Source organism: Salvia splendens, chromosome 12 (genome assembly GCF_004379255.2).
Source record: "Salvia splendens isolate huo1 chromosome 12, SspV2, whole genome shotgun sequence".
Taxonomy (NCBI): domain Eukaryota; kingdom Viridiplantae; phylum Streptophyta; class Magnoliopsida; order Lamiales; family Lamiaceae; genus Salvia; species Salvia splendens.
Genome location: NC_056043.1, coordinates 3,796,789 through 3,938,102, shown reverse-complemented (window position 1 = coordinate 3,938,102; position 141,314 = coordinate 3,796,789). Strand labels below are relative to the sequence as shown.

Here is a 141,314-nt window from a genome sequence, read left to right as displayed (position 1 = left end):
AATTAACATTTCACGGTTAACTTATAACAACACCAAAAGTTAAAAAACTCTTTACTAATCAACTATGACACTTCACTCCATTGATAGTACCCAATATATGCTATAAAGGAAACATTCATACAATACACATAAATAATTCTATAATTCATCTAAGCAAGTGGATAGGATGGTTTCATGGCAATGCCACAAAGCCCTCCCATATTCCCACTCTCCCTCTGAATCATCCCATACCCATTCTCACCCCAGTTCGTCCCCCACGAATTCTTCACCAACCAATACTTCATTCCGTCGCTATTCTCCCCGTAGCCGACGATCGTCACCGCGTGGTTCAGATTCGTCCCGCAATCTCCCGTGAAAACGCCGCTGCGGAACTCCTCCCCGCCAGCGTCGATGCCCACGGTGACGGGCTGGTTCGCCACCGCGTTCAGCAGCGCCGCCTCGTCGTTGGCCGGAACACTCTCGTACCCGCTGATCTTGCCGGCGCGGGGCTGCAGCTGGCGATGTAGTCGAACGCGGCGTCAGGGCTTCCCCCCGAAGCATCCGTGGCTCCGGGTCTCGCAATCGACGAGCTCTTGTTCGGACAGAGAAACAAGTTTGCCGGTGCTTAGCTGGATTATGCCTTCTGTTGCTGCAACTGCCGCGAATGCCCAACAACATCCTGCGATATCATATGATATAAAAATGGCAAATTTGATGAAGTTTGATTAAATTTTGGTATATCAGCGCAACGTTTAAAATTAGACGAGAAATTTATGAAATTTAGATTGTCCTCGATTAATTAAGCCATAATAAATATTTTAGTTGTCTACATGTAGGTGGCGTTCGGTTGGAAAGATAAAATTATAATGAGATTCAATATAGGATAAGATAAGATGAATTTTATCTTGGACTAAATTAGTATTACTAAATTTTATATTGATGTTTGGTTGAAGAGACTATGTCCAAGACACAATATTAATTAAAAATTATATTAATCAAACTAATATAAAAATTATCATTAATTAAGCTTATTTATTATAAAATTTACAACACAGTTTAAATCTATTCATTATCTGATACAGTAAATAAATATTAATTAAATATATAATCCAACAAAATATTAATAAAAAAACTTATTTAATTATTATGAAGTAGGGGTACTACATAAATAGTCGACAATACAACCCAGTAAATCTCATTCATGAAGAAGTGATAATATCCATTAATCATTATAACCTCATTGACCAAAAAAACAATTGTTAAAAAAAATCATTTAACAAAAAAAATTGCCAAAAAAGCAACCGCCAGAAGAGAGAGAAAGGGGGTGTATTACTGTAGAGACAAATTGGTTGAAGCCATAATTTTCACGAAGAAGAAGCGGCTGATCGAGTTCCTCTCCGCCACCATCGACGAGGAAGAGGGGAAGCCGATCGCGAAATCGTTCTGGCAATTCCGCCGCAGCAGCAGCATCAACTCTGATCCCGTCACCGCCAGTGATAGAAGAGAGAGAAAGGGATGGTAGAGACAAAATTAGACGGAGGGTGAAGGGTGAGATGGATAGTACGGGATTAAAGCCATAATTTTCACTCTTGATATGGGCTTTGTCGGGCCGTGACTCTGAGTTGCGGGCCGATGTTTGATGGATATTGAGCAACCGAACGGCAGATTCTATGCAATCCTTGCATTAGTTCGGTTAACCGAACGGCACCGTAATATATTGATGGTGATTTTCAACTAAACAAAGTCTACGTTGTTTTGTTTATGAAAAAAACATTGTTTAAGTTATTGGTGGATATCAGATATAATTTTTTTGCCATGAGATAACTGAAGACATCAAATTTCGTGTTTTTTTTGCTGAATTTTAAAATTACGGAACGAACTAGAATTTGACCTAATTTCATGATTTTTCTGTCAATTTGCTCAATTAGAAGGACCATCAAGTTTTATCAAATTCTGGTATATCCCGCAACTTTAAAAATAAATCTGAAAAATATGGTCATCTACATGTAATATGTTCTTGATACTAATTTTTAGCCAAACAATATTGTTTTCTTTATGAATAGGTGGCATCGGTGAACTCATAGACGGTGACGCTCACGTCTGATTTTTCGATTAGGACAATTTTGAAAAATGAAATTTTGTCGCTAAGAAACTAAACTTAATGGTTAATTCTTTCGTTTGATTTTTAAAGTTGCGGGATATACTGCAATTTGACTAAATTTCATGTTTTTCCGACAATTTACCCTCTTTTAGGTCATCGAACTTACCGCAGTGGCCTTGATTCTTAACATCGGCGCCCTTGGTTCTCCAGTCGACGCTAGCCGGAGCATCAGCGACGTTGGCGTACATGAAGGAAGAAGAAGAGTTCCGGTGAGAAGATTCCATGTTGAGTCCCGTTCTAGTCGACAGGAATTCCTCATTTGTGAGATCGGCGAATTCGTTGATGGCGAGGGTATAAGAGCGGTTTCCGGCGGCATTGAATGCGTCGATGAAGGCGGTGTTGGCCTTGAATATTTTGAACCTGTGGGCCTTGTCCGCAGCATCTTTGTAGCTGCGGCCGACTTCCGCCATCCACTGCTGGTGACGATCCGCCATTAATGAGGTGCGGGCGGCTGCGCTCTCGGAAGCCCAAACCTGAAGTATAGAAAAAATGCAGTGAAAATAAGCTTAGATGAATGTGTTGGTGCCATGTTGGAAATTCAAGTGTTTTTTTTATGTGAGGAGTTGAAGTGAAGTGAGGAAGGTATTTATAGAGGGATAGGGCAGGAGGTATTCAGACCTCAAGCATAGGAAAGGTAATGACAAAAATTAAGATGGAAAATCAGAGGTAGGAGAAGATTCAAGACCCAATGAGATACACTACCTAGGTAGTTAGATTATGCTAGTTCCATCATAATTAAATTAGTATGGAATTAAAATATTGTGAGAGAGAAGGGTGTGGTGTTACTTTGTGATCATTATATCCGCTGTCAAGGTGTTATTTCTTGAGTTATTAGTATAATTATGTTGGTTCTTGGAGTTCATTAGGTTACGCATATAATCCAGGCCAGAATTAGGGTTGAGTCATTATTATCTGTAGGTGATTTGCCTTTTTTCAATTTTTCTGTTCAAATTTATTTTGTTGTGTAAATATGGAGTTTTGAGAGGAGAATTTTTTGGAATTAGTTAGGAAAATATTGGCGTTGAAGGTTGGTGATTGGTGTTGAAATGAAATAAGCTGCATGGTTTATAGGTCGTTGTTCATAAATTGTCTGGGGAGGAAGTAGACTTAGCAATACATAGAGGTAGAGAGCATGTTTGGTAGATAGATAACTTATCTATGTTTGAAATTCTATGACCAAATATGTCATTTTTGGTCATAGAATTCCAAACATAGAGTCATTTTCAGTCATCAAATTCCAAATATAAATGAGTTATCTACCCTACTAAACATGTTCCAGGTTTTTTGTATCCGTCACTAACTCGATCTAGATACCAATAATGCAAGGAAGTGTTAATCCGTTGATGATATTTTTACAAAATACCAAAAACGAATGCATGTAAAGGTAAAATTCCTAGAAAAAAACCAAACCCTAACTTTATATTTCAGGAAGCATATGATTCAAACATCAGACTAATTATATGTACAAGGAATAACATAATTTTACAACAATCAAGATCGTAATCCCACTTACAAAAGGTAAGATTTTAAATGCACTTTTTCAAGTAAAATGCTCCATTTGTTTCTTGCTAACGTACGATTAGGGTTTAGCTTGCAAAGAGAAAGATATTTATAAACAAATTAAATGCTCGCATTATAAGTAGGATAGAGAAATAAAATTATGGAAAAACCACTCGTATAATCGATGTTAAAATTTTAGCTGGACTTGCGATGACTGGCAATGCTGTTGACAGAGTCACAGAAACAAATAAAATATCAATTGTATAGTCATTAGAAATTAAACTGCAATGGGAACTCAAGAATTTTAACTAGGCAAGTTTTGATGGAGAAGTGAAAGTGATGAAACAACTTATACCTGAATGACAAAAATCTTGATAGAAAATCAATGGCGCAAAAACAAGACCTTAGACCCACGGAGACGTTATGTGAATTGAAAATGATTTCTCATCATAAATAATTATTAAATTAATATGGAATTAAAATAGATTGATGAGAGAGAGAGAGAGAGAGAGCGCGCTAGGTGAAATGGAAAGCATGGTAACCTATAAAGAAGGAAACGAATCTTATTTGCAATAATAGTAAGGAAAAATAAAGAAAAATATTTACAATATCGAGCACCACCAAAATACGTCAATTTGTACCAATGAAACAATTGGGAAATCTAAAACATAGTGACCTACTAATCTGGTTGAAACTTAAGGGATATAATGGTATTTTATCATATTTCGTAATTTAAATGACTATAATCAGTATACATATATGTTAGTACATCATTTAAATTTGTACATTCATATATGACATGTCACTAAAATTTGTACACATAGGTCATTTGAAAATTTTGACTTAGATAATTATATACTGTATTTGTTAAACTCTGTGTTTTTTATTGTTTTTTTAGAAAGTATATGGGACTAACCCAAATTTGACCAAAATTGTTAATGCTTGACAATTTGCCCTAAACTTAACAAGATATAGATATTGATTTTATGATAATCAAAATTCGCGTTTGTGTTATGACTCTTTTTTCAGCAAGCATGTAATGCAAACCTCATATATATTAGTTACATGTAATAGGCATAAAATAACTTTACAACAATCAAAATTATAATCCCACTTACAAAAAGAGATTTTGAAAGCACCATTTTATTGTATTTTTATTAATTCTTTTATAAAAGGCAACATTTGTTGCTAGCTCTTGACCTTAGGGTTTAGCTTTCAAAGAGAGTGAGATATTTTCGTACAAACGCGTGCATACTATTATTGACAGAAACCCTTGATATTATCATTATTTACTCATTTTAAAATAAATTGTAGTAATTGGAACGACCAGTTTGATTTATACTCCCTCCGTTCTAGATAATTTATTCCATTTTCCCATTTCGGTTCGTCCCACATAGTTTGTCCCATTTCACTTTTTACAACTTTTAATAGTAGACCACATATTCCACTAACTCATTCATATTCACATTTTATTATTAAACTAATATATAAAAGTAAGACTCACATACCACTAACTTTTTCAACTTACTTTTCATTACATTTCGTAAAACTCGTGCCCGGTCAAAGTGGGACAAACTATTTGGGACGGAGGGAGTACTATCGAGCTTAATTTTATACACATTTGCTACTTAACATTTTAACAAAGTTTTCATCTTTATAATCCGATTCTTCTTGTTCCCTTAAAGCTCTGGTTCCTTTAATCCGTGATTGTTTGGTAGAATATTTGAATTTTGATAGTTCAACAGTACAAACTAATTCGAAGTTTCATCAATTAGAAATACTATTAAATAACTAGTCACACAACTGATATCCATATAATTTCATATAATATAATTTGGATTACTGACGCTGGATTCATAAAATGAAACTCGTGATGAAAAATTAACAACAAAATATAGTATATAATTAATTTTTATAAATGTATCACATATAAAATAGCACTATCTTTTCATGTGCGTGACACTTTTATAATAATAATAATTTAAAGTCCTTCCACATTTCCACTCTCCCTTTGAATCCTCACATATCCATCCTCTCCCCATCCCGATCCCCACGAATTCTTCACCAACCAATGCTTAATTCCGTCGCTACTTTCTCCGTAGCCGACGACAGTCACCGCATGGTTCATCTCCGTCCCGCACTCTCCCGTGAAGACGCCGCTGCTGTGGAACCGAAACCCGGCTCCGCTAGCATCAATGACGACAGAGACGGGCTGGTTAGCCACGGCCTTCAGCAGCGCCGCCTCGTCGTTGGCCGGGACATTCTCGTACCCGCTGATCTTGCCGGCGCGGGAAGTCGCTCGCTCAGGGCTGCAACTGCCATCGGTTGCTTCGTAGATGTAGTCTGAGTCGGGTGAGAGGCCGTCGTTATCGGCGATGTGCTGGAACGCTTTGTCGGGATATCAGCCGTTGCATCCTAGGCTTTGGGTGTTGTCGCAATCAATAAGCTCTTGTTCGGACAAAGATAGCAGATCCCCGGTAGTCAGCTGGTTTATGCCTTCTGTTGCTGCAACTGCCGAAAATGCCCAACAACTTCCTGCACGTGTGAATCAAGTATAAATGTGTTACTGGCCAAATATGAGAACTCATCCCTTAAAGTTTCACGTCAATTGACTATAAACTTAAAAACCAACGTCTTAAAGGCGTATTCAGAATTTTCGATTTAAGAGTGTGTAATTAGCGGCGGGCGGAATTAAGAACAAGGGATACGGATGCCCCCCCAGAACATGAACGCAGACGAGGTCCGAGCAGATCCCTTCCCCACCATGGCTCCAGTTCTAGTCGACAGGAACTCCTCATGAGTGAGATCAGCGAACTCGTTGATGGCAAGCGTGTAGGAGCGGTTCTCACCGGCGTTGAAGGTGTCGATGAAGTCTTGAACCTGCTGGCCTTCTCCGCGGCATCTTTGTAGCTGCGCCCGAATCCCGTCATCCACTGCTGGTGCCTCTTCGCCATTGATGAGGTGCGGCGTGCGCTCGCAAACGCACAAATCTGAAGCACAAAAAATGCAGTCAAAATAAGCTTAGTTACAAGTGTTGGTGCCATGTTGATATTTGAAATGTGTTTTGATGTGAGAATTTGGAGTGAAGTGATCAACCTATTTATACAACTAATGATAGAATTCAGGAAAGAAAATCAAGGGGAGAGATTAATTAAGGGAGAAGACGAAGAAGAATCAAGGAGACTTAATTGTGGAAAATAACAGGCAGAAATCATGATGAGCAAAGAATTACTACTATCTTCACAATTAACGTGCGAGTGGGAAGACTCATTCTTCTAAGTAAAAAAATTATGTGCGAATGAAACTTGTAGTAAGTGTTATGATGGGATACACTGAGATAGTGGAAGACTAACTCTTCTAATTCACGAAATTGTTTGCAAACGAAACTATTAATGCTATTGGAGATAAATGATTGATTTTGTCTTATCGTTTAGGACGTTTACCTGAATATGTTTCACTGTTTAGGTCATAACCGTTGGTATTCATCGTTTCATTTTTTAGAATAAAATGACTTGTGGAAAATTTTTGGTGAACGAAAAATTGACATGACGACCAAAATTACACGTCGATTGAGCAATCAAAGTATAATTTTGAACAATAAGCGTGTAAATTTACGAAATCAAAGTATAGTTTTGAACAATTAACGTGTAGGTAATCAGTGTATAATTTTGATTGTCTCATTGATTCCAATCGTCAAAAATTTCACTCCAAATGATGAGACAAAATCGATCATTTATTCGCTACAATATGATATTGGAAGTCTTCTAGTCAACAAATTGTTTGCAAATGGAACTATTTTATTTTTGTTATAGGCAAGTTTTCTTATTGATATTTAAATTTATGATATAACCTCCTGAACTATATCAGTCTTATTGATTGCTCCTATCACCAATTAATTAATTTAAAATAGAATCTCATAAAGGCTGATGGTTTGATATAATATTTTCGATGCTCATCCTACTTATAATCTCACATTAACTTAGTATTTGATCACAAACCTGGTTTGATATAATGTGGGCGACGTTCATCCTGCTTAAAATCTCAAAGTGAATTATTTAACTTCTTTTAAATTACTATTCTCTATGCTATTTATTCTTAAAAATAATTTTGTTAGTTGTTTCCTCCTGCTGTCTTCCGTCGAAGCAAGTGGAAACATTTTTCTAAACGCATGGAATAAAGATAATTGAAGGATGATTAATTAATCAACCATCTAACAGACTACTTACAAATTTAAATTACAGGACGAATAATCAAAAAAACGATCAGGAATTGGTCTGCTTTGTTACTTAAGCTAAGTTAGTTTCTTTTTTAAAAGAGTATCAAAAAGTGGTTTGGTTTAGCCAAGTTGATTTAAGAAATCAGAAACCAGAAACACAATTAAGGATCAAAATAGCTGCACGGATTTTCAGCTATTTCATTGCAATAATTTTTATACTCCTATGTAAAAGAAATAAGAATAGAAAATGGCAAAATAAACATTTATTATTGTTTGTATAATTTACTACTACATTACAATGCATCATCCCTATTAAACAGAACAGTATGAAAGTAACAGGAACTACTCCCACTTTCAAGATTATATTTGCTCAACTTACAAACTTTGACAATGTTGTATCCACTAGTTAAATATACAAAACTTGCTACACACAACCCACTTTTGTCAAGATGGGCCATATTTTCACCGATTAAATGGGTCACCAGAGAAATATCCCAAACATATAACAAAAAGACAAGTTGTTCAAAAATAAACCATCAACTTCTCTCACAAGTCTTTATTCATATGCATAACACCAAACAAATTATTTCTAACAGAACCAATGAATATAGCTACATAAAAGCTTAATTCCTCCATCGCAAAACAAATGTTTCAAAGCCATAAGGAAAAGGATGACAAATGGAAATTAAAATAGACAAAATCTTCCGATAAAATCCATATACAGATATGCCCCACACAATTTCAGTTATTAAATTTCTGAAGACGGATATCTACCATGCAGGAAAGAGGTCAGAAAGGTTTGCATCACAAATCATCTTTGTTAGTTTCAATCCCAATTACACAGTATCAACCCAAATGAAAAATTCATAAATACCACAAGGAACAATGTAAATGAAAAGGTAGATCCCAGCATAAAGATTAAGGTAACTAGCCAACATGAGCATATCAAAGGCTGGTTTTCCATTCAATAAGAACCACCTAAATCCATAATTGACAGGTGGAGAAAGGACCATGGAAAAACTAGGTAACATATGTAGTAAGTAGGAGAAACCTATATTTTAAAAGACTCTACTTATTACTCCCTTCGTCCGCCATTAGAAGTCTCATTTCTTGGCGGCACAGGTTTTAAGAAATTTTAAGAAAAGTGGGTGAAAAAAAATTAGTGGAATAAGAATCCCACTTGTATATATTAGTTTTAAATGAAATGTGAGTGAAATGAGTTAGTTGAAGGTGAGACCCTATTACCATTTATGGTAAAAGTGAACCAGGACTCCTATTAGCGGACAGACTATAATGGAAAAACGGGACTCCTATTCGCGAACAGGGGGAGTAGCAAAAGATCAATTTCTATTGGAAATGAATTAGAGAACAAGAAAACATTTGCGGAATGCATACAATCCTTGCCACGAAGCCAAAACAGATCTTTGGAGAACCGAGAACCCATTTATTTATTCCTTAAAAGAAAACTCAAGCAAATCAAATCAAAGGAAGTAAGTTTTCACTTTTACTCAGGATGGACTACAGTGCAGTTACATTATACCACGAGGTCCATGACCTTACAAAAAGATGCCAACTCACCCTGAAATCTACGGCACAATAGGTAGGAAAGGGCATCCACAGAAGCCACAGCATAAGCACATAAAACATTCAAGCAGAGAGCACAGACAAGTAAGCAACATCCGTAAAAATGACTGGTAAAAAGGTATTACAATGAACTAGAAACAAAAACCCAGCAGAGATAAAACTAAAGCTCAGCATTAAAGAGCAAACCCATGTTTAGAACACTTCAGAGCCACTTATCACATAATACAGCAAGTCTCAAGTAACAACTTTGAGCCCATTCTAGCACAAATATAGCTCATAAATCCACAAGTAGGTTGAGCATCCAAAGATCTACAGCAGTCCATTTATCAACCAAAGATTTCACAGTCGGGAATCACATAATCACCACAACCATTTAAAACATTTGCGCCCAAGAATCTGTCAAATACCTGAACATATAAATGCAAAACTGAATCCATCAATCGAATTTAAACTCAAAAAACAAGTCAACAGAAAGATTATACTATGATACAAGTGATGCACCCTTGAACGCGGCTAATCAAGCACGTCAATATGAATTACAATCATAGCCCCTAAAAGCCATGACACATAAAAAACCAGAAGCGCCACCAGGAAGCATGACACCCTAGTCTGTGACTGCATAACTAACAACAAGTAGGAGCATTCTTTTAATAACCAAGATGTATGTGGTACCCTATTTCACTCAGACAACAATCAAACGAGGAGTATTGGGTGAATGCAGTGATTTATGTCAGAGTCACATTGAAACATCTAATTAAATGTAACCCAATTAGATACCTACTACCAGCCAGAGTCAACTCAGTTATGAAACTACCTTTATCGACCTATTAAATCAGAATAAACCATTTGGCTACCACAAATATATGAAATAATCATGCACTTAACACCACAAGAGATTTGAATAAGTCATATATAATCAATTACCTCAATATGGTGGCATGCCCTGGTAGGCTGGAAGTCTAGGCCCTGGACCAGCAGGGTGGTTTGGCTGCGGAGGATACGCCGACTGAAGCCCATAGCTCCCACTATCAGGGTAACCCCCAGATCCCTGCATTCCCAAGCTACTAGGAGGCATTCTGTATCCCCCAGCACTACCCATGCCTCCACCATACTCCCCGGCTCCAGCCCCACCTACTCCATCATACCCCGATGCACCACCTCCATATCCACCACCATAACCTTGACCTCCGGGTCCTCCAGGCCCACCCACTGCAGCGTTGTAGCCTACATTCTGATGCACCATTCCACCCTGCTGCGGTGGCTGAGGCATGTTAGGCCCTGGGCCGTATCCCATATAACCTCCCATACCATAATTCCGTGGCGGTATACCCATAGGCCCAGAATTCAGCATACCAGGAGCCATTCCGCCAGGTGGTCCAGCATTAGGCTTCGGTTTCTTGTTATCTGTAGCCAACTTACACACAAGCTGATGACCATCGATAGTTTTCATGGGGTCTACCAATGAGGCCTTCGCACCATCCTCCGTCTTATACACGAAAAAGGCAAAACCCTTGGCTTTTCCAGTCTGCTTATCAAATCCTAATGGCCCTTCCTCAATCTCACCGTACATCGAAAAGTGAGCCAACAATCTCTCAGAGGAAATCTCAAACGGAATATTACCAACATAAATCTTCCTCAACGCTACATCACTAGAATGAGAATTACCTGAATTTCCAGCAGCGGCAAGCTGAGTCACCGTCATTCGCCCGTCAATCTTCTTATTGGCCTCCTTCAATGCTAATATCGCAGCATCGATGTGCTTAAACGTTACAAACCCATAGCCCTTCGATTTCCCGGTATTCTTATCGGTAATTACGATGGAATTCGCCTCATCCAGTTCCCCATAAGTGGAAAACACCTGACGCAATTTCTCCGTCGTGGTCTCCCAACCGAGGCCGCGGACAAAGAGTTTGCGCTGGACGGGATCGGCGTCGGCGACGGCGCGCACGGCCTCCAAGACGTCGGGGTGGCGGAGCACGGCGGCGCGAATAATCGGAAGGAGCTGCTCCTTGGTGAAGGGCTCGAGGATCTTCTCTGCGTCTTCGGGAGCAAGGATGCCCATCGAAGACGGCGGCACGGCGGCCATTGGGTTCCCAAGATCGGCGGTTAAGGGATACGCTCTTCCGTTCTCATCGGCCTTGCGTTTCTTGGTGAGATCCATGGCTGAGAAAGTAAAAATTGCGGTTGTGGTGGTAACCCTAATTGCGGTTGTTTGTGACTGTGAATGTGATTACTGATAAGAGGAAACCCTACTGGGGAAAGGGGCGATATATAATGAGGCTTTTGCCAAACGCCGCGTTTTAATATATTCCTTTTGGGCCCACAATTATAAGATAAGAATAGTATTATTAACGATTTTCATTAGATTTTTTAAACTTTTTTTTTCTTTTTGACTTTTTTTTATTAGAAAATAAACATAAAAGTTAAAGGTAGTGCCACGGTGGACTCGAACTCGTGGCCTTTGATCCTAGCATTAATCATTCTATCGTTAGACCAGTATACGCACACTATAATTTTTTTGTATTTACCATTTAGATTTATTAGAGGTGTGCAGTTTTAACTAGATTGATGATTAGCTATCGGCTATGAATGTCAATTTTAGATTGGAACCAAAACAGGACGCAAAAGGTTCAATATTAATCGATTTATCAGGTTACCTAGTTCGTTTATGATTGAGAATATCTTTGAATTGAATCTAGTGATTAACTGTTGGTTTGAAACTGTTGGAATCACCGATTTTCGGTTTATAGGCACCGCAATAGAGGGCATGCATAGCCTGAAAAAAGAGGCATTGTTATGCCAAAACCGTTGTTTTATACCAAATCTTAATGCACATTTAAATTTTGAAAGATAAGTAACATACCAAAATTGGTTCAATTTTCATGGTTGTATCACCAATTAATCCCTTTGCTTTATGTATGAAACAAGTCTTACCGAAATATTGCTACAACACTAGAATAATAAAAAAAATGGAACCAACAGAATTGAGTTTGAGGTTCATTTCAATTTTCACATGTGATGTGATGATCACAATTTGGGAATCGGATGCCACACTTTGTAACGGAATGGGAATGTGCATTGTTTTTGACATCACACAAATGCTCTATACTTAATATGTTCTTTTCATTGCAATCAAAAGGAAATATGATCACAAACCATCACCAAAAAAATCTCCACTATTAAAAAATCATCCATGATTTACAATCAGAATCACAAACATGAACCAAGTAGTACTCATTCTTTCCTTTTGTATGTACCAAAAAAAAAACTTATTGACTATGCTAGTATGGTAAGCTCTTAGAACTGTTGCTAACCACCAACCCTTTCAGCCCAGCCGCGTCCCCGGCCGCTCCATTGTTGGCGCGGCGCGTGATCCTCTCCATGTTCTTACACAAACTCTGCCTCACTATCCTCCTCATCATCCTCTTCCCCTCCTCCGCTTCCTTCTCACTCAGGGGCGATCCTGATCCCAGGATCGCCCCACCCCCTACCTGCAGGGGCCCTGAGTGGGGCCCCACCCTCACCCTCCGCTCGTCCTTGAACCACTGCAGCAGCTTCATCGCCCTCCTCTGCGCCAGCGGGCTCCCCAGCAGCGCGACTCCCAGAAGCACCTGTACGATCCCGGCCTCGGCCATCTTCCGCCTCTGCAGGGAGCTCTGGTGGGCCAGGACCATCAGAATGTAGGCAGAGAGCTCCTGGCATTTCGGGCTCTCCTCCCATGTCATGACCTCGATTAGGCCCTCGGGCACGGTGGGGTCCACCTCGAGCGCCTTCCTCCCGGCTGAGGTCACTGCCAGGTTGCCTAACGCGGCCAGGCTTCTCTCGGAGGTCTCCCTCAACGAGGCCAGCTTCGTTAGTGTGGGGACCACCCCGGTCGAGATCAGGGCTGGCGCGTTGTCGAGGAGGGAAGAGAGGTTGTGCAATGTGCTCAAGCAGAGGTGTTTGGTGGTTATGCTTGGATTAGATTCGAGAATGCTGACTACAATTGGAATGATTCTTGATGTGTTAAAGGGGAATTGGCTGTTGGCTAGGTGTGATATGGATAGGAGAAGCTCTGCTGATTCTTGCTTATCTGTTTCATTTAACAAACTCAAATTCTTGTGCAGTCTTGATAAAACTCCTGCCTCCACCATTACAGCCTTGTTGCTGAAACAAGAAGCATAATATCAGCAACCAAAAGAGACCACACCCACCCCCACTTGGAGAATTAATTTATTGAAATATGCAAAATATGCTTCCTTCCATATTATATTTGGATGTACTCAACGTGCCAATATGATAAAGTTAAAAAAAAGACGTTAGCTCTAAATTATATTCACCCCATCCACTACCAATACTCTTAAACTGGACGTAGTTGATTTTAGTGCGAAATTGGTATAGAAGATTATAACGCAAAGAAAAAATGATTGAAGTATTGTTTGTACGTACATAATAGCCCTCACGAGAAAACTTTACTACAAATAAAGATGACTTATTTATATGAAAGGATCAAAAAAGAAAAATAGAACTACTAACTGTGAGGTCCATCATATCCTTAATTATCTCAGAAAACAAGAATTTCAAGCACTAAAGTTCGAGACACCTAACTTTTAGTATATTAATAAATGCCGGCAAAGGAAAGACTTCGCCGGCGAGAAAGAAATACCGGCGAGAGCGGTGGCGCCGCCCACTCCACCCACCCACAAGTCAATAATAATGGCCACTAGGCCTCCATTATGGTTCCATTTTCCATTTGTGTGTAACAATTTTTTCCAACTCATTATATTAACTAAGAATAAGTATAGCTTTGGTCCCTCCCACAATTAAATATATTCAATTATCCCAACTAAATTCGTCTACTCCAATTGATGAAACAGCTCTTCCCTCTCTCTGTTTTCTTCATCCCAAAAAAAATAAATTAAAAATATCATCATCTTTGATTAAGGAACCTTAATCAGATAATCATGATCATGCATTTCGATGATTGAATATGAAATCACACAAATTAAATAAAAAAAAACTTACGTGAAAGAGGCATTGGCGAGTTGAATGAGAACTTGCACAGCCAATCTCCGACGCGCCGCCGCCTCGGACCCGACCATGGCGACCAGCGGCGGAATAACCCCGAGCTCCGCCATGGTCCGAATCCGCTTCGCATCCTCCTCCGCCAGCTTCTTCATCTCTCCCGCCGCCGCTTCCTTCTCCTCCCAGCCCCCAAAATGAAGCAACTTCACCGATTTCTTCAACGCCGCCATCCAATCACGATCAACACCCTTGGATTCTTGACACGTAAGCATAACTGTATCTATAGGCTCAACCGCCGCCGGTTTGCAGTCTTTCTTGGCCGATTTCAGCCGCGATAGAAATCTTAGAGTGAAGAAACAGTTGGTTAAAGAATCGGACATATTTCAAGAACTTGGTGGAGTTCGCCTAACCAATTAATTTAATACTACTATTAAATAATTATTTATTTCTGATTTGGATTGGGAGAGAAATTGGGAGAATCATATAGATGCAGAAGGAGGCTTTGCGAGAAAATACAATAGCACATGCAGCTTAAGCGATCCGTCTATTTCGTCAAAATATTTATTTTTTGTTCTGATAAAATTGCACCAATTTATACAATGGGAATATTAAATAGAGAGTGAATAAAGTTTTTGGAGTTCCCACAAATGCCCATGTGATATCCAGCATTTTACTTGGCTGGCGATTTGGGACACTGACACTAGTGAAATGTGACATAATCATAGCTGTAAAGAGTCAAATTAGAGTAAGCAAAATGATAATTATAGTAGTAATTAATTAATTAATATTGCATAGGTATTACCTAACAGATCCGGTTGGGATTCTAATTTTGATCCATCCTATCCTCTCATAAGTATTTTTTTTATATGAACAGAAAAATACATACTGCTTAAGGTGAAATAATCTGGGATCTGTGGTTAATTTGTAGAAAATATATTGTACTCCATCGAATTGTGTTTATTCACACTAGTTCTGTTCTGTATCCTTTTATAGGAATCAGAGATGGAGTACAAAAGGAAAAGATATTTACACGTTCACAATCTTTGCTAATAATGTAAGAGATCCCTTAGTCAAAGTTTCCTAGGTGATTATTCTCCCTAATTACATATGATTTCTTCCCATACTAACACTCTGATAATTTGTGGTTCCATTGATAATCTACGGATTTTATTGTGTTAATTAACATTTAAGAGTTAGTTTGTACTTCATATATCTTAGAATATGGAGTAGTAATTCTGAACCAACATTAATTGCTTGTGGCGATGAGTATCGATCGTCAGGTTTCATATATATTCCACCTGTTGTTCAGTTGTCCTCACACATGTAGGCTGACATGGAAGTTTTTTTAATAACATCTTATAAATATTAGTAGATCCTATATATTTGTTTATCATCTGAATTTTCAAATGCATGTGTGTATATATATTTATGGAATAAATATATTAGATGAAGGAGGCTTGAGATGCAAAATCGAGATTGCAGTAATTAAATGTGAATTTTAGAAAGTGTTGAGTTTTAAAAGACGGACTAATTTTACATATACACATGTAGAATATGGATGGTGCTCCACTCCTATTTTCCACACGTGTCAATTCTCCCACAACACTTGGCTCTCCCTTAATTTGAATCCAACCCTACACAAATCTCTATATAGCACCAACCACAACTCGATTTTAGATTTTCAAACACACGTGTCAATTCATCTCATCACCATCAAGAATATACTACAGCAATTTATCAAAGTGAGAGTTTTATAAACTAATTAAATAATTGCAATTGCCTACAAGATATCACATAACGCAACACCATATATTATGGCAACGTGTCTTATCCAATAAAATGTGGATTGTATATATGTATGGATTCTTACGTGCCTTGATAAAACACATGGTGAGGTAGTGATAAATAAGTAGTAGTGTTGGACTTTTGATTTGTGTTCCACTGAGAATATGCAGATGTGAAGAAATAGGGATTAGGAATTCCACTACAAATAAACACTATTTTGCATCATCCAAGTTGTGCAAGTAGTGGAAACGAGAGAGAATATAGCTGCGTATGTTTTGATTTCAGCAAAAGGGATAGCAACGAGTTGAGGTGACTTGAAGAATCTTCAAAGTCCTCGTTTCGTTGTCATTTTTGAAAGAAAAATGCGTATTCGGAAACCTGACCAAAATCCGAGGTCAATGGCAAATGAAGGTGGGGTCAAGGATCGACTCACTCACGAGAGTTAGAAAATTCAATTAAATCCCATTTTTTGTCTAGCATCTCTTGTAAAGGGATGTCTCTTGCACTTGACCAATGTCAACAATTACCTTTTTCACACATCCGATCCGTGTTGCATTTCCTAGATTCACTGCCCTTAGACCATGTTTATCGGAGACCTTGGTCCCTCTCTCTCCTCCATGTCATTTACAAAAAAAATAGAAAATAGAAAACGGCCTCTCTCTCTCCTTGACCTGTGGTCGACCAAATGAAAAATGAGACCTATGGGTCGCTCCCTCTCTTCCATGCATTCACCAATGAGATTTTTCCATTTTGCATAATTTCATTGATACTTAATTATTTTTTTTAATAAATCATTTATCTTTATATATTATATTAAATAAAATTAATAATTATACCAAAATTCATAGTTTTTCGTTCTCTATAAATAGAGATCAAATTTGCTATATTTTTTTTATAATTTTTATCTTTCATTATAATTCATTTTTATTTACTACAATTTCTTTTTTTTAGTACTATCAATTATTTACCCTTAATTTTGTTAGTACACAATGCAATTTTGTTTTTGGTTTGTTTGTCTATATTTTTTAATTTGTTATTTTTGTGTTTTAATAATTTATAATAAAAAAATAATTTAAAACAAATAGAATATATTATTTACAAATAATATAAAAAATAATATAAAAGTAAATATATAATAGTGTGGTTGGGTGGTCATTGATAAATCATGAAAATATGTGTGGTTGAGTTGGATGAATATTAATGATATGGAAGATGATGTGTAGGAGATAGAAATAAATTAAATATTGAAAAAGTGAATGGTTGGGTTGGAAGGTTGCTGATAAACATGGTCTTATTTAAGGTGCGTCATCAACCATAGTATTATCTTAGTTGTACTACTTATTAGTTGCATTGCATATAGCTTAAAGATTATGAAAAAGCCTATTTCTCATCAACAATATAAAAAATTTAAAATATTATGAAAAGAGGCCAAAATTGCACCAGCCGGGAATCGAACCCGGGTCTGTACCGTGGCAGGGTACTATTCTACCACTAGACCACTGGTGCTCAAGTGTTCAAATTGAGTAATATTCTTATTTTAAATATTTCTGTCACGAATGTTGACATCATTTTATTTATAAATCAATGCTACTATATGATAATATTATCTCATTTTTCTTGTTGGATCAGCCAACTGCTAAACGCAATCATATAATTTTAAAACCAATAATATACCACTATATTATCTATATGACTATCATATAGTGAAACATGTTATAATATACTTGATGAATTATGATGACTCAAATAGAAAAAGTAAAATATTAACTCAAGATAGTCCGCATGCGGCTATATATTAGCATAAAATATTAACAACACCACCCCTTTTCTCGTGTGAATCTATTAAATTCTGTGTTTGCACTCCTCTTGGCTCAATGATCTCAACACAGTTTGGATGAATAATTTTCAACATGTTTTATGAATCCCACATCGGTCTATAGAAAAAGAAGAAGGGAAAATGATACTATAAACTAACAGGGACTTGCATCTAAAGTCTCATACCTTTCTCGGCCTTTTGGCTAAGATCAAGTGTAGTATCTGTTCTTATCAGTTTAATATCTGATATGTGGGCCATCGGCTTACACGATATTAAATTTATTTTTTGAGGGGGAAGACCATAAAGATAGTTTGCTATCTCGGTTCTTCGTGTGTTGCCTTTGTTTTTCACTGTTGCATCGGCCTAGCACACCCCACCAAATTTAGTCTAATATTTCCTTTAGTAATTGTTTTGAAAATTTAACAAAGACATAAACCGTTTCCTAATTGCTTGAAATAAAAATACTATAATTTCTCTCACGATTAATTTTGATCCTTTATAATTACTATAGAATTTTTTATATGTTTAAAACAAATCCATCAATTATTTTAATAAATTAATTTAATATTACTTCCTATGTCCTATAAATTTTGTCGCACTTTGATTGGATACGTTCTTAAGAAATGTAATGGAAAGTGAGTTGAAATGGAAAGTGAGTTGAAAAAGTCAGTGAAATATGAGTTCTATTTTTATATATTAATTTTATGATAAAATATGAGTGAGAATGAGTCGTAGAATATGTGGTCCACTAATAAAACGGTAAAAAGTGAAATATAAATTTTGTGAGACATGGAAATGAAAAAATGTGACAAATTTTTGGGACGGAGGGAGTATGATTTTAGTGAAAAAATGACTAAAATGTGTTAAAGCAATCAACAAAAGAATTGGATCTACAATGCGAAAAGTGTTTTAGAAACATTATGACCATCTATCTGCAATAAGTATATGTATTGCACATATGCACGTAACATTTTTTATATCTTTTATTATTTGTTTATATGAATATTGGAGTTATGATAAAGTTATAGAGAGTTGATCCCTAAATACGAATTTATCGTGTCCCAAATGAGCATAATAATACATTCTTTTAGAGGTTGAAATCTTAATGTTTTCAACTTGTTTTGAGCATCCCACATCGGTATTGATAGAAAGAGAATAGAGAAATGATACTACAGCCCAAATAAAATATCTTTCAGCCCATTACACTGAGATGAGGCAGATTACACTATTATAAATGAATTTGTTCAAAATCTGAGAGAATCAATACAATATTATAATTGATTGTTGCAATTTGATATTGATATTTTGATCTCAATAATCTAAAATCAAAACAAAATTTAATTGAGAATTTTTAAAATTTTATAATTTATCATTTAAATTTTGAACATAGATCTCTAAAGTAAAAAAAGTAAATTGAGAAGGTACTTTGTCATTTAGTACTTTTTTTTATAAATATAAATATAGTATTTTCTTAAAAAATATGGAATACTATGAGAAGTTAGAAAAATTGAAAGTAAATATAAATAATTGTAATACGGAGTATTTATTTTTTTCGTTGAAAAAAAGTAAATATACCTCTTCAATATTGAATAAGTTACATTCTCAAATATTCTTACCATTGAATAATGAATATTTATGGAAAATGGAGTAATAAATATGGTAATTATATTCTACTCGATTTAGAGAAAATTTAAGTAAATAAATTACCAGACGCAGCAGAAGTAGAAGAACGGCGCCGAGCTCCTAATTTTGCTGGTTGGTTTTGCTGTGCAGTCGCTAACCCTTCTTCATCATCCCCTTCTTCTTCTTCTTCTTCTTCTTCTTCTTAATTTTACTATGCCACGCCTGAAATCTCATGAATGATGTTTTAATTTCACGTACTTTTTCTCAGAAACCCTAAATTCGCAATTTCTTTAGTTGCTTCTCTGTGTAAAATGCTTAATTTAGTTTCACCAATTAGTTTCTTATTTCTTTACAGATAAGATAGTTGGTGCTAGGTTTTCTGGAATCCTACCTTTTTTTTCATATAATTTGTTTAAACTCTCTCGTTTTGAAATATGTATATAGATTTCTGGATTTTCATGCCTACTTCATTCATGCTTTACCGCTTTAATTTCTTCCAAAAGCTTGGATTTTTTTAATAATTTCACTCCCGAAAGCTATTTTTATGCTGTGTATAAATTTTTTTTTTAAAATTGTTGCTTTCATGTTTGTGGTAGTTTGGATATTTTGTGTATAAATTAAAAAAAATGTTGGTATAATGTTTGTGGTAGTTTGGAGCGTTTGGAGATGGAGGCAGTTGCAATGGAAGCAGATCTTCATAACAGTGCTGTAGCTTCTGATCCGAAGCCCCTGGTTACATATCGCTGCAAGAAATGCCGTAGACTTGTTGCTTCAGAGGATCACATTGTTTCCCACGAGCGGGGAGGAGGGCAGAAGAGCTTCAAATGGAAAAAGCGAAGTGCTGATGATGATGTGCAGGTTCTTGAATGCTCCTCTATCTTTGTGGAGCCCATGAAATGGATGGAAGCATGTTAGTACAACCTTATCATTCACTTGAGATTGCCATAACTGTGTTTGAGTCAGAGAAATCCTTATTTAGCTTGATTATTTTGCAGTGGAAGAGGGCTGTGTGGGAGACAAGCTCCAGTGCATCGGTTGCAAAGCTCGATTGGGTTCCTTCAATTGGGCAGGTATGCAGTGCAACTGCGGGGCGTGGATTAATCCTGCGTTTCAGCTGCACAAGAGTCGTTTAGATGAGTGCCATTACTAAGTTTCTACATTTATCTCTTGGATTTTGAGAATGAGACATTAGGCTGTCTGAGAATGCATCAATTAACTTTAGCTACTTCGAATGTTAGAATGTTTCTTATTAGTTGGCATTGCTTTGGGTGTGTTGTTTTACACGAGGATGTAGTTTATCCTCTCCCAAAGTTTTGTTGAACCTTTATCGATGTTTATATATATATATATATGCAGTGCTTTATAGTAGTACTTTTTTAGTAGTCTAAGCTTCGTTCTAATTTCATTTTCTTAAGTTCATCATCATCGTCATAAGATGTTAAGGGTTGATCTGGTGTTTTGTGAATGCTCTTTGAAACAGAGCTCTTTATTTGGTATATTAACACTGGAAATTTGAAGTGGTGGAAGTATTCAAATGAAGATGAGAAAAAAAGGGCCATCAAGAATCTGTGATGGCTAAACAAAGATGGATCCATCACTGTCCTGGAGCAAATGCCTCGACCGGGAAAGTCTTGGTGATTCCAGCTAGGCTCTTGAAGTGAATCTTTCCGGTGGGCGGATCATCAACGGTTATCTGACCGACAGGAGGCCATAGAATCAGCTCCTTGGCCTTAACTCCCTTGAGCTTCTTGATTCGCTTCTTCTCCACGTAGCCCGTTATGTCCGTGTCATAGCTCACGAGCTTACTTATCATCTTGAAGTTGTGCTCCACCTTCGCCTTCTGCTGGATCCACATGTACCCGCTGCTCCTCACGAACCCTACTTCGACCACATCAGCCAGTGGGAGAAGGCCACCTGGCAGCTCGAACTCTTCGAGTAGGGATGTGGCGAGTTTTAGCCCTTCTTCGTGGCCTTGCTTCACTATTGCTCCTTCCTTTTCTGCCATTCTCGAAATAAGGGTCTTTGTTTATTTATTTTAGTTGTGAGATTTGTGGGGTTTTGAAGTAGTTACTTGATCAGAATTTATACACAAGATTTAATCATAAGATACAAAATTGCAAAGGAGAAACCAACATGATTAGCTTTGGTTATATCACTTAACTTCACAGTTTGCAAAACAATGCAGCTTGGCATTTTCTTCAACTGTGTAATCTTTCTTGATTATATTTATGGCTTCTGCAGCATAAGTTGAGCCTATAGGTTTTAGTTCTATGCATTTGGGTCGATCATAAAAGTTGCATCCGAAAAATGGTGTTAAGTACCACATAATTGTATATTATAAATATGTTGTGGTGTAATAAAATTTACAATTATTTTGCAATGGATATGTTCATACCATACTTTTGCTTATGGGTATTTGGCCCATAATTATTGGATTTCTTTTTAAGGATGCAAGATTAGATTATTATTATTTGGCCCAATGCATTCTTCACATTCTACTTATTAATCTTTCCCTTTCGGGGGTATAATATTTGCACGGTTGGATCTTACGCCGCGATAAGAGAGAGGTCGTGTGGAAGGCATTGAGCCGAGGCGGTAGGTGGTGGGCGCGCCCATTGGCGGACACAGCCAAGGGAGAAAGGGCTTAAGCCCTCCCCCAATATTTTTTTTAATATTTTGTAGTTTAAAATTTTTTGAAATTTCTAAAAAATGTCTTCATCCCTCACCAAACTACTGTACGTTAAGTCTAAAATGTGAAAAACTGAATAAGGAGGGACTGAAATTTGAAATTGCAGAAGAAAGTTTAGAAAAAAATGGTTGTCGTTGCTATTTAAGGAAGAAGATGAGATAACAATGAATAATTAAATTAATATAATAATAATTAAATTGGCAAATGTCAAGTCCCCTGGCTATAGGCTACACCTATATCACGTGTTCTACTTCTGTTAGTAATTTTAGTGTATTAAACATAGTTTAATTATTTTACTTCAATTTAAGTTCAAATGTTTATAGCTTCGCGATGCCCTTATTTATTCAGCTTTATTAGTAATATTTCCTTCTTGGTATATTTTAAAAGAGTTGATCACTAATATTATTATTGGGTAGAGACTTTTCTATAAAGTAGTACTCCTTTAGTCCACAATTAATTGGCTTAAATTTTCTTTTTTCACTCCTCCACAATTAATTGGCGAAAATTTTCTTTTTCACACTTCCACAATTAATTGTCTCATTACTCCCTCCGTCCTATAAAAATATACTCCCTCCGTCCCGTGCTACTCGCACGTTTGCTTTTCGGCTCGTTTCAAAGTCCTTACACTATTTATAATTTAAGTTAGAAGTAATGCATTTAATTAATATGTTAGTTTAAGTTAAGAGCTCTTTTATTAAGTGATGTATCATTACACCTAAAATTCTTTTTTAATTACACAAAAAAATCAATCCAAATTTACGGCCTAAAATGAAAAGTGCGAGTAGCATGGGACGGAGGGAGTACATTTTTTTAGACTGTCCCACAAGAATATGCACTTTCTAATTTTGAAATTTTTTTCTCTCTAATGAGGTGTGACCTATTCTCTTATAACAATACTTTAATTAATTTTATTTATATCTCTCTCTTATTTTACCAATTGTACATTAAAACTCGTGTCCAACTAAAAATGTAGGAGTATATTTTTGTGGGACGAAAGGAATACTTTTTATTACTGTTGATAATGATTTTCATGTTCCACTAGCTCATTCCATTAAATTTTTACTATAATAGAACTCACATTACACTAACTTTATCCACCCATTTTCACTATATTTCTTAAAATTTGAGTAGAGTAAAATATGTCAATTAGTCATGCACGGAGGGAGTTCTATAATACTATTTTTATGTTATTTATACTTAAATTTTACACGTCACACTATACCAATTTCACCTTAAAACTCGTGCCGCTGCAAAAATCTCTATTTTAAAAGACGAAGGGAGTGTATGTTAACTACAAAGTATACTGTACAGCCCCTACCACGAAATATTTCTGCGTCCGCCACTGATGGGCGCGCTACGTTCTCTTTTTTATTTTTAACATAACTTTTATCATGATGATTATCACGGTTTAATTTTGCACTACTATCAAACAAGGTGTTAGAACTCGAATTCAACTTAAACTGGACTTAAATATTTAAAAGATAATGATAAATAAGAGAGTACAGTAAGAAATTCAAATTTTAAATCTCTAACTATTGTGGGAAGCTTTGTACTACATAAACTTGTCGTGTTCAGAATATTCTAAGTTGGCACTTGCCTTGAAAATAAATCCATGAATTATTAATTAAATTCAATATATGAAGTATGCATTAACGTATATTATTACATGTTTAAGCAGTCAGCTCCGTGACTGCAAAGCAATTTGGTGGGTGTCATTTTCATGTAAATTACATTGCACCAATGCCTACTACTATCCTGACTTTGTTTAGTGTAAAGTAAACTTCACTTTATTTTCATTTTATAGGTATTGCGTCAGCGGGTTTCATCATAATATTAAATAAAAGGGACTATGTATTTTGAGGTCTTTCTTTAAGTATTACCCACTAATCACTATTGTGGTGATGTTTTGAAGCAAACGTATCGTACTATCATAGCTATATACCTCCATAAAATATAGGAAATATCTTAATAGTCAGATTACACTATATTCCTTGACAAATCCGGTCAGATTTTTAATAATAAAATTAAAATATTTAAATGATCAAAAAGAAGAATAAAGAAATCTCTCATAAAGAAATCTTTAACCAAACAATTAATCGCAAAACTGTTGGTCATAAACCTTGAGATAATTACGTTCCGTCATAATTACGCCGATCCACACCAATAATTATGTTTTTTTTTTCATTTTGGATCGTACACAAAAATTAGTTACCTTCTATTATTGATAAGTTCTTCCTGAATCTCATTCTCTAGAAATAATGCACGTATGTAATATTTTTCTCTAATTCAATAATTTAAATTAAAATTTTTTATGGATTTTGATTAGTTCAACAATCTCGCATTATATCTCACAATTTCAACTTGAATTTCATTATTTGGCCATCGACCAAATTATATCTCTAACTATTGCCTAAATATATCCTTTTGTTAATAAGTGATAGAGATCATAGAGTAGAGTGGTTTATTTGACTAAAGGATTAACATGCCAACCTAAACCACATTTTTTATTCTTCTAGTTATTTTTAATACAAAAGACTCTGTCAAAATGACATTTATACGAATACAATATCAGAAAAAATATGTAATAAGCAACCAAAAAAATACTCCTAGTTTCAGTGTAATTTCACGCTTCGGTCCTCCTTTCAAGAAGCATACATTATAATAGTAGGAAGACGAAAAACATTATGATAATTAATACGTAGACAAATCATATTCAAGTAACAAAGTTACTTGCTCTCTAATTAAGTCAAATACATTCATACATACATACATATACATACACATGAAAGTTGTTGCTATATATAAATGGCATACAGTCTTGACAATTTATCATACTAGCAAAATTGTCGGAACAAAGATCCTAATATCCTTTGAAGTCTCGCCATGTCGGTTAGTTTTCCCTCTCCGATGTATATATATACACGTATATATGTATGTATACGTGTATACGTATGCATATACGATGAAGCTTTCGACTGTCTAGACTTAAATCAGACTTCAGATTTAAGTCGTAGAGAAGGGAAAAAAAGATGAGTTAGTGTTGATTAGTATGTGTGCGCATGCTAGCTTTAGCTTCCCGTCTCCGTAAAAGTATTCACCGAAAGTATTCACAGATGATGCTCACATAAGCTATATAACATGAATATCGTATTTGCAGATTGTGGAGATGAGAGTGCACATGGATTGTCCTGGATGTGAAAGAAAAATAACTAAAGCCCTCTCAAAATTAGATGGTACAAACCCTCTACTTTCAATTCCTTTTATTATGATTCGTCCATACTATTAAATTCAGACTAAGAAGAGAGAACTTAATTAGGTGTGGACAACATAGACGTAGATATGAACATGCAAAAGGTGACCGTGACAGGGTGGGCGAGCCAGAAAAAGGTTCTGAAAACCGTACGAAAGACTGGCCGGACAGCAGAGCTATGGCCGTTTCCATACAACACGGCCTACTACAGCCACTACTCAGGGGGGAGTCAGGCCAGCTACGCCTATTCCTCCGGTTACAGCACCCCAGTGAATTATTTCACAGCTGAGTCGACAACCTCCACCTACAACTACCGTAAGCATGGCTACAATGGCCACGACCACGGCTACTACCAGCAGCCACCCGGGTCGGATATCATTGACAATCGCACCACCGACATTTTTAGCGACGAAAACGCCACTGGTTGCTCTGTAATGTAATAAATGGAAGATAAAGCAACACTTTTGAATGCAGTTTCTGCAGATACCAAAATCAACATCATGTGGAACCAAACTTTCTCCCCTTTGATTGGTGGATGAAAAATATAACCATCATATATAAATTAAAAGATAATTATCCTGAGATGATGATACACATTATGTGGAAACTAGCACTTTCCATCATGTTGTCAGCGTACAACGACTAATTAACACCTATACATGGCGAAGAGTCTTGTTGTTTTATGGTGTCGGCAACATGCGCCACCACTCCAGCTCCAGCATTATGAAACCTTTCATTTTTCACCTGTTTATTACAATCACAGGTATAAATTGAAGGACAGTCGCTTCTATAAGCCGTGTGGTGGTGTTTGAGGAGTTTGAAGTTTACTTTACCTGAATATTGTAGTGTGCAAAGAACGGCCAGAGTACTGAGTGAAAGCTAACATCAACTTTCGTCCATCCCAATCTTTGTAATCCACGTATCATTTCATCTGAAACAGACAACTTTCTTATCCCACACGGATCAACAGTTTTACGTCTAAATACTCTAGGCATCTTCACTCATAATTGGGATTGTACCTTCCATGATCTCGTGATATTCTACGGTGTTCTGTGTGCTTGGATCATTTTGAGCAGCCTCCTTCGCTTCAGCTGCCTCCGAAGGGAAATTCGGGCTCTCGGACAAAACTGGGGGGCAATACTCCACGTTCACAATGTGTTCGTAGCCATCCAATGACCCATCTGTAGGCTGCCAGTGTCAAAATTAGATATCTGACTAATCAATATAATTATGCACAACTAGGAAATGTCAAATTACTTTAACAAGTTCTTCTTCTCTTCTAATGGAGGATGTGCGCCAACCTACCATATCTGGACATCATTAAGAATCCAACTAATCAATGCAACAGAAAAAAAACATTTACAGTAATTGAAATCAGCATACGGTCATAAGAGACGTTTGCATAAAGGAACCGACATCTGAAAGCACCGAGTGCAGACCTGCAATGTAACTCAGAAAAATTAACCTAAACTTCTGACAAAAGAGCATGACTACAAGTTAAGTTGCCTCACAAAAATTTTCCTTCATCACAGTCTGAGGCCATTCGTAATAAGAGAGGAGGTTTATCGGCCTCTCCATCAGTGAGAAAGAGCTGGCTGCCAGTTTGCCCAGTAAAAATAGGCGCAATCGGCGGAGCAATTTTCTCCAAGAAAGGCACACCCAAAAGGAATGGAAGCTGAAATATTGAAGAAAATTCACTGTCTGGAGGTCAGATCACACATGACAATTATAAGCTAATAGTATATTCTATAGCATGAGATTGGTTCTAAAGAATACGCCATTTGATCCAAATCAACACAAACAAGATTAACAATTTCATGTTAACCTTGCCATCAGCAAAATATACCTGTTTTTTCCCTCTTACTCCAAGATGTGGTGTTGCCAGGGTAATAAAATTAATTGCTTCCAGGCCAGCAATCAAGCCTCCATTTGAAGGAGATGAGGGTTCGGAGTTTGTGTACGTATCAACATTAGGTGTGTACAAGACAGCAATTGCATATCTTGCAATTAATCCACCAAGTGAATGGGATAAAAATGAAATCTTTGTTAAGCTATCTGCCTTCTTCACGACCTCCGTGACCTGTTCCAGAAAAGAAAAGGGAAAAGGGTAAAGGAGAGAAACACTCCAATTGTCAATTCAGGCTCTACTCTTCAAAGTGTTGGTTCACAACCTAAGCACACTAGTATTAAAGGGATGTGTACAAGCCCATAACCGAAAGAACTTACTTCGTCAGCCAGTCGTCTACCAGCACCATCAATGCCTGTGAAAGTCTTGGCATACATATTACAAGAACTCGCTGCAATAGAAGGAAGTAAACATCTTAAATGAGTTACAGTACAGGTAAAGATTATCCTAAAATGAGAACTTGTCAGTTCAAATTCATCTAACATTGGCATGCTTTTGCTTTGTATATAAAATCTCTAGTCATCCTCTAAGAAAAGCCCATCTATATCTGTATCCCCATTATTCATGGAAAGTAAGCACGCTTTAACAGTTTAATCCCCATGTCAATATTTTACAACATGATACTATACACACTGTAAAATTGGACTGAATCTCATGTCAAACCTTATATGTAAAACAATTAGAAAAGAAAACATACCATATATCAAGAATTTTTTCCCTAATCGCCTCTTCAACTCTGCTTCACAATACGTCCAATCGCTTGGGCTGAAATACTTAGAAACTTCATCAAAACTCAACTCTTGACACATCATGTGCAACTTAATGCAGTATCAGATTCAATATCTACTTCAAATTCTCAAGATAGCAAAATCATTGTTTACTTAATCAGCATACCTCCCCATGATGCCATGAACAAGAACGAGAAGATGATCGGGTTTGTCCTCCAAATTTATCATGGCCGTTGAAGATGAAAGATCTCCTTGAGTAGTACTCATCGCTTGAGCCTTAAGGCTGTGATGCTTCCAGATACCTTTTAAGCCTGCAAGATGTTGATCAATATAGTGAAAATGAAGCAGATATGCTATCAACGAATGTACCTTGCTCGTTAGACCATACAGGTATATTCAATACATTGAATTACTATTATAGTAGGCTAGCACACGGAGTTTCAGCAAAGAAGCATGGTAATCAATCTTGAAATTATAAAGAGGCAGGGATAGCTTACACGTTCTATGATCTTAATTTTATCCATTCAGATAAATAATGGAGCGACTCAATCATTGGCCGGTTATGGAATTAGAATTTAAAATTTCAGTTTGGAAAGGCGTAAAACTTATAAATTGCACATTTTTCACAAAATTCGTGATCTACATTCCACAAAGATGTTCGCATTTCACAATCAAATTAAAAGAGAAACAGGAACTAGGTTTTTACAGTAAAAAACCAATACGCCAATCACGGAACTCCAGAAATTCCACAATTCCATTGCCTGTAAATCACAAAATAGTGAAAATCCTGACAGCAAATTTCGTCCACAGATTACACTATTTCAGGGAGAGAGAGAGAGAGAGAGAAGAGAGGCTACCGGAGAAAGTAATGAAATTCGAATAACGCCCCGGGCGATGAGACGAGAAAGCAGAGTAAGAAGAATTAGGTGAAGGTGAGCAGGAGCTGGAAGAAGACGACGGCGGTGGCGGATTGTGGCGGGTAACCGAAATCGTCGAAAACCGGCGGCAGCTGATTCGAGGAGAGAAAGAGTGAAACAAAGGTGGAGAAACCGCCATCTGTATTATTTATATTCGAGAAAAATAAAATTAATAAAATCAGCCTATTATAGCCAATAATATGGCCACGTCAGCGACGGGTGTGATGCGACGCGTCATATGCACGCTCCGCCGCACTCTGTTCGCTCTCTTTCTCTCTCCGACGAGTCGCTTAAAATTAGATAAACAATGATATCGAAATCGAACCTAAAAAACAAGGATTTTTACTACGGTGCAACCAAAATGTCGATCGAAATTGAATAATTTGTTCGGAACTAAGAAAACAAAAAACGAATTGATTGATATTTGCTGGATTCAGAAAGATCTAAGAGAGAGATGAGAGTACACCTGTGCCGGTCCCCCATTGACGTTAGGACTGCCTAATCAGATGCTTCCACAGATGATTCGAGGCGACCAACTAATTTTTGCCGCGAATTAAAGAATATGGAACTTTTTTTTCAGTTTCAAAATGAATGAACTTATATACTACTCCAATAATCAGTTTTCATATCAATTTCCCTTCTATTAATAATCCGTATTTTTTATTATTTACATCATCTGTCCTATAGAAATAGACCAATCATGGATGATACGGGTTTTAATGCGTAATTGGTAAGTAAGAGAAAATTAGAAAAAATATTTTATTCATATAAATTTGAAATAAAATAATCCAAGAATCCAACATATTGTCTTTATAGATTGAGTAGTGTGTATAGTGTGTAGTATATAATTGTTCTTAGTATTTCATTTCATTTCTATATTATTTGTAGTTACCAAGAATATGATATGAATCAAGCAATTAATAACAATTTCGTTCTCTTTATATTCCTTGTGCGTACCAAGCACAAAAATGAAATGAAATTGTCATTCTATTTCAATCTCCATTCCCTCCTTATTCCATTTCATCGTACTAAGAAGCTCTAAACTTCGACAATCCTATTCCATAATATAGATATGATTGAATGTCATAACCTTATTCAAATATCTTGAAAATTTCTAAAACAATTGAAATACTCAATAAAAAAATTTAACTCACAAATGGTAATGTCAATTTCGGTTAATCTTCATTTTTGAAATTTACATGGTTACAAATCCATTGATAGGCTAGAACTAAGACTTGAAAGTCTCAGAGACAGAGTTAACATCAGTGAAAACTATCGTTGCTAAATCGTTTATAAATCAGAAAATACGTATTATTTTTTAACAGTGTATCGTATTGCTTATATTTTTGGTCTTTTGATATTAATATTTCTGTAACTGTAAATTTTCAAAATATGCAGACTTGTATGAAAACAATTAACTACTACTAGTATCATTCAGTTTTCCACTACAAAAAGACAATTACTATAATATTCCATGTAAGCCTTCGTTACATGCATGAAGATCACCTCCATTGTTATGGATCGAGTAAAATTAATGTTCATAAACCAATAATCCAATGCATATGTGAAAAAACTGGAAGACTTCTCCAAGAGGAGTGGTAAATGGAGAGGTAAAACCATATAACTACCATATTTACCTTTTTTCCATGAAAAATCATTCTCCAATTGGAAAGGTATTTGAGAAGGTATCATTATTGAGACTGAAAGGATTTGTATTTTTATTGATGATGGAAGATAATCAAACTCCATGAATTTATAGGAGTATTGATGACTATTAAGATACCACAATTAATACATTCTAGGAACTAGACATATTTTGAAACAAGGTATTATAAATGTCTACTTCTTGGAACCCTTTATATGCTTCTTGGAAGTCTTGATGCATTAAACTATCAATCATACATTTTTTCATTTTGAAGAGGTATCTTTACCTCTCAATCAATGGAGAGGTAAAATCTTATAACTATCATATTTGTCTTCTTTTCATGAAAAATCATTCTCCAATGAGAAATGTATTTGAGAAGGTATTACACTTTATGTTTTTAATGCATTATATATAGTACCTATTTCCTTTGGAATGTGTTATTTTTTGGAAGGGTATATTTCACTTTATGAGAAAGTAAATAGATAATATACCTATTTCATTTACTTCTCCTTGTTGGAGATGCTTTTAGAGCATCCCCATCGCTGCTTAATGGGGCGGACAACGTCCGTGCCGACGGCGCGACACACTCGTGTCCGCCGCTGTGCTTGCGCCGACGGCACGGCGCTGCTCGATAATAAGAGCACGTCTGTGCCGCTGAGCAGGTCGACGTGGCAGCCTCCTATTGGCCAACGACAATGCCGTTGGCTTTTTCTATTTTTTTTAAATTCGAATTTAATTTAAAAAATCGTTTTTAAATAAAAAATATATTTTCCCACTTCCCAATAAATTATATCCGTTTTCTCCCAACTTTTACTTTATTTTTCATTTTCCCCCCAAAATTCACATATTTCATCTATAAATACTCACATTTCCACACAAAAAATTTCACTCTTGCAAAAAAAATGTCCGGTTCCGGCGATCACTCCTCCGACTACCGCGGATGGAACCACGAATGGTTCAACCCAACACCATTCCCTCATCCGGATACGGAATTCTCGGTCCCTCCTCAAACCCAAGGTTCTCAAATTCCGGGTGGCTATCGGCCTTATCCGGTGGACGAGCAAGATGTCACCGATGGGCGATACGGGTGGACACCCGAACAAGGATCAGGAGGGATCGGCAGCTCCCAAACTCCGGAAGACAACCCCAACGCTCCTCCTCCTCATCCTCGTAGTGTTCCTACTCATAGTCGTGGCAGTGACGTTCACGTCCGCACCGCGTACACTCCGCCGGAGATGGAGAAGATGTTCACAGCCTATTTCGAAATATCCGAAGATCCGGAAACGGGCACAAACCAAACCGGAGAGAGGTTTTGGTGGCGCGTCTCTCACCGGTACAATGCCAATCGACCGGAGGGAACCATCGAGCGCAACGAGAGTATGGTGCGCAGCGCCATCTTCAGAGCCAACGAAGAAATCCAAAAGTTCCAGGGGTATTACCTCCAGGAACAGCGGTTGGCGGGGAGCGGCATGAGCGAGGCCAACATCATCACGACCACTATGTCGACCTACCATTCCATGCATTACAAACCATTTAAGCACCTCGGCGCTTGGCAGCAGGTGCGTAGAAATCCGAAGTATAGGAGATGCTTATCATCCTCCTCCAACTCCTCCAGCAAATGGTCGAGGTCGTTATCCCTATCCGACGGCGGCTCGGCGGCTCCGATGAGGTGGCTAGCCAGCTTGCCGGAGCTAACTTGGGTAGCCCCGACGCCGGCACGAGTAGTTCCCAACGCCGGCCGCAAGGAAGGAAGAAGGCGACGGCCATCCGTCGTCGCGCCGAGACTCCATCCGCCCCCGCTCCTTTGTGCCACCTCAACCCCCACCAACTCGTTGTGGACCCTTTTGGCTCAACTCAATTTGGCCGATAAGTCTCGGATGACTCCCGAGCAACTTGATTCACATTTGACAATGATACGGGGTCTCCGAAAAACATTGGGGATAGGGCCAGAGGACTTGTCTTCTACGGGGGTATTTTTAATTATGTAATTTTTAATTTGTAGGATTTTAATTATGTAATTTTTATTTTTTAGGATTTTAAGTATGTAATTTTTAATTTTTAGGACTTTAACTATGTAATTTTTAATTTTTAGGATTTTAATTAGGTACTTTTTTAAAAAAATTTATAATTTGTAATAGTATTCCAGGTATTTTTAATGTATTTTAATATTGTAGAAATATTTTTATTTAAATTGAATAATAGAATGGTAGGACCCTTGAGCATGTTCTTGCGGAAGAGCATGGATGTAGGTGTTGTGCTTTTGGGGAGAAGCAGTGAGTAAAAAATAAATAAAAATAGGTCCGAGCCCACTTCAGCAAGAGCATGGATGAGAATGGTCTTAGTAATTATCAACCATGCATAGTGTCTGTTTGTAGTTTCCTGCCTAACTAACAACTTTTTGCTGCATTAATTTCTATAAGCTCATTTAAATATGCTTCATATTCCCAACTACTCATATCTACAATGTAAGCATAAGTACTATAGATACTAGCCTTTTCCTTAAAAAAAAGGGGGAATTTTGTGTTACAATAAAAGCATTAGTAATTTAGTAGTATGATTATTCAAGAATCAAAGTTAATTTGCTTTATTAAAAGAAGATATCAATAAACTTCACTGGACAAGTGAAATTATAATTTTATGTATATAAAATTTGAGGAGCTAATACAATAGACCTGATTTCACACTGCTCAGTTTTGAATAAACCAAAAAAAAGAGAGAAAAGACTTGGTTTTTAAATTATGATACGGGAGCCAATGTAACTTAAACGCGTGGACACTGGTAAAAACCGTAATTTTGTTTTAGATGTTAATTAACTTGACGGAAATTTATTTGAAAACCTAATGATCTTGTTATCTTATCATAGTATTAAAATTTCCACATCAGTTCAATTTTTGACTATCACAAAAAATTTAATTTTATATTATAGTTTCAGAAATAGTAAAATTGATTAGAAGTTAATAAAAAACTATTTTTCAAATGACAATTATCTATATTATAAATGAAAATACTTATCACATTTATTATAAAATTAATAATGTATAAATAAGATCATTTCATATTTTTATATCCATTTCATTAAAGTAATCAATAGATTCACCAATTCGACAGAGTGGATAAGTGAAAAAGATAATGCTCGACTTTTGTCCATGTCATCATCTTGTTTGGTTTGAAAACCAGAGAGGTGGGCCCCCAAGCCAGGTGTGTTGAGTGTAAACTGTAAAGTGCTAGCAAAATAAAGATTAATAAATAGGCCAGAATTTCTTTTCATTAGTTTGATTAATTAACAAGAAATTCACTTGCATTTTTTCCTCCCCACTTTATTCCTCTTTTTAAAAATATACTAACCCGGTCCTTAAAAAATAGACTAATTTTATCATTTTGGATCGTCTCCCAAAATTAGACCAACTTTAAATATGAAAAGTTTTAACCAATTACGCACAACTAATAATGTAGATCTCGCAATTCACTAACACTATTTCCACTATTTTTTCGTTTCTCTCTTATTTTTACCAATTGCACATTAAAACCCGTGTCATTTACAAATTTATTGAATTGATAAATTTATTCAAAAAGTTTAACATTAGATTTTGGTCCAAAACCAATTAAAATAAAAATAGATCAGAGTAGAATAAAATAAATAAGAAAGGAGAATATATCCTCTTGATTTCAATCTGACGCTTGTTATGTTATTGCTTTTGTTTGCTATTGGTGGTTTTCAAATCTATCTAGATTATACATTTGATTATGTTTTGTTGTGTTTGTTCGTTATTTGTCTTATTTTTTGCTTGCAACTCATATCCCTTGAATTATGTATGAATCTGAATCATATCAGTCTGTTGCTATTAATTTTCCTCTTGATGGAATAAAGTAGGATTTTATTATGAGATTACTTTGATAAAGATCTCTTTATCTCCCTGTTAATTAAAAGTGGCTAACCACATTTCCCAAATCCTTTTAAATATCCACTGTGACTGTCCATTTGAAAAGAGACACTTTTACTTTCGGAATGCCTTATACAGAAATAAATAGGAGTATCTTTGAAGGGGAATTCAAATTCCGAGTACATGTAACTGATAAACTGATTGAAACGAATCTATAATAATTGTGATACCCTTTGTGATGGAATAGAATAACAATTCATGGATTGAGGAAGGAATGAATGTGTTATTGAGTGGAAAAATGATAGTAGTAATTCCTAAAGAGTCACATCTTTCTACTTCTTTCTTCGTTCCATCATACCAAACACTTAAATGGGATGATTGTATTAGAGTCCAAATAACTTTGTTGCTTGCTTATGTAGGTTATAGCAATCACAATAGCTATAAAATATAGTACGCACTACAAGAGAAATAAATGTATGAAAATGGAGTTCATTATTATTATTCTGTGGCTAATCACTTCTTTTGAACTCAAAAAGAAAAAAAAAGGAAAAAAGGGACCAGAGCTCACTCAATTACATTAAGGTGTGCTTAATTTCAATAAAGTGGTAGATATTGAAGGAAGAATCAAGATTTGATAGAAGTAGAGGAAAGCTAACCTAGAGTTAGAGGTGGAGTACAAGCATAAGAAGACAATTGAAACTAAGTGGAGTCCTTGATTTATAGCACTTACTAATCTTTTATTTACAGCGAATAAGCATCTAATATTTGGTATATACTTTTTGCATAACTTATTTCAAAAAAATTAACCATATTGATAGTTTAGGTGTTGAATCATGTATCATTCATCATCACTTCCAACGGCCTGAAGGGGAACAGAATAAATTTCTGAATATTAGGGAAGAGACAAGGTGATATTACTAGCTGAGAGATAGAGAGAGACCTTGCGAATGGCATTTGCCTTGTCAAGAATCGTCATTCCTTGGACATTAGTAGAGGTCCCTGATGGCTCAGTTGGTCTCAGACTCATTAACTGAAACCACAACATATAAGGAGAGGCAAAGGTTGTTATAGTTTCTTGTAAATTGTAATGCAAAAATCTATGAGCAGCTCACTTTTGTTCTAATTTGGTTGAGGAAATTGTTTTCATCTATGTTCTTGTCCCCTTTAGCTTCTCCTTCGGCATCTGACTTCTCAGAATAGAAAGGCTGCATGTTAAAAAAGACAAGACTTAGCTTCAGCCAGACTTACAAACAAGGAGTTTAAAAATTAAAATGCTAGACCTTGCTTTTCTGCTCATTTGCAGTCTCCAAATCTTGGTCATGATTCAAGGGCGCAGGCTTATGCTGAGAATTTGAAGACGCTGCATGCATAAGATCAAACGCGTTGTTGGAGATTTGAGGCATCGTGTCATGACTCTTTTCTGAAGCCCACCATTGAACAGGAGGTAGAGGAGGAAGATCAGGAGCTGTTGCAAATTCTGGCTCATATCGGAATGGCTGGTTCTCGATTCTGGACTCAAACTGCTCAGGACTTGATTCAGAGCCATCTGATAAAGAAGGTGATGTTGCTCGGAATGTCTCATCGTCTGAGTCTGAAGCAACATTCAGCCCAGTACTGGAAACCTCTGGAACTAACTGAAATGAAGGCAATGCATCTATACTGCCATGATCAATGATGCCTCGCATGAATTTCGGCTTCTTTTTTGAATTCACAAAGCCACCAATTGGTTGGACCGATATTTTCATGTGAGAGAGTGGAGGAGATGAACAAGGATCTTCATTTCGCCCATGAAGCATTGCACAGTTCACTTGAGAATTTCCTACACGAGAACCAATGCTTTTTGCCTTGATGGGATTCAAGTAATCTCCAGTCATTTGAGCTGACAGTCCTCTTGATTTTTCTTCTTTGGTTTTCATGGAGTAACTTGAACAGATTTCATCCTTACTGCAGCCTAACTCATTTCTCTTGTGTGAATTTGAGTGTTCACACATGTCTGATTTTAATGCAGAATAATCTGTTGGTTGGCAAGGCGAAGTATTGCGACCTACATTAGAGGGTGATTGCATTCTGCAATGTTAAACATTACAAGCTTAGCACCTCAATCATGATAAAAGTGCAATGAATACTTTTAGTGAATAATCCCATTGTTTTCATCACAAATTCCCATTGCTTTCCACTTCTGATTTCCCATTTCAACTTTCACTTTCAAGCACCAAACATACAGTACCTGGAAATGAGATACGCAAAAGATGCATTGCGTGATACTTCTCCATTCCTCGGGCTTGGACTTTGTTTCTGCCCAAGTTTCAGCACAGCTTAGTTAGATGTATTTCCTCAAAGTTCAGATCAAGAAGGTTTCCTAATCATTGCTGATGAAGATAAAGTTCAACTCTAAGAGTAACTACAGCAGTTAAAGATATACAGCAGAGACATGGTGTTCTGAAATACTACTTCATAGCTTGTACTCCTATTACCTCACTCTTTTCTGACTTGTTAAACTTTTCAACATTCCCATTACTTGCATCACCAGGTGCCTTTGATGCAAAGCTGTAGATAGTTGGATCTGAATACCTTTTCAAGCATGATCCAGGACCACCAGGGTCAAACCTAAGGCAATAATAAACTTCATTGTATAGCCGATATGTGGATTACGATTCTGTATTTAGGAATTAGGAGTATATATACCTGTCAAGCAAGTGAAACTGTGGAGGGCTACGGCAATTTTCATAGAAATCCAAGATAAACTGAGGCATGTCACTATATACAAAAAGATTTTGTTCATATCGAGCTGGAGTTTGCCAATTGAGACCTGTAATGTTATACTTCAATAAGAACCTATGGAAAAGAAGTGATGCCGAAATAGTTCAAGATAAAAGCAGCCCTACTATGAAAATTTGGTTAAACAACGTTATTAGTAACCATACCAGCAGTATAAGCTAGGTGTAAGTGGTTCTGTTGTGCCAATACATTTTTCTCAACTGGAACCACTTTTGCTTCAATCCGGAGCACACGAGCCATCAACTCTCGGCTTCTAGAACATGTTACCACCACTTCTTCCTGCAAGCCGTGAAAAACTTCTGCTGCAAAACTACCACATACAGAGTTTAAAATTGCGTTTGTCTATAAGCCTTGATGATGAATATGTAACAAACTGAGCGCTTATATCTCTGTTTCCCAATTCCCATCCCTGGCAAGCGGCAAGCACATGTAAATTTAATAAATGATTCACCGTTTTCGGATCGTCAGATATGCAAAAGCAGGTAATTGGAGAGGAACTTTCAATTGCTTCAAACCACGTTAATGTAATTTACAAGAAGAAATTGAACGGCAAAGTTTAATTTGCAGAGCTTGATATGAACTTTTTACTACTACACCTAATTCCTTTTTCTTCAGTAGCTTGATATATGGAATACAACATTCGTGAATCAAATTCAGAAAAACTACAGGAATTCTCACGATAGAAAACTCATTTCCGAGCTAATATTGCAAAAGAAGCAACAAATTTCTACCAGAATAAACTAGTGAACAAAATTACAATCACTGGCTGATAGTATAATACAATTTGAAAAAGGTGAAGAAAATGAAGGATCAAACAATTGAAAACACTTACTCAGCGAGATCACCGAGCTGGCGTAAGAGCCCGACGAGGCCAGCAACGGCGACTCCTTGGAGAATATCTTTAGGCTCATCGTTGTTCGCCTCAATGTACATCTCTGGAGTTCCCAATCTGTACTGATTCCTCACCTCCACTCTCGCCAACGGCATCGTTTCGCACACAAACAAACTCAGAGAAGAGTAGCAGCAGAGAAATTGAAAATTCTCCCTCTCTGATTGTGGAACTATATCTCCTGAACAACAAATGAAGGAGTGCGCAAGGAATTGTGGTGGATAAATGGAGGGACGTATGAACCGATCAGAGAGAAGAGAGAGAGAGATTCGAGTGAAAGAGAGAGGTAAGTAGGTGGGGGACTGCACCAGCTCAACTGCAGAGATAGCGAATATCTGGTGAGTGTGTGTGTGTGGGCGCGCATATACATACATATGATATATAAGCAGCGCGCTATATTGGCGGGCGGAAGAAGACATTGGTGAAGAGCGTGGACATGGTCTGTGATGTCGAAATTACGGAATAGCCTTGGGCTTTGAACGATATGCTGGTGGCCTATCAGAAAATGACTAAACTACCCTTCCGAGCTGCATTGCTTAATCTAGAGCGGGAAAGATATACCCATATATCAAAAATTGGGAATATTACTTTTCTGTATATCATAAAACTATGGTATACTATGGCAATGATTTACCGATAATACTGAAATTTCATATCATGCCAAATATATACGGTGCAAAATAATATTTTTGGTGTGTTGATACTCCCTCCGTTCCACTCTAAGTAAAATATTCTTCTTTTTAGGATATTTCACTCTAAATGACATATTTCTAAATATAGAAGTATCATTTTTTCTACTTTTTCCTTCTCTCTTACTTTATTCTCTCTATTTAACTCACAAAACAACACTATATAAAATCATGTGCCGCAATAGAAATGCTCCATTTTGAATGGGACAGAGGGAGTGTTTCGGTATTTCGCAACAGGTCCAAAAAAATTACTCATACCGACGTTACTGTATATCGAAAAATTCAGATAAATAACAATATGATTATTACTCATACTGACATTTAGTCAAATACTACTCCCTCCGTTCCATTGTAGTGGAGGCATTTCTTTCCGACACGGAGGTTAAGAAAAATTGTGTTAAGTGGGTTAAGTAAAGGAAAAATAAAGTACGAGAGAGTACAGTAAGTGAGAAAAAATGTGTCGACTTTTACTAAAAAGAAAAATGACTCCATTACTACAGAACTATCTAAAATGGTAAAATGACTCCACTATTATGGAAGTGAGGGAGTATATGATATGCCAATTTCAGTGAAGAATTATGTAATGATCCACTAGTTGAATTTGTCGCTACATGTTTAGTAACTTAGGATCTTGGACTAATTTAGTTACATTATTTTGTAGAATAAATCTTAAAAAATATTATTTTATTCTTTTAAAAAGTACATTTATTATATTCAAAAAATAAAAATTGATAAAACTCATTATCGGCCAATAATATCTACACACTTCCTTTCCCGCCACCGCATCAAATAAGTAATGAAATAAATGGCTTGTACTAGTAAGCAGGAGTATAATAGGAATGTACCATTATCATTGTATGTACATTTTATGACACCTATACGTAAGCACGTGATGGTCCAAAATAATTTCATAGTACTTCTACTGCCAAATAAGTATAGGAGTATTAATTTACCTCATTGTAGCAAAAAAAAAGCGATTGCATTCTCACATTTCGACCCGACATTATGTGAGGGTGTTCAATCAGGGTACGCAGTAACCCGTTAAGGGATATTAATTTACCTCATGTTTCTATTGCAAATGCACAAAGTACAAATATCACTAGATAGATTAGTATTATTAATCAACAACATTATAATATGAATATAGCTGTTCTGAAGACCATTCATGGGCAGGCCCGGTCCTGAGTTTTTATTGGCCCGGGGCGGAACTAAAAGAGGGGCCCCATAATAATACTATAAACTAATAGTTTAACAGTGGGCTCTTGTTTCTTGCTTGGACCTGGCCCAGTAGCATGTATATACTCATATATGTATTTGGATTTTGGAGGCCCCAACGTTTTGGGGGCCCGGGGCGGGGGCACTGCTCGACCCCCCCAGGGCCGGGCCTGTTCATGGGCCCCCGAGCAGAGTTACAAGCAACACCTAAGTGCTATCACATTCCTTTTCTTCAAAAGAGTAATAAGTCTAAAAGAAAAAAATGAGATAAAATTATATAAACTACAAAAAAAATGAACTGGCTATCCTTAATCATAAAATGGCATGATATATAGAGACAAACAGAGCCAAGACTTTCTCTTGTGGCTCTGGTTTTCTTTGCAGAAAAATCAGTCATATTTTAGACCCATTTTTCATTTCATCTGATGAATTTATGCAAAAATCTTTTATTTCAACTGTGTGGCTTGAAAACAAGATTCTTTTTATTTCTATGGACTATAGTTGTTCAAGAAGGTGTGTAGCCCATTCACTTAATGGACCAACTATTTGTATAGCCCAAGCAAAAATAATTTTATTTTTGTATAAAAATAGAAAATAAAAATAATTTAGAATAGCCAAAAAGAGTTAAATAAAGCATAAGCACCAATCCTAGGAAAACACTTTTGCCATGACGTCATCCTTGTATGATTCAAAGATATTTTGGCACCTTTGATGCAAAATTGTGGGCTCTCACATGGGGTTGGAGCGTATTTATATGGCCCAGTTTATAGATATATTGTCATAGGATTTGGGCTACTTCAGACAATATTTACCAATCCGATTATGTTTTTTAAGTCAAGGGTACATTGATAACATTTCACATTATTTAGTCCTCAACATCAAATTCAGACATACTCCTACTCATTATATGAAAAAAGTATATGAAACAAGAATCATTTGTAGGCAATTACTTTCACACACATAAAATATGGGATTAGTTTATGACTTCTATGTCCCAATTCTAATTAATGGCAAATCTAGAAAATGGAACTGTGGTATTGGACATGGTGAAAAAGATCATCACTTGTATCAGAAGTTATAAGCAGTGCAACTGCCATAACAGGTGAAAAACCAAAGTACACCCCAACACCGAAGACTTGGGGGTGAAACTAGCATGGCCGCGGGAGGTTGACGTCATCTCTAAAAACCGTGTTTTGATTCCATGTTGTGGCTCAAAACACAACAAAGAGTGTTGTTCCATACAACACTCCCTACTGTATTTTGAGTCACAATACCGGAGTAATAGAGTTTCCAATCATCATAGATATGTGAGCCTGGTCGGTCAACTGACCCCAACTAGAATTTTCGTTGACTATATTATGCACTTATAATTTGTACTATGGAATGACTCCAAAACTAAAACTGAGTGAAGAATCTGAATTAATCGAATCAAATGAAAAATGACATTTTGTTAGGATAGTTTATTTCAAGTCAAATATCTCATTCAAAGTGAAATTTTTCCTAAAATTAACACAATTCTATTTTACATTATTATATTTTTTTAACTTATTCCCTGACCATTTAACATTAGTATCGCATAATAGAATATTTTTTTAATGCAATTTAAAATATTTTTGGGTCTTCCTAAATAAAATTGTGAATAATTGCATGGAAGCACAATGAATATAGGCGGGGCCCGAGATGGATGCGTAAGACAAGTGGAGACGAGGGTGGGGCCAGCCAGTCACGTGGAATGACAAGTCTTTTTAAAATGTCCCAATTAAAGCATTTCCTATCAAACATTACCCGTATTTTAATTTTCTAAACGTCAAATATTATTCCTCCTCCTTTCTACTGACACAGACATGTCATCAAAATTCTCTTTTATTTCCTCTTCTAAATCTTCAATTTTTGTAATTTAATACTTTATCATAATGGAATACGATCATTAAAATTGGAGCACGTTCATACCATTTTTTTATAGGAGTATCATAATAATCGTGTGTATGGTCAAGTAGAAATCTTGTTTTAAATTCAGAATTTTAGATTTTATATGTAACTTAGTTTGGATATTACTGCGAAAGTGATCTTATTTTAAAATGGTTTATCGCTATTACTAGTATTCCGTGTTAATTAGGCTATTTGGCATGTTAAATTCTCACACAAAATTCTCATTTTTCAGTTTTATGGAATAATTAATGAAAATGGGTTCTTTGAGAACAAATTTACTGAAAATATAAAAGTGAAGAAAAAAGAAGCAAAGTTAGTTATACTACTAAAGTACTAAAAATATTAAAATAACAATAAAAAAATAATTAAGACCGGGGTGTGTTATATTGCTAACTTATCTTTAAATCGCTAACTACAATTAAATGATAGACATTTGATCATAAAATGGCTTAAAATTGTGTATCAATGCAACGCTGCAAAAAATATCAATTATGAGTATTAATGTCAATTAACAAAAAAATTAGTTATAACTAACTTTTGAAAAATATCTCTAAATTTTAAATAATTATAACTATCTCAATTAAAATTATTTTTTCACACAACATATATCAAATTAAAGATAATTTTATAAGGATTCCAATAAGATCTCAATTGCATATGTTTCGATGTCAAAATTTGAAAAATATTTCATGAATTTTCGTATAATTTTACTAGCAAATAATGTTAACATAGCAATCATAATATGTCAATATAATGCATATACAATGTCAATGCTAAATTGTGTTCACATATTCAAGGAATTGTATTGAAATTTTTTATACACTATATTAACAGTTTTTCCAAAATCCTAAATTTGATGATTCTTCTTATTTTTATAAATTTAAATAATAATAAAACGAAATTAAACGTGGCAACTTATAGACCACTAGATCTCTACAAATCTTATGGTTTTAAATAAGTTGTAGTTAGGAATTAAGAGGTGAGTTAACAATTGATCACACCCCTTGAGACCGGTTTATACTAAGTTTTAACTTTTTACCATAGTACACTTAATTAATTAGGAAATTAAACACGGATTTAGGCCATCCACAACGCTGTTGCTATACCGTTCCTTAAACGTTCCTTAAACTACTATTTACGGGTCCCATTGTACTTTTTAACTTCATTTCTTAACTAAGGAACGAAACATGCAACCCTCCGTTTCTTAACTGTTCCTTAAATTACTATTCATTCAATTTCATTTTTTAATTTTATTTACAACCAAATTCAATTAAAAAAAACACAATTCATTAAATAAAATAAACTTACAACATAAAATTCGTAAAAAAACTTAATGTAATAATTTCCTAAAAATAAAAGTACACAATTTAATAATTTCATCCGCCAAAGTTTGTCTAAATGTGTCCAATTAGATCCTCTTGGAGTTGGGTGTGGGCGCTGGAGTCGTGTGTCCTTGCACGAATAGATAACCGTTCTTGTATAGACGGATGCGCTCCACTTCGAGGCGGACTACTTGCGGTTGAGCTTCCGGGGGATTCGGGGTCGAACCAATTTCCCGCATCGGGTCCTTCGTCTTGGACAATCTTGTTGTGTAAGATTATGCACGTATACATGATGTCGACCATGTTCTCTATAAACGGTAATATTACCATTTACAATTTTTTTAAATTCGATTTTTTTTAAAAAAATATTTATTGCGTCACCGTGACGATGTCCACTCGCGGGCCGGCGAGTGGGCATCACGCATGGCCTAGGAGCTCGCCACTTCGCCTAGGCGCGTGGCGAGACGTCTCGTGCCGCGTCGCGTAACGGCGGGTCGCGGGACTGGTTGGGAACGGGCTGGCGACGGAACGTCGGCTGCAACGCGTTTCTCCGCGGTTTCGTTCCTCCGGAACGGAACGCGAGCCGGTGAAGAAACGCGTTGTGCAAGCTCTTAGTGGCTCAATTAACAAAATGTCAAATTCAAAGACATCATCAACCAAATAATACATCAACCAACAAAATGCCAAAACAAAAAAGAAAAAAAACCGTACGGCAAAGGCATATCTTTTGAAATTATGTTTGTGTGGCCATTAAGATAGCAGCTTGACTTTAGGGGAAATGCAAATTTTTTATTTGGAAAAATAGAAAAATAAAGAACTGTTAAATTTAATGAAAGCGACTCGGCAACAAATTAGATTTTTATGTATATTAATTAGTTTGTAAACATACATTTATGTACGGTGTATTTAATTTTATAAACAGAAAATTGCGTAAAATTCCAATGTCTATAATTTTTTGGGAGTTGTTATCTTTATTTGCTTATTTGATGCACTTATTCAAGTTGATACTCTAATGATCTTGAAATTTTAGAGTAATAAGCTTTATATCAAAATGTGGCTTGTCGATCGTTGATAGCTAGAAAAAATTGATATAGATAACTACTGCATTTTATTTATTTAATATTTCTACTGTATTTTAATTTTCTAATTCATAATAATTATGTTATAATGCCTATCTTTAATTTGCCATAATAAATCTAAAAACTTCTATTTCAAATAGTGAAAGTCGTAGCAATATTAGAAAGTAATCTACTTTTTTGTATACAAATAATTTTTTTAATGAAATTAAAGATAAAGACTTTGATTTAAAAACCATATTCAAGAAACTAAAAAGATCAATTATAACTTGAACTCTAAATGAGTATAATTATTTATCACACCGTCAGACTAATTTTTTTTTATACAATGACTCTATGAGAAAGACCAAATTAAAATAGTGTAACTGATATCTTTGGTGGTCCTACTAAATCTTGTTAATAATCAAAGGAACACTCCGTATGTCCCCATTTATCGTTTTATTAAGCCTTACCAAAATAGGGACACATTTTTTTTAATATTCTGAGATATAATTTCATGAATATATTTATATTTTAGTTGAACTTTTATATATAAAATCAAATATGGCCAATTTTTATTTATATTAGTTAACATAGGAAAATAAGAAAATGCAATTATTCCTATACTCATATAAAAATACTGTCAAATACATATAAGTAAACAAAAAAACTATAGGGTCAAGTAAAAATCCCAATCTATACATTCCTCCAAGAAATATAAATAAGTAAAGGAGTACTTTTTTTAAAGATAAATAATACTATAGGGTTAAGAACTTAAATAATTATGACTTTATTTCGGCATGGGGTACCTATATAACGTTCTGTAAAAATATCAAAAAGATATGAGCAGAATATTTGACTTTTTATAATAACATTAATTTCCGATTTATAAGCAAAATAATGGCGTTTCCCATAACATTAATTTAGTTCTTGATCAGATTACTACTTTGACCTTTTACTTTATTATTCTTAAGTTGGGATCTGTATTTAAAATTTATACTTAGTAGATTAATTTCAGACCATATAAATAAAATTTTTGATTAAAAATGTTTGTAATGGCATTCATGAGAAGCCAACCTTAACGTATCCCCCAATTAATGACCTAATATGCAATTTAATTGGTAAATATTTTTCAATTAAAAATTGGGAGGGACCATGCAATTTTACAGGATAACCTTGACGTATCTAAGAATATTTATACATTTTGAATTAATTATGCAGTACAACTAAGTAAGATCCCCAGATTAAATAAAATATGATTTCTTTAAGTAATAATATTGGATAATGTAACAAATCATTTTGTACGAAAACAATATAGTACTAATATATAAACATACCATGTTACCAATTTCATCATATTTTCCCTCTAAAAAAACATCACATTATCACTTTATTAAGGATAAGTGGTTTATTAACCCTGAAATGGTATAGTACCATTATTATGTCAAAATAGAATTATAGCGTAGAAGAATATTTATATATATATAATCAGGCTATAGAGAGTGCATGTATTATTTAAAATTTCAAAGTACAATCCTTTTTGACATTGATATTAATGTTTGTGCATTAGTTCTGTAGACAATAAATTTGGCAACACGTACATATATCCAATTTGACAATTGCATTTATGTCGACCGCGCTTAGACAAAATAAATCCCCCATTAATTAGATGAATAGAACTATAGAGTTACCTAACAATATCAATTAAATATGGATTTCTACAATTACAATTATTATTTATCTTCACTATATTCATTGTAGAAAATTATACATTCGCTCATCAAACAAGAATTTTGGGTCCGTCATCCATGGACCAAGGATTTTTTTTTTTTTTTTCAATTTTAAGAGAAACAAGCTATATTTTCTCAACTACAATTTATATTCCACATAAGTCAATCAAGCTGAAACAACTAATGGAGTACTACATGCTTTTCTCTATAATCCCAAAACTATCAAATTAAATAATTTTGGCCAAAATCAAATCGACAACTTGTTGGACCTTAGGAGTTGGACCGGAAGGTAAGAAACATGTTTGCTATCTTCCGATGTGATACATTACTCCTTTTCCCTTGGGTTTCTATATTTGTTTGATGCGTCTCTCTCTATTAAATTTGAATATACAATATATTCAAATATACTTTACACTCATGTTGTTTTTTTTGTTTTTGCTGTGTCTTGGATTTTGACTTAGGATTATTGCTTTGTAGATTTTCACTCATCATTATGTTAGTTTTGAAACCTTTTTTATTATTAAAAAAACTACTCTTGTTAAATATACTTTACACTAATGTAATTATTTTATACTTTGTATTCTCTAATATATGAATAATATGAAACTACAAAAATATCAAAATTGATGGGACGCATGGACTGAGTGACACCACATTAATTAACCAAAAAAGAAATTGTGAAAAGGCAAAGTTATCGGACATGAGAATCTCACCTCTAGATTTTCTTTCGTGCTATTCAAATTTGGATGTTTCATTCTTAATCAGATTTTATACAGTATGAAGAAATAAACTAAAGATAATATTTCTATCTATAAAAATATAATGACCAAAAGAGTAATTCATTCAAAATAATCAAACGCAATTTCTGATTTTCATACATGAAAATCCTTTTGTAACATTAAGAATATAAAGAATAGAAATAGGGGAGCATATGTTGTAAAGTTAATCATATTATTCTCACATAAAATGATCTCACACGGATAATGAAATCCCAGCAACTATATATGGGAAGATGCATGAATTGAAATGGAAACATTTATTAATGGTTGGACCCATAACTTTGGGAATTCTAGCTCCAATTTTGATCCTATGTGATTCTTGATTTATCATCTTTAGGCAACTCTCAGCATTTCTCTTGAATCTGATTCATCCCTGTGTTTTTTTGTCTGGGAATATTAACATCATATAGAATTTACCTCAGACAAATATAATTAATTAAATGGTACTTACGCCTAAAATTATAAACTTTGTTAATTCTGATTTATTCCATATTTTCAAATTTTGAATTATATTTCATGTGCTTTTGATTTATTCCACACAAAGTTTCTGCTAAATCGAAGTTGAGATGGCATTTAAGTGGTTAATCAATGTTTCTAACTGAATATTGAGTAATCCCATATTGAAGTCAAAACTACAAACTTTGGTTGACATTTAGTTTGTCCCCTAACTTAGGGATTACGGTTAAATATAAACTTTGTTAGTTCAGATTTATTCTATAATTTTAATACAAATGTTTTTCCATGTAGATTTTTCCGTCCACCGCATCAATTTTTATTTAGCTTAAAATTGGTCGTCATGAGAAAAAAATCAAAACTTCGTGGATTGTCATTTAAGTTCTAAAAGATGAAATCAAATTGGGACGCAGAGAAAAGACTACTCGATCATGGATTAAAGGGTGGTATCCAAATTTTTTTTACTTGCCCGGACAAGTATGCAAAGACTTACCTAAAGCTAGAAGATGGTTGGGACACAAATAAAGTATACCTGGTGAGTGTGGCTATTCAGCTTTGTTGCGGATGGTTGTCCTTTGTTAGTGGTCTTTTGCTTGTCAAGTGCTCTTCTTAGGCTTGTTTTTTTAATGTGGTTGTAGCTTGTAGGTTGTGATTGGTTTGTCGATTTTTTGCGGTGTTTCTTTACTTGGGGAGCTTTAGTTTTTATTCAAGCTTTTGTACTCTTTTGCTCACAATATGTGAATGGTTTGAACCTTTCTTTTTATTAAAAAAAAAAATTAAGTTCTAAAAGTTACAAAATAAATAAAAATTTACTAAATTTCATAATCTTAGAAGTAATAACTATCCTTTAATTAAAACACTGCATATTTATAGATAACTTAGGAATATTTTAAAGTAGACATTTGAATTGAATGATTTAGAATCTGAATCTTTACTACTTCAAATATTGAAACATGATCTTAAATAAAAAAAACGAGGTAATTATTGGTGTTAAACAAATATTGTTCCATTACATAGAGTCATTTTTTTGGCACAAAGATTAAGAAAAAGATATTAAATATACTCTGAGTAATTTTTTTCACTAAAAACAAAACATCTAATTTCACCTATTTTATTCTTTCTTTTAGGTTACTCTCTCTTCTTTCTCTTACTTTGTTCTCTCATCTACATTATTTAACTCACTAAGCACAATTTTCTTAATGCCTAAAAGAAACACCTCAACTAACGTGGATGGAGGGAGTGTTAGGTGAAGAGATAATAAAGTAGGAAAGATAGAATAAATTGAGTCATAAAAAAGTGTTACTTTTTACTAAATAGGGAAATGACTCTACTATGATGGAACGTCCCGAAATGAAAAAATGATTCACTACTATGGAACGGAGGAAGTATTTTATTAACGTGAATACGCTTTGTAGTAATTCTAATTCGTGCATCCCTCCAAACTTGAAACTATGAGCTCGTTTGTTGAATTTTCTCGCGCGTTGATTTACTTGATTTAGAAAATACTAAACGATTAATTTCGAATGTTATGCAGTTTATGCTTTTGTCTTAATGTTAATGCAGTTTATGCTTTTGTCTTGGTAATTTTTCATCTGATATTTAACAGTGACTCAATTTATTTTAATCATAAGAGCATCTCTAATGGCGGCGAGTGGGCCAGCTAGCCGATTTCCTGCGCTCGCCGGTCCGCTCGCCGAACCATTGGAACCGGCGAGCGCCATTTCGGCGGAAAAATCGGCTAGCGCTGGCCGATCCGCGAGCGCTCGCCGCCATTGTAGGCGGCGGACCGGCGAGCGGTCGGCGAGCCAATTTAAATTTTTTTAAATTTTCGAAACACTATATATACGCGATTTGCACGTCATTTTCATTCGCACCACTTGTTTTAACGAGTACTCACTCTATCTTAATTTCTGTACAAGATCAACAACGAAAAATGAGCAACGTTGGTGGTAGTAGTGGTGGTAGTTGTGGGGATGCTGAGGAGTACGAACGTCGAATGAACGAAGCGTTAGAGGCCTATACGAACCGTGAGATTGATCGGCTGATGTAGAGGGCCTTGCAGCCGGCGGTACCTCGACCACGACCAGTTATCCACCGCCGAACAGTGATTGAACGTGATCACGTAGTTGCACATCAGCGCCTATACGCAAACTACTTCGCACAGGAGTCGCGGTTCAACGACAACCATTTCAGGCGTCGTTTTAGGATGAGCAGAGCCCTGTTTATGCGTATTGTTAACGCCTTGGAGCAGCGATATCTGTATTTCCGCTTCAGGCACGATGCGGCTGGCATACCCAGCCACACACCTATTCAAAAGTGCACTACGGCAATCAGGCACTTGGCCTACGGAGGTGCGGGAGACATGTGGGATGAGTACCTCCACACCGGTGAGACGACTGCCCTTGATTGTATGAAGTATTTCTGTCAGGGCGTGATTAAATTTTCCGTGGTCAGTACCTTCGAAGCCCTACTCGCGAAAACTGCCAGTATCTGATACAGATGCACGGGGGAGAAGCATGGGTTCCCGGGTATGTTAGGCAGCATAGATTGTATGCATTGGGAGTGAAAGAACGGTCCCGCTGCCTGGAAGGGGTTCTACACGACCGGCTACAAGGGAAAGAATCCCACGATGATCCTGGAAGCCGTTGCTGACTACCGGCTATGGATTTGGCATGCGTATTTTGGGATAGCCGGGTCGAACAACGTCCTCAACTCGTCGCCCCTTTTCAACGAGCAGTGCCAGGGCGTTGGTCCGGCCATCAGTTTTGTCGCCAACGGGACCCAGCATGATATGAGCTACTACTTGGCGGATGGGATATACCCTAGGTGGCCCGTCTTTGTGAAGACTATCAGATGCGCATCGGATGAGATGAAGGCCTACTTTGAGGAACGCCAGGAGTCGGCGCGCAAGGACCTGGAACGCGCATTTGGTGTGCTCCAGTTTCGATGGGCGGCAATTAGGGGTCCAACGCGTTTGTGGCATATCGACTGCATTGCTGATATAATGTACGCCTGTATTATCATGCACAACATGATTGTCGAAGATAAAGGTGTACGACTGACTAGTTGGGCCAACGACGATAATGAAGCCGGTTCAAGCCACGGCATAGCCGCCCCTAATGTACGAAATGGGGTCCCGCACGATGAAGCCGGCCTCCTCCAAGCACATGCCGACATGCGCCAAGTGAATGCTCATATTCGACTCCAAAAGGATTTAATTGAACAGTTGTGGGCGCGGAGGATTGCACTGCGTTAGTTTTTTTTAATTATGTAATTTTTTTAATGTACCTTCTTTTTTAAAATTAATGTAATTTTTTTTAATTAATGTACTTTTTTAATTTTAATAATATAATTAAATTTTCAAGTATCTGTGTCGTAAATTTAATTCCGTATTTTGTGTGATTGTCAATTATTTGTTTTATATAATTAGGGGTGATGTGGTTAGGCTATTGCTGGGCTATTTGCTTGTCCTGATGATGTGGCAGGAGGATTTTTAGTGCTGATGATGTGGCATGAGGAGTTTGTGGCTGGGCTATTGCTAGGCGAAAGCCACTGAAGATGCTCTAAGTATACCCAAAAGTGTACAGAGTTAGCAATTCATAGTATCGTACCCACATGGTCAGCATAAGTACCACAAATCAATCTCAACTATTATCTAGATGAATCAAAAGGGATTTGGATTTCCAATTCTACTAAAATTAAAAGCATAAGCAATAATTAAAGCAATCAAAAGCAAACAAGACAACTTAAAACAAATAAGAGCAAATAAAAACTAGAATTCAAGAATGGGGGATAGAATCCTACGGGGTAGATAACAACTATTCTATGATCTATTAATTTCCAAACTATTTACAAACTACGGAATAGCTATCACAGATGTAAAATCATATCTTCTCTCGAAGCATACAATTCGTAGATTGCTGCCTACAACCAAAATTTCCTATTAAATTAAGTGTGGTATTTTGGGGGAATAGAATCCTGCGGGTTAGATAACAACTATTCTATGATCTATTAATTTCCAAACTATCTCCAAACTACGGAAAATCTATCACAGATGTAAAATCATATCTTCTCTCGAAGCATACAATTTGTAGATTGCTACCTACAACTGAAATTTCCTATTAAATTAAATGTGGTATTTTGGTATTTCGGTATTTTTCCTATGAAAAATAGGGCACAAGTTTCTAATCCACGAACAAAGATACAAAATTAATCTTTATCTTTTCTAAATCTCAATTTAAATCAAATCCTCCAAATATCATTCTATCACATATCACATGACTCTTACTTTCTCCGCTCACACTATATTTATTTACTAATCATTACTGATGTTATTCTTAAGGTGAGACCATTTATCAGTTCACAATACATTAATAACCACTTTTATTAAAATATATACATTTCCATTAAACCTATTTTTGGGAACATAACGATTATTATTTACAATACATACAACGCCAATATATTTCATATATCTCTTTAATTTCATTTTCTCTCTCTTGCTTATGAGATTTTATTTAAACACTTTACTTCTTAAGTCTTAAAATATTTGTAATCTACTCAAATAAGTATAAGAGCATCAGCAGCGGTGCTCGCTGGGACGGACAGCGTCCGTGCAGCAGGCGCGGCACTGCTGTCGCCGCTGCTGCACTCTCGCCGCTGGCACGGCGCTGCTCGATGCATCGAGCACCTTCGTGCCGCTGAGCAGACTACGTGGCGCGTTTCTATTAGACAACGGATTATCCGTTGGAAATTCATTTTTTTAAATAGAAAATAATACCAAAAATTTTAAAAAATATATTTTCAGATTCCCAAAAATATGGTCGTTTTATTACTGTTTTTCTGAAATTTTTTTATTTTTTATAATATTTTTATTCCCAAAATCATCTATAAATACACACATTCATCATCCATTTTTCACATCAAATCACCTCACATTCATCTCTCATTCATATTTTTTCATACAACTCATCTACATCTTCCTCTCTCACTCAAACCCTCTCAAATGGATTTCATCGATATCATGACGGAAGCGGAGCGCGAAGAACAAGAATACTATGAACAATATCATGCCGCCTACCCCCGCCCCTCCTCCTCGACCAACTAGATCAATTCGCCGCTACATCCCTCGTGACCGGGAGGGAGCCAACGAAAGGCTCGTTGCCGACTATTTTTTTTACCAGTCGCGGTTTCCGCAAGATTACTTTCGGCGTCGTTTTCACATGTCAAAACGGTTATTTATGCGTATTGTCAATACATTGTCAACCCGTGTTGAATACTTTCAATCAAGTAGAGACGCAACCGGTCGACAAAGTCTCTCGGCGTTCCAGAAGTGTATTTGTGCCATCCGACAACTTGCTACTGGGCAAACAGCTGATCTCTTCGACGAGTATTTGCATGTCGGTGAGTCAACTGGAATCCTACGCCTTCAAAATTTTTGCGACGGCGTTCGTTCTGCTTTTTGTGAGGAATTCCTTCGGGCACCCACCACCGATGATTGTCAACGGTTGCTTCGTCTTCACGAAACAGTCCACGGTTTTCCTGGTATGCTTGGCAGCATTGACTGCATTCATTGGAAGTGGAAGAATTGCCCGACAGCTTGGAGGGGGCAACACTTAAGCGGCCACAAAGTGCCCAACACTTATCCTTGAAGCGGTCGCCGACTACTGCCTATGAATTTGGCATGCATATTTCGGTATTGCCGGATCCAACAACGACTTGAACGTCCTCTATTCTTCACCACTCTTCAATGATGTTTTGAATGGTGTAGCACCGGCGATAGACTTCACCGTCAACGGATATGCATACCACATGGGTTACTACCTTGCCGATGGTATCTACCCAATGTGGTCGACTTTCGTGAAGACGTTCAGCAATCCACAAGACCCGAGACGGGTTCTATTTGCGCAACGTCAAGAGTCTGCTCGGAAAGACGTCGAAAGAGCTTTTGGGGTCCTTCAAGGCCAATTCAACATTGTGAAGGCCCCGAGGGCGGCTAACTTTTACGACGAGGATGAAGCCGTAAGCTCAACCGTGAGGTCTCCCCAACGCCGAGGTGTGCATACGACGGTGGGCGAGAGGATCGAAATAAGAAACACAATGCGCGATACACGAACCAACACTGAGCTACAAGAAGACCTAATCAAACACATTTGGGCGAAATTCGGCCACGAGTAGTGGTTTTTTTAATTTTATGAATTTAATTATGTAATTTTTAATTTTTAGGATTTTAATTATGTAATTTTTAATTTTTAGGATTTTAATTATATAGTTTTTAATTTTTTTGTAATTTGTAATAGTATTCCGAGTATTTTTAATGCATTTTAATATTGTGAAAATATTTTTATTTAAATTGAATAATAGAATGGTGGGACCCTTGAGCATGTCCTTGCGGAAGAGCATGGATATGGGTGTTGTGCTCTTACCTAAGAGCATGGAGTAAAAAAGTAATAAAAGTGGGTCCGTGCCCTCATCCATGCTCTTTAGCAAGAGCACGGATGGGGATGCTCTAACCATTTAGTGTTCTAGTTTCAAGGCCTAAGAGCATCCACAACGGCGAGCAGGACAGCGTCCGTCCGTCCATACCAGCAGAACGGAGACCTCGTCCGCCGCTGGCACGGCGCTGCTCGATGCATCGAGAACGTCCTTGCCAGCGAGCAGGTGACGTGGCACGCGCTGATTGGCCAACGGCATAGTCGTTGGCAATTTGATTTTTTTTAAAAAAAATCAGTTTTAAAATTAAAAAAACGATTAAAAAAAATCCACTTCCCCAAAAAATTATATCCGTTTTCTACCAACTTTTAATTTTTTTTCATTGTTTTCCCCCAAAAATACACATTTTCATCTATAAATACCCCCACTTTCACACCCAAAAATTCACACCACACTACACAATTCTCATCTACATTCTCTCATTTCCATTCTCAATCATCTTCCGCTCCTACAACATAACAATGTCCGGCCATGACGATCACCCCCCGGGCTCCCACGGTTGGAACCCTGATTGGTTCGGTTCACAACCGTTTTCTAGTCCGGAAACGGAATATTCGGCCCCTCCTCAAACCCAAAGTTCGGGAGATCCGGGTGGCTACCGGCCTTACCCGATCGACTACCAAGATGCCCCCGAAGGGCTATACGGGTGGACACCCGAGCCTAGAGCGAGATCAAGCTGCCCCTCCCAAACTCCGACTCCTCCTACTCGCGGTGTCCGCACACCGTACACTCCGGCCGAGATAGAGCAATTGTTCAAGGCGTTCTTGTCAATCTCCGAAGATCCGGAGGTTGGCACGAACCAACCCGGCGATCATTATTGGTGGCGCATAGGGATGTCAATGTAACCCGAACCCGCGGGCCGGCCCAAATAACCTGATAAAAATACAAGGTTAAGGTTGTAATTTCGCAGCCCGAATTTAAAATCGGGCTATTCGGGCTGACCCGTTCGGGTTGTCGGGTTAGGCGGGCTGACCCGTTCGGGTTACGGGTCGGCCCGTCCGGTTGAAGGCTTCTGCACAGCGAGCAGTTTTTGTAACGGTCATAACTTTCTCTACAAAGCTCCGATTGAGGCGTGCAATATATCCACTTGAAGCTCTTTCGAAGACGAAGAGAATGATATGTTTAGAGGTTTATCAGACTTCAAAATCGCGAGAAACATTGACTCAAACAAGGCTGCTGCACATCCACATATTTTGTGTACATTTTCTAATCCATTTTCTATCATTTCTCAACAAAGATGTAAACATACCAAAATATAGAAATATAATCAAAATCATCCAAGAAAACCCTCTAAAACCATGCAAAATCCAAATACGTCAACCGACTATATAAGATCACGAAAAAAATCACTATGTGGTTCATGGATTCATAAATACACGTATATAAAAGCTTTCTTTTAGTATTTTTCCAATATAATAGTGCAAAGTGTTTTGACGCCGCTTCGTCATTGAATTATGCGTACTTTGATAATTCTTAAAACAAAGATAAATTATTATTTGACTTATTTACAGCTGGAATAAATTAAATTTGACCAATCATAATTCAAGAAAACTTAGAATTACTCCAATTAGCTAGCATCTTGATAATTCACTCTTTAACAATTCAAAATATTTTTGTTACATCTACGATGCACCTCTAACGTTATGAAAATTTTATTTAATTTTGTACGAATTGATTTATGTTTGAATTTTGAAACAAAGTGTTGATTTATGTTTTAAATACATAAACATACTATTGATAGATATTTTTGTAAATAATTATGTAATGAATAAGTTATTTAAATTTAAATAACTTAATCTTTTTTAAAATATTAAAGAAAATTAAAAATACATATTTCATTGTTGAATGATTAATTAAAAATATGTATATAATTAAAGAAAATTTAAAATACGTATTATTGAAAATATTAAAAGAATTAAAAATACGCATGCATTGGCCCGAATAATCCGGTGGGTTAGCCCGAAACCCGAAGGGTTAGGGTTAGGGTCGAACTTTTATAACCCGAAAAAATCATAACCCAAATAGCCTGTACCCGAATGGCCCGACAACCCGAACGGGTTGGCCCGATTGACATCTGTCGCCGGTACAATGAAAACCGGCCGGCGGGAACAATCGAGCGCAACGAGAGTATGGTGCGCAACGCCATATACAGAGCCAACGAATAAATCCAAAAGTTTCAGGGGTATTACCTCCAGGAAGAGCGGTCGGCGGGGAGCGGCCGGAGCGAGGTCGACATCATCAGTTCCGCCTTGTCGACCTACCAATCCATGAACTACAAGCCATTCAAGTACCTCAACATTTGGCAGGAGATGCGGTTTCATCTTAAGTATAGGGGAGGCGTAACATCCTCCTCTAGCGGCTCCTCCAAACGGTTAAGGTCGGTATCCCTATCCGACGCCGGCTCCGAAGACGTGGCTAGCCAACTTGGGTAGCCCCGACGCCGGCCCGAGCGGTTCCCAACGCCGACCGCAATGAAGGAAGACGGCGGCGACCAACCTCTGTCGCGCTGCGACTCCATCCGGCGATGCTCCCGAACCCGCCGGCCATGATATTGGGTCTCCAAAAACAATTGGGGGTAGTGCTGCCGGATGAATAATCTTCCACGGGGGTATTTTTATCCTTTATTTATGTAATTTTTAATTTTTAGGAGTTTAATTATGTAAATTTTTATTTATAGGAGTTTAATTATGTAATTTTTAATTTTTAGGATTTTAATTATGTAATTTTTATTTTTTGGATTTTAATTATGTAATTTTTATTTTATTTGTAATTTGTAATATTATTTCGGTTTTTTTAAATGAATTTTAATATTATGAAAATGTTTTTATTTAAATTGAATAATATAATGGTGGGACCCTTGTGCTCGTCCTTGCGGAAGAGCACGGCTGTGGGTGTTGTGCTCTTACCTAAGAGCAGGTAGAAAAAGTGGGGCCGGGCCTACAACCGTGCTCGTTGGCAAGAGCACGATTGTGGATGCTCTAAGCCTTTTCCATTGTAAATGTTTTATCCAAGAATAATGATGATAGTTTCTTACCAATTCTGGATTCGTATTATCTGAAAATCTATCTTTCTTCTTTTCTAGATACTCACTTTTTTTCTTCCTTTTTTTTGAAAAGTTCTAGATAGTCTTATCTAAAAAATGTACCACTACTATTTTTATTTAAAGATAATTTTCATCTTTTCTTAATTGATACTCCTTGATTAACTTAATTTAGATCGTATGAAAACAATGCAAAAAACACTTTATGCATAGCCTTTTAATTTGAATTTGTTCGGCCCAAATATGATACCAATATGGTCCCGTCAAATAGGATGGAGTAAAGAAATATCGCCGACTCATTTCTTTTAGATACACACAAGTTCTTTATTTTTTTGTAATGTTAAGCACATTCCTCTAATTTCTTGTTTAACAATATTTTTATTTTAGTTAGTTCCCAATAATTGATTTACTGAGAGCTTAAACAATAAAAACGAAAAAATATTTTTACTTTAAATTAACTTCATATTAACTTTCGATTGAGTTTTTTGCGTTAATTGTCAAATAACTAAATTTTACTTATCAAATAATTGAATTATACAAACAAAAGCAAGTACAGTACACTATTAGGTCATACTCCATCCGTCCGCATATAGGAGTCTCGTTAGAGTTTGGTGCATATTTTAAAAAATATTACTACTATAAAGAAAATTTGGTAGAAAAAAATAGTGAAATGTGAGTCTCAAATATTTTTATATACTCCAAGTTTTATAATAGAATGTGAGTTGAAATTGTTAATGGAATATGAAACTTATTTATCATTTATAGTAAAAGTAAATGAGACTCTTATTAGTAGACGAACCAAAATTGAAGAAATAAGACTCATAATCACATACAGATGGAGTAGTTTCTATCTTCCGGGTCCTTACTTAGCTAATTTTCGATCAGTAAATAGATAAAAGTCAACCTCTCCTTTCTAATATCTCCTCTCCCTCTTCATAAAAAACTCTTGAAAATTATGATTTGACCAAGGTCTAATATCTCCTCTCCCTCTTTATAAGAAAACTCTTAGAAATTGGTTGTTTATATTTTATTGTATTTCTAGCTTTATTTTCTCTTAATTCAACCCACTATATAACTTCGCATAAAATCTCATGTCGAAAGCGTTTAACTTTAAATGTAATGGAGAGAGTAATAAAATTGTTACAGCCTCTCTGTATCTTTGAACTGTGAGAGCATTTGCCAGCTTATACATGCTGGTTGATTCAAGAAAAAGACTTCTTCTTGAAAACATTTCTAAAATTGCACAATTTTAGAAGTTAGGTACCGAGCTAAATTACCACCCAAAACTTACCGTTTCAAGTTTGGTAACTATTTACATTGTACGAAACATATATATTAATGGTGGCTTTATTAGAGACAGCTAAAGGTGAAAAAGATAAGTCATCATGTCATCAAATACACCTCTAAATTAAGACAACTACGTACGTACACAAATAAAAATTGATGATGGGTGTGATTCCTTTGACCATGTCAGTTTGTCACGCATTTACATAAATATAAATGTACAATTTTGTTTAGCTCAAAATTAACAAACAAGTAGTACCACAACTTTGCTCTTTCTTACGGATTAAATCAAAAACAGCTAATTCAAGTAAAACTATATTTTTATTGCCCCCTTAACTATTTATATTCTTTTTCAGGTCCTTGGAAGTTTCATTTTATTGCTTCTAATCACTAAACATTTATTTTTGTAGCAAATAGACATTTTTAATATGGATGAAAAAAATTTGATACTAAGTACTTGGCTAGCTAAACAAATTTAAATTTCACCCTTCATAGTTTTTTTTCTGGATACTTCAAATTGCGCCTTTATCTAAAATCAACCAGTAATGGAAGAGTTAATCAGCAGTGGCACCAGTAAATATAATAATGATTATGATTAATGATGGCGGCTTGAATAATTTGTCCAACTATTTAATATTTTATATTGTAGGTGCATTAGAAAATATTTTATTTCAAGATCGTATCTGGTTTGAGTGTTCGTGACAGGTTGACTTGGATATTGTTTCAAATAGTCTAGGCAATGCTCACGCAAATGGATTTGATGATTGTGCAATCTCCAAATTTTGATTAGCCGTAACTTCAATTTCCAACTCAACCGGCACCGTAATTATTTCTTTTCTTCTCCTAACCCTAAATTATCATATTCGAATTATTTATTAAATAGTGCAATTGATGATCCACAATAAATAGTATATGGAAGTCATACTCAAGTCAATATACCATTAAGACTTTGAGATATTTCACAACAATAGTAGGACACTAAAGCTTGCAACAATCGACTTCTCAATGGGCTAACATCGTCATTTATCATAGTCATAGTCATGTTGATCGTGTCTGGTTTATTTCCCAGATCACCACTCTGAGTTAGCTCCCAAACATTGTCGTCGATCATGTCTAGGCCTTTTACCATACTACCATTTGAGTCCTTAACAAGATACTCCCCCGTTCTATGTTAATAGAGTCATTTTACTATTTTGGGAAGTTCCAAGTTAATTGAGTCATTTCTATTTTTGGCATAAAGTAACTATCTCTCTAACTTTATTCCTTATTCATCTCTCTTACTTTATTTTCTCTTACTTTATTCACCATTCACTTAATTACACACTATTCTTGAATTTCGTGCAAAAAAGAAACGCCTCAATTAACAAGGAACAGAGGGAGTACCATATACCAATAATAATTTTGTTCGATCCAATTAATATTCCCTCCGTTCGTGCTTAGGGATCTCGTTTGTCATTTTGGTCCGTCCGCAATTAGGAGTCTCGATTCAGTTTTACTATAAATGATAAGTATGTATCGCACTCCACTAACTCTTTTCACCTACATTTTATCGATCAACTAAATTGGAACTTATAATCGTTGATGTAGGGTGTAAAATATTTAGTCAATAGATATAACTCATGAAGGTGAGCGCCGATAAGTTATAGTAGTAATCAATGATTACGGAGAAAAAGCCGAAGAATACTCGACATATAGTACTCACGAATTAATCACTCCACAAGAAAAACTCAAGAATTAACTAAGCCATACTATTTTTTATTAAATGTTATTCACGTGCACAACCCAATTTGTTCCCAGCCTTTTCAAAATTCGAACGCAAATTTCCTCTCAACATACATACATATACTATTGAAAATTAGGGGGCCGTGACACTCCATTCACGGGGAGAAAGGAATCATAAATTCATCAATCGATGTACAACAAAAAACCACAATAATACACCTAAAACGATGCTTTCACACCAATAATTAAAATCTAAGATTAAAAATTTAAAAAGTAATCTCAGTGCATTTAAAAAGAGACGTTGAAAATTAATTCATGAGAGAGAAGAAAAAATAAAATTAAAGCAAGAACAAAAGCACTCTCATTAGGCCCCACCCCATGTCCCCTCCATAGACTCAAAAACTTTGATCATAAATCAAATTTAATCTTTCTTCACCATTCCAATCTTTTCCAATTACCAAAAATAGCCATGAATAACAATAATTCTCTCTCCGCCGATAATAATCAGCCGGCTAGCGGCTCAGGGGCGGCTGCTGTTAATAATCAGCCGCCCCTGAGCCGTTACGAGTCTCAGAAGAGACGGGACTGGAACACGTTCGGGCAGTATCTGAAGAATCAGCGGCCGCCAGTGTCGGTGGCGCAGTGCAATTGCAACCACGTGCTTGAATTCATGAGGTATTTGGACCAGTTCGGGAAGACGAAGGTCCACTTGCACGGGTGCGCGTTTTTCGGGCAGCCCGACCCGCCTGCCCCATGCACGTGCCCGCTGAGGCAGGCGTGGGGGAGCCTCGACGCGCTCGTGGGGCGCCTCAGGGCAGCCTACGAGGAGCACGGGGGGGCGCCCGAGACGAACCCGTTTGGCAACGGGGCGATTCGGGTTTATCTCCGGGAGGTGAAGGACTGCCAGTCCAAGGCCAGAGGGATTCCGTACAAGAAGAAGAAGAAGCGGAAATTCAATCAAACGACGTCGTCGCAGCAAGAGGATCAGCTGCTTCTCAAGAACCCCAAGCTGTCCGCTTGAATCGGAGAGAGAGAGAAACATTAATTGGTAAGTTTTTATGTTTTTTTTTTGTGACATGAAATTGAGCTTCGGAATACTAGGAAAGGGACAGGTGATGTGTCTGAAAAAGCTTTGAGATTAAACTTTGCTGAATTAATAGATTTGGGGAATAGAGAGAGGGGGGGGAGGGGGAGGACCACACGATCTCAACCGCAATAGTATATTTAAGAGAATACTGTACATTTTCTGAAATCCAGAAACCCTAGAATCATAATTTGGGAAACCCTAATTCTGATTGAAATGGGAAGTTTCAGGATTGGTAGTGTTGAGCAGAAGCTTTATTATTTTCTAAAAATTTAAAAAATGTTACATGTATCTACTGATCTAATTTGGTTTGTTTGTTTCTCTCTCAAATCATGGGGGATTAAAAAATTAGCTATGATTTAGTGTGGTTAATAAACAATTTTAATTTGGGCCTTTGGGATCTGGGACATGAATGACATTTCATCGTATCACCATGTCTGATTTTGCATGATTTGGGGAATATCTAAAATAAACAAATTTGTATTTTAATACCATATGTTTGTATAAATCATTCAACTATATAGTACATAGGTATATATGGTTGCATAGTGGTTAGTAGTTAGCTTTTAACAGCTACAAATCATTTGAATCCAAAATTGTCTCCTTTATTCATTTCTGTATGAGATTTACTATTTATGATTGGGCTTGTGTGTCTATATTTATAGAATGCTCACTTTTTTGTAGATTTCATATGCTATAGGTTTCCAAATATGGATTTATAGTAGTTGTAATGAAGAAGATGAAGTATCATTATCTGTTTTTGAAATTAAAGTCCTATCAAATTTGCAGACATTTCAAAATATTGAAAAAAAAGGTACGGTGTGATAAGATATATACTCAAATAGATGCAATGCACCATGCTAATTGTAGGTCCCTAATTGATTAATGCGATTCCTTCGATCTGTATTATTCTGCTTCGAATAGTCTTCCCTCTTTGCAAAATTCAAATCAGAAAAAAAAGTTCAAATTTTCCATAAATAAATGATGGTGTTGAAGTATATATACAATTCTAATGTTCGTTTTGTTTTGGCAAAAATTAAACACTACATGTAGGTAAGTTTTCCTCAAATTTTTTTTTTTTGAAAAGTGACGATAATTATTTTTCATTTTTTCCATATATAGAGATGTTCTTGTCGGTTGAGAAAAGATTGATTCGATTTGTATCCATTAAAGTCAAAGACTCATTGATTTAATTATAGCTTGTGTATATATATGTTTTGATTTTTATGGACTGATTAATTTAGTTGTACAGCTAGGTGACCAATGTCGGTAAAACTAAATATCAACTGTAAAAACTTTTTAAAAAATTCTTCTGTGAAATAAATCTTATGGGTGTTGCTGAAGTGTTGGCAATGTATTTGCATATATGTATTATAAACCACTTAATTAAATAATATTTAGGTGTGTTCACCAATCTGATTAAATTTTCTGGTTGACTCTATATATAGTGAGGTCTAAGATGTGTATAGAATGCTTTGGAAAAGTTATTCACGAGATTTTTCACAAATTAAAAATCTGTTTCTGCTTCCATACGATACCAATTATCAGCTAGTTGTTGTGAAAGATTTGATTTGTTTTGTTTTGTCGGTAGCATTTGTCAATTTAGGAACGTTTTCTCTAATAATCAGAAGATAGCATCAGATTGCCGACATGAGGATTCTTCTATTCTATCTTTTGTTTCAATTTTCATATGTTTATTTTGTTTGATTATCAATTCAATAATATGATAGAGAGGTTCTTAAAGTATTTATTAGGCCATAATTCGCTAATTAATATCCTTTTAGGCTAAAGAAATAATTATGAATTAATCATTGAAGACATGAAGTAAAGGTTTGGAGTGTCTCACCAATCATTGAACATAACAAGTACTATGTGTTTAATATTGCTGAATTCTTACAATGAAAAAGTGGTTGAATATTGATTGTGGCTTCTCATGAGATGATAAGTATATTAAGATAGGGAGTCAAAAGTGAAAACTTTGTGTTTGTTTCTATGATCATGGAGTAGTAAGAGGTCTCTTTTAATTGTAGTTCCATAGTGCATAAAGCGTGAGGGTTACTTCATATTCTTGATTCAGTAGTGATTCATTGTGTGCATCAGTAATTTTTCTGTTAATTTTTTGTCGCATTTGCTTATAGTTTTTATTAAGGACTTCATGTTTTAGAGTCACCACTGCTGGAGCTCACAACAGTTGGTTGATCCATGATACATTAGGAGTTTCTTATATTCGTTAGTTAGTTTGTCTTCAGCTTTAGCCGCTTTCTTTAACAAAAAAAGGAGTAGTAGCTTCATAATGGAAAGAGGTTGAATCCCTCACATTCCACACTTCCATGTGGAAGCGACGGGAGATACGTATCAATCCATCTTCCTTTTGAATCAAACGTTCGCGTATGGCACAAGCCGAGTGGCAAACCCAACGCCGCATGACCGCCATCCTTTTGTTGCCCTTTCCCTTGGGTCTTATATGTCGTTCCAAATCGATGTGGGATATGTATCAATAATGCCCTTTTGGTAGCCCTAATTTACCCAAAACGGTAAAGGGTTATTCCCTTTAATATGTCATTCCATATTTTTCATATGGAACCCATATGAAAAAGGATATATATCATAAGATGTGGTAGACATCTATGCAAAATTGAATAAAAATTATTATAATGATCTTAATCTTAATGGAGAAAATGCAGCTCAAAGGTGAAAGAAGGGTAGCATTTGCTTGAATAGGGTGCATGGTGACTTAGGATAGTCAATGTAGGCTAAAAGGATTGTGAAGGTTTTTTAAATCAAGCCTTAAGAATGCTGTTAATCAATTTTATTATTGACATTAGATTATAATCCAACTCTTTTGAACATATGTATGTGTATGTATTATCTCTTTTGACCTCCATGGACTTGAATAGAACCAAGTTCTTTCAAACATAAAGTAGTCCTTTGAAAGGTTATTTTAGCCTTGTAGTTATATATTGACACCATGTTTAGTCCCTTAACTTTATCTAGATTAGCACAGTATTTTTAAAACTTTCAAAAGTTTGGCGCTTTTAGTCCCTTTTGATCTAGTAAAAGTGGTCGATGTCATTGGTAAAAAAGATACAACATTAAATGAAATTACATAAAAACTTAGAAATTGATTTTAAAAAAAACTTAGAAATTTCCCGAAAAGTCATCAGAATCGTGACAAGTTACAAAAACTCAAACCTCTAATTAAGTTTCTAGTGAGTCATATTTGGGGGGAAAAGGTTCAAGTGACTGATGTTTTTGATAGTTTTAGGGCTATCATGGATAAATCTATTTTGTGAATTTGAATTTCATTAAAATGTAGTATGAAACTCTTAGTTTTTTCCTAAATCAATATGCTATAGGAAATGTATTTACTTATATATTATAGGATGTATATTGATATCAATAAATCAACATAGTACTATCAATCAACAACTCACATGTAGAGAATGTTAAACCTCTCATAAATTTATACTTGCGCATGTAAACATATCCCATGCATATTTTACTATATATGGTATTGTTTTATCTTTATGTTATGCGAAAGGCTCAAATAAGATAACGAGCTAGCCGCGAGGATGAATCCATAAATGTATGGTTCGAGCTCAAAGACATGGGGCGTTGGGCTCGGTTGGCAAAGATTTCAAGATTTATTTCTATTATCTCAACTCGTTGCTCTCGCGGGTTTGCCCTAAGCAAACTCTTCAATGGACTACCGCAAGAGTCCATCTAATTGATAGCGTATGTTAGTTCCGCATTTGCATTTGCCAAAATCTATCACTTTGTTGTGCACTAAGGTTTCCGATAATTGCAAGCTACGGTGGTTCGATGGAAAGTTCTTGAGGATACCGACGAACGAAGTTAAATTTAAGGTGCGATGAGTGTTGCTTAGTATCATTGGAAGCAAACCACGAGTATGACAAGGCTTATATCTTATAGACATTATTCTGGTAAATTAGCTTCATCGCCTTTGCTTTTATATACCCTATTCATTGTCGATTGTCGTAACAGATGACATATTTAAATTCTCAAAAACTGTCGACTTGAGTAGTTTAAGGCTATATATGTTTTTTTTTTGTTTTTTCTTGGTTTTTGTGTTTGTCGAATCTGTATCTGGTTGTTTGGTTTATTTGTGTTGTTTGGATATGATGCATGATGCGAGATCGATAACTCTCCTAAAGAAGATAGGCGGGCTTGACATTGTTGTGCATGTGTGTTGTTGCTTGTTAGTTGATTTTGTCCTTTGTTAGCTATTGTGTTGTTTTTTTAGTATGCCTTGTTGATATGTTGGTTTGTAGTAGATATTGTTTTTTATGGACTTTGATCATTTTGCATTCACAAAAAAAAATTGTCACATGATTGTTGGTTTTAGAATTAATAAGATTAGAATAACATGAAACTAAAAAACGTGCTATGCATGAGTGTGAAGAATGATCAACTTCTGATTCAATCTATCTAGTGGAACAAGAGCAAAATTTTCTAATCAATATGCAAGGGTTTAATTGCTTGTAAAATATTGATTTAAATTTTCTATTACTGTTTTTTACTATAATTTGCAGGTCTAAATTCACATAGCAAGAAGTTGTAGTGGATGGAGAGAAGAAGTAAATTGTTACTCGTCACCACATGAGAATGCTTGGGTATGAATAACAGACATTTTAAGTGATGTAAAACTGCTAGATCAAGAGCGTTTCCTATATTATTGTAGATGTAGTTTAATATAGTAAATATACATATAATATAGTTTAATATAGTGATTTTATATCTATGTATGTTGTTGTAGTTTGGTGTTAGAGGGCTTACATTTAGATACCATTCGAATTATTTGTGGTTTCAACTTTCAAGCTCAAAAAAAGTTGATCGATATATTTAGTACAAATCGAGGGGTTCGTGTTTTGTTCTTGGAAAACTACTGTACATATGGTCATATTCTATAAGGTCACCATTAAAGTGAAACTGATATTCATATCAATTTTCTGATTAATTAATTATAATAATTGATATCACAAAAAAATAGATATCATTACGTTTACGTATGGAGTATATTAATTTTATAATAAATTATCATTTATAATAAATTATCATTTATCACAAAAAAATAGATATCACAAAAAAATAGATATCATTTATAACAAAAATGAAATGAGATTCCGCATAGGTAAAAAGAGACTTTTGTATAACAGGTGGATTAATATGGTGCAATTTCGATCTTATGTTTCTTATGTAACTAGACCAAATACAACAACAATTAATATGACTTAATTGATAAAAATATGTCCTCTGATTTATAGGATGGGAGATTGAGTCATGTTGACAATTTAGTGTATCCGAATACCAGTTTTTACTATTAAGATAATAGCATTTGTAAAAAATATAAACCAAATGCAGTTCATTTAGATGAGAATTAGTCAACACTCCCACAATTGATAAAACTAACCTATAAAGTGTACAAATCCAGCGGATTTAATTACGAGATTCAAATTAGTGAATTACTAATCATAACCCAATATTTTTATTTTCGAAGTACAAATTTGATCACAATTCACGGGGCAAGTCTCTTTCTCCCATATTTTAAAGAAAAAAACAAGATTCCCAATTGAACTAATGTTTAAAAATAAAAGAAACATCGTTTTCGAAAATGTATTCTCCAAACAAAATAAGACATGTTAGGTTCTATGCTTCCAAATTAAATCTCATCACGTGAACTCAGTTGGGCCTTTATTACTCATTTTTAGGTGAAATAACTCATTCCACCACTACTGCCCCACCAGAAATAAGAGGTGCAGTTCTTATCGTACAAGTTGGATTATTATAGTGTCAAGTCAATCTAATAGAGACTCAATTTAAGACAGAACTCAAACTCAGTTTGTTAAGGAAATTCTCAATCCGAACACGAACTAGACGTTTTACCTTTAAATCTTAACCCAACACGAACCCGCTAAGGATATGATATAATATGGATAGACACGACGCGATAATAACACGACGACGACCCGGAACTTGATTTACATAATTAAAACGTGATTTACACAATTAAAACACTATATTACACAATTAAACCTTATTTTCAAATTTGATTTACACAATAAAAAATTGATTTATACAAACCTAAAAAATATAGCTATAATATATGTATATTTTTAAATATTTATAACCGTCTCATTTCTTTCCGGCATGGGTTTTAAGAAATATTAAGAAAAGTGAGTGGAAAAAGTTAGTGGTATATGAGTCTCATTTGTATATACAATAACTTTTAAATGAAATATGAGTGGAATGAGTCAGTAGAATCTGAGACCTATTATCATTTATAGTAAAAATGAACCGAGACTCCTATTTGCGGATGGACCGAAATAGAAAAACAGGACTCTTATTCGCAGACGGATTGAGTAATATTATTTCAAATAGGTCATCTGAACTCAGCCTAACCTGAATCCAACCTGAAATTATCAAGTTCTTAACGGGTCAACCCCCCAATAAGGACTTAAACCCAATAAAATTTGACCTAAAGCTACTAATTATGTGTGTGTTCATGTCGTGCACAAAACTGTATGTTATAAATAAGTCACGCACCCCCTTAAAATGCCTTGTACAAGGAGGGTTATTCACTCATTTATAGATGAGTTAAGATTATCAATTTTATCTGTGGGACAAGGAGTTTCAATACGCCCCAGCAATGTGTGGCTTGGAATGATCTTCGGACTTCCACACTTACAACAAAGAAACTCATCACCGACTTGAACCCACTCTAATAACATGATAAAATAGGCTAATCATCCACCTAAAAGGACTTTAAAAGGGGAGTTTGTCGAGGAGTTAGGATTAGCAATTTGTTGATGTGGGATGAAGAGGGGAGTTTATCGAGGAGTTAGGATCACCAATTTGTTGATGTTGGATAAAAAGAGGTTTAAATATGTCAACCCTACCAGGAATTATTCTAACCATTAATTATAATTTGGAATATATAAAATTTGCCTACACGCTTTTAGTTCATCATAAATCGTTCTGCAATTTTGTAAACGAATAGTTACGTTTATGTAGAGAACTCTTTACCACCAGAAACTGAAGTAAACTACGAATGATTATATGAAAACACATTCAAACACTAACAAGTTGCTATATGAACTGACAAGAACAAAAATTAATGATCCTAAACAGGCAGATAAAAGTAGATTTTGATCAAAGGAAGCCTAACATTGACATGAATCACTCTTCTACATAAAAATTAGCTAGTCAATATCTTTCCCGGCCAAAGAATCTTCTTCACCTATCAACAAGAAGAAATACCACATTGTTCAGCTGCTCAATGCTCGACCGCACCAAGGATTTGCACGGTCCCAGACTCCGCACCACTAGCTATACATATCTGCATAATTGCCAGGAAATCACAACTCAGAAAACAAATCAAGAAGATAAACATACACGAATTGCAGTTAGATAGGGATACAAACAATTTAATCATTTCCCCAGAGAAACTATTCCAAATTATGCAACAGCCAATTGTAGATAGATGGTGATACAAACAATTTAGGGGCAGAATGGTAGGGTAGATAACTCGACTATCTTTGAGTTATATGACCAAAAATGACCTAAAATGTGTGTTCTTATCATGTTTTGTTTATTTATCTTCTCTACCAAATGCTTTCCCCAGAGAAACTGTTCCAAAATATGCACTTGCCAAAATCAAAATGTGAAACTGTTCCAAAATATACATCCACTTTTGACATATAACCACTCAAGTCAAACAAGCAAGGGGGAAAAGATTAAAACAAGTTGTACTGAGAGGTAAATGAACAGCTCATTCCAGGCCAAAGGATTCATAATTCAACTGTGGCCATTTCACTGAAGTACTGAACATATACTAGCCCCATCCAGTATGAAAAGGCACAGATATAAAAGATAGGGCAAAGATGGAAGGGTAAAAAGCCATCCTCAAACAATAGATTTAATTGGTCTTGTATAGATCTAAATATTTAATCTTTCAGAAGCATTCATTCAAAATAAAGCAACAGTGACATTGTGACAATATAGGATTAAGCAAAACTAACTTAGTATTAGCATAGGTAGGCAATCAGTTCAGTATTTCTTCTATTTCATTGTATTAGAATCATCATTGTATTATGATGCATGCAACTAAATGTTACCAACTAAGAGAGTTTGTCAGCCATCAAAGCCAAACCCAGGCTTCATAGTTCATCATAAAAAACATTGGAAGATGCAAGCAAACTTAAGACCCTATATCTAGGATTTATAGTCCATCAACCACAAAAAAAGCTGATTATTCACTCAGATCATTCATGCATTCATAATTCTTTAGAGGCCAGCACTTCTTTTAATAAGTATTTAAGAACAACCTTGGGATGGGAGTTTCCAACATGGTGACATGATCACTTTCCTCTTCCCTCAATAATCCTAAAATCAACGACAACAAGATGCACCAAGGGCTAACATAACAGAATGTGCAGACCAATTCTCATCTATAACGAAAGCAAATAAAGTGTGGGAACGATCTAGAATCACACACACACGCATACATATATTAAAGTCAATATGCAATGACAAACAATAACCAGCTACTACATGAGAAACACATGTAGGGAACCAACCAGAATCACCAAGGTAATAGAAGCCTCAACCTGAACAGTATTGCAGACTTATTCTAAGTCAAACTAGTTAGCAGTGCATCGTGCCAAACTATGCAATTTCATTTATATAACCAACCAAATAAGAAAAAAGAACAGGCAAACATATAACTAAATATCAGAAATTGATAGAAAAACGATTATATCACAATATACTAGCAGTTATACCATCAGAAGATCCAGGTCGTTTAGTTCGCTTGACCTTCTCTAACTGGACCTGTGTATCCATAAACAATTGCATCCTTTGGACCTCCAAATCTTTAGCAAACTGCATCCTTTGCTTCTCCAACTCCACCATCTGCCTCAGCTTATTACCCTCTACCTTCTCAAAAATTTCCCCAAAATTCTCTATAGCCTTTGCCAGTCTCCTCATCCCTTCTTGCCCTACCTGTTCGTCCTCTTCAGCCTCATCCTCGCTCCCCTCCACTTCATCACCCTCCAACTCATCATCATCATCATCAGCCTCATCGTCAGGTGCAGCCGCTGCAGCAGCCATCGCCGAGTAATTTCTCCTGAAGAACGACTTATCCACGACCGGAGACGTCATCGGACGCTTCTGCGGCAGACTAAACGGCGTCACCACCGCAGGATTCATCGGTTTGCGATAGGATAACGGCACAGCCAGCGGCGGAGCAGGCAGAGATAGCTGCGGCGCAGATTGAGGCAACGTAATCACCTTGCTCTGCTGGTGCTTGTTGAAATTAGATCCGATCAAGTGCTCCAGAGTGGAGAAAAACGGCCAGGACGAGGCTAGGGCACCGTTCGATTCAGCGATCCTCGTCCTCTCCGTCTTGTATTTCTTCTTCAGAGTATCGATCCGGTTCTTACACTGCACGTCGGTGCGGTGCGTCTTCTTGGTGTGGCCGTGGAGCGCGTTCACCGCATCTGCCACCTCCTGCCAATCCTTCTGGCGGAGGTTGCCGCGGTTGAGCTCGAGGTAGCGCTGTCCCCAGGTATCGACGAGCGTCGCCGTCGCCTCCTCCGTCCAGCAGTCCTCGCGGAAAGGACCCTGCCGCGGCGGCGCCGGCGCGTGAGGAGTCGAAGATTCCGTCAAATCGCCCATGGATCGGTAACCCTAGCGAATTAAATTCAACGAGGGGAAGGAATCGGAAAAGGAAATTGGGGGGAAAGGAGAGGCGGCGGGAGGCGATTGTGGGTGGAGAGATGATATGTATGGGAGAAAAAGGGGATAGGGCTGACTGGGAGAGGGGGTGTTGGTAATCGGCGGGGGGAGCGCGTGAGAACGACGGTCACGCGAATTCGGCCGAATTGTCATTGGTAACTGCGTCACGCTACGTCTGTGGGTTAGGTTTTTAGCGATGATTGATTGTTTGCGGACAATTAGGGACTTTTTTGTCTAGCTTCCGTGAAAAATAAAAAAAGAAAAAAATAATTGTTTTAAGCTTAAAAATGTGGTCGCACGGTGCGGATGATGATGGCTTGACCGTGGGATTTGGGGAAGAAGTGTCCAGTCATGGCATGCAATTGCCGTGCCTACGAAATGACGGTTTTGCCCTCTCTTGTTGCCTGGCGATTAGGTTTATTTGTTTGATTTCAATGCTTATTTAAGTGCTGACTAACTTAACAACAATATTTCATTCAATTGTTATGTTTTAATTATAGTTAGACCATCCACAATAGGAATAGCCCAGCAATAGCCCAGCCATAGCCCAGCAGCCATTGCCACATCATCAGCACTAAAAATCCTCCTGCCACATCATAAATAGCCCAGCCATAGCCTAGCCACATCATAAATAGCCCAGCCACATCACTAATAACAATTATATAAAATGACATAATTAACAATCACACAATATACGGAATTTAATTTACGAGACATATACGGGAAAAGTTTAATAATACTATTAAAATTTTAAAAAGTACAATAATTAAAAAAAGTACATTAATTTAAAAAAAAATACATTAATAAAAAAGAGTGACAATTCACTCCTCGTCTCCGTCGTCGTCGCCTCCGTTGCCGTCGCCTCCGTCGCCACCATCGCCGTCGCCTCCGCCGCCTACGCCGCTGCCGCCGCCACCGGTCTCCCTCCGTATAGCCTCCAACTCGTCCTGCAGGCTCATGAGCAAGGTTTGAAGCACGCTCTTCTCCACGGGATCCGTCACCACCCGCCATCGGCCATCGTCTTGATCAACTGAGCGCGTGTTTGGGCGCGAGCGAAGAATTTGAGGTCCTGGGTGGATTGGCCAAGGGGGGATGCCGACTGGACCTCATGGGAAGCCCCGGCGTTACTTCTCGCCGCCTGCTGAGCGCGTCTGCGCCCAATCGGGCGAGGTCGGCCACCGACCGAACGCGGCGTGGGGAACTCCTGCGTCGTCTCGGGGAGGTCGTGGGAACCTCCGCTGCTGCCGCTGTAATCGCCGGTGTAGTTCAGTCGTTGCTTCTTCGGCCAACCAGAGTCGACACCTACTCGGAACTTCTCGGACTCGCTCAGTACAAGATAGCAGTTCCAGTAGGTGAAGTCCTTGTATAAACCCTTCACTGGGAAGGCTTTCTCCGCTATTCTCCTGCAGTCATCCTCCGTTTGGCCACTGCTCATCATGCGGAGTGCGTTGGAGTACAAACCCGAAAATCGGGAGACTGCCGCCCTGATTCGGTTCCAGCCCTTCCGGCAATCCTCCCTGTTGCGGGGCCTCCCCTCCGGGCAAAATCTCTGGTAGGCTACTGCTATCTTGCCCCACATGTTGACGATCCTTTGCTCGTTCGAAACGAGAGGATCGTCGCAAACACTCACCCACGCCTTGCTGAGAGCGACGTTCTCGTCGTCCGTCCACCTCCTCCGTACCTCCTCCTCACCCGGCTGCGACGACTCGCCGACCTTCTTCTTGCCCTTCTTCTTTGGGGCGCCACGCCCCGGCACTACCCCCCCCCTGAACTAGAGTCTCCGGAGCTCCGAGAGTATCAAACCCCAACTCATCCAAGGAGAAACTATCAAACCCCAAGGGTGTTTGGGTTGATGTGTGCGAAGACCCAGTCGAAAAATCAAAACTAGGGCGATAGACATCCCCCGCCGTCGCCGGGGACCCCCCAGGAGTCCCCTGTGTAGCCGGTACGACCCCCGGAGTCCACTGTGCTGCCGGTACGAACCCCGGAGTCCACTGTGTCGCCGGTGCTCCCCCGGGCATCATCTGCATCCCGGGTACCCACCCCGGTATCGGCGGAAACCCCCCCGGCGGACTCCCCCCCATTGGGGCCCTGGGCATCATCTGCTGCCATGGGTACATGTTGTAGTACCCGGGCACCTGACCCCATCCACTTCCCACAGGGATCGACGGAGTTTGTGACCCGCTACTCCTGGAACTAGGCTCGTTGTTGAGATCCATTTCCCGTTGTTGATCTTGAACAGAAAGAAAGATAGAGAGAGTACTCGTTAAAACAAGTGGTGCGAATGAAAATGACGAGCAAAGCGCGTATATATAGTATTTCGGAAAAAAAAATTAATTTTCGCGCTGGGCGGTGCGTTGGGCGATCCGGGAGCTGCAATAGCGCCGAAAGGACCGCCCAGCCGACCGCCCAGCGCCACGCCACCGCCCAGCGCTGCGCGGTTTCTCTCTCCAGTCAGCGGCTGGGCGGCTGCAATAGACCGCCCAGCGAACCGCCCAGCGCCGGCGCTCGGCTGGGCGGTCGCTGGGCGGTTATTGTGGATGGTCTTAGTACTACCTTTTATCCAAATCGCTGTAATTCATTTCATTCCCTGCGCACAAGGACTATAAAATAACTTTGGAACTTTTTAAAATAATAGAGTATATTTCAATTTTTAATTTATGCATTATTAATCAGCTCTTATCTTATAAATGTGATGATAAATTATGTAAAATATTAATTATACGCGTCAATTTGGTTGTACAATATACTCTTCAAAGTTGAAAATAGTAGTTAATAGTCTTAGACTGTCCATTAGGGGTGACAAATCGTGCGTGTCGGGTCGTTATCGTGTCGACACGATAACGACACGAACACGATAACAACAAACACGAACACGACCCGTTAAGAAAACCTCAAACACGAACACGAACACGACACGAAATCCTCAGACACGAACACGACGCGAACACGACACGAACCCATTAACGACACGAACCAATTCGGGTCAACACAACACGATAACAACACGTACACGAGATGACACGATAACGACTCGATAACAACACGACCTGATAACGGTTAATCCTATTAAAAATGAAAATAATAAGAATTAATAATATTAAAATATTATTTGTTAATGGATAACACGAACACGACACGAACACGACACGAACACGTATTGTTAACGGATAACACGAACCCGACACGAACACGACACGAACACGACACGAAATTTTCGTGTCCTTAACGGGTCGACCCGATAAGGACACGAACCCAATAAGCTCCGACCCAAACCCATTATTTTCGTGCCGGTTCGTGTCGTGTTATCGTGTCGTGTCAAAAATTGCCAGCCCTACTGTCCATAATAGTTAAGCCCGTCGCCTTGGGCCAAGCAACAAAACTTGGCCGGGCCACCAAAAATACTTGTGCACACTACAGTGGACAAGCCCAAGCCACCAAATATTAAAAAAAAAATTCGAAGTATTTTAATTTAACTACAATAAAAATTATCGGACTATAATAATTATAAAAAAGGCATAATTTAATAAAAAACAAAAATTAAAACCAAATCTTCGTTGTATTATAGAAAGGGGTAAAATTATACAACGAAAATTATTGACATCACACAAACTACACCGTGAACGCATATCACGCTCTGCCCCCTCCCCTGCGATTCCAGATCTCTTCAACCAAATCAGTCTGCAGTGTCGTATGTGATGTTTCCCTCCGCATATCGGTGAACCGTTGGATCAAGTATGCATCACTACGCGGTACACCCATCTGCAGTGGGGCGGTGGCAATACCGTGACTCGTACTAGCACCCTCTTCGGGTGCCCAGCGCTCTGCAGCAAATCCTTCGTCATCTATTATCATATTGTGCAATATGATACATGCATACATGATGGAGACGACATAATTTTCGTGCCAAACTCGTACCTGGCACCGTAGAATGTCCCATTGCGATTGAAGGACACCAAAAGTTCGCTTAACATCCTTCCTAGCACCCTCTTGTTTTGCCACGAAATAGGATTGCTTCGGCCCAACCGGTTGTCGGATCGTCTTGACAAACACGGGCCAACAAGGGTATATCTCATCGGCCAAATAGTATGCCCTGTTGTACTGCGTGTCGTTGGCCACGAATCTGACCTTCGGACCCTCACCCTGGCACTCGTCATTGAAGAGATGACACGACTGTAGAACGTTGATGTCGTTGTTCTACCCTGCGACACCAAAATACGCATGTCAGATTCGCAAACGGTAGTCAGCAACGGCTTCCAGTATCATCGTGGGGTGTCTCCCTTTGAATCCAGATGTGAACTTCCCCTTCCAAGCCACCGGGCAGTTCCTCCACTCCCAGTGCATGCAATTGATACTGCCCAACATCCCCGAAAAATGATGCACCGTCCCGTGCATATCTATCAATCTCTGGCATTCATCGGCATTTGGCTTCCGTAGATACTCCCGACCGAAGATATCCTGGATGCCATTACAAAACTGTTTTAGCGTCGTTAGGGAAGTTGTTTCACCCATCTGTAGGTATTCATCGAACATGTCAGCGGGACCGGCATAGGCAAGCTGCCTAATTGCAGCGGTACACTTCTGATATGTCGACAATCCGGGTCGACCGCTAGCATCATGTCGCAGTGTGAAGCACATGTACAGTTGTGCTAATGTCGTCGCTATATGGATGAAGAGTCGTTGCGACATTCTGAATCGGCGACGGAAAATCTCTGGCGGATAAAGGAGGTTATCGCCATAGTAGTCTTCCATCAACCGATGGTCGGCCCCGACATGGTCACGGTAGATTATCCGCCGATGATGGAACGGTCGAAGGACCGCCGCCGCCTCCTCCTCGTCAGCTTCACGTTGCACCTCTTCAACTAGTTCATCGAACTCCCTATTGACCAATTGTTGAAACTCATTGTCGGAACTCATTTTTCTAAAGTAGAATTGAGATAAATTAAAAAGAGTGGAGATTGGAATGCGGTAAAAAAATGGGGAAAAATGGATAGATTTATAGAATTAAGAAAATAAAATAAAAATTAAAAAAAACGAAAAAGAGGGGAGCCGTGGCCCTGCCCAAGCGCCGCGGCTGAGCCGCCGGCGTGGCTCCCTCCCCGCCGCAGAATTTGGTGGCTCTCACTGTAGGGAGCCGTAGCCGAGCCACAAGCGACCCACTAGCCACGGCTCCCCTATAGTGGACGCTCTTAGAGTCTAACAAATTATAAATGAGATGATATTTGAAAAGGATAATTTGGTTAGTTTAAGATCCTAATGAGATCATAGTCATAAATCAGTTATATCGTGTTTCAAGCTCCAAACATGCTTACACTATGTAACTCATTTTTAAACCTTGCACAATAAAAAGGTTTTACATATAACTCCATTTATATATGGAAGTCAGGGTTATGAGATCCCAAAAGGAAAGAAGCATACTTGAATTTCACATGGACAATATTTGAAGTAAGATACATCAACAAAATTCGATTTCATGTATACAAAAACTTCAAATAGATGAATCTAGGCGCCTCGTCTCATTCGTTTGATTCTCTCCAAGGCACCTAAATGACCATCGTTCTCTTTGTTTTCCGTATCAGTTGCTTCTTTACCTTTGTCGTCTGCTTCGTCTCTCTTCCGCACCAATCCTCCAAACACTGCATCTGGAATTTCTTTCTGTGCGATCTCAACCTTCTCCTCATCTTCGGGATCACTATCTTCTGGAAGCTCGATATCCTCTGTATTTGCTGTTGTCTCTCCATTTTGCTGCAAACCAGCACTCACGAATCCTAATCGTCTACCACCATCTTTAGCACTGGTGTCATTGGTAGTGGGCAGTAATTGCCTCTCAAGTGCAGCCATTTCGTCCTCTGCAACGCCTGCCTTCTTGAGAACATCCTTAGCTTCGTCAAGGGTCTGCATCTGGTCCTTTTGCATCAGATACTCCGGTAGGATAAAGTGCGTCTGCAAATAGACAACGGTTAAAGGAAAACGTTTCCAGAAGGAAAAAAACGGAGCAGCATGCAACCTGTAACATTGATATTTTACCTGGCTATAGCTAGCATCAACACTTCTCATGATTCTGCGCATCTCCCGATATGTATCCTCGTTTCCATGCAGCACTTCAAATTCATGCCACTTGTTCCAGAAGTCAGGATCAGATTTTGGATTAGCAAACTGTGATGCATGCTTGTATAATGCACGAGCACGATCGATTTCACCAAGATTCTTCTCGAGTTCAGCATATCTCAAGCACATGACCTTTACATCCTTGTCTGGCAGTCGTGATTCAATAGCTTGCTCATAAATCTCCCTAGTTTTTGGTAATCCGAATATGTCAGCTGCCCTGGCAATATATATCTCATACATGCCCAACTTCTCATTAGGTGGGACAGCTTTTGTAGCCTGATCATACACCCGCATTGCTCTTTTAGCCAGACCATAGTCTTCCTCCAATTTCGCGTATTGAAGATACAGGGGTTTCACTGACTCTGCAGGAGCCTAATCAAGGGAAAATTTATTTAATCAATCAGCATCAGTGAAGGTATAAAAATAAAACTATGCACAAGCTTGTACATTTACACAGAAGGATGCTGATCGAGGATTAACACAGGCTATTATGAACAAAAGCGTGCAAAGCTTTACATAACCCAAGGCCGGTCATAATACACAAATCAGTAACAGGGCATAACGAAAACAATACTATGATGACCAACGTCTATAGAATGAAGTAAGAGGAGTTTCCCAGTAACTCAAGAGGAAAACGCTACAAAAACTTCTATGCTTCAACAGAGAATGTCCGCAAAATCCCTCAGTTACAACTAGTTTCAATTAAAGAAAGAAACAGATTATTTTCTAAACCTTTATGCTAAGATGTTCAGCAAGAAGCTTATTTAAGAGTTATAAAATGTTTATGCTAAGCTCTTACGAACTATAAGATGCTTTCAGAGCTTAATATTTTAAGCAATCACAGTGTTATACATTACAATGACTAAGTTTTCCAACATAAGATCGTTCTTTTTTTTCCTTTACTTTTTGGCCAAAAAGTGGGGATAACCTCAAATTTGTGAAAGAGCTCATAAGCCCTTCAGCCATTGCATTCTCAAAGCAGATATGAAATGGTAAATGAAGACTGACGAAACTTGTCAGCTAAGCAAGTTATAAGCAGGCCATGTAATGAGCCACCAACAAATAGTGTAGCAAATCATGGCACTGCCTGAAAACTGTTTTGCAGTTTATAGCACAGATAATCAAAAGAATTGCAAAACAGCAGGATAAATCATCTACATGTCTCCAATCTATAGCACATGAGGAATCAACATACCTCTTCAACTGCCTTCTCAAATATCTCTCGAGCTCGTTCCAGCTTTGATTTTCCATATCTCTTAACAAATTTGGAAAGATATGTGACCCATATATCTTTCACATGCGGGTACTTAAATATTTTTACACCTCTCTCATAAACTTTAAATGAGTCTTCAAAGTACTTGTGTTCCTGGAAAATGACACAAGAGAGTTATTTCTCAATCTAGCGAATTGGAGAAAGGAGTGAGAGAACTACTACTACCAGAGGATTAGGATTAGCACTTACTTCTAGAAGCATTGCATAGTTTATGATAATCTGGGGAGTAGCAATTCTTAGATCCAATATTTTCTCATAAACTACACGAGTTGACTCCAAGGTACCCAAGCTTTCCTCCAAATCCACATAAAATGTCCAAAGCTTGAGGGATTTATGAACCTTCATTTGCACTGGTTCATTTCCATCAGCAGCAACTATAAAAGGGTAAGCACAATAAGCATTCGAATTCAATTCCAATCATATCAATTGATTATAGAAAAAGTGTAAGAATTACAGCTTAGATTGCCTAAAAAACCATGGCCTGATGCAAAGAAAAATAATTAAAATTGATGGAGTATTTTTTAACTTACATTCATAATCCATAAAATCACTTTGAATAAATTATGAATATGTGAAAGTCAAGATAAGCAAATGGAGAAAGATAAAACAAACTAGCAGACTTTAATTGAACTTGCAGTGCTTCTGTTAATAAACTATCGAATTTGCTAGCAAAGTAACTTGAGAAATTTATCCACCTTATACTAAAATTGGTCTTCAGTACACTTGTACGAAGGAAGTTATGTATTTCAACTTTCAAACTTTTGCGGGAAGGGTAGAATATTATAAATTCTGATTCGTGCAACACTCACTAGAACACAAGATATAAAGACTAGCCAAGAACACATGCTCATAATTGTGAAGAGTAATCTAGAGAAACAAAATGGTCACAAAAGGTGTTCTTGGTAGGGGAGACATTAAAATAAACATGCTACTCTTGCTCTATGAATTTCTTCGAATCTAGAAGTGACAGATTTAACCAACTGGCAATGACGATAGCAAAAGATGCACATTGAAATTACAAGTGTCCCTCCCGCTTACATTTATACCAAATAATATAGCTACATCATTATCATGGACCGTGATCAATTTTGTCTATAAAACTGTGACTTCCATGTCACTTGACCCACTTCAGCACTAGACTCACCAAAACAGCACGGTACAGAAGTTTACTTGGAAGTCATAAAGATTTTCTAAAACATAGTACTGTATAACTTAAATTCAACTTCATGAGAATAAAAGATCCTCACACACGAATAAAGGAAGAAGGTATCTATGTGTGTTGGGGGCAACTAAAAATCGTACCTCTCCTCTTGACCTCAACAGATGGCTCAGCAGTAGCACGCCTCATCAGTTCCAGTGCACCCTTTAAATTTTTGTGTCTGAGCTCCATCTCAGCCCATTCACACCAAATGCTTGCTAGATGATCGACAGCCTTGTAATTAACCTGCACAGCCTTATCAAAAATCACCCGGGCATTTGAAACATCTCCATGAGTCTCATACAACTTAGCAAATGCAACCCACAGAGTATGGGGTTTCCCCACAGCCTTCATGGGATCCACGGTCCTCACAGCTTCTGTGTAAGTCAAAATTTGTTTTGTGGGATTCCCTTCAAAAAGCTTAACTCTCCGATGCCACTGCTCCACATTGTGAGGATTCTGCCTCAAAAGCACACTGTTAGCTAACTCCGGCCTCCTGTCCATCAGATGCTCATACCTCGCCAACCGCAAATCCACATCCTTGTCATCCTTCAACCAAAAACAGCTGATCCTCTTCCTCAACTTCTCAATATCCAACCTATCATCCTCCTCGTCATCCTCCTCTATGTCATCCTCATTCCCATCTTCTTCATCACTGTCATCCATATTGTCCATCTTAATTGACAACACACTGTCCTCAAATTGTGAATATGCATCAAAAATAACACTGAAATCCCTCACTGTGACTACAGTCGTCATCCCTTCCTCAAAGACATCTCGGGCCTTCTCAAGAAGCTGTCTCCTAATATAATAATCAGCTAACGAAGTCCACAGTCTCCCCACTTCATCCGTAAACTTCCTAATCCCCCCTCTAATTATCGCATCCACATTCAATCCCGATATCTCGGTAGCGTGCTGAGTCAACAAATCACACAATTCCAACCATAGCCTATGTTTTGTCTTCCCCTTTATAGAGTAAAACTGGTCGTCATTTAAAACTCCAGCCAACCTCTCTGCAGCCTCCTGCCACAACTGCGAATTAACCAAGAACTCAATAAAATCCTCGATATGACTTGGATCATACTTCAGGTACCTCTTGTACACCCTCAGCGACGTATCTATCGGCACGCCCCTCTGCGACACGAACACCAGATAACACTCCCAGATTCGGTCGTGCTGAGTAACCGGCAGCGCGCACAATGCACGGTCGAACGTGCGCCGCGTCCGAGTAATCAGCTTCTGATGCGTCAGAGACTGCAAAAACATAGTCCAAATGCGGGGCATCTTGTGCATCGTGGCGAGGGCTCGCTCGAAAGTGTTGTTCAGCGTCTGATACTGCGAGTGAGTAATCGGTAGATTCCTCACGATCTCGAGGCGCTCGCGGAGATAGGCGTGCCACAGCTTGTAGCTTCCGGGCAAGGCCTTGAGAGCTCGCTCGTAGATAATGGCGCGCTTCTTGAACGGCGCGTCGCTCTTCGCGATTAGGTATCGCCACCATAATTTGAGATTGTTAGGGTTTCGAAGTACCTCTTCTTCGTAGAGGTAGTCCTCTTCGGTGGGATAGAGATCCTGCGCAATCGACATGCTTGAGCAAGTTTTGAGCTGGAATAGCGAGAGTGGAGGAGCGTAGGAATCGGCCGCCGCCGCGAAATTGAGCAGGAAGCTTCTAGAATCGGCGACGCGGAGAAGAGAGAGGATGCGCCGGTAGACTGATGTTTCTAGGGTTTGGGCGAATGGGAATTTGCCCCTTTTGAAAGGTGTATTTTAATTCTATGAGTAAGATTTAATAACTCACGCTATTACAAGAGTGACAATGTTCGAAAGCAATCTAAAAATTTAGACGACGCAACACTGCATAAGTTTATTTAAATCTCTAATATGAGTCTGATTCGACCTTATATGTTGATGTTAAATTTCTCTTAATTTCCAAAATGGCAAAATATTCAAGACCATAAGTTGAAATTTTATAGGAGCAGAAACTAAACAAGCTGTTGGTTATTCAATTTAGTGCATGTTTGGTAGGCATGATAAATTTGCACAAGATAATTAATTAAGATGAACTTTAATATAGGGGAGTGATCAATTGTTAAATACTAGGTTGTTTGTCAAGAAATTGAAAATTTATAAAAAAAAACTTATATTTTGACATCGGAACATATGCATGTAAGATTTCATTGAAATCCTTATAAAATTGTCTTTAATTTGATATATATAGTGTAAAAAAATAATTTATTAAGATAGTTATAATTGTTTAACGTTTGAGATATTTTTTGAAAGTTAGTTATAACAAACTTTTTTTAATTGACATTAATACCCTTAATTGATGTTTTTTAATATTTTATTGATACTCGTGGTTGTATGATCTTGTGCCTTGATTTAATGATACAAAGCCTATCATTTATTTGTAGTTAGCAAATTTAAGGGTGGGTTAGCAATATAACACCCCCTTTAAGACAATGATATGTTATTTTACTCTTTTGGGCGGTTAAACAATTCATCTTTTTTAACTAATTCGTTTCGGGCCTTAGCGGGCCAAGATGGGCTTTGATGACATAAGATGACCTTATTTTATCTATCAAACAGCCAAATAGTCCATATAACTCATATATTTTGATCTTATCTATGCTAGCAAACAAGTACTAATTAATAGTAGCAATTTAGTTGATTAACGCAATTGTTGTGTTTTATTGATTTAGCAGCAGCGACTGGCACTTATGGCGGAGCGGCATTGAGGCCGGTGGCTACCGCACCATGATAGTCATGGATTGTATTAACAATATACGCAATAATTATATTCTCTTTATTATATTTACGGTATACTACTACAATATTAGGTAAATTGCTACAAAAAACTATGATATTTGATAAATTATGATCTATCCTATAACTAGATGTGAGAAAAAATATCGAAACATCGCACTTACCGTACTAAAAATATCGATTTTTCTGTATACCACAATTTTTGGTATGGCATCATACCGTTCCAAAATTTTTCGGTAAGGTAACGGTATCAATTTTCTTATACCGTGATATACCGAATATTTGGTATACACCGTAGTTTCACTATACCGAATCCTTGGTCCATACAAAAAAATTGATATATGTTGAAATATTATATTATATTTAATATATTTAGGGTTTTTTTGTTTTTTTATTTAGGGTTATTTGCCTACAAATGCACCAACTTTAAACATTTTCCTATTTTTCCCCAAAACTTTGATTTTTAAATATAAATACATCAACTTTACATTTTTCTGATTTTTCAATTAAAAAAATCATAAAATTTGGTCAAATTCTGATCTATCTCATAATTTTAAAAATGCCCGATTAAATTATAATTTTGACAGTTTTCTGAATTGTTCAATGATTTTCCTATTTTTCCCCAAAACTTTGATTTTTAAATATAAATACACCAACTTTGATTTTCTGATTCTACTATATCAAAAAAACATTTGGCAAAATAATACTTAGGTAGCAGTCAACTCTACATCTATCTTAATTTTAATTACTGAAAATAATTTTAAAAAATACCACGTCATCACATCCAACTTTACTTGCATTTCTCGTCCTCTTCTATCTCTTCCTTCATTCTTTTCCCCAAACTTAGTTTTGTGAAATAGTACAAAAAGAGAACTTATCATTTTGATTTCTCCGAAATTGTGGAATACGCCAGTTCTGTATAGTTTAGTCATCTAGATGATTTAAACTATTTTTGCCATTCTAATTGCTCCCTCTTGGATATACTTGTACAATTGTACTACAAGTCCATCGCCGATTTTTCCGACAGAACTCCGTAAAGCGAGTTTATCAGCGACACCGGAGGAGACATGAGCAGCGATGGAAAAGCAGCAAGTTTCGGTAAGGAATCACGGGTAGGAGCCTAAGCGGACGGAGACTTTGCAGCGCAGGTCTTGACATCGGCAGAGGCTTTCCGAAGAGCTAGACAATGAGGATCTAACTGTTTTTCAGAATGGAATGAAAACAAAACAATGTGGTGGACAGTTGTAGGATTTATATCTTAGGTGGAATGCTGATGTGGAATTTTTTTATTAAATAAATTGTGATAGATAGAGTGTTGGCCGCCACCTAAGTATTAATTTGCCAAATGTGTTTTGATTTTTAACTTTGGGGAAAAATCAGAAAAATGTAAAGTTGATGTATATATATTCAAAAATTAAAGTTTTGGGGAAAAACAAGAAAATGTTTAAAGTTGATGCATTTGTAGGCAAATAACCCATATATTTATATACAAAATAGAATTAAAATAGAAAAAAAAATATTTGAATCCTATTTTAAATATTTTGTGTTTAAAACATTTTTTTTGCATAACGGTATTACGGTATACCGTACTTCGGTGTAATGCAATAACGATGAGGTAACAATATAAAAAAATTAACCATACGGTATACCGAAAATTCAGTATGATATCGGTATGGTGCTTTGTCATACTGCAGTTTTCGGTAAAGTATGCGGTATGACGTTCTTAGTAAGGTATACCGTACCGACTCACCCTACATATAACTCTAAAAAAAGTAACAACTAACTTTTACTATTTTCGGAATTGTCTCATGGAATTGAAGTTGGATAAGTGTGACATGGACGCCTGGAACGGATGGCATAGACTAAAATGATGTCGTACGAATCCGGTGTCCATGTCATCCTCAATTTTTCCTTGATTCAAAATCATTGAACAATTCAGAAAACTGTCAAAATTATAATTTAATCGGGCATTTTTAAAATTATGAGATAGATCAGAATTTGACCAAATTTTATGATTTTTTTTAAAACTTTTTTCCTTTTTATAAGATTAGAAAAATGGCTGGCAAAACTTTAATGAGGTAGTATGAATTATGATGGCTGTGCAAAAGGCAAATAATGAGTAATGGAGTACATGTGTAAGGTGAAATGGGCTTGTGTGTTAAATGATGTGTTAAATAAAATGACCACACTTGGGCCTGGATTACCAAATTAATCAAATGGGTACGTGATGTGTTTATTGAGTTAAAAACATATAGATAGAGGTTATTTGTGCTGAAATAATAAGTGTCGAACTCAACGAAGTGAAGTATAATTAGTAAGATGTCTAATATATAATAAAATAATATAGGCTTATTCCTGAAAATTTTGAAAATTATAATTTGAAATAAATTTTAAATATAAAATAGTGTTACTAATATAAATATTTCAAAATTCATATCTAGAATTAAATACAATAAAATGGACCATTTTTTTCGTACGCATTGGAACATTGTTCTTTATAATAGATTCCAAGGCCGTATCTAATTAATAAGTCGTTTTTTGGTTTGAATATTTTGTTTAATGTAATTTGAATGAGTCGAATATAAAGTCATTTTTAAGTTTTCAAACTGTTCTATCTCAGATTATAGAAAGAGTGTGAAACAAGTACAATAGGAGTAATATTTTTAGATAACTATTTATTGAGTTTTTGAAAATTAATGTGATAACAATTACACTACTTTCCTATTCCATTCCCTCACTCGTCTCTCTCCCTCTTTTACCGCCAACTTAGCTCTCATCGTCTTATTTTTTAATTAATTTTCTCTCACAATATCTTTATAAATTATAATGCGAAATCTCCTACTATAATATTCCATTTCATTCGTGCGTTAGGAGTTTCATTTTAATTAATTTTAAAAAATTGTTATGCAAAATCGCCTATTACTAATATAAATAGCCTAAAAGTATGTTTTTAATAAAAAAACTAAAAATCTAATCTCCATCAATATAACACTCCTTCCGTTCTTCATTAGAAGTCTCATTTGAGTTCGACACGAATTTTAAGAAATATGAAGAGAAGTGAATAATAAAAGATAGTCGAATTTGAGACTCAATTTTACATTAGTTTTATTTATATGAGTGGAATGAATTAGTTGAATAAGAGATCTACCTACCATTTTTTAGTAAAAGTTAATCAGGAGTTATAATGGTAGACGACTAAAATAATAAACTAGAATTTCTAATACCGGATGAAGGGAGTATTTTTTTATGTGTCCACCCCCTCTCTCCATATCATATACTATCAGAAATAAAGCTTATTTAACTTACATCTAAGAATGAAATCTGATGAACAATTTTACTTGGAAAGTTTACACTATGTAATAATGGTTTCTTTCGATTTTCAAATCTATATATCGTTGGCTTTATGATAAATAATGATGCTTTTATTCGATATATAGATATATACGGGTGGTACATGTTAGAGTAGGTACAGTCGTCATTCATATATACAGCAATTGAAACTAAAAATATAACATTTAACTGTCTCATATCGGTGTCAAGAGAAAACTGAAACTAGTATATAAGTCTCATGGGTCCCTCCTCCTATCACCAATTGTTTTAAGATGGAACCCATGGATTTCTATCATTAGGGATGTCAATGTAACCCGAACCCGCGGGCCTGTCCGAATAACCCGATAAAAATACAGGGTTAGGGTTGTAATTTCGCAGCCCGAATTTAAAATCGGGCCATTCGGGCTGACCCGTTCGGGTTGTCGGGTTAGGCGGGCTGACCCGTTCGGGTTACGGGTCGGCCCGTCGGGTTGAAGGCTTCTGCACAGCGAGCAGTTTTTGTAACGGTCATAACTTTCTCTACAAAGCTCTGATTGAGGCGTGCAATATATCCACGCGAAGCTCTTTCGAAGACGAAGAGAATGATATGTATTAGAGGTTTATCAGACTTCAAAATCGCGTGGAATATATCCACGCGAAGCTCTTTCGAAGACGAAGAGAATGATATGTATTAGAGGTTTATCAGACTTCAAAATCGCGAGAAACATTGACTCAAACAAGGCTGTTGCACATCCACATATTTTGTGCACATTTTCTAATCAAGTTTCTATCATTTCTCAACAAACATGTAAACATACCAAAATATAGAAATATAATCAAAATCATCCAAGACAACCCTCTAAAACCATGCAAAATCCAAATACGTCAACCGACTATATAAGATCACGAAAAAAATCACCATGTGGTTCATGGATTCATAAATACTCGTATATAAAAGCTTTCTTTTAGTATATTTCCAATATAATAGTGCAAAGTGTTTTGACGCCGCTTCGTCATTGAATTATGCGTACTTTGATGATTCTTAAAACAAAGATAAATTATTATTTGACTTATTTACCGCTGGAATAAATTAAATTTGACCAATCATAATTCAAGAAAACTTAGAGTTACTCCAATTAGCTAGCATCTTGATAATTCACTCTTTAACAATTCAAAATATTTTTGTTACATCTACGATGCACCTCTCACGTTATGCAAATTTTATTTAATTTTCTACGAATTGATTTATGTTTAAATTTTGAAACAAAGTGTTTATTTATGTTTTAAATACATAAACATAAACATACTATTGATAGATATTTTATAAATAATTATGTAATGAATAAGTTATTTAAATTTAAATAACTTAATCTTTTTTTTAAATATTAAAGAAAATTAAAAATATGTATTTCATTGTTGAATGATTAATTAAAAATATGTATATAATTAAAGAAAATTTAAAATACGTATTATTTTTTGAAAATATTAAAAGAATTAAAAATACGCATTGGCCCGAATAACCCGATGGGTTAGCCCGAAACCCGAAGGGTTAGGGTTAGGGTCGAACTTTTATAACCCGAAAAAATCATAACCCGAATAGCCCGTACCCGGATGGCCCGACAACCCGAACGGGTTGGCCCGAACCCGAACGGGTTGGCCCGATTGACATCCCTATCTATCATGGTATCAGAGCGGGTCGCCGACTGTGGGTCAAATTTAACTGACCCATATCTGGGCTAAAACCGAAAAAATGACTGACCCAACAGTATATTTGGGCTTAAAATTTGGGCCAGTGGTCCAACCGATCGGAAAAAAAATTGGACCAGTTGTCCAATCGATCAGAAAAAAGTCCAACCCCTCCAAGTTCACCTTAAAGGGTTTGAGGGAGGGTGTTGACAATTGAAACTAAAAATATAACATATAATCATACATTATTACTCAAAATGCAAATGGTCGAAGTTGGCTAATGGCTACCTCAAAAAGTTTTGCTATAATTAAAAATAAAGGAAATAAATAACACTCCCTATTTAACGAGAATCATAGTATAACACTTTTTTTGTTGAATTAATGCAATTCACTTTTATTATACTTTGCACTTTTAAAATAAAAAGTGAACCTTTTTTTTATTGAGAAAGTAATATACTTCAACTAAGATATGTTTCATGGACTATATACACTTAATATCTTTAAAATGCAATGCTCATTAAGGGAATAATACTTACACTCAAAGTACAGAATAATATTTTTTAACTTAAAAGGTAATACTTTAATTTAAATGTAATAATACTTTTTTCGTGAAAGATGATACTTCTCATTAAAAATGTAATACTTTCTAGGGAACTATAATAATTTTAAGTTTTAACTATTCTAGCTACTTTTATAAAGCATTACTTAGCTACTAAAATATTACTCCAACTAATCCTCGTGTTTTATATTTTTCCGAATGACGCCGGATTATATTTTTTTCAGGAGAAGACAGTCTGAAAAACTCATTTAATTTGTGTTAAATTAATTGTCTAAGCTAGCTCGCAAATTTAAATCACATAATTGTTATACCAAATTTAAATCACATAATTGTTATACCAAATTAATATTGCCTTCGTCTACAAAGGACTTTCATTTACAACACAACATAATTTCACATTATATAATATGATTCAACATATAAAGTAGGTCAATCCTCCAAAATTATACACTTAACTATTCCAACCGACATCACAGCCTTCAAAAATTTAATTTTTTACATTCTTTCTTCTCTTTTATTAATACATATACGACCACTACATATATTTTGCAAGAAAACATGGAAACTGGTTTGAGCTTCTCTTTTTCACTTATACACTAATATAATTTCACTAATTAGTAGTTGTAATTACCATCACAAACTAAAGTAATCATATATTCATATCAATTCATCCCATTTTTAATGAATCAACTCCACTATCAACTTCAAATTTCTAATTTTATATACTTCGTGATTATATATAATGTTGTTTAATTGCTAATTTTATTTATTTATGGGCACTAATCCACGTGTGCCGGAGACACTGCCACGTCAGACCGGACACATATTCAAACCCCAACAAATTCAATTATTTAAATTATCTTTACTTAAAACTCTGATTTTTTGAATGCTCATAAAAACATAGGAAAACGCAGCAAAAAAAAGAGAGAAAACTAAAACAAGAAATTAAGGTATTCATTTGAAAAACCCTATTAAATAATCTGAAAAAAAGGGAACAAAAAAAAAGAAAAAGGAAAAATCACTCGCCATGAATCACGCGTCCGATGCCGCCTCGGAAATGCTATCTAAATGCGGCCTCCAAACGCGGCCGCGCCGTCGCCGCCGATCTCTCTGCGACGACACCTTCTCCGATAAAATCTCGCTCAAATACCGATCGGAAACGAGCAATTCGGCAACGGAGTTGTTATTTTCGGCGGTTTTCGAAGCGATTTTGCCGCTTCTAGAACCTTCGCTCTTCTTCCTCTTCGGCTGCGGCTGCGGCGGCAGCGGCATCAGGAAGTAAATCTTACCTCGCCGGAGCTCCGCGTCGGGCGGAACGACGGTTATTTTAGGGCACATGCCGTCCGCCGCCGTGGACGGCTTCTTCAGCACGTGCTTGGGGTGGAGCTTCATGATCTCCGCAGCCGTCACGGCGCCGCCGCTGATCTCCTCCACGCGGCCGTTCGTGTGCACGATTCGGATCACGTCGAGCGCGCCGCACGGAAGAATGCAGGAAATGCAGCACCTGATTGTGTTTTTCATGGCTGTCATTTTTTTTCAGAGAGAGAAAGTGAGATTAAGGAAGATGAAGATGAAGATGAAGATGAAGATGAAGAGAAGTTTGTTTTTATTTCTTCACTTTTTATATTTGAAGAGAAATAAATAGGATGATGCGCAGCTTAGTTGCTGACGTTGGAGTTATCTAGTGAATAAATGAGAACTATTATTGATAATTTAAATTTAAAGGAAAAAAGAAGAAATAAAAGTGAGAAGAATGGTGGTGGCTATCAATCACTTCAATTGAGTTGTTGTTGTTTTTATCCTGCATGTTTCTATTATATGCTTTTGGACCTTTCTTTTCAATTTCCACTTATTTATGTTGGCAAATAATATTTCATTTTTATTGATTTTATAATCATGAAAAACAATTGCCATGATTTAATGAGTGTTGTACTTTGCCTTTTGGATCCATCATTCATTCTCCCCTTTGCCATAAGTTCAATAATTTGGGTTGGGTGTGAGGAGTTGGATCCATGCTTGTGGAGACACATGTTTGTCCATGATTGGCTTCGCCAAGTCATTTCACCCGATAGGTCGTGGGTTCTGGTTAACATGCGAGATCGAAACACGACACTTTTCTTTTTATAGTTGATTGTGCTAATTTAGTATAGTACTTAGTATTTAGTGGGAGGTAGGGTAGAAATAGGGTGGAGAATCTCTCTATAGTGTTTTATTAGATTGAGGATGAAAATATTAGGATATGATATCAAAATATTGTGAGGATTTGTACAATTGGGGTGTATTGGATGTCCAATTGTACATATTCTTTTGAGAGGATTTGTGATCTTCCTATATCCACAAGGTAGGAAAAGGTCATGAGGATTGTGGTTTTCATTGGAAAGTGAGGGATATGATAGATAGACTTAAAACTTTATTTTGTTTTGGGAAGTGCTAATTAAATTTGACTTGTGTGATATTCACTTGTCTTATTAACCCAATTTGGTGAAGTTTGTCATACCATTAATCCAATCCAAGATCCATTTTTATTCTTTGGTAGAACACCCTTTATATTTTCACTAGCTATATAAGAAATCCCTAACCAGATAAACAAGCCTAACAATTTCAAGAAATTAAACCCTCATTAATTATTTTAAATATTGATTTTGATCTAGATTTACTACACCCTCTCAAAGACTAATATGCTAGACAAATATTAAACCATGATCCTAGTTGGGTATCTAATTCTTCTTACCTAGCAAAAATACCAACTGTTTCTTAAAATTATAACTTAGCTCTATCCATTAGTCTTTTCAACTTAACCTCATATAAAGAAATCCAAAAGCAAGATGATGGCTCGTAAAAATGGTTCTTTTTTTTAATAATGACAGATATCCAAAGAATTTAGTTAGATATAACTGATTTGATGTATATCACCCCCGTGGGCCAAGGACAAAAAGAAATGGTCACTAGCAAATTAGATAGAAACGAAATAGTTTATGATTTGATTAATATCCTAAATAAAAAATAATTTTGTGGGTGTATTATATATATGGTCTAATGGAGTTGGAGGACCCATATCATTTAATGGTAGAAATGTACATGTTAGTGGGAAGCATGTGAAGGATGGATGAGAGGGGTCCATTTTGGAGAGTGTCATGCTCTCTATCTAAATCTTAATCTTCCTTAAATCATTTAAATGATGTTTACAAGTAGAGAGAAAATAAAATATCAAAATGACAAAAGAATAAATAAAAAGTATAATAAAATAACAGAAAATAGAATATTGTTTTTTGAAAAAAAAAACTCCATTATAATCTCAGCTTATAATGTGAGGAAAAGTATTACTCAATCTACTAGCTTGTGGATGATTAGGTTTAAGAAAACCAACACTGATTAGTTATGGTATCATTAGAATTTTTTGAGGTCATGTCGTGGGCTGTCTGAATCTTAACTTTATTTCTTAAATTTTATTACTCCTCCGTTTCTTCATAGTTGAGTCATTTTTCCATTTCGGGAAGTTTCTTCATAGTTGAGTCATTTTCATATATAGTAATTATTTTCTCTTTCTTACTTTACTCTCTTACTTTTTCTCTCTACTTTATTCACTTTCTACTTTATTCTCTCCACATTTTTCTCTCTCTTACTTATTTTATCTATTTATTCAACACACTCAATATCACTTTCTTAAACTCTGTGTCGAAAAGTTTCGCCTCAACTATGGTGAAACGGAGGGAGTATTATTTTTTCAGAAAAAAACTATCTGATCACGTTCACAAGTTTCTGTTTGGCTCTGTTGGCCGACTCCACCAACTCTTTTGACATATTCTCAAGAAATAAGTGAATAAATCCAAATCAATATTAGCCAGGCATCTGTAGTACATAGTTGTGAATTAATCCATTTATTAAAATAGGAATAAAATAAGTAGAGATGTAGGACCCTTCAATAACTATTAAAATAATATAACTGAATACTTATAAAATGGAGCAAGTGGAATTAGAAATTGAGTCGCAGAAGGACTGAGCATAGGGGCTTTCCTTAATTTTTTTCCTTTAAAAATGCACTACGCCTTTCTTGCAAACTTGGATAATTGGATTCTCAATCTTAACAAATTACATTGAAATCTCTGCACTGGGATAGTGCCTATGAAATACAAATATTGTGACCGGAATGCAATAACAAAGTAAAAATTGATACATGAGATATTCAAATACTATAAAATTGAAAAAGCTTATAAACTGTTTTTTTTCCTTATTCAAATACTAACAATGATTTGAATTTTTAATCCATTTGGTAAAAAAAATATCTTACCAACTGAATTGTGCATCATCTCGTTCAATAGATTGAATTTTATCACACAGTGTATTTTATAGTGTAGCTTGAGATTCGGGTCTCTAATCTCTTGACCTTATAAAGGTGATGAGTACCACTGAGCTATAGTGTTGTGGTATATTTATAGTGTAGCTTACCTTTCTTGTACTCCCTTCCACCCACAATAATGATCCATTTTACTATCTGTGGACGTCCACAATTTGAAGCTCCATTGACCATTTTACTATATAGTCGAGTGTGGTACTTGACTATATAAAAAACACTCACATTATATTATAACATTAATATATAAAAGTAAACTAATTTTTTATTTAATATTTTTTTAAAAATCAAACAATTTATCAATATCCAAAGTCAAAAATAAGTTTTGAGGGAGTATAATTTTGAGACGATATCGAAAAAGAAATACCCAATATTGGCCTAGGGCCATATGGTAAGGCATTGTCCACATTTTTGGTACTATAATCACAGGCTGCTCAAATTTTTCAGCCCAAACCCAAATAGAGTACTACTCCATAAAAATATGTTGTCTGAGCCCAAATAATAAGCCCAAACCCATGTTAAGTCTCAGCTGAGATGGCTCTCTAACTGGAGGAAACTGCAGAGATATTAACTGCAGAAGCTGGAGTTAGTGTCGTCGAATAATTGGGCGCTGGTCATACCACTCGAGATAATCCAATCCAGCACCGGTGAAACCCCAATCTCCGCCGCGGAGAAATGCCAGTTTTCAAGACACCGTTCAACGGCTACTCCGTCAAATTCAGCCCGTTCTACGAGAACCAGGTCGCCGTCGCCACCGCGCAGAATTTCGGCATACTCGGCAACGGCCGGGTCCACGTCCTCCAGCTCGGCCCCACCATCACCGAGCGCGCCGCCTTCGATACAGCCGACGGAGTCTACGACGTCTGCTGGTCGGAATCGCACGACTCGCTCATCGTCGCCGCCGTCGCCGATGGCTCGCTGAAGATCTACGACCTCTCGCTGCCGACGGCGGCCAATCCGATCCGATCGCTCCACGAGCACGCTCGCGAATGCCACGGCGTCGATTTCAACACCGTCAGGAAGGATTCATTTCTGAGTGCGTCGTGGGATGATACCGTGAAATTGTGGACCGTGGATCGGCCGGCGAGCGTGAGGACTTTCAAGGAGCACGCTTATTGCGTGTACGCCGCCGCGTGGAACCCTCGGCACGCCGATGTATTCGCTTCCGCTTCCGGTGATTGCACCGCTCGCATTTGGGATGTGCGAGAACCAGGTTAGCTCAATTTCACCAGAAATTATGCAATTTAGGTTTTAGATGAAGTATCAACCTGTCCAATTTCTATATTGATTGCGAATTTGAGCTGGTCTTTGTGGTTTAGGTTTTCAGTTGTTGAACAAATACAACTAAAATTGCTCAATATTTTACCAGAAATTATGCAATTTATGTTTCAGATGAAGTATCAACCTGCCTAATTTCAGTATTGATTCGAATTGAGCTGGAATTCATGGATTAGGACTTTTACTGATCTCTGAATTATTTTTTTCAGGCTCTACGATGATTCTTCCTGCTCACGAATTTGAAATCCTGGCGTGTGATTGGAATAAATACGAGGACTGCATCATCGCAACTGCATCGGTGGATAAATCAATTAAAGTTTGGGATGTGAGAAACTACAGAGTGCCTCTAGCTGTGCTAAACGGGCATGGTTACGCAGTGAGGAAAGTGAAGTTCTCTCCCCACAGGGCGAGCATGATAGCGTCTTGCTCGTACGACATGAGCGTGTGCCTATGGGATTATATGGTCGAGGATGCACTCATTGGGAGGTACGATCACCACACCGAGTTTGCAGTTGGTGTTGATATGAGCGTGCTTGTTGAGGGGCTATTGGCGAGCACTGGCTGGGACGAGCTTGTATACGTTTGGCAACATGGAACGGACCCTAGGGCGCCATAATACAGGGTGTGCTTTTCTTGTTCTTCCTTCCATCTCTCGTGTATAAAGAAACAGATTACAGGGTCTCATCTTCATTGTTGTACTTGTTTTTAGCCTTTTGCGATGAAATGCAGTGTGATGGTTGAGAACAGAACGATAAATTCGATTCTTGAATAATGTAGCGGACCCAAGATGCTCATATGTATGGAATTCCAGCCATACTTGAAAGAAATATGTTACCTTTCACAGTTTTTAGTTGAATGTGTAGTTCTTGTCATGTCTCTACTGCTTTATATAAAAAGAAGCAACTGTAAGTTCAGCAAGTTTCTCAAAAAGTGTTGTTATGCAAACATTTTGCTTAGTTTCATTCCATACAATTGAATCAGATCATAGTCTACATTCTGTCAAAAAAAATTGACATTCCAGTGACGATTAGCACTACCAAAGAATGCTAATTTACCCCACATTTTCCAATTATCGTCCCATATTTGTAATTCTCACTACCAACAAAGCCCATCCACATCTTGTATGTGCAATTGTTGCACAAAAAGGCGCAGTAATGTATCAATCGAAATAAATGAATAGAGAGTTGTATATTAGCACAACAGGAGCTCGCATTCTTGTAGGCGCGAGAGGATCTCGTGACAGTTTGGTCGTTCATCTGGTTCAGCCCAGCAATCTGAAGAAGATGTAGAAAATAAAATTTGCAACTCTATCAAAGGAACACAGCTTTAAGTAAGTACCTGCTATGAGCTTGCCCAGAGGGCCTTCTGGGATTTCAAGCGTCTGCCTGTCGTTGCCGACAGCATAAACTACCTGCTCGTCAGAACAACAAATGTGCATCATGTGACCCTCTTTGGCTTGCTATATATGAATGGAGTTTTGTTTGTATGATAGTTGCTGTATGCTGAGGTTTTACCTGTACAGATGGTATGCCTTCCCATGGTCTTTTGAGTGTGCAGAGCTCCCACATTATGACGCCCAGGCTGAAGATGTCACATTTCTCTGTGAAGGGCTCGTTGCGAATAAGTTCTGGTGCCATCCATTCTGGCGTTCCAGCTGAGGAAGAGTCTTTCATTGGCGTGCTGATCAGTTTCCGCGAAAGTCCAAAATCGCATATCTTCACCACCCAATGCTTGTTCACGAGGCAGTTCGCACTTTTCAGATCACGGTGTACCACGTTCATTCGATGGATGCTTGCTAATCCCCTGCATAGCCCAGGAAAGAATGGACCATAATTAGTGGCAAAAGGAAGAAGAATTAACCAAGTGAAACATATCATAAACTGAAAAACATACAAATATTTGTCTTTGCTCGTGAACCTAATGATACCAGATCAATAAAACTCATCATCCAATTCGTTCACAATCTTATTAGACATTATAGATACCACCTAACATTAGAATCGATAAAACATATACAACATAATGGAAAAGCCCGAACAGAATGTGCACAAGATCAAGCTTTTGTGGTCTTATTTTTGCTCTGATGGAGATGCTATATTCCAATAAGCCAAATGTTGTAAGCATGAGGTAAGAAAATGAAACAAATATGCTATATTCAGCAAGACACCTGCATATATCAATAAGCATTTTGAGTCTCCTTTGCCAGCTCAGCTTCTTTTTCAGCGCACTTGCATGGATTAAGTAATACAGTGAACTCATTTCCATAAATTCAGTAACTAGGGACAGGCGCGGAGGTGTTGTGCACGCACCAAGGAATAGTATAACTGCATTAAGAAGATAATGTGCTTTTTCTAACAAACATTTGACAGCAGATGAAGAAACTGTGATTTAAGCAGGGAGATTACCATTTGGGTGGCGAATCCGGCTGCAGGATGGAAAAGGAATCATTAGGAAACTGAATAAGCCATATTCGCATCAAATTAAAATCATTATCATTACACACTTTTACATCAGAGGTACAGCAAATATTTACCTCAAGATAGATATCTCATTGCAGAAGTCTTCAATATTCTCAGCAGTCGGATCTTGCTCAAGAAATACTTTAATGGCAACCTCTAACCCATTCCAGGTGCCACGAAAAACTTCACCAAAGAATCCTAATACACAAGAAGAAGATAAAATAGTCTTGAATCGCAAGTGATCATACGATACAAGAACATACTTACCAATTCCTACACGAGATCCGATAGTTATCTCAGAAAAATCAATATTCCATTCTTCGAAGGGTAGCAGTGGCTGGTTCAGGAACTTTGACGATTCAAGCACTTTACTGAATGTTGACATCATACCAGGATTCGCAAAATTTTCTGGTGTGTCACTCATAAGAGAAGCTTTCCTGGAAAACCTCTGAGGAGAAGAAGGCATAGAGACTGCCTTGTGAGAGTGTAATTGTTTCAAATTCAGGGGAAGTTTATATGTCAAAGGCTTTTGACCATATAACCCGTCATGTGCGTCCGGATTGAACCTTGACACCTGGAAAGGAATGATGACCATAATACAAAAAATCCAACTACCAACATAGAGATTGAAGATGAATAGCAGGCATGTATAAATATTCATGCATAAAGCGACAAGTATATTAAAGGCAAAACTGACCATAGGTAAGAAACTAAGGCATGAAAATGGAAAGCATGAAGAGTAAGTATTCTACCATCATTTTTTAAGATCAAAGTTTTTAATATTTTTGCAATAAAACAAAATTTTGAAATCTGGGTAGCCTATATTTCACTAGATCCTTAAAATACTTAAAACCATCACCCGTGCTGAATTTAGATGAACGGGAAAGGTTTTCCGAAAAGGGGAAAAGATTGCCACCCATAAGATATATTCCACTGTCGACTCAAGTTCAGCACTAACTACAAGGCAATAATTCTCAAACTAAAATTAAAGAAAACTTAGTCACTGCAGATAAATATTTTTCTAACTCTTTTATCACCGACTAATTACTGTGTGAAGTACACTCATTGTAAGGAATAACAGAATAGAAGGTGCCTACACTTCCTCGGGGGTCTGAGCAGTCTTCTTGTTCACTCGCGGAACAGCTATAAGAAGAAGATACTTGTTCCTCTGGATGTCGATTTCTCTTGAGAGTTTCACTCATTTCTCGAACAGCCCTGAATTCAAACTTTGGTGAGCATGTGCAGAATTGCATCTTTAACAAACCAACAGTTAAACTACAAAATGCAAGTAAAGAAATATTTTTTCAACCCGAGCTGAAGAGGTTTCTAAAATAGAAAGCAGACAGCCTTGCTATATATAGAGTTCACTTGAATGATTAAAACAATTAGCGCTTCTTTCAAGAAAAACACACAAGCAGAAATACTAATAAATGCATAAAACCAGGCATAAATTTTCAATTTACATTTTTCATAAACATACTCAACCAGGCACCCCAGAAAGTTCACATCACTTCTGCAATGATCTTAATTTTGCCACGATTCATGCAATGGTTTATTTTCCACCCAATCATATTAATATGATAATATCAACCTTCATAAAACACATGGAAAAGTTTTTTCTGGACGCCAAATGAAATGTAAGAGTAATTTAACCCATCATTTCATATTGGTGCTGGTCAGTTATCACAGTCATTCCATCCTCAATGAAAAAGAAGGTTTGACCCCTTCACATAGTACAACAATTTCTATCCCTATACTAGAGATTTTAAGATACAACAACAAAATCAACAATTCAATGTAAGCACATCTAGGATGAAACAAGCAGAAAGAGAGAACAACCTCACTATATCATCACCAATCTCAGGAACCATGCTAATACATCGCCGTCTTCTTCTGCGAGATTCTATTGGAGATGCACCGACAGACCTTGAATTTGATCATAAACTACATGAGAAAAGGCATTGCAACACGTATTTCTAGAGAAAACATAAGCAGAGGGATTGGTAGAAATGCATGTTAAAAAGCAATCTGAGAAATGATGGAGTCTTTACTGCACAGTCGGCACTGAGTTACAAAATGAATATGTGAGTATAATGTCAAAGTAAAGTTTAGGACATGAGTGTATTTTGGTACACTTCAGATAATTGTAAACTGACTATTATATTAAAAATGCTGAAGACCACAGACCTTGATGCATTGATATCATTGTCATACTCTCGGAATGAATGTCTGCGATCTCCAAGCAAAGATCGCCCATGTCCACGGAAGAGAGGATGCTCGGGACTGAAACATTGCAGAATTTCATACATGAAGAAATAGTCACTATAAGTTACATCAACAGATGAACTAAATTCAAAAAAATTAAGGAAAGAACTTGCTAACGCACTGGCTTGAATATACAGAGAGCCATAATAATTTTCAACGAAGAAAAGAAAATTATTGCCTGAATGAAATTTATTGCCAATCTAGCTTATGAAAATAGAAGGATGAGGTGGCACATCATAGGGATATTTTAGGATGCAAAATAAGATGAGTGGAAATGAACATATTCCTCATCATTTGAAACATCAGCCCCTTGGATGAGTTTAAAAAAAATCTGATACTAACCTAATGGTCAAGAGATACAGAGGAATATGATATAAACAAGCTGATCTAGAGAATTTACAAAGAAAATTAACTTGACGTCTAGCATTACACTAATCCCAAACAAACTTTCAAGAAGTCAAAGTTCTCTATTTGATTTCATGCATGCTAATATCTGAGTATTTGGACAACTAGATTGAACTGGAGATGCTTTCTAATATGAAAAATAGTCTTGAAAAAGTATCTTACTGAAGTTTATTTGCAATTTAGCACTGTTGTGAATAAAGTAGATAACATGTGGCCGTTCAGAAGTGTTAAAGATATAGGTTAATGTTTTGTCAACTCTAACTGCTCATAGGGTTTTGACTAACTTCACTTTTATCAATATCATTAAGTTCATATCCTCTAAAGCATGCCAGAAGTAGAAGAAAAAACATTAAGTAAGAGGTGCCCGAGGGACACAACTCCTGACACAAGATACACACCCCCAATAAGAAACTGAAGATTGCACTTAGGTATAGCAACTTCGCTCAATATTTGACACCTCCTACATTTAGAAAATAGATAAAAAGGTGTATTTTCAGTTTAGAAAAGTTACAAGACCTTGAACTTGTGGTCCTTTGTTCCGCTATGGCTTTCTTTCGACTCTGCCAAAATGAATTCGCTACATTTGGATCACTGTGAGATAATCTGGATAAGAACAGGTACTTAGCAACCTCAACCAAACAATTCACAAGAACATATGAATATAATTTAGTTGGATAATGACACATGGAAAAGTTTTATCTGTGAGAAATAAAATAAGATGCAAATAAAAAGGATCAGATTATCAGATCTGAGATTTGGATTGCTAAACATATTCCAACAAAGGGGCAGTGCCACATATATAAGCTGAAAGCACTGTATTACAGCAGTAGCAGTGTGTAATTCTAAAAGATTAAGGCTCAGTAGAAACAGAATTTATAAACTGCCAGGTGACAACAACACAAACTGGATCCGGGATATGTATTCTTACCCTTCCACTTCTGTTTGATCTGAAAATCCACGCACTGGGCTATTTGGTTCAATAGGTGAATCATATGAATCATACTCGGCAGAATCACTTTCACCAGCAGAGAGATGAGAGAGAAGGACTGCCTTTGCTGAGCACGGCACCAACTTCCCAGGGTTACGTGCAAGATCGACCAAAAACTCAACAGAATTTAGAACAACTATGGCAGACATGTCCCTATACGCATCTGATCGCTGTATTACACCTTCTCTATGTAAACCCTGGAAGAAGACACAGACAAATTCAGGAGTGTGTTATGTAGAACAATTTCGGCTATGGCAAATATAACACTTGTTGTGTGTCTCAAAAGAGGATGGCACCTTACCATCATAAGCATACATTCAAGGCCAACAGTGTCAGCAAGAACTTTGAACAAGATAGCTTTGGAATGGCAAGAACCGTACTTTACATGGCCCAGCATATGGATACCTTGATTGTCTAATGCATGAGAGACTTCTTCAAGTGCGCCTCTCACATGACCGGGTTCCAATTTGGGTCTTTTGAAGAAATCACAGACCTTTAGAGGTGTTAATGACAAATTAAAAAAAAACATAATTCTATGAAGCCACCTCAAATGAAAAAAATACAGGACAAATGAACTCAAAGAATTGCACACCAATCCAGCTAGCTTCTTGATTGTGGCGGCAGGATTTGGATTGAGTCCCCTCACCAATTTGATGGCTAGCTGCTTTAACATAGAAAGCTTCTTATCTTTACGTGCATCAACAAGAATAACATTGGGCCTGAGGCCATCAGCATCCAAGGCCTGGAGCTCATCTATAGAGGGAATAGAATAAAAAAGCTCCGTGAATCTTCTTTCCTACAAAATAAGAGGAGTCATAAGTAACTAAATTCACCACTAATTAAGTTGATTTGTGATACACCTTACCATTTTATTAAGGTATATGTCTGATTGAAAGAGTAAGTAAATCACGCCATTAGCATAGTTTCAGACAGTACGAAATAGAAGCCTTTTCGTTATTAATAAAAACAAAAGGCCATTCATGTCATAAAATGAAAAAGAAGAATAGTACAGTACAATATAGAAGTTCCAAAATTTGAGCTAACACAACATTCCTTGAGTTGGTAAGTGGAGTAGAATAATACTCTATATAATGCCATGGCTGTGAGAAATTGTAAGAACCTAGAGCCTTCACTACAATATTTCTCTACAGCAATGCTTATATTTCTAGAGATAACTAAATGCTTATGACTGAAAGTTGCAGGAGTTAAATGGGGATAATCCTTCACAGTTATGCAGATTTTAAAGATAGATATTATACTCCTCAAATATCAATAGCAATATACATTTGCTGAGTTGCTGCTGTCAGTCATACAAAGAGATAAGAAATATTTCTGGGAGAATTTCATTTGAAAATCCCTTGTTTGGAAATTTTGCATAAATCACCAACATGGAAGCTGGATATAAATTTTTGGCTTGCGTGTGATGATCTGATACTAAAAATTCAGAGTCAGAAAACAATTTGTTAGGGATGCAGCAGCATTAGTAACCATGATATTCAAAAGAATCCCTGGAGTCTATGCAAGAAGTCTTCTTCCTAATTAATTGTAACAACACTGCATAATTTTTTTAAAAAATAACAGAACGGAAAAGAGAATTAGGTTGCAAATTTAGTACGTATATAAGAAATAATCTAAGGTGTGGTTACAAATGAATTTGAGTCAAGATCTAAATATCTGTGATACTAATCAACCATAGGAGTATAAACATTACCTTATCTATCGGTTTTCTTATACTCTGAACTCAGCAATCAGCATACCAAGGATTTACAGCACATCATAAAATTAATAATCACTTACTGGATAGACAAAGTAGAAACCATCTTGGATTGGTTCTGCTAGCTTTCCAGTGTCCCACAAAGTCTGTGATGCTAAATGAAATGCTGGACTCCCACAGTCAAGCTGACCTTTTGATTTAGAACTTGAGGTTTCATCTGGAGAAGCCAGGGAAATTTTCCGCAATTTATCAATAAGACCTGACTGCCTCCATTGGGCATTATGAACTGGTCCTTCCACCAGCCTAGTATCGTCCGTTGTCTCCTCCATGTATTCTTCAACTCAAAATACAATGTCATGTTTGGTAACATGTAACGTGCCTAAGAGTCATAGCAAACACAAACTCTGCTACAGAAAATGTTCATAAACAGTTTCTCTATGATCTGACTGTAGAACAAATAATCTGCAATTTGAAAAGGAGGGGAAAATATGAGAAAGCTTAGAAGTCTTCACAGCGGTTATATTAATGTGTTCCGTAACAGAATGTACCAACTAGCATTTTGTAACCGAGTAAACAAACTTCCATATCCTCCCAAAAAATGGAACAAAATGAACACCATATATAAAAGAAACATTTTCAGGATCACCTATTCATTTTCCACGAGAATGTTTTGAAATAAAACTACATTGAGAAAATGTTGTCCACAAAAATGTCAATAAATATGAAAAAAATCCTGACAAGTTTTGTAGTTGATGCATGACACTTTCTTTATCTTCTGTGGCATCAGAGTGAATTATAACGGAGAAGCACATTCGCCTTCCAGCATGGAAGATTCACTGTAAACTAACTTTCTTAGCTTAGGCAAAAAGCTTTCTATCTTGCACTTTATTTCTAGTTTTCAGCACTCGATTAATTAGTAAAACTAGGCTTTGCTTGTACAGATTTTGTAAAATTCACTATACAAGAGAACAGAAACTTGCTCCAACTTATCCTACATTAGCCAACAGGATGCACTGTGAACTAATAACATAACACGCTCTTCCTAAACCAGAAACCCCTGTGATAAATCAAATGTGCACTCTACTTAGCTAAAATGACAATCTACTTCTCCAACAGAGCCATCGAACAGCAGCCGTCTCTCCACGTTTCCAATACACAAGCATGAATGCACGCACACACACACAAGACAATAAGGAAAATATAGTAAGAAACAATAATGAAGGATCAGATTCACCTGATTATTGATCAATTAAGTCAATATAGGAAGGGAAAAACCTCATTCTCGTGACAGAGTCAATAATCAACAGAAACAAAAGCAATGCACACCCCTGACTAAAAGTAAAGAAGACGATAGCAGTGATGCCGATATACCACCACAAAATTCAGCTTAAACTACAGAAAATTGAAGAATCCAGCTTAAACACTTGTTTTACTCCTTTGTCCGATTCATTTCTAATTAATCAATGAAACAAAACTTCCTCATCCGTTCATTATGTACAAAGGAACAAATAACCAATCAAGCAGCAGTCTCTTAACAAATCCACGTCAATAAAAGTTGAAAACGGATCAATTTAACGAGAATTTGAAGATAAGAAACAACGGTAAACAATGACGACGGAGAGTTACCAGAAGATCTGCAGCCATAAATCTGAGGATGATAACCGGAAACATGGCAATCTGAATCTGGGAAGAAGTGGCTTTAAACTCTACTTCTACGTTCGCGTCATTATTAAAAGTGAAAATCAATCGAGTTTGATTATTTTGTCGCTACTCAATGTATCTATATTTTATATTTATATTAATAAACGTCTACGACTACTAGCGTTGTTCAATTTTGCACTCATTCAAAAAAAAGTGACATTTTTTTTTGTCATTTTGATTATCTAATTATGTAGTAGTAGTACTTAATTTCTTCATTCATAATATACTTTTTAATAATTAATTTTTTCAACTTTTAATAAAATTTGTATCACAATTTCATTTAATTATTTAATTATAAATGAGAGTTCAAAGTTCAGAGTTTCAAACCAACTTCGAAAGTTGAGCTCAAGTTTGATAAGAAATTTTATGCATGCACTAAATTATAGTACTCCATAATTAGAGTTAATAAATTCATTTTGGATATTTAATTATGGAAGGATGAATATTTCCATAATTATTGAAAGTGAAAAGTAATTTGAGATAATAACTATTGACACTTTTTTGACTTTATCTATGAAAATATAACATAGATTTAGCCTTTATAGTCCAAGACAAATATCTCGAAATCATCAATAAAATCATGCATGCTCACGCTGTAGTCAATATCCCTATTTCCAACAAGGTCACAAGCGACAAGCCTCACTATACTTATTAAGTGGACCATTGATGATTTTTTTTAGACCAAGGTAATTTACGAAATTAAGGATCAAATTAATTAATTTTGATCATTAAAAATGCAAATATATTGTTATACTAGTATATAATTCGCCGACCTATTTTTTTCTCTGGAATAGGAGGCTCCTTAATTGTAGGGCATGACTTGTTTCTCAACAACCATACCTATAGTAATGAAATTATGATGACAATTCAAGAGCAAGGCCCAGAATTGGAATTAAAATAAATAAATTAAATAATTTACTACTACTAATCAATAATATATTCCACTATTTCTCTTTAGTCCAAATCAGCATGCAAGTAAATGAATAAGAAATCGACCCTGGTCTTGAGGTAGTAGTTATTTACTAGCACTAATTTAAAAATTAGAACGTGTATAGTAATTTTATTGAATATTTAATTAAAAATCAAACAACATTAATATATGAGATTTTGAAGTTTCGATAGTTTATAGTAATTGGTTTGTGTTGTAGAAAATTCAAAATAGAGTACAGTTATCATTAATGACGCAGCTATTGATTTCGGTTTATTATTGAGGCCCATAAATGAGCCCAATTGGTCTGTTCTCAACTTTTATGGGCCGATTAAAATGTAAATTTCTCATATAATTAGAGAAATACTACTACGTGGAGCATATTGTTTCCCAAACTTCCATACCAAAAAAGAAGGCAATTGTCAAATGGAAACAATATAATTCTAACCCTAATTACCTTAATGGTACTTATTTTAATCAAATGGAGTAATATTATTTTGAACATTATAAAAATATAATTTTGCAAGCGGATGAAATAATTGAGAAAAAAAAATGAAATTCATAACTTAATTAGTTTATTTTCGAAAATTGGGATTGACAAAAATTTACCAAATTTTAGGATTTAAATAAATGAATATTATTCAAGACACATTTTATTGGTGTGGTGACTAATTACAGAAAGAAATTGTCGTGGGAAAAGAATTAATGGGGATGATTATGACACTGATTTTGTATATCACAAAACTCCAGAACTTAGGTATTTCCGACTATAAACTAATTATAGGTGACAATTCAATATTTAATATTTCAAGAAAAGCAACATCAGTGATTAGCAAAATCCTGGGATTGATGAAGTGCCATGTGACATATTTGTCTCATAGGTATTTGAATCAAAACAAAATATTTTAATATCAGACGATTGTCCTTTTCTTCTAAAACATAATGCAAAAATCTATTCCCATACCATAACATGCATGGAGCCGAAAGTGTACCCTACCATATTTTCTCAACAAGAAAATGAATACATTGATTGAATTGATTTAGTCAACAATTAATGACAGACAATAAAGTCGTATAAGTTATTTTTCAGATTGAGAAAAGATATTATAGTAAGAGTGATCAGCAATATAAGAGAAAAAAAATTGCATCTTTAATATGGAAAATGAAAAAAAAAACTACTGCTTGACTATTAGAGATCAATGTGAAATGATATCCTATTTCAGATTGAAGAAATTGGACGTAAATCACGTAATTGACGCCATAAACGGACGACAAATCATCAGGGGCATTTATTTTGGTTTAAGGCATAGTCACAAAATATTAGTGGACCTTAACGTAATTGATAACATCAGAATTAATGACTAGTCATCATTATTTTTATAGAATTATATAGTATAAAAAATGCTACTACTATATAATACTACAATTTACTAATAAGTAAGAAGAACCTTGAATATATAAATCAAAAAACTAATGGGATTTATTCATTTTAATTGAATTCCGTTTATTTACGTAATTGTATAGGCATAATTAAGAAATTTTTGTCATTTCCATAATTTCCAAAAATAATGGGATTTATTCATTTTAATTGAATTTTCAGTTTATTAACCAGCCTTCATGGTGATTAAGAAAGAAATAATGTTTTATTTACTTCAGATAAAAACACTTATCTCCAAAATTCAATTAAAATAAAAAATATTCACATCGCAATTTGTTTTTGGATATTTAATGGAAAAGGAAAAAGCTAAAGAAAAATAACAAAACAATAAAAAAAAATTAACACATAAAGAAAATGCATAATCAACATGAATTATTTTATTATGTAATTCCAATTTCAAAAGAAAAACACTATTTTTTTCAGATAAATGATTCCATTGTTATTGAATTGAAGATTTATACCTCGTGATTACTCGTTCTATAACGGAAAAAAGAAACAAGTTATAAGAGAATAACACAAAAGGCAAACAAAAAGTAGAAATTAAAAAAATAAATAGTACTTACTTAATTTTGAAAAAGTATGTAATACTGTAATAAATTATATAAGATATAATTTTATGTTAATTAATTATTCATAATCGAAGTCAAATGATTTTTTTTTTCTAATAATAGTGTTCAAAAATCGAAAATTATGTCTTAAGAATAAATTGTTCTTGATTATATCACTGAAAATAGAACCGATTCAAAAAACTAATCGGATCCGATTCTAAAATAGAGAGATAACACAAAAGGCAAAGAAAATAATAAAATTAAAAAATAATTAATTAAAAATTATTTGAAAAAGTATAAAGTACTATAATATAATAAATTACATAAGATCTAATTTTATGATAATTAAGTATTCATAATCGAAATCAAATGATTATTTTCCTAATAATAGTGTTCAAAAATCCAAAATTATGTCTTAAGAATCAATTAGTCTTGATTATATCACTAAAAATAGAACCGATTCAAAAAACTAATCGGATCCAGTTCTAAAACAAGAGATAATAATTTATGTAAATTGATATTTATTCTATAAATAAATAAATCCGATTGCTTTTTGTGTGGTGTGAACATTAAGGAGGGGCCCAGAAAAATATATAAACCGGCGAAGAGCGACACAAAATAAAAACGGGCGCGCGAAATAAATGCGGTTAGGTTTTTTTCATAACTGTCGCTGTTATCCAACGGTATGTCCGTGACATACGTCTACGACAAATCTCCAGTGATAATACTGGAAAAATCAAGAATTGCGATTGGCCCTCTTCTTTATTGAGAAAGATAATCTGCCCCACCACGTCATACCATCCACATACATTTCAGTCAGTCAGTAATCAGCGCTACTCTTGTCTACTAAATACTCATTAACCTTAAAAAGCAAACACTCACTCACTCTCTCTCTTCCTCTTTCTCTTTTTCCTTTGCCACCATTCGCGGGAAGGAACTCCAAATCCAAGAAATCAGCGGGCTTCTTCTTTCTTCCCCAGGTACTCGATGAAATGCCGGAATCATTTTTATTTTGTATTTTCATAGATTGAAATGGGAAAGTTTTCTTGTTCTTTCTTGGTGTAATGTGTTGTTCTTGGGGTGTTGTCTTGTGGGTTTTAGTAAATTTCCATTCTTGACTGACGATTTTAATGATTTCTTTGATTTTTTTGGGGTGTGGAGAAGTTCTTGAAACTATAGCATTTCTTGATTTGCTTTTGGTTTTTGTGAGAATGTACATTTTTGTTTTGATTCTGCTTAGTTTGTATTTTTGGTTAGTGATAAAATTTGATGATACAAGCAGTCAGATTTTCTCCCTTTTGGATCAGATTGTCTTAATCTTTGGATGCAAGCTCACTAACTACTGGGAAATTCTGGAAATGGGCTGTTTGTATTTGTGAAAGGGAAGGAAAATATGACTGGTAACTGAACATTGATGAGGTTTGTTGAGGCATTCATGGCCTATTTAAATTTGAAATATAACTTGGTTGATAAGTGAAAGTAGGTGAAGTAAATGCCTTTGCATTGGTCAGTTATCTTTGCCGTAAAAATTCAAAGGTTTGGTGTGCTCATCAATGATTCATCATCAACACTATTGCTGATTAAATTAAGAAATTACCACACTTTTGAGTTGTTGAAAATTTATTGTATATATCACTTATGAACTTTATTACTAATTTAGTCCTTGTTATATGTTAGATTGGCAAACAAAGCATAATCACAAAATGGACAAGAGGCAACTAGATTTCAATGCACCACTTATGTCTGCAAGGAGATATTCATCACCTTCGAAATCTTCCGAGCTAGCAAAACGGAAGGTGGTGGAGAGGCCACCGCCCTCCCGGCAGCAATCTCTTCAACCTCCGAAACCCAAATGGGAATGTGAGGAGGTGACGATGACAAAACCAGCTTCTGTTCCATTTCACTGGGAACATATCCCGGGAAGGCCTAAAGGAGAAGCCGAGAGCCACTCACATACCCCTGAGGAGTCAACCACACCGCGTCTTCCTCCAGCAAGGATATCAGATGCCACGAGGCGCAGCTCAGGCGAAATCCCAAAGCTTCCTCCTGGCCGGTTATCTGGTCATTCGAGATACTGTTCTGGTGAAAGAACCAACGATCAGAACGTTTACAGGTCCCATGCTGAAGCATTTTCTGTCACTGATCATGCCAGTCTATTGGAGAGATTGAATGATAGTTTGAACTGTAAAGACGAGTCGGATTCAGAGAGTGGAGATGAGGCGTATTCAGATGCACTCGACACACTCTCACTGACAGAGTCATGGTCCTTCAATTACAGTGTGAGTGGGATCAGTGGCTACATGAGTTCTGGTGTGAAGCCGTCTGGAACCTTTTCTGTAGACAAACAAACTCGAGATTTCATGATGGATAGGTTCCTGCCAGCAGCCAAGGCCGTTGTGGTGGAAACGCCTGAATACGCTGTGAAGAAGCCGGTGAAGAAAGCAGTTTCTAGGGAAATGAAGCCGTCACTCAAGCAATATAGTTCGGATGCATTACCGTATTACACCAAGTATATCAATAGCATGGAGAGTGAAGACGAGGATCAGGAGTCAGTTGCTCCTCCGAGTAAAAAGTCTGGGAAAGCTTGGGGGATCATCCCTCGATTTTGTGTCAAGAATTCGCTGTGCCTTCTGAATCCTCTCCCTGCATTGAAGTCGAAACCAAAGAGCCGGCCTCCCTCCCCTTCAACGCGTGAAGTGAAAAGATTCACTAGAAATGCACACAGTGGACCACTTGACAAGGTGATCAATCTCTCAAAACAATCCTATTTCATTTTCAAACTAAGTTTCACACTTATCAGATGAAACTATTCACATTGTGTTGATTGATGATGATCTCTTGAATTGCAGAATGCTTCCCAGGTGGTACAAAAGACGAAATTTCATTCCGGATTGCTGTCACGAGATCTTCCAAGAATCGACAAGTTTAGCAACCAGTATCTCAACTCCGGTGATGCACACAGATCAGCAGGAGTGTCTCCATTGGGGCACCAGCGAAGTGGCAACATTTCTCCATATCGCAACGAAACCCCAAAGTCTCCATTTCGCGAAGGAGCAGGGTTTCTTGGCGTCCCTAAAGAAGCCGAGATTTTCAATGCTAAACTTGCTTCATCGCGCAAGATGTTTAGGGCCCTGCAAGATGTGTCGAGGAATCAGATAAACGCAGCCCCTGCAGACTATCCTGTGGAGAAAACAGTGTACGTAGATTACGTGAAGAAGAAAGAACTTCCCAGCACGAATCCATCTGCCAAAAGAGCTCAAGTTCTTGATGCCTCCAAAGCCAACGGACTAAGTCCTAGATTCATACCTTCACCTAAGCCAGAATGGAGAAATGAAGCTCCTTGTGAAGCGGAATTCATGACGAAGGAAGAAGACGATAATGGAAGAAGAGAGACAGATCCTCCTCCGAGATCTCCTTTACCTCCACCACTCCCAAAATCTCCATCGGAATCTTGGCTTTGGCGCACTCTGCCTTCCATCCCACTAGGAAATCCATTTGCTAACTCGCGTCGAGGCAGCCCTCTTCACTCCAAGAAACTGCAGGGGCAGAAGGCCTCAGCCACTAACTCCAAATGGGAGACCATTGTAAAGACTTCCAACTCCCGTCACGATCACATCCGCTTCTCAGAGGTGTGAAACCTTCTAAAATTTGGCTTTGGCTGTTCCATTGTTTTTGTCTCACTCAGCATTTGCGTTCTTGCAGGAGCTCGTGCATCGTGCTTCTTACAGGCGGCCGATGAAGACGTAGGAAACCACGACGAGTGCTGATTTGCAAGATTTGGAAAGTGTCTTGGCTCGCAGATTTGCAAGACCTTCCAGATCATACTAATTTTATTGAGGAAATATATATATATATATATATATATATATATATATAGGGGAACACTATTCTCCTTTTCCACTCTAAGATCCTTTTCTCTTCTTAATAATAACCGTTAGATCCTTCCAATCAACGGACCACGTTAATCCTTATTAATTATGTCCGCGTTGCATTATAGCTCCATTCGTTGTGCATTATGGGGTTAATATAGTAAAATTGATAAATTGGAACTGCCATTTTTTTGGGAATTGCGAATGTCACGCGATTTGCAATCTTCCTCTCTTCAGTTTTCTCCTATTTGCTCCAGGAGACTCCTCGACTCCCCCCACTCCTTCCCCTCTCTAAACCCTAATTACATCCGCCACATTTCGCTTGCCACAGCCTCCGCCACCAATTTGCGTCGATTCCACTCCACGGCGGTTGCAGCTCCCACAAAATCGACCGGCGTTGACGTGTTTGCACGCCATATTCAACAAATCTCGCAGGTATGTAAAGGGAAAACATTCAACTGAGCGTATGCCTAGGCTTTAGGATATCGGAATTAACTAGGTAATCGTCTAGGGTTGTCTCCGATTATGAGTGCTCGGCATTGTGTTGGGTTTACAACGTCTCGATTCAGGTATCTTATTTCTTTCGGTTTATTCCAGATCAAATATGCCAAAAAGAGGTCGTCCACGCTCGCAAGCATCACAGGAAGCAGGTAAATTGCACTCGTTGGTTGTGCTTTTCAGTATTATTTTTGTTGTAAATTGCATGTTTCTTTGATGCTCACAATACAGTGTAAAAATGATTTTACTGGACCATTTTAGGTAATTGTTTTGAGGTCAATTGGTTCGAAATAATCTTGACTGTGTTTTCACCTTTTATGAATATGAATAGCCTTATTTAGATGTCTAGTTTCATTACTTGCTGTAAAACTAGCATTTTAGGGGTATTTTGATGTGCATTATGTCAGAATTCCGTGTGCATTTTTTTGGCCAGACAGTGCATTATGGGTAGGTTTGTATTCATTATTTGTTCATTTTGGGTAGGCCCGACGATACCTCCACAATGTTCATTATTTTCTTTATCTTCTGCATTATGGGTAGGTTTGTATGCATTATTTGTTCCTACTGCATCATGATGTACTCTTATTTAATATGTAGTGCATTATCTAAAAGAATAATAGCATACCTTTCAGTATATGGTGCATTTTAGAGGTGGGTGCAGTGTATTGTGTGTTATGCAATGTATTTTGAAGACTTATAGTTATATGCATTATTGAACTTAGCCTGTGCAGTATTTACCAAGATGTATGCATTATAGTATAAATATTAAGCATTATTGTATTAATATTAAGCATTATGTATGTGTTTGGAGATTAGTGCATTATTTAAGTGATTGGAGATTCATTGTGTGTGTTACATTGTGCATAATGTAGTCTAGTGTGCTCCAGAATACAGTACGTAAGAATTCAGTGTGCATTTTTTATGCCAGACAGTGCATTATGTATCATTATGTATGCATTATGTTGGTTTTAACACTGGTCATTGGTTGTATTGGTTTGTTGCCACAGATTTTTACAGAGGAATCTGATTGATGATTTGATATAAATTGACTAAACGTGCATCAACAGTGTTCATTATTTTCTTTATCTTCTACATTATGGGTGGGGGATTATTCATTATTTGTTCCTAGTGCATCAAGTTTGTGTGTTATACAATTTATTTTTAAGACATGTAGTTATATGCATTATTGGACTTAGCTTGTGCATTATATACCAAGATCTATGCATTATAGTATTAATATTCAGCATTGCTATTGGTATTAGCCATGGTTGTTAAGAAACATACTTAAGTCATTATTTTGTGTTAATGCACCGTGTTTGCTATGGGTAGGGTTTTATTCATTCATTATTCAGCTGGTGTGGTTTTACTAGCTATAAAGTGCATTATGTAGATTAAAATTGCATATGTTGAAGTATATGATGCATTGTATAGGTGTATGTAGTGTATCCCGTGTGTTATACACACTGGCTTCAAGAAAAAGTTTTGGGTGCATTATTGAACTTAAATTGTGCATTATGTACCATCATGTATGCATTATAGTTGGCATGTTAACCATTAGTAATGGTAATTGCTGTGGTTGTTAAGAAACATACTTAAGTCATTATTTGTTATGCCTTAAGCATAATATGTTGTTAAATATGCAGTACTCAGTCTATATAATCTGTTCATGATGTGTTGTTTGTGTCATTTCAGATAAGCTGCTTAGAGTAGACATAGAAGATGCGGTAGATGGCATAATTCCAGTTGCGCTTGCAACAAAACTCAGACAGAGATTAGCTGAGATAGCTCCTGGGACTTCTGGTTGTCAGGATGAGCCTAGACCAATTACAGGGCGAAAGCATGATCGACTATACTCCCGTCGAACTCCGTCCGAATTCATAGACTGCCTGAAACGGCAGAATCCCCGACAAAAAAGGGCCGTCACTGATATAGGATTTGGGGCGGTCCTTGATTTTGTATTGTCGACGAACCCCTACCGAGATTCTGAATTGTATACAGAGTTTAACTCCATGAAAGAAAGAAGCCGTCACGGAACTTGTACATGAGTCTAAGAGTGAATGCAATATTTGTACATTATTTAGCTATTTATATGCATTATTTATCATTTTTATGCATCTTTAGATTGTTGTTGTATATGAGTCTAAGAATGAATGCAATATTTGTATGTTCATTACTTGAGTGATTCTGTACATTATTTGGCTATTTGAATGCATTATTTATCTAGTTTATGCATCACGTGGTTGCAGTTGTACATACTAGATCCTAGCCCCTAGGCTTGTTAAACCCTTGGGGAAAACAAGAAACGTGCGTCAAACATCGAAACACAGCACAACTTAAATTAAACGGGCCAGGATAAATATTCATTCCATATTACAAATAATGCATTACAGAAACTAAACTACGCATTATACTATACTAAAATGTACATTATGTATATCTGTTTTAAAAAATACCTACGCGCTATGCATGTGCAACCCGAGATGAATTACTGCAGCTCGTGTACTTGGACAACGTTTTTTAGACTTAGAACATACTACACCCTAGCCCCTAGGCTTGTTAAACCCTTAGGGAAAATAAGAAACGTGCGTAAAACATCGAAACACAACACAACCTAAATTAAACGGGTAAGGATAAATGTTCATTACATACCACAAATAATGCATTACAGAAACTAAACTACGCATTATACTACACAATATGTACATTATGTATATCTGTTTTAAAATATACCTACGCATTATGCATGTGCAACCCCAGACGAATTACTCCATCTCGTGTATTTGGACAACGTTTTTAGACTTATAACATACTACACCCTAACCCCTAGGCTTGTCAAACCCATAGGGCAAACAAGAAACGTTCGGCAATCAACGACACACGGCACAACTTAAATTAAACGGGTCAGGATAAATGTTCATTACATATCAGAAATAATGCATTATAGAATCTAAACTATGCATTATACTATATTAAATATACATTATGTGCAACCCAGACGAATTACTGCAGCTCGTGTATTTGGAAAACATTTTTAGACATAGAACATACTAAACCCTAGCCCCTAGACTTGTTAAACCCTTAGGGAAAACAAGAAACGTGCGCCAAACATCGAAATACGACACAACTTAAATTAAACGCGTCATTATAAATGTTCATTACATATCACAAATAATGCATTATAGAAACTAAACTACGCATTATACTATACAATATGTACATTATGTGTACATTATGTGGATCGACGACCGAGTTCACGTTCACCGGTACTTCAAATTCCCCGAGTTGAACCATTCAACTCACTAGCGCAACCTCTTCTACATCCGCGTTTTGCTCTACCTCACCTCTCTCGAGGACTCCGATTACACCAACCTCTCCGCCGGCAATCAGGCGATCTACGATGATTTCCTCAGCGCGAGAGTCTTGTGGTTGAATCGCTGCAACCCCAGACGAATTTCCTGCTAAACAACGTTTGGGATCGGCGACTGATATGAAAATAATTTACAACCTCTGATTTCCAATTGTATGCCGTCACGTTTGTAAGATTGCGGACTAATTCACTAACTACATGAATATTTTATGAGGATTCTCTGATCCCACCATTTTTGTTTGACTAATTAATCCAACTTCCGGCTTCGGCATATTCGGATCAATTGTGAGTGGGGTGCGCTATCTGAATCGGATGTGGTGAAGTAATTGAGCAATCTGTGAAAAGAAAAAAAACGTGCAGATCTTCAAGGGAGGAAATTAAGGAAGTTTCCATAACCACCAAAATAGTATTTACCAATTATGTCCTTTTCAGATTTTAATTGAATTAAATTTAATGGTTAAAGCCTATAATTTAGGCCATTGGATGGAGGAAATCAACGGCTGAGATCAAGAAGGAAAAAGGAGGAAATATGAGAAAAGGAAATGAATACATCCCTATATATATATATATATAGGGATATGATCAAAATAAGTATGTGTTTAAATCCAGAAATGCAGACCAAATCTTGGCCCTAGGATTAGATGATCTAATGGTCAATAATTAACCAAAAACACGGAAGGTCATAATTAAACAATTTTAGGTCATATTATAATATTTGGGTTTAATGTCATGCTAAGATCGTTTTAGGTCATGCTTTGTTAGCATGACCTAAAAATTACCTAATTATGACCTAAAAGTGACCTAATTATGATATTGTTCTGCGTTTCTGTATTTAAATCTAGTTTTGCATAGATCAAAACCCTATATATATATATATATATATATATAAGTCAAGTTGATGAGATATGAAGGGCAATTATTATAGTTATTTTTGTACCCCTCTTTTTTTATATGGTGGTGGGATTAAGATGAAGAGTGGTATTGGTTTCTCCTTATCATCACAGAAAGTCCATAATATTTGCTCAGCTTCTGTGTTTTATATTTTTGTCATTTCCAAATGATCGATCTTCTGCTTTAAAATTATATTTTGTTTAACAATAATATGTGTAATGTATAGATAAGGGATGTGATCAAATCAATAAGTGAAATTCTGTAAAAAAATCAAAGCAAATCTTAGTCATTGGATCTTGTGATCTAACTGTTAGATTAATGCCATGTGTCATCTAAAAATATAGATTGTGTAGTCTAATAATGTAACACGTTTTAGTCTAATAATGTAAATTGTGTGGTCTGATAATGTAGCTCGCCTAATAATGTAACACATTTTAGTCTAATAATGTAGCTCAGATATTATTATCACAACCATCCAATGGTTGAGATTTGCTTTGATATTTGACAGAATTTCACTTATTAACCATAGTGTACCCCGTATAGATAAATTTCATTGTAGTTTTCACTAATTTTTAATGTTACTACTACTATAAAGAGGTTAGAGTTTTGGGGTTTTCATACCGCGATGCTCTTCTATAGCCCAAATTTTACTTACTACAAGCCCTTTTAAAAGCTAATACTACTAATAATAAATATTTATAAATTTGAAGTTTGGTTATGATAAAGTACTCTTAATTAGGTGATTTTGAGTTAGTGTGAAATAGTAAATTTATAATTGTTTTTAATATGGAGCTTACAAAAATAAAATAGAGGTTATGAATAGAATTGTCTCGCAGTAAATACATAGATGTAAATTGGCATTAAATCATTTTTGTTGATTTCTGATTACTCTCATAATTTGTCCCGGAAACTAAATTTTCGGTGAAATGGGTGGTGGCGTGGATGCTGAATTTTCTTGCGTAGACAAAAAAAGTTGATTATTCAAATTGTTATTGTCTACACAGACTTGAAACGATATCGTTTTTACAATTTTAAAATTCCCCCCCTTAATTTTCATCATCAACATCTTCATTTTAGGCTTTTGCTATAACTGGGCTTGGGCCCGAGATGATGGGCTTCTATCATTTATTAGGCCTACAATATTTGGCCCATAACATCTATATTATTATAGGAGTAGCAATTTAATACTACTGCATAGCGACTATATCACGACTAACGAATTAGGGCAGGAAAAATAGGCTGTTAAACATAATTTCTCATTTATTTACGATGATGGGGTCCCCTACTTGTTCTACTTAATCATCACTAATTATTCTAATTTAAGTGTTAGGAGTTAGTACGAATAAAATAATCATATTTACCGCTCCTTTGAAGTCAAAGTGTGGGGGTCCAATCCACGCACAAATTAAATACTAAATTAATATGGCCATTCACGTTAATTTCATGTAAATAAATAATACTATAAAATAAAATACATCAATCATTTTAACTTCTGAATATGGCTTAATTAATGGGTGTTTTATTATCTTACGAAATTTCAGATTTCCTCATCGAAAATTGCATAAGAATCGATGTCGTGTAAAAATAAGAAAAAGAAGACGAAAATCCAGTACAACATTCAATAATTAATTAAAATGAGGACTTTTTATGTACTGTTGTTCAATTGTCCAGTCCAAATCATAATCAAGCTCAATTAATGTAATTTATTAAAATGGGTCAAGGTAATAATTGTTAAATATGATTGCAAATTGACTGAACCATCCACCATCTATAGTATTCTCTTCTTTTAAATAATTCCATCCTTTCCCATATGATTGCATTAAAATTTTATTTCTATTTTTTTTGTATGTATTCAGTTAGACCAAACTACCATCTTTCCTTATTAAAAATTCAACCTTTCTGTAATTAAATATTTAAATTAAATCATTGAATATGGCAAAACCAAGAACTCCAACAAAGCTCACCTACCAAAAAGAAAAGTTGAGAATCTAAAGCATAGGTAAAATTAAAGTTCAAAAGAGTAAGTCATGAGATTACACATTAAGAAAAATAAAAATACATATTATTTTATTCATGTCTCTCAATGCAAAAATGCACCTAATTTCTAAGTGTATCCTTCTAAAAGACTAAGTACTTATAAGATCTCACTACCATGCTCTCAAGCATACACGGTCAGATCTTAAGTACTAAAGCCACTTTTTTCGTATATATTCAATAAGATGTACATATTATTCATCAGCTATATATGATCAAATAATATATCAAAAATCATCAATGTATAGCTATGTTGCAGTGGATGAGTGAGGGGCTAAAGCAAGCGAAAGTTTCGTGTTAATATCCGAGTGATCCGCGCCATCCTTGCTGTTGCTGGTTAAACTGAGGCTTAATCCTAGTTTCAAATCCTCATTCATCTGCAGATGAATTAATTTATTAATTATGAACATGTTTATGCTAAGTAATTACAAATTTTATGGAGGTGAAATGAAAATTGTTTACTAATTAATTACCTGAAGCCTCAAGGGATTTTCGAGAATGAATGGCTTGGGACCGTGAGGCGATTTCTGATGATTAATCCTGATGCTATCGATTGAATTACTGTTCCAACGAGATTGTGGTCTTGAATTGATCCAAATGTTGTTGGATTTGGAGATTTCTTTGTCTTTGGATTGGTTATGGATGTATTCTCTAGAAGGCCATCTTCTTCCTTGGAGGAATTGGCTCGGCTTGAGTGGTCCGTTGTTCGAGTAGGTCTCGTGCAACGCATGGATCCGGCCGGATTCAATCCTCACTTTCGGTTCATGGCGATATGAAGCCCATGGATGATACCTGCCTTACCAAAAAAATGTATGAACCCTAGCATATTAGGAGAGAGCGCTCGTTTGGTCTATAAACGTAACCTCACATTAGTCGTCTTACACAACTAATATGAGACATTAGAGTACGTAACAAATTTACACGAACCTAGAAGAAGATAGAGGCTTGATCTGATCATAACTGTGACGAGATTTCAAATTTTGTGAGAATGGAACGGAACAATCGAGCTGATTATTCGAATTCTTTGCAAAGACAATCCCACCATTCTCCATTCTCAACTCATGAAATGGGCTGCATTTTTCAGTGTAAGCTGATGATGGGGTAGAGAAGTAGCCTCTCCCTTGAATGTAAACTCTATTTGCTTGACCTATTACTGTTGCATCCAAATATTAATCACAAAAACTTTATAAAATTGAAATTAAATAGTAGTGTACATATATGTGAAAAATGTATATACCTCGTCCGGATTCATCCAGTTTCTTACTTCTATACATCTGAAATAGTATATTTATAATTTTTAGAAAAAACAATTTATAAAGAAGGCATTTTATATAGTACGTTACACTAGCCTTGTGCACCTGCAGGTGGCTCTTGACATGAGAGATGCTCAATCCTCTCACATTCATCAATTGAAGCACTGCTTTAGGAGTGGCTCCTGCAAAATTATTCTAATGATTAATTCCATATTTATAAAAAAAACATGTACAGTAATAAAAAAAAACTTACTTTCTTGGCCACCTAGTCTTTCAATGGCATGGACAAAGGAGAGATGAAGGTCAGGAGTCCATCTAAGCCTCGGCATTTTGGATCGAACATATTGGCGAACTGAATTCTTCTTATCCTTGCCATCTTCGGATTTAGAGGAGTCGTCTATGCCCGACATTTCAATAGTGGGATTGCCTACTATATTGCTTCCGGCCTCCTCGTTCAAGTCAATCGAGGAGAGGTTTTCCGAGGAATCTGAAGATGCCATGTTGTCTTGGAATGGACACTATCCTTGTAAGGTCATTACTACTAATACAAAACCTGCATGTGTATATGAATTGTATAAGAATTTAGAGAATAAGTAGGGAAGAATATTAGTTGGATTTCATTATTAAATTATTAATGGAGTACTCGAATTATTGAGCATTATTAATTCTTGGGACTCAACTGTTTTTAATAAGATCAAATTAGGTTAAATTACAGAAATATGTAGAAATTTGAGTTAACCAAGAAACATACAGATTCATTAACTAGGGCTCTTCGATAAGAGTAATATGTATATAGAAAAATATCATCAGAAAAAGGATAATCAGATCATGGTAAAGTATGGAATTTGTTGATTGTTCCATTCAGCTTCATTGATGGAAGTAGATTTGATTAAAAAAACTCCAAATGGGCAGGTAAGACAGTTGAATTTATATGAAGAAATTGAAAGAGTTTGATTATACAGATATACATAAATGATAAATCCACCCTCACCTTACCCAATTAAAACAAAAGAAGGATGAATAAGAAAATAGATTTAAGGGGGCAAAAATAAAGAATATTCTCATGTTTCGAAATGAAATTTTATATTTCCAGATAAGAATAACTTGAAAATCAAAGCAGTGGAACTCAGAAAGAGAGAGAGAGAGACCGAGAGAGGAAATTTATTCAATGTTCTATAAATTCTCAATATTTTTGCTATTTTTCTAAATATTGTAGTATAATCTTTACATCTTCATTATTTGCAAATAAATAGCTCAAGAAATGATGTAACAGAAAAACCCTAAAAATGGGATAGAAAGAAAGAGTGGCAGTATTACATGCAGTATCCAATAAATTAATTTTGTATATATAAAAGTAGTTAATTGTATACATGTCCTAGCTAGAAAGGATGTGTCTGCAGAGATCATCAAATTCTCAACTCTATGAATTGATTTTTTATAATCTGCTTAATTTGTAAAGTTCGAAAAGCCATAGAGAAGCATAAAACCAATAACCATTCAAGAAATAGTAAATTCATTAAAAACAAAACAAAAAGGTTCAAATCAGGGTTTTCTAATGAAGTAAATATTTAAATCAACACATATACAAACCCTTGAGATATATAATCAGAGGCTGATCAATTGTATTCGATCTTCTTTTAGCACCAACTGATGATCTTCATTCCTCGATCCCGTGGTTCTCGGTTGACCGACCCCAGCCGTCAATCGATGCTTTTCTGATGATCAAGATAATCAAGGATGAAATCAAACCAACAAAATGATCAAATTGGGGAAATCTTTGATCAAGAAGATGGAAGGATGGATAAAGAAATGGTGAGAGAGAGAGAGAGAGAAAGATAGAGGGTTGAGATTATGGAGTTTGTTTCAACAATGGAATTAAATTCCAAAGACGACTATTCGTAAGAATATGGAGATTTTTACCTAGACTTTTTCATGCAAACTTGTAAAAAATGAAAATTCAACGATGATCGGACACTCAACTTGTTGTGTAGTGTGTAATAATGAAATAATTCTTGAATTATGGATACAGATGAAGAATGGGGCCCCATTGGCTGTTGAGTAACATGTGACTTTCCCTAAAAATAAAATAAATGCCTTTTTTTTATGACAGTTGTCCTATTTATAATTTTTTTTCTCATCTAGTCATGTGATTATCTTAATTGCTTTAGTGATATTTACTTATTTTTCATCTCAGCTAGTGACTCTGCTGACTTTGATTTATCTATTGATCAATTAAAAATAAATGATCTTTCTGGGCATTATATGCTTTCCAAGAAATCACTTTGAAAATGGATTCCGTATCAACCTTATCTTACCTAAACAAAGACTTTGTTTGTCCACAATGTGAAATCACAATTTTCTGTCCCCATGTGCCTCATTGTTTATTCATCATTATTTAGGGTTTCCAAAAATAAATATCTATGAAATATTATATGTACACACTAATACATTATATATATCATATTGTGTCATTGACCTAGTGGTAGAGTGGTTAATGCTTTAAATCGAAGGTTTCGGTTTGAGTCTACCGTAATGCAACCTTTAAATTTCTATTCATTTATGAATATATAAAGAAAACATGAGACATTGCATCCATTACGCTAAATTTATCTTTAAGGCCCCAAAATCAAAGAAGCAATTTACTATACTGACTTTTAAAAGTGCAAAGGAAATGGTCCTAAATCGTGGACAAGATTGTTAATCACACCTTAATTTATGGTTTTTTTTCCTGGGACGCTTTCATTTGCGTCCTTTAATTTTATTTGAGATGTCCTTTAATTTTATTTGGGATACTAAGAATCTGGACGCTTTTTAAAGCGTAGATGTTGATGTACTTGGAAACATATATTAATGTTCTTAACTGAATATAAATTGTCCCTATAGATAGTCACAAAGTATTCCAACATATTTGTTGAAAGAAGGGAATATATGTGAGCAAACATTTTTAGACTGTGTCACAAATGATATAAACCTGAGACCTTAGCCCTTAGGCACTAACCACTCTACCAGTAGGTCAACAAATATAAACATACGTGCAAACATTTGATATGATCGTACAATGCAAAAATACCTTAGATTTTTATGCTACGTAAATTAAGTATAACAACAGTACTGGACTCACCTCAACTCGATTACACTTGATCAATGTATACATGTTATGTTACATAACTCATGTGACCGTCATTCACTAATACTACCAGTCTACCAAAACCAAAAGCACCTTAAATTTTTACAGCCACACATGATTATTGAATAATAACTGCTCCCATCATTTTCATAATTTAATGACCAAGAAAATGCAGTTAAATCAAATCGCCATTAACAAGAATTTTTTTCAGCCACGAAGAATTTCTCAATGCTTCCAATATTCGTATGTTAATTGCATCACAGCTGCATATGGCAGTAATTAAAGAATGAACACTTATGTGGAATTTGATGCATTCTTGTTGGAAATCTAACTGCAATATACTTAGTCAATTTTGATGGCAATTTCTCTATTTTTTTCAACTCGGCCCGGGCATCACCTCTATACTGTTTCTTATACATCTGTGTTTCATGTAAAACCAAACAATATAACTAAAATAATTAATTGACTATTAACCGATCGGTTGATTTAGTTTTAAATACTACTCCCTCCGTCCCGCACTACTTGCACTTATTTCCTTTCTGGGCGTCCCAAGTTATTTGCACTCTTTCCATTTTTAGTAACAATTTATACCTACAGCCGTAATTGTTGACTTTGTCTATCACTCATTCCTTAATCTCCGTGCCCAAAATGAAAGGTGCGAGTAGTGCGGAACGGAGGGAGTACTATGTTATTGTCACCTGCATTTACAGCGTTACGTCAGGCAATATTCGCGTTTCTTGCTAAACCAACAATTAGATTTGCGATGACAAAATTTTGATTACTTAATTAATTATAATTAAGTAGTATATATAATAATTAATTATTTAATGCATGGTAGATTAATCTAAATTAATAAGCATAGCTTGATTATCTTGAGCTAGATGAATCTTTTATTTCAATTTCAGTAATTTTCTTTTTAATTGTTAGGCTTCCGAACCTCATATAAAGACCGATAAGAACTGTTTTCTCACTTTGATTTTGATAATATTATTCCTTCCCGAGAAACTTTAAATTCGTTCAGTTTTATCATTCTTGAATCGCATTTGCATTAGTCTTGCTTTTTTTTTGTTATTTTTCTTATATTCTCAAAGAATTAGCAACACTGGAGAGAGAGGCTATATTATTTTAAATTGAGGATAATGGAATTTTAAAAAATTAAACATTCTTACAGTATAAAAGCTTGAAAACTGGAGTAGTATATTTTGAAACCCTACACATCTTAAAAAACATATGATTTCTTGTCTTCTATTTGGAGGTATAGTTGACATTCTTCTCGTTTTAGACTGGAATCATTCATTGAAATTATGTATAAATATTTCATGGATGTCGACATTCAACCAAGATGCCAAGTGCAAAATATTATTTAATTAATTATTTAAAATTCTAGAGCAGTATATTATTGTAATGATTGACGTGAGAATGCATGAAGCAACATTTCTTTTATCCACAGAGTGCATAGTTTACGGTCTTGTATCTATTAATTAATTGAATTAAAGCATGGTCTTAAGTAATTATACAGTTCTTCTTTTGACTTGTTATTAGTACTATTTTGCCTATGAATTAATGTGGCATGTTAGGAAGAGTTACTCCTGCTTGGTCAAGGTTAGTTTAAATAAGATTAATTAATGTAGATTTCTAAAACCGAGGCCATTCAATAGTATAATTGAATGTAGCACATTAGTTTTTATAGATTAACCAACTTTTTATTCATTTTTGGTCCCCTACCAAGGGTTTTATAGTCAATTACATGTAGCAAAAACTCAAGTTATAACCATCACCGGCCTACTATTTAAGTAAATAAGTATTTAAACAACTCAAAAAGGTTAATTGATCTCATAATTAATGGTTTTTTTGAAAAACAAACCCTACTAATATGTTAGGATCTTGTAAATGCTAATCTAAATAAGTTACTATTTGCATGGATTATGTATGTTTGTTGACTATGTAGTAGCATGGGTATATAACACGTCATGTACGTAGATCCATAAAAAACTTAGATTTATAAATATGTACACACTTATATATGTGAAATAATTTTCAAAGTATATATGATAGGGTGCCATTTTTGACTTGAGGTATAGTAAAAAAATAAAAATAATATCTAGTAAAGGTAGTATAGATCGTCATAAATGGATGGAGAATTTGCCTCCAGAATTACTGTACTCTTAATGAACAAATGTTTTGTTCCATCACCAATAAATGTTGAACGACTTTCAGAAAAAGAATCAATGAAAAATTATATTTCAGAAAATAAAATCAAATTAAAGTGCCATTATTGAAGAAATAAATATATAATTTATACCAAAAAGTAGTACATAGTACACACACATATTACAGGCCAGACGTTTCATTAATTACGCTAATTGTTTTTATAGTTACAAATTACAACTGTATGTATATAGTCATGACAAATAAATAAATCACTTCTTTAGAGTTGGAAAAGTATAATATTACATGACTAAAATATGTGATTTGTATTTGAGTTATATCTGCGTGTTCTACTTAAGTGCAACTAATAGTTTTGTTTAAGAACGAATTAATAGTTAATTTTGCCTTTGAAATCAGTCGACAAATACTAAAATTCACGAGATTTTCCTCGTATTTTAATTTATTTGTTTGCACCCGAAAAAAAAAATCAAAAATCTAACAATGCCATTGACTATATTCGATATTCAATGTTTTATTAGTTTTATTCATCAAAATAAATTATACTATCATCCATACTGATGATAGTTTCAAACGGAGTTAATTAAAGATATATATATAGATTCCATACCGATCAATTCAATTACTGCATTTTGAAGTTAATATCAGAACCCAATAACTCATAACAACAATAATAGTAATTTACCATTTCATAATGTGTATACAAAAACCCCTACAAAAAAAACCTACTATCTTTTAAGGACACAAAAATTGAGACGCAATTACTAGTGTTCGAATTTTTTTTAAAAATAATCATAATTTAGGATGCAAAAAAAAAAACATCTCTAAGTTGAGGGCAAATTACCTTAATCTTTTATTTTTAGGACACTTCTATTTGTGTCCCCTAATTTTAATTGAACACTAATAATAAGAACAGTTTATAAAACATTGGTGGTATAATAAAATGCATAAATTAGTGTCTTTAATAACATTAAAAAATGTTTTTAACTATTCTTTTGTCGTAGTGAACTGGACATGAAATTTTTTCTTTGGTTATAATGAAATTATGAAAGATCGGTCATAAATTGTAATTAAACAAACAATATGTTGTCAGTGATCAGTAACATATAATATTGAAAAATAGAAGGGCTGGATATTAAAATTTTAAAGGTTGGTCTGTGCTAGCTGTGTGGAAATTAAATAATTTTCTTTGACCCTTGTTCCATGCACATCTGCATGTAACACATTCAAATATTCCATCCATTATTCCATCAAATATTCACTGGATTACCTCTATGATTGTCGTAATATATATTAGTGGAAATCGAAGCAATTAAATATTCATACAAGTTTAGAATTACAATCTTTTGACTAATATATATGAGCGTTGAACTTATTTTGAATTTCTGACTACCAACAGTTCAAATTATTGTCATCCTTTTTGGACAAAGTTAAATACTACAAGTGTTTATTCAAATCAATATTATTCAAAGGTTGATAATATTAGCATGAAAAATTTATTTAGAAAACATTGAGCTCACTTTTTATTTCCTATAGAACACGATCCTAAACTTTGTAGATTCTAGATATGTAACGTATACGCTAAATATTAGACTATATTGTTAAATTTATCTCATGCTATGGGCTTTGACCAATTGGTATTCATACTATGAGAAACTATGAAAATCTTTATATTTGGGCTGATTTTTCATATACTACTTGAAAGCTGCGTATAATCGTCACCAACTTTTAATGTGAATTAGAAGAAGTATATAATTAATTATTTAGCTCCCATAAAAGGTTTGGCGCAATTCATTTGTTGGACACAGTATCACACTCTACTTTAATTTTAACCATAAATATATATTTTTTTTTATTTAAAAAAAAAACACATCCTTTTTTTACATGATGGGATTCTAGGCATCCTTATCCATTAAAAATCACATATATCAACTATTCTATTAAAATCGATGGACCAATGAGGCATATTTGTCATGGACTGAGAGTCTGAGAGAAAGCAACATTAACAAGAATTACTTTTAGTCTATATTAAGAATGAATTATAATGAAAGTTACACTCCATTTTTCTTCTAAAAAGACGCATCGATCGATGTCATCATTAATATCAGAAAAAAAGGATTGAAAATAATCTTTTATTATAAAAAGACCTTATAACGAGTCCGACAATACAATGCATTTGTCAGATTTATATATAATGAATGTTTTGGAAGAATATTATACTCCTTAATAAGGATAACATTATATATATAGATGGAAAAAATGTAATTGCAACATTTATATGCACTTATCGTTCAAACTGTAAATGTAATTGCAACATTTATTGAAAAAATGTAATTTAATAATAAAACGACGACATCATGCTGGAATATTTTTTCTATATTTTATTCTTTTAGTTGATTGAGAGTCGACACGACAGTGATGTAGTATTGATTTTCAACATCCCTTTGCAATTTTCTTGTTTTCTTTTAAAATACAATTCCAAACTAACACTATATGTATAGCTGATCATTTTTGAAATCTAAGGACGTACACATTTCTTGTTTGATGAGAAAATTGACCTTTGAAATTTTCAATTATTCTTGAGTTAGACCAATCCATTTCAATCAATATTAAACCGGTTTTAAAATGTTGAGTAAATACATACACAAGAGTAATGTTATAGCAGTTCCTAGCTTGTTTTTATCATTGTGGCAATTAAACCGGCCAGTTTAAATAACTAATAAAAGACATTATTAGATTTTATATATGTGTATTTTCTATGTATATATTCAAATAGTATAATTTTTTTGGGTAACAGATAATATACTAGCTATTTAACAAAGTCTAATATACTACTACTAAATATTCAAAAATAAGTAGGGAATAATATACTACTATTATAATAACGAAATTAAGATCATACTAATGTCGAGTAAAAATGTATGCTTATATTAGCACATAAATATAGAGGCCCAATTCAACTTGCATCTAATAATATCCAATCAATAGATGCTGAATCCCAAGTAGTCGACCCAAAAGCCCAAAGTTCATATTGGATTTAGATTTAGAATGAGATTTTTTTTGTACTGAGTGTGCACTAAAAAAGAAGGGTTGCACAGGTTCGATCTCTGCTTACGTGAATGGAGCAAATTATTTGGCCAATTGCCTACCATTTAGTGCACTGATCATTGGGACGATGGTTAGTCCTCTAACTGTCGGCAGAAAGGGTACTTTAGAAAGAAAAAAAGAAGGGTTGCGAGTTTCTATTAATACAAAAACAAACATCAGTTTGAAAATTTAAATCAACAAATCTCATGATATAATTTCTAAAAGTAATTCAATTATAAATACAGAGTTGTCTAATCGGGTCGGGCAACATTAATTGTAAGTATCCTCATATATGCATCGGGTATCTGATACTCCCTCCGTCCACGAAAAATAGACCACATTTGTCATTTTTGGTTGTCCACGAAAAATAGACCATGTTTAAAAAAGGAAAGTTTGCAACAACTCTTCTCCTACTTTTTTCTCTTCTCTCTAACAAATAATATGGATCTCATATTCCACTAACACTACTTCTCTCTTACTTTGCCAATTCCACATTAAAACTCATGTCATTCACAATGTGTCCTATTTTTCGTGGACGGAGGGAGTATATTAGGGCATTCGCAATACTCAATTTTCCTATAAAATTTTGATATGTTATCCCGATCTCTTCTTACACGGAGGAGCTAATCCTAGGTCTCGCTAGAAACTCATGAGGCTAAACACGATCGTTGGTCTCCATTACCTCTCATCATTTTCGAAGTTGAAGTCATATTTGTTGATGTTTTTTTTTTCTGATGATTCTCTTTGTACTCATCCTTTAAATCCTTCTACCACACAGGAATTTTAACCGCAAGCAAACCTAGTTGTTGATTCCCTCGCAGTTGTTGCCAACGGTTTCCTAGATACTCTCTCTATAGTCTATACCGAGTTATATTGGATGTGATTTTATTTTTGTGAACAAAAAGTAGGATTCTTTTATTTTTTTAAAATAAAACCTGTTGTCAAGTGGTATATTATTCATTCTTGTCTCTCCAATGTGGAGGAATTACACGCCTAAGTAGGCTAGGAAGATTGTACATATGGTAAGATTATACATGATTTACCCTAGCAGTAAATTAGGGAATAATTAATGTGATTGATCCTGTGATCTCCCCATATTTTCTGTGATATCTTCTAACACTCCCCCTCAAGTTAAGTAATGGGACTTCCCATTTTTAACTTGCACAATACTTCATCAAAACTTCTTGCATCCACGGCCTTTGTGAGGATATCCGCCAATTGGTCCTTGGAGCGAACAAAAGGAAGCTCTATCACCCTTGACTCTATGTTTTCCTTGATGAAGTGTCGATCTACCTCCACATGCTTTGTTCGATCATGTTGTACCGGATTTTCAGATATACTAATCGCAGCTTTATTGTCACAGAAGAGTTTGCACGGTTTCTTTGACATCAGGCCAAGTTCTGTCAACAACTTCTTTAGCCATAAGATCTCCGTTAGTCCACTCTTGATCCCACGAAATTCTGCTTCTGCGCTCGATAGAGCTACCACCTTTTGTTTCTTACTTCGCCAAGTCACCAGATTACCCCCAACGAAAGTAAAATATCCTGCCGTTGATTTTCGATCATTTGGATTCCCTGCCCAATCTGCATCTGTGAACCCATGCACTTCTAAATTCCCTTGGTTCTCGAATAAGATCCCGTGCCCTGGGGTTCCCTTCAAATAGCGCACAATCCTCAACGCTGCTTCCCAGTGATCAACTTGGGGCTTATGCATGAACTGACTTACCACTCCTACAGCATATGCAATATCGGGTCTAGTGTGAGAAAGATAGATAAGTTTACCCACTAGTCGTTGATATCTCGTCTGGTGAGTCAGCTCGGCACCTTCAGTCAGTCGGAGACCATGATTCTGCATCATTGGAGTTTCTGCAGGCTTGCAGTCCAGCATTCCTATTTCAGCCAGGAGATCCAGCACATACTTTCGTTGGCTTATGAATATTCCCTTCTTGGATCGCATCACCTCAATACCCAGAAAATACTTCAACAGGCCCAAATCCTTCATCTCGAATTAGGCAAACAGATTCTTCCTCAACTCCTTGATTTCTTCCTCATCATCCCCCGTGAGGATCATATCGTCCACATATATAATCAAACACGTGATCTTCCCTTCTTTCTTCTTGATGAACAGAGTGTGATCTGAATTACTCTGTTTGTATCCATATTTCTTCATCACTTCGGTAAACTTCCAAACCATGCCCTTGGTGATTGCTTCAAACCATACAGAGTCTTCTTGAGCTTACACACCTCTCCTGTCTTGAATTCCCCATCAAATCCTGGTGGGGCTTCCATATAGATGGGTCGAGTCAGCTCTCCATGCAAAAATGCATTAGTTACATCGAACTGGTGCAGTGGCCAGTCTTTTGTTGCGGCGATAGAGAACAGTACACGGATAGTGTTCATCTTAGCCACTGGTGAGAAAGTCTCTGCATAATCAACTCCATAAGTTTGGGTATAACCTTTTGCTACTAACCTTGCTTTATAGCGATCGATCGATCCATCTGGTTTCCTCTTGATTGTAAACACCCAACGGCATCCCACTGGCCTAGATCCTTCTGGTCTCATACACACTTCCCATGTCTTGCTCTTCATTAGCGCCCTCATCTCCACAAGCATCGTCTCTCTCCAATGTGGGATTTTCATTGCTTCTTCTGCCGTTCTAGGAAGCTCTTCCTCCTCATATAGGGCTGCCATGAAGGCCCTTGCCATTTCTGTCAGATTTGCTGTCGCCAAGTTCGAAACCGAATATCTGCTTTTCTTCGAGATTCGCTCTGGGCTATATCGTTTAGGTGGAACTCCCCGTGTGCTTCGATCTGGTAGTATATACTGTCCAGTGTCCCCATCAATTGTGGCACTCTCCATTGTGTCTGCGTCAGAGTTGTTAGGAAGGTTTGTACTATTGATCTCGGTTTCAGTAATTACCTCGGATATCACTGGAAGAGGATTGGCAGACGTAGGCGATTGAGGAGGCTCTACAATTGACGAGACAGGCTCGGCGGCAGTACTAACTGTCTCTGTTAGTTCCACAGCAGATTCACTTGGTGATGACACAAACCAACTTAGGGGTCCACTTGTCCTATTAATAGTACTACTCTCCCCCTGACCACGAAGATTGGTGTAGTAGTACTCACATTCCAAGAAGTTGCAATTCATGGTGGTTATTACCTTTCTAGATGATGGATCAAAACACCTATATCCCTTCTGATTTATCCCATACCCCAAAAAGACACATTTTATGGCACAGGCGGAAAATTTCGTTCTCTCGTGTTTGGGAACGTGAACATACACCGAACATCCAAATATTTTAAGGGGTAGGGTAAGGGGTGCAGGTACATCAGCTAGTGAGGATAAAACTTGCAACGGAGTTTTCATTTTTAAAATTTTAGTAGGGAGACGGTTCACCAAATAAACAGATGTAGCAACTGCCTCAGGCCATAAAAATTTTGGAACATTAGAATCAAAAAATAAAGCACGAGTGATTTCCATAATGATCCTATTTTTCCTTTCGGCTACTCCGTTTTGTTCAGGGGTATATGGGCATGAGGTTTGGTGAACTAACCCTTTATCCATGAAAAAATCTGACATCTCTCGATTGACAAACTCTCTCCCATTATCTGATCTAAGGATTTTAATAGTCATCTGAAATTGAGTCTGAATCAGTTTGTAAAACATGACAAATTTTTCATAAACTTCAGATTTGTGTTTTAAGAAATATACCCACGTCATTCTTGAACAATCATCCACAAATAATAAAAAATATCTAAAACCATGATCACCAATGACAGGCGCAGGGCCCCAAACATCCGCATGCACTAGTGAAAAAAGGTTCTTAACACGAGTTTCAGAAGACTTAAACGATTGTCTGTGGCTTTTCGCCAAAACACAAGACTCACAATCAAAATCTTTGATATGGGAAAACTTTGGAAAAAGCAGTTTAAAATAACCAAGAGATGGATGACCTAGACGTCTGTGCCACAACCAAGCGTCTCGAGTCGCGGATCCGTGAGCCAGCATTGCGGCACTGCCTTGGTGAGCCATCTCATCAACATAGTAGAGGCCTTGACGCTCAGTGCCACGCCCAATTATCCTCTTCGTCCTGATATCCTGTAATACACAGAAATTGGGATGCATCAGTAGTGTACAATTTAACTCCTTCGTCACGTGGCTAATAGACATCAATTTATGTGACAATTTGGGAACATAGAGACAGTTTGACAATTTAAGTGTTGGCGAGATCTCGATTGTCCCACTCCCCTCCACAGAAGTAAATTCCCCATCCGCAGTTTGTATCTGACTTTTCATATTACCACAAAAATTTACAAAATCCCCTCTATCATGTGTCATAGTATCGGTTGCCCCACAGTCAAAAATCCATTTATCCTTTTTCCTAGACTTACGTTGTACAGTGCATGCAATAGGCAATTCATGCAATATATCAAAACTATTGGAGCTAATAGGTAAGTCATCACATAGTATATGGTCCTGTTTCGAATTTTTAAAAGCTGGGGGAGCAGGTTGCAAAGTGTGGGGTAATTTCTGTAATTTCCGGAAAGAGTGGGGTATGCTCTGTAATTTTTGAAACTTAATGGGCTTAAAGCAATTAGTTGGGCAAGGGTTATGAAACCCTAGCCCATTACCTCCTTCGACCATACCGCCGCTCTCCGTTCCTCCTCCTCCGGTCCGGCCGGCGAACGCCGCCTGCCCTACTTCTTCTCCTCGCTTGCCGCCGCCGTCGCGTAGAGCTCCTCCCTCCGCGACTCGTCCACGGGCGACGGGTTCAGCCCCGCCAACTTCCTCCATTCCAATGGCTAATTTCGCCTTCCCCTTCTGGCTCTCATCCCACCATTCCGGAAAACCGATTAATTTGAAGCAGGTTTCCCGGGTATGTTTGTTCATCCCACAGTTTGAGCACCATAGTTTTGACTTGTCGGGTTTGGATGCTCCGCGGCGGTTGTTGGTGGCAGCAAGGTTCTGGCCGGGACGGGGAGGGTGTTGTTGAGGAGGAAATCGGGTGTTTCGGGCTCCAAATCCGAGTCCCACTCCCGTCGTGGCGCTGGCTGGGTCTGGGTCTGAGTTTGTCGCCGGCATGATTTTCAGCCGTGTGGCTTCCCTCTTTATCCATCCATACGCTACGTCTACCGGTGGCGCAGGACTCTCCTTGAGGATGTCCCTCCTTGTTCCTTCAAATTGCGGGTTCAGTCCCGCCAAGAATTTGTATAGCCTTCGGGTATTGATAATATTCCGGTACTCACCGATTCCTTTGTCGCAGCAGGTGATGGTTTTGGTTTGGCATCGATCAATTTCGATCCAAACCCCGTGCAGGGTCCTCCAATACGTTTCCAGATCCATGTCCCCCTGGACGATCCGGCTTGCCTTGTCCTCCAGATCGTATAGCATATACGAATCTGATGTGCTTTGGTATGTCACAGCCAAACTTTCCCAAATCGCCTTCGCACTTTGATGATGTGCGAAATCGGCGACGATCTCGATCTCCATGTTGTCCACGATCCAGGAGAAGACCACTAAATCGGTCTCCTCCCATTCCAGATACTCCTTATCGGTTGGTTTTGGGGGTTCCGGCACTCCGGTGATGTGCCTTAACGCCCTTCTGCTTCCAATGGCGACTCGCATCAGCCGAGCCCATAGTGGATAATTCCGTCCATTTAGCTTAAACGCTACTGTAACGTTTTTGCTTGCTTTGAGTTTGAGTTCGCCAGGTTTAACATCGTCTCCTTCTGCCATTTCAGGTTCTTGGTGGTGTCCTCTGCCTTCTGGCCGAGAAACGGTATATTGGCTGTGATGAATCTATATTCTGAGCCTCTTCTGCTCTGATACCATGTTGTCAAGTGGTATATTATTCATTCTTGTCTCTCCAATGTGGAGGAATTACACGCCCAAGTAGGCTAGGAAGATTGTACATATGGTAAGATTATACATGATTTACCCTAGCAGTAAATTAGGGAATAATTAATGTGATTGATCCTGTGATCTCCCCATATTTTCTGTGATATCTTCTAACAAAACCAACTAATAATATAAATGTGATTTTTAAATTAAGTGTCACATCATTAATTATGCTATACATATGACATCATCGATATTTATTATTCTTAATTATGTTGAATTTGCATTTTTACAGTAAAAATCATAAACAACAATATCAATAATAGTAGTATTTATTTTATGCAACAATTTATGTAGAAATATAAATTGCCGGCACGCATAAAAATGTTGCGGGAGAGAGAGACTTACTGATTCATGGATTGCAAAAGCGCGTGCTTTTATTTCGGATGGTGGGGCCCGCACAACCACCCGTTCAAAAACACCCGCGAAATCGTTTGCCGGCGTTAACCGTTTCATTTCATCAGACTTCTCCTCTACTTCTTCTACCCTTCCATGTCTAAGAATAATTGCAAATTTAATCAACGTAATTAATTTTAATCTTAAGAGATGTAGCAATACATTCAACAAAAATTCGACCGGTGGTGATGGGACTAACTTCTTTTTTTAGAGTGAGAAAACAAGAGAGAGAATCTCTTCTTCATTTCCCCCTCTTTCTGAAAGATGGTCGAGGAGCGTTTTCACCTCTAAGATCATCCAGGAAAGGGCATTCTTCTGTGTGTTGTATCCAAATTTCCCCAATTTTCAATCCATATCGATATTTTCCCAACACCTCACAATTTCATAATTTTTGAAATCGTCAATTGCCACAGAATCTCGAAAAGAGGGTGGATTTCATTCTTCTCTCTCATTGTCTGGTCAGTTTGATTCTGTTATCACATTACGTTTCCTGACCATTTTGCTTTTCCTATGGTTGCTTGATTTTAGGGTATTGGATAAGTATGTTTCCTGAGATTCGTTGCGTGTTTGGATGGCAATGTTATTGATTGGGGGAATTTCTTCTTGTTGAAGGTCGAATCTAAAAATAGTTCATTGAGCCTGATGATGCAGTTATAGCAAGAGTAGGAGCTGATGCAGGATGACAGACCCGAATTTTGTTAAATAGAGTGAATAATGCTGATATAGATTGGTGTACTTGGCATGTAGTTTTGGCCTTAGTAGTGAGATTGTGAACCTAGTTTTCTCGGTTTAGTGTTTTTTTTTCCGAGTAATACGACATTGCTCGGAGGATTATCCGCACTATAAAGCTGGAGAGTATATTTATCAACTTGTGTAGAGCCCTGGCTGTTGGTTCTGCAAGCAATGGCTGGTAGATGGACTACTTGTGGGATGCAGTTCTTTTGTTCCGCGCTTTTGGTTATTGCGTTGGAAATTCATGGTTGTTTATCTCTCAATTCTGAAGGTGATTGGATGTATAACTATCAAGTGAAGTATTGTCTAGTGCATACTGCAATGTTAGTTTTCACAAAAAATGGGAATATGCAGGGTTGGCATTGTTTCATTTCAGAGCGAAGTTGGACTTCGACCCTTTTGGTGCTTTAGCAAATTGGAATCCTGATGACTGTGATCCGTGCATGTGGTCAGGGATTGAGTGTGTGGATGGTAATGTGGTCTTGCTGTAAGTCCTGTTATACGATCTCCATCTTCATTTACAAGTGCAGCAATTCTTCTATTGTTTTGAAATCTCAAGCAACTTTCTACTTATCTATTGCTGTATAATGAACTTGTGTGTTTCCTAATTCATGAACATATGCTTTGTGCAGAGATCTCAATGGACATGATTTGGAGGGAGTGTTGGCGCCAGAGCTTGGAAATTTAAATCATTTAAGATTTCTGTGAGTATCAACTCCTCCTTCCTTACTGAAATCACTTTCCTTCTTTAGTGATAATACTTTTCGCACCTTTGAAATGTTGTTGTTTGCCCCTACTATCATATTGGCTGTTTGCTGAAAATGAGAGTCTCATTTACAACAGCTTTTCGCCAAGCAGATCTTGCATTAGAACACCATAGATCCCTAGATTATGATCTTCTGGTAAGACTACAGATAGTCTGGTGGATATTCTTAGAAATAGGTGTATTCTCTTCATACCTGCTCCTTGTTAGCAGTGAGCACAGAGATATATGTTTGCAATTGTAGATTTGAACATCAAATGAACGGACCTTATTTCTACGCCAAACACAAAAACATCTTACTGGGAAAAGAATCGACCAGACTAATCTAATTTTGTCTTCTCTCACCCCTTATCTTGAATATGCATATAACATGGAATTTCATTTGGTTTTCATGATGCCTTTTGAATAGTATTGATATTCTCGGTTAATATATTTTGGTTGTACCACAAGTGACCTGTCCAAGAACCACCTGTCTGCCAACATTCCTCGAGGGTTTGGACAGCTTACATCGCTGGAAGTATTGGACCTGAGAGATAATAACTTGAGCGGACCACTTCCTGCAGAACTAGGCAAGCTGCGTTCCCTAAAACGCTTGTAAGTAAACACTTCTGATGTAATAATATCTTTCGGGATGCTGAATGCATTATTCTTTTTGCTCAGCTGATATTTGAGTGTCGTCCTAGGTTGCTCTGCAATAATAGATTCGAAGGAAGTATGCCTGTGGAGATTGAGAAGCTTAGTTTGCTAACTGATTTGCAGTTGGATTGCATCTTTACAACTTCTGATGCTTCTGGAATTGGCTGCACAAATAGAAAATTTGGGCACTGGTAAAGTATTTCTATCTGCTCTCCAACATATGCCATTGCTAGATTCAGTTCGGATCTCGTCACCTAATATTACATGTTTTAAACATGGCTATACAACATCTGCTTCACACTTTCAGCATTTAACCTCGTTTAATAGAAAAATACCTGAATTTAATACACTCACATGTACATTTTCTTTCTAAATTAGTAACTTCGAACACCTAGTCCTTCGATACAATGACTTTCTTGAGCAATGCTTTTGGTTGCTGCAGAATTTCTTTAGCTCATGGCTAGTTATGCTTCTCCCACTTATTATAGGCTATATTTGTCATAGTTATCTACTCGCTTCCTACCGTTCCACACATTTATGGTGTTCTTATGGTTGTATGATGCATGTATTGTGCAGCATATTGCAGAATTCTAAGCAACCCAAGAAATCAGATTCTGCCCGTACGCCTATGAAAAGGAGCGTACCTCATTACCTGAATCTGCTCCCGCAGTAAGCAGCCACAGTCATATCCATTGGTCCTATATGTCATCTTTTCTTAATTGCATCTTATCTGTGGAAACTTGTTGTCATGTTTGTGAAGGTTCAGCTTTGGCAGTGAATTACCCGAGACTCATGCTGATGATATCTACAACAATTTAACAGGTAACAATATCTTTATCTAGTAATATCTCGATCTGCTGGTGCATTTCTGATATGACTTTGAACATCCTCCTGCAATATCTAGATCCGCCAGAGCAACGCTTCATCCAGAACACATACGAGGAAGGGAATACGGTGCGCCGCATACTATTTGAACAGTCCACTAACCTTGTTGCCCTTCCTCCTGATATTACATCCCTAACCCCATTGGTGCCTGCGGCAACTCTTCCAAGCAGAAGTAGTGGGTCATTCCCTGCTGTTCCAAAAGTATCTCCTCCCATACCCTCACCTCCTCTAGGTCAAGAGGATAAGCCTCCTGACACAACTTCTGGACATTCGGGAAGATCACTCATATTTATAATTGGGATTTCAGCTGCAATCTTCTTTCTCATTCTTTTGGCAATTATGTTTATCGTCTCCAGAAGCAAGGCAGCTAAAACAATTGTTCCTTGGAAGACTGGACTGAGTGGGCAGTTGCAGAAAGCTTTTGTTACAGGTGAGCTCTAAAGCGATCTATCAACTTTCACCATTATGGTTTTATGATAGCGTGTGTAATGTTCTATTTTCCCACGTTGTAATGGACGTTCTTCGTCTTCAGGGGTCCCTAAATTGAACAGACCTGAGCTAGAAACTGCTTGTGAGGATTTCAGCAACATTATCACCACAATCGATGGTGTGTCCACTTTGTACAAGGGAACTTTATCCAGTGGAGTAGAGATATGTGTTGCTTCGACTGCTATTGCTTCCACGAGTGCATGGTCAAAACACGCAGAATTTGCTTTTAGGAAGAAGGTTAGATAGATGATATAGTCTTTGATGTTGGAAGGTTTCAAAATCTAAACATTTCAAATGCCACACTCTGCTTTCCCTTTCTCACAGATAGATAGTTTGTCGCGAGTGAATCACAAGAATTTCGTGAATCTTCTCGGCTACTGTGAAGAAAATAAACCTTTCACAAGGATGATGGTGTTTGAGTATGCTCCAAATGGCACTCTCTTTGAACATCTGCATGGTAAATGTTGCTATCAATAAAAGTTGGTGAAAAAAAAAACTTTGCTAATTTGAGCATTTTCTGTGTCTTCAGTTGAAGAATACGAGCACCTTGACTGGGAAGCACGGATGCGGATAATAATGGGAACTGCATATTGCCTTCTATACATGCACGAACTCAATCCGCCACTAGCAGTCAGCAACTTGAATTCCAACGAGATTCTTCTCACCGATGATTATGCTGCCAAAGTAAAGTTCTTCTTTGTCTTCTTCTTCTTCTCAATAATTGCTCATTAGCTACGAATCTACGATAATCTTTACACTAATCGAGTCTTGCTTGTGCAGATCTCTGATGTAGCTTTCTGGGAAGAACTCATAACCAAGTCCAAAAAAGCTCCTGCTGCAGAAAATGAGTCGGAGCATTCCTTACTGCCTCCACTTGCTGATGTCGATACAAACGTTTATTCTTTTGGAATACTTCTGCTAGAGATCATCTCTGGAAGGCTTCCTTACTCGAAGGAGAATGGAGATCTTCTAAACTGGGTATACATTTAGGCACCACTCCATCAATGCATGTTTGAAACAGGAGTATAATGTATTATGATGATGCTATTTTCATCAACTGTGATTATCAGGCTTCTCAGCACTTGAATGAACAGAGCATCAAGAACTTGGTTGATCCAGCTTTGGAGTCTGTAAAAGACAAGGAGCTTGAAGTTCTGTGTGAGGTGATACAGATGTGCACTCAACAAGAAGCGAGGACAAGACCTACGATGAAGGAAGCCATTCAAATATTAAGACAGGTGCTTGAAATCTCGCCCGAAGCAGCATATCCGAGACTCTCTCCCCTTTGGTGGGCTGAACTTGAGATCTTATCACAAGAGGCAGCTTGAATTTTCATGCAATATCAGCGAAAAAAAAGGCGCTTTGTAAGTACTTTCTCATACTATTATTTTATGTGTACAATGCCATTCCTATAAAGTTGTTTGCTTCATTTCTCAAATATTGGTGTATAGTAGTTGAGTGGATTGTGTTGTGAGTTGTGACAGATGTTTTTGTTGAAATCAAATGTTGAAGAGTGAGGCACATGAATGTATACATAGATTAATTCACGTTGTTTGGCATTGGTTTTTTGAAGCTTTTGCACACACTATTTAACATACTTATTTCAAGGTAATTAGTAAACTCCTTTAACCCTTAGATCTATGATTATTTTCACTAGTGATTCTGTTTAGAATCTAGATCTTATTTTAGCATATCAATTTCTTTTCTTTTTTTGGTTTGGAGTTTGTGCTTCACATATATTTCCGTTTTGGATTTCTGCTACCTGCGAGGCTAGTGAGGGGAGTTTTGCTCTTCGCCGGCCGCATAATAGTTTTTCATTTATGTGTGGTCGTAGACTGAGACTCACAACCTATTAGTTAGAGAAGAAATGTCTCCCGATATACATATATATTTTGTTATATTTTTACTAGCATTCATATCATATTTGTGAGGAGGGAATATAAGATTTGTATTTGTCCGCTTAAGAAATGATTAATTTCATAACTTTTATAAATCTTAATATTCCTACAATATATAGACTAAAGCACATTTAGAAGACACACTAGGATAACACTCATTTTATTCAACAAGATAGTAGTGATATAAAATACTATAATGTAATATTGAAAACGAAGTTTATACAATGTAATCATACATTGTCATATTACTAAATTTTGGAAAAAAGAACTGAATACGAGAGATAAGATTAGACATAAACTTTAATCACAAATAAGTGTAGCAACTGAACTATACATAATGAGATTGTTTGGTTAGATAAATTTTTACTTATCCCAAATCATGCTCTAATATTATCTTGTCTAATGATTCGAACACGATCGAACAAATTAATTAAGGAGGGGCGATAAAAAAAAAAAAAGAAATGTCAAAACAAAGCTTCGTTCAATAAAATGAGGTATAATCGCGCTGGCATTGGAGACGAGTTTGCTGGATTTACTAAACGCGATTAAGGTACGTATTATTAGAGGAAAGCAACAATAAATAATCACCTGAAACTTAGAAGCATTGCATTGGTAGGTACCTCATACCCGAGATTGAGACAACCTACTAACACCGAACAATATTCCCCAGGTGGGTCCCGCTTCCCCTCATCCCGACACGTATACAGTGCCTCCCCACTCACCCACCACCGTGTGAAGGGGTAGACTCGTCTACATGCATGCCCACTGTAACACATAGTTGCATTGAATTCCATGCATGAAATCCTAGACGCACAACACGTTCACGTGATCAAAGCTATCAAAAGGCCACGCATTCCTCTACCTCATCGCAGCGTGGCCTCACCCTTCTCCCTCCATCTGGTCACTCTCCTCCCCTCACAACTCATCTATATTTCTCTCTCTACCTATATATATATATAGAGAGAGAGAGAAAATAAAGAGATGGTCCAGTTATGGATTCACAAGGTGAGGAAAATTTCTCCGAATTCTACGAGAGGTGGATAAGCCAGCTGGAGGGCCATCTTCGCCTCCTCCTGGTGGCGCCGCCGCAGCAGCAGCATTCGGGGGAGGCGGACTTCCGGCCCATTGTGAACAAGCTCACGGCCCACCACAAGGAGTATTATAGAATCAAATGGGCCTCGGCCCAGAACGACGCCCTCCCCTTCTTCGCTCCGGAGTGGCTCAGCCCGCTCGAGAACGCCTACCTCTGGGTCACCGGGTGGAAGCCCTCGCTGGCCTTCCGCCTGGTGGAGTCGCTCAAGGAGGCCCGCTCCGAGAGCGGCTCCAGCCTGGCCGGCCTTAGCGAGGACCAGGTCAATAGAAATCCATAGGGTTCCATCCTAAAATCAGTTGGTCTTCGATCTTTACATCAGATATTGTTCGTCTTTATGCAGGTGAGGGGGATAGAGGCGTTGCGGGTGAGGATAAAGGCGGAGGAGGAGAGAGTGGAGAGGGAGATGGAGCGGCAGCAGGTGGCGATGGCGGACCGGAAGATGGTGGAGGTGGCGCGGCTGGACGGGGAGGCGGCGGAGGTGGAGGTGGCGCTGAAGGGGCTGGTGGCGGGGATGGAGAAGGTGATGAAGATGGCCGACTGCGTGAGGCTGAAGACGATGAAGGGGGTTCTCGACGTGCTGTCTCCCATGCAGTGCGTGCAGTTCCTCGCGGCCACCTCCATGATGCAGATTCAGATGAGGAAATGGGGGAAGGTTACTAATAAATGTTGTAATTAATTAATACTACAAATCAGAAACACACTCATTTAGATGGAGAGGTGTTAGGTTACTAGTACACATTATGCATATATTGATAGAGTCTGATTAATGTGAAAGAATAGATCATGAAATACTACTCATGTTTCGGTTTATTCTCTTTTTAGTTTGGTGATGGTACTAGGGCAACATTTCTTATGTAAACGGTGTGATTTTGTATTAAATACTCCCTCCGTCCCAAGATAAGTGGGCACAAACTTTTCAGCACGAGATTTAAGGAAATGGACTTTTGTTTGTAAAGTGAAAAGTGAATAAACTAAGAGAGTTAGTTAATAAAGTAGAGAGAAAAAATAAGAGAGAATACCAAAAAAGGAAATGGCTCACTTATCTTGGGACGTCTCAAAAAGGAAAAAGGGATGTGAGTTGCTTATCTTGGGACGGGGGAGTACTTTATTAATTAATCTTGGTTAAGTTTTTTTCTCTCCAAAATAACGTACGAGTACTAATGTACCATTCCTCTATGATAATTGCGAGTGTCCGTATTTCGTTCCTCCGTGATGGAACGGTGGCGGGACGTGTTGCAGCGTCTCGTCCCGTCACCATCCCGCCGGATCGCCCGTCCCTCCGAGACCCGTAGCGAGACGGGGAGCGCGTGGCGAGCTCCCAGGCCATGCGTGACGCACACTCGCGTGCCCGCGAGTGAGATTCGTCACGCTGAAGCAATAAATCATTTTTTAAAAAATTTGAATTAAAAAAAATTAAAAAATTGGCAAACGGTAATATTACCGTTTTATAGCCGTTTTGCTTTTTTTATTTTTTATTCTATAAATACTCCTAATTCATCCTCATTTCACACACAACTACACATCTATTCTTCCTAAATCATCTTCATTTCCTCTCCAATTTTCATCTCAAACCATCTCTCTTTTATTCTTCCCCCAAATTTAATCGATCTCATGGATCCGTATGAGCAAATGCGTCGAATAATGGAAGAATCACTTGAAGAAGATCGACGCCGGGAGGCAGAGGAAGCCGCGCCGCCCCAAAGACGCTCCCGGACTTACATCCATCGTAACCGGGAGGAAGCCGCCGCAAGGTTAGTCCGCGACTACTTCTGCGATAATCCGGTGTGGGGAGATACCTACTTCCGTCACCGTTTCCGCATGCGGCGACCGCTATTTCTCCACATCGCAAATACATTGGCGGCCCGGGAAGAGTTCTTCCAAGAAAGGTTCGACGCCGTCGGCCGTCCCAGCCACACGACGCTGCAGAAATGTACTGCAGCAATCCGTCAACTTGCGACTGGACAACGGCGGATGTGTTCGACGAATACCTCCACATTGGAGACAGCACTGGGAGAATGTGCTTCCTCCAATTCTGCAAAGGCGTCCGGGCAGCCTTCACCGATGAATTTCTCCGGAAGCCAAGCACGACAGATTGCCAGTTCTTGCTCCGCTTCACGAAGAAGTGCACGGATTCCCCGGGATGCTTGGCAGCGTCGATTGCATGCATTGGCAATGGAAGAATTGCCCGGTGGCGTAGAGGGGGTCGTACACGAGCGGCCACAAAGGCACCCACCCCACCGTTATACTCGAGGCCTTCGCCGACTACCGGCTATGGATCTGGCATGCGTACTTCGGGGTCCCCGGCTCGAACAACGATATAAACGTGCTCCACCAATCCGACCTCTTCGCCGAAGTTTTGGA

General features: G+C 36.7%; 17 protein-coding genes, 2 non-coding genes and 2 pseudogenes across 31 annotated transcripts; 8 read left to right on the top strand and 13 right to left on the bottom strand.

The window, feature by feature from the left end:
* LOC121758559 overlaps positions 1–2,684 on the bottom strand; it is a 2,706-nt pseudogene extending 22 nt beyond the window's left edge.
* Positions 2,685–5,521: 2,837 nt separating this feature from the next.
* On the bottom strand, positions 5,522–7,126 carry LOC121757421 (annotated as a pseudogene).
* Positions 7,127–9,525: 2,399 nt separating this feature from the next.
* On the bottom strand, positions 9,526–11,696 carry LOC121758791 (UBP1-associated protein 2C-like). The gene is made up of 2 exons (XM_042154191.1): positions 10,365–11,696; positions 9,526–9,847 (listed from the first exon to the last, which is right to left on the bottom strand). The coding sequence occupies exon 1, from the start codon at positions 11,599–11,601 to the stop codon at positions 10,366–10,368; it is 1,236 nt and encodes a 411-aa protein (XP_042010125.1). The 5' UTR covers positions 11,602–11,696; the 3' UTR covers positions 9,526–9,847; position 10,365.
* An 848-nt stretch (positions 11,697–12,544) lies between these two features.
* On the bottom strand, positions 12,545–15,033 carry LOC121758273 (U-box domain-containing protein 7-like). Its single transcript, XM_042153680.1, has 2 exons — positions 14,445–15,033; positions 12,545–13,586 (listed from the first exon to the last, which is right to left on the bottom strand). Exons 1-2 carry the CDS (start codon positions 14,822–14,824, stop codon positions 12,722–12,724), a joined length of 1,245 nt encoding a protein of 414 aa, XP_042009614.1. The 5' UTR covers positions 14,825–15,033; the 3' UTR covers positions 12,545–12,721.
* A 2,631-nt stretch (positions 15,034–17,664) lies between these two features.
* On the bottom strand, positions 17,665–17,735 carry TRNAG-GCC. The gene has a single exon. It is a non-coding gene; the product is annotated as a tRNA-Gly (tRNA).
* Positions 17,736–18,226: 491 nt separating this feature from the next.
* Positions 18,227–18,422, top strand: LOC121759839. The gene has a single exon (XR_006041778.1). It is a non-coding gene; the product is annotated as a U2 spliceosomal RNA (small nuclear RNA).
* A 1,254-nt stretch (positions 18,423–19,676) lies between these two features.
* LOC121758274 (probable inactive dual specificity protein phosphatase-like At4g18593) lies at positions 19,677–21,039 on the top strand. 3 transcript variants are annotated; one of them, XM_042153681.1, is made up of 3 exons: positions 19,677–19,800; positions 20,319–20,578; positions 20,664–21,039. In XM_042153681.1, exons 2-3 carry the CDS (start codon positions 20,335–20,337, stop codon positions 20,816–20,818), a joined length of 399 nt encoding a protein of 132 aa, XP_042009615.1. In that variant the 5' UTR covers positions 19,677–19,800; positions 20,319–20,334; the 3' UTR covers positions 20,819–21,039. The 3 variants fall into 3 exon arrangements, with proteins under 3 accessions (XP_042009615.1, XP_042009617.1, XP_042009616.1); XM_042153683.1 differs by having other exon boundaries at positions 19,790–19,812; XM_042153682.1 differs by having other exon boundaries at positions 19,790–19,922.
* A 223-nt stretch (positions 21,040–21,262) lies between these two features.
* On the bottom strand, positions 21,263–21,673 carry LOC121757420. Its single transcript, XM_042152971.1, has one exon. The coding sequence runs from the start codon at positions 21,671–21,673 to the stop codon at positions 21,263–21,265; it is 411 nt and encodes a 136-aa protein (XP_042008905.1).
* Positions 21,674–25,195: 3,522 nt separating this feature from the next.
* On the top strand, positions 25,196–26,117 carry LOC121759020 (heavy metal-associated isoprenylated plant protein 28-like). Its single transcript, XM_042154510.1, has 3 exons — positions 25,196–25,246; positions 25,515–25,590; positions 25,674–26,117. Exons 1-3 carry the CDS (start codon positions 25,241–25,243, stop codon positions 26,045–26,047), a joined length of 456 nt encoding a protein of 151 aa, XP_042010444.1. The 5' UTR covers positions 25,196–25,240; the 3' UTR covers positions 26,048–26,117.
* An 18-nt stretch (positions 26,118–26,135) lies between these two features.
* On the bottom strand, positions 26,136–29,720 carry LOC121759019 (lipid droplet phospholipase 1-like). 4 transcript variants are annotated; one of them, XM_042154506.1, is made up of 13 exons: positions 29,625–29,656; positions 29,099–29,297; positions 28,948–29,002; positions 28,408–28,552; positions 28,211–28,278; positions 27,834–27,904; positions 27,454–27,687; positions 27,119–27,282; positions 26,991–27,046; positions 26,865–26,917; positions 26,627–26,795; positions 26,441–26,538; positions 26,136–26,351 (listed from the first exon to the last, which is right to left on the bottom strand). In XM_042154506.1, the coding sequence occupies exons 1-13, from the start codon at positions 29,639–29,641 to the stop codon at positions 26,250–26,252; spliced, it is 1,431 nt and encodes a 476-aa protein (XP_042010440.1). In that variant the 5' UTR covers positions 29,642–29,656; the 3' UTR covers positions 26,136–26,249. The 4 variants fall into 4 exon arrangements, with proteins under 4 accessions (XP_042010440.1, XP_042010441.1, XP_042010442.1 ...); XM_042154507.1 differs by having other exon boundaries at positions 27,024–27,046; XM_042154508.1 differs by lacking the exon at positions 28,948–29,002 and having other exon boundaries at positions 29,625–29,642.
* A 5,433-nt stretch (positions 29,721–35,153) lies between these two features.
* LOC121759018 (scar-like domain-containing protein WAVE 5) lies at positions 35,154–38,789 on the bottom strand. Of its 2 annotated transcripts, XM_042154504.1 has the most exons (9): positions 38,295–38,789; positions 37,609–37,772; positions 37,370–37,493; positions 37,159–37,291; positions 36,912–36,979; positions 35,965–36,751; positions 35,797–35,889; positions 35,625–35,714; positions 35,154–35,546 (listed from the first exon to the last, which is right to left on the bottom strand). In XM_042154504.1, the coding sequence occupies exons 1-9, from the start codon at positions 38,768–38,770 to the stop codon at positions 35,523–35,525; spliced, it is 1,959 nt and encodes a 652-aa protein (XP_042010438.1). In that variant the 5' UTR covers positions 38,771–38,789; the 3' UTR covers positions 35,154–35,522. The 2 variants fall into 2 exon arrangements, with proteins under 2 accessions (XP_042010438.1, XP_042010437.1); XM_042154503.1 differs by having other exon boundaries at positions 35,154–35,714.
* Positions 38,790–59,958: 21,169 nt separating this feature from the next.
* On the top strand, positions 59,959–65,907 carry LOC121757419 (protein LIGHT-DEPENDENT SHORT HYPOCOTYLS 10-like). The gene is made up of 3 exons (XM_042152970.1): positions 59,959–59,964; positions 60,384–61,109; positions 65,699–65,907. The coding sequence occupies exons 1-2, from the start codon at positions 59,959–59,961 to the stop codon at positions 61,080–61,082; spliced, it is 705 nt and encodes a 234-aa protein (XP_042008904.1). The 3' UTR covers positions 61,083–61,109; positions 65,699–65,907.
* A 2,292-nt stretch (positions 65,908–68,199) lies between these two features.
* LOC121756995 (trihelix transcription factor ASIL2-like) lies at positions 68,200–71,202 on the bottom strand. Its single transcript, XM_042152451.1, has 2 exons — positions 69,947–71,202; positions 68,200–68,502 (listed from the first exon to the last, which is right to left on the bottom strand). The coding sequence occupies exons 1-2, from the start codon at positions 70,839–70,841 to the stop codon at positions 68,489–68,491; spliced, it is 909 nt and encodes a 302-aa protein (XP_042008385.1). The 5' UTR covers positions 70,842–71,202; the 3' UTR covers positions 68,200–68,488.
* Positions 71,203–76,209: 5,007 nt separating this feature from the next.
* LOC121759040 (pre-mRNA-splicing factor SYF1-like) lies at positions 76,210–81,286 on the bottom strand. Its single transcript, XM_042154533.1, has 5 exons — positions 79,585–81,286; positions 78,472–78,656; positions 78,205–78,375; positions 76,929–77,381; positions 76,210–76,844 (listed from the first exon to the last, which is right to left on the bottom strand). The coding sequence occupies exons 1-5, from the start codon at positions 81,062–81,064 to the stop codon at positions 76,404–76,406; spliced, it is 2,730 nt and encodes a 909-aa protein (XP_042010467.1). The 5' UTR covers positions 81,065–81,286; the 3' UTR covers positions 76,210–76,403.
* Positions 81,287–88,727: 7,441 nt separating this feature from the next.
* Positions 88,728–89,508, bottom strand: LOC121757955. Its single transcript, XM_042153401.1, has one exon. It carries the CDS (start codon positions 89,322–89,324, stop codon positions 88,827–88,829), a length of 498 nt encoding a protein of 165 aa, XP_042009335.1. The 5' UTR covers positions 89,325–89,508; the 3' UTR covers positions 88,728–88,826.
* A 3,201-nt stretch (positions 89,509–92,709) lies between these two features.
* LOC121758754 (peroxisome biogenesis protein 7-like) lies at positions 92,710–94,279 on the top strand. Its single transcript, XM_042154149.1, has 2 exons — positions 92,710–93,358; positions 93,633–94,279. Exons 1-2 carry the CDS (start codon positions 92,821–92,823, stop codon positions 94,037–94,039), a joined length of 945 nt encoding a protein of 314 aa, XP_042010083.1. The 5' UTR covers positions 92,710–92,820; the 3' UTR covers positions 94,040–94,279.
* Positions 94,280–94,356: 77 nt separating this feature from the next.
* Positions 94,357–103,016, bottom strand: LOC121758753 (serine/threonine-protein kinase EDR1-like). Of its 3 annotated transcripts, XM_042154147.1 has the most exons (16): positions 102,881–103,016; positions 101,338–101,716; positions 100,133–100,336; positions 99,842–100,033; positions 99,481–99,737; positions 99,069–99,155; positions 98,070–98,165; positions 97,722–97,808; positions 96,980–97,097; positions 96,150–96,456; positions 95,957–96,080; positions 95,829–95,848; positions 95,591–95,747; positions 94,938–95,226; positions 94,762–94,834; positions 94,357–94,697 (listed from the first exon to the last, which is right to left on the bottom strand). In XM_042154147.1, exons 2-16 carry the CDS (start codon positions 101,581–101,583, stop codon positions 94,615–94,617), a joined length of 2,340 nt encoding a protein of 779 aa, XP_042010081.1. In that variant the 5' UTR covers positions 101,584–101,716; positions 102,881–103,016; the 3' UTR covers positions 94,357–94,614. The 3 variants fall into 3 exon arrangements, with proteins under 3 accessions (XP_042010081.1, XP_042010080.1, XP_042010082.1); XM_042154146.1 differs by having other exon boundaries at positions 99,842–100,336; XM_042154148.1 differs by lacking the exon at positions 102,881–103,016 and having other exon boundaries at positions 99,842–100,293; positions 101,338–101,453.
* Positions 103,017–106,623: 3,607 nt separating this feature from the next.
* On the top strand, positions 106,624–112,459 carry LOC121756903. 2 transcript variants are annotated; one of them, XM_042152328.1, is made up of 7 exons: positions 106,624–106,849; positions 107,177–107,288; positions 107,547–108,610; positions 108,719–109,498; positions 109,572–110,173; positions 110,336–110,388; positions 111,929–112,459. In XM_042152328.1, exons 3-5 carry the CDS (start codon positions 107,573–107,575, stop codon positions 109,614–109,616), a joined length of 1,863 nt encoding a protein of 620 aa, XP_042008262.1. In that variant the 5' UTR covers positions 106,624–106,849; positions 107,177–107,288; positions 107,547–107,572; the 3' UTR covers positions 109,617–110,173; positions 110,336–110,388; positions 111,929–112,459. The 2 variants fall into 2 exon arrangements, with proteins under 2 accessions (XP_042008262.1, XP_042008261.1); XM_042152327.1 differs by lacking the exon at positions 107,177–107,288.
* Positions 112,460–116,474: 4,015 nt separating this feature from the next.
* LOC121757234 (putative Myb family transcription factor At1g14600) lies at positions 116,475–119,741 on the bottom strand. Of its 3 annotated transcripts, XM_042152750.1 has the most exons (8): positions 119,702–119,741; positions 119,372–119,496; positions 118,035–118,334; positions 117,878–117,963; positions 117,766–117,802; positions 117,456–117,681; positions 117,002–117,320; positions 116,475–116,905 (listed from the first exon to the last, which is right to left on the bottom strand). In XM_042152750.1, exons 3-8 carry the CDS (start codon positions 118,279–118,281, stop codon positions 116,777–116,779), a joined length of 1,044 nt encoding a protein of 347 aa, XP_042008684.1. In that variant the 5' UTR covers positions 118,282–118,334; positions 119,372–119,496; positions 119,702–119,741; the 3' UTR covers positions 116,475–116,776. The 3 variants fall into 3 exon arrangements, with proteins under 3 accessions (XP_042008684.1, XP_042008683.1, XP_042008685.1); XM_042152749.1 differs by lacking the exon at positions 119,702–119,741 and having other exon boundaries at positions 119,372–119,670; XM_042152751.1 differs by lacking the exon at positions 119,702–119,741 and having other exon boundaries at positions 117,887–117,963; positions 119,372–119,669.
* A 12,965-nt stretch (positions 119,742–132,706) lies between these two features.
* On the top strand, positions 132,707–137,521 carry LOC121756955 (protein MALE DISCOVERER 2-like). Its single transcript, XM_042152393.1, has 14 exons — positions 132,707–132,915; positions 133,070–133,460; positions 133,544–133,676; positions 133,822–133,893; positions 134,403–134,546; positions 134,636–134,779; positions 135,165–135,257; positions 135,349–135,410; positions 135,493–135,903; positions 136,006–136,199; positions 136,287–136,419; positions 136,492–136,646; positions 136,743–136,940; positions 137,033–137,521. The coding sequence occupies exons 2-14, from the start codon at positions 133,361–133,363 to the stop codon at positions 137,288–137,290; spliced, it is 2,097 nt and encodes a 698-aa protein (XP_042008327.1). The 5' UTR covers positions 132,707–132,915; positions 133,070–133,360; the 3' UTR covers positions 137,291–137,521.
* A 1,245-nt stretch (positions 137,522–138,766) lies between these two features.
* LOC121758369 (protein DOG1-like 4) lies at positions 138,767–139,839 on the top strand. Of its 2 annotated transcripts, XM_042153778.1 has the most exons (3): positions 138,767–139,212; positions 139,294–139,395; positions 139,432–139,839. In XM_042153778.1, the coding sequence occupies exons 1-3, from the start codon at positions 138,853–138,855 to the stop codon at positions 139,627–139,629; spliced, it is 660 nt and encodes a 219-aa protein (XP_042009712.1). In that variant the 5' UTR covers positions 138,767–138,852; the 3' UTR covers positions 139,630–139,839. The 2 variants fall into 2 exon arrangements, with proteins under 2 accessions (XP_042009712.1, XP_042009711.1); XM_042153777.1 differs by having other exon boundaries at positions 139,294–139,839.
* The last annotated feature ends 1,475 nt before the right edge of the window (positions 139,840–141,314 follow it).

What these genes read in the sequence shown, in the direction of transcription:
- LOC121758791 (XM_042154191.1), bottom strand. Translation starts at nt 11,601, where the DNA reads ATGGATCTCACCAAGAAACGCAAGGCCGATGAGAACGGAAGAGCGTAT.
- LOC121758273 (XM_042153680.1), bottom strand. Translation starts at nt 14,824, where the DNA reads ATGTCCGATTCTTTAACCAACTGTTTCTTCACTCTAAGATTTCTATCG. An exon ending in CTCGCCAATGCCTCTTTCAC is followed by an intron (nt 13,587 to 14,444) that starts GTAAGTTTTTTT and finishes TTCTTGTTTCAG; the next exon opens with CAACAAGGCTGTAATGGTGG.
- LOC121758274 (XM_042153681.1), top strand. Translation starts at nt 20,335, where the DNA reads ATGGAGGCAGTTGCAATGGAAGCAGATCTTCATAACAGTGCTGTAGCT. An exon ending in CATGAAATGGATGGAAGCAT is followed by an intron (nt 20,579 to 20,663) that starts GTTAGTACAACC and finishes ATTATTTTGCAG; the next exon opens with TGGAAGAGGGCTGTGTGGGA.
- LOC121757420 (XM_042152971.1), bottom strand. Translation starts at nt 21,673, where the DNA reads ATGGCAGAAAAGGAAGGAGCAATAGTGAAGCAAGGCCACGAAGAAGGG.
- LOC121759020 (XM_042154510.1), top strand. An exon ending in AGCCCTCTCAAAATTAGATG is followed by an intron (nt 25,591 to 25,673) that starts GTACAAACCCTC and finishes GAACTTAATTAG; the next exon opens with GTGTGGACAACATAGACGTA.
- LOC121759019 (XM_042154506.1), bottom strand. An exon ending in GTAGACGACTGGCTGACGAA is followed by an intron (nt 27,688 to 27,833) that starts GTAAGTTCTTTC and finishes TTTCTGGAACAG; the next exon opens with GTCACGGAGGTCGTGAAGAA. An exon ending in GAGTAAGAGGGAAAAAACAG is followed by an intron (nt 27,283 to 27,453) that starts GTATATTTTGCT and finishes TCAATATTTCAG; the next exon opens with CTTCCATTCCTTTTGGGTGT.
- LOC121759018 (XM_042154503.1), bottom strand. Translation starts at nt 38,770, where the DNA reads ATGTCTTCTTCCGCCCGCCAATATAGCGCGCTGCTTATATATCATATG. An exon ending in ACACCTAGCTTATACTGCTG is followed by an intron (nt 37,494 to 37,608) that starts GTATGGTTACTA and finishes ATAACATTACAG; the next exon opens with GTCTCAATTGGCAAACTCCA. An exon ending in TCAACCAAATTAGAACAAAA is followed by an intron (nt 35,715 to 35,796) that starts GTGAGCTGCTCA and finishes TTGTGGTTTCAG; the next exon opens with TTAATGAGTCTGAGACCAAC.
- LOC121756995 (XM_042152451.1), bottom strand. Translation starts at nt 70,841, where the DNA reads ATGGGCGATTTGACGGAATCTTCGACTCCTCACGCGCCGGCGCCGCCG.
- LOC121759040 (XM_042154533.1), bottom strand. Translation starts at nt 81,064, where the DNA reads ATGTCGATTGCGCAGGATCTCTATCCCACCGAAGAGGACTACCTCTAC. An exon ending in TGTTGAGGTCAAGAGGAGAG is followed by an intron (nt 78,657 to 79,584) that starts GTACGATTTTTA and finishes ACCCTTTTATAG; the next exon opens with TTGCTGCTGATGGAAATGAA. An exon ending in TTGATGCTAGCTATAGCCAG is followed by an intron (nt 76,845 to 76,928) that starts GTAAAATATCAA and finishes GTCTATTTGCAG; the next exon opens with ACGCACTTTATCCTACCGGA.
- LOC121757955 (XM_042153401.1), bottom strand. Translation starts at nt 89,324, where the DNA reads ATGACAGCCATGAAAAACACAATCAGGTGCTGCATTTCCTGCATTCTT.
- LOC121758754 (XM_042154149.1), top strand. Translation starts at nt 92,821, where the DNA reads ATGCCAGTTTTCAAGACACCGTTCAACGGCTACTCCGTCAAATTCAGC. An exon ending in TTGGGATGTGCGAGAACCAG is followed by an intron (nt 93,359 to 93,632) that starts GTTAGCTCAATT and finishes TATTTTTTTCAG; the next exon opens with GCTCTACGATGATTCTTCCT.
- LOC121758753 (XM_042154146.1), bottom strand. Translation starts at nt 101,583, where the DNA reads ATGGAGGAGACAACGGACGATACTAGGCTGGTGGAAGGACCAGTTCAT. An exon ending in ATTGGTGATGATATAGTGAG is followed by an intron (nt 97,098 to 97,721) that starts GTTGTTCTCTCT and finishes GTTTGAATTCAG; the next exon opens with GGCTGTTCGAGAAATGAGTG. An exon ending in CGGATCTCGTGTAGGAATTG is followed by an intron (nt 96,081 to 96,149) that starts GTAAGTATGTTC and finishes CTTGTGTATTAG; the next exon opens with GATTCTTTGGTGAAGTTTTT.
- LOC121756903 (XM_042152327.1), top strand. Translation starts at nt 107,573, where the DNA reads ATGGACAAGAGGCAACTAGATTTCAATGCACCACTTATGTCTGCAAGG. An exon ending in ACAGTGGACCACTTGACAAG is followed by an intron (nt 108,611 to 108,718) that starts GTGATCAATCTC and finishes CTTGAATTGCAG; the next exon opens with AATGCTTCCCAGGTGGTACA. An exon ending in ATCACATCCGCTTCTCAGAG is followed by an intron (nt 109,499 to 109,571) that starts GTGTGAAACCTT and finishes GCGTTCTTGCAG; the next exon opens with GAGCTCGTGCATCGTGCTTC.
- LOC121757234 (XM_042152750.1), bottom strand. Translation starts at nt 118,281, where the DNA reads ATGGCATCTTCAGATTCCTCGGAAAACCTCTCCTCGATTGACTTGAAC. An exon ending in ACTGGATGAATCCGGACGAG is followed by an intron (nt 117,682 to 117,765) that starts GTATATACATTT and finishes TGGATGCAACAG; the next exon opens with TAATAGGTCAAGCAAATAGA. An exon ending in AAAATCCCTTGAGGCTTCAG is followed by an intron (nt 116,906 to 117,001) that starts GTAATTAATTAG and finishes ATTCATCTGCAG; the next exon opens with ATGAATGAGGATTTGAAACT.
- LOC121756955 (XM_042152393.1), top strand. Translation starts at nt 133,361, where the DNA reads ATGGCTGGTAGATGGACTACTTGTGGGATGCAGTTCTTTTGTTCCGCG. An exon ending in TTTATCTCTCAATTCTGAAG is followed by an intron (nt 133,461 to 133,543) that starts GTGATTGGATGT and finishes GGGAATATGCAG; the next exon opens with GGTTGGCATTGTTTCATTTC. An exon ending in TACCTGAATCTGCTCCCGCA is followed by an intron (nt 135,258 to 135,348) that starts GTAAGCAGCCAC and finishes ATGTTTGTGAAG; the next exon opens with GTTCAGCTTTGGCAGTGAAT.
- LOC121758369 (XM_042153777.1), top strand. Translation starts at nt 138,853, where the DNA reads ATGGATTCACAAGGTGAGGAAAATTTCTCCGAATTCTACGAGAGGTGG. An exon ending in CCGGCCTTAGCGAGGACCAG is followed by an intron (nt 139,213 to 139,293) that starts GTCAATAGAAAT and finishes GTCTTTATGCAG; the next exon opens with GTGAGGGGGATAGAGGCGTT.